Source organism: Stenella coeruleoalba (assembly GCF_951394435.1).
Source record: "Stenella coeruleoalba genome assembly, chromosome: 4".
Classification (NCBI taxonomy): Eukaryota; Metazoa; Chordata; class Mammalia; order Artiodactyla; family Delphinidae; genus Stenella; species Stenella coeruleoalba.
Window position 1 is genome coordinate 149,425,343 of NC_137149.1, and position 144,179 is coordinate 149,569,521.

The 144,179-nt window shown below is 43.8% G+C and overlaps 1 protein-coding gene across 4 annotated transcripts; it reads right to left on the reverse strand.

Moving 5' to 3' along the window:
• Positions 1 to 16,559: 16,559 nt before the first annotated feature.
• GUCY1A1 (guanylate cyclase 1 soluble subunit alpha 1) lies at positions 16,560 to 80,016 on the reverse strand. Of its 4 annotated transcripts, XM_079921039.1 has the most exons (10): positions 70,899 to 71,197; positions 70,239 to 70,564; positions 48,900 to 49,283; positions 42,210 to 42,271; positions 38,710 to 38,768; positions 36,699 to 37,408; positions 34,730 to 35,215; positions 31,076 to 31,219; positions 26,270 to 26,424; positions 16,560 to 22,420 (listed from the first exon to the last, which is right to left on the reverse strand). In XM_079921039.1, exons 3-10 carry the CDS (start codon positions 49,149 to 49,151, stop codon positions 22,219 to 22,221), a joined length of 2,070 nt encoding a protein of 689 aa, XP_079777165.1. In that variant the 5' UTR covers positions 49,152 to 49,283; positions 70,239 to 70,564; positions 70,899 to 71,197; the 3' UTR covers positions 16,560 to 22,218. The 4 variants fall into 4 exon arrangements, with proteins under 4 accessions (XP_079777165.1, XP_079777164.1, XP_079777163.1 ...); XM_079921038.1 differs by lacking the exons at positions 70,239 to 70,564; positions 70,899 to 71,197 and adding an exon at positions 79,663 to 80,016; XM_079921037.1 differs by lacking the exons at positions 70,239 to 70,564; positions 70,899 to 71,197 and adding an exon at positions 79,246 to 79,540.
• Positions 80,017 to 144,179: the final 64,163 nt, after the last annotated feature.

Sequence of the window (144,179 nt, forward strand, 5' to 3'; positions counted from 1 at the left end):
AATTGACACAGAAATGCTATATAGCAGACAAATAAGACAACAACCTATAAAAGTACTAATTTCTATCACTAATGGTGGATTTTTTAAATAAGTTAGAGGCTTTCATACCTTATATAATTATTAAAATATTAAACTGTTATTTAATATTAACTACAAATTTTTAACCATTAAAATAGCCCATTACTCTATGCAATCATAAAAAAGCTAGCTACATATTGATAAGAAAGATGCATTGTTGAATAAACACGTGGCACATGTATGTAATCACCTTCAATTTTTTAATATATAAAATCATTGTATAGAGTAAGGTGCTATTTGGATAATAAGAGCACACACATTGCTATAAACATAACCTTCTGGGAAGATGCCTAGGAAAGCTTTGAGATGACTATTGTCTGTAATTAGAACCAGTGGCTGGAGGAACCAAGATTTTTACTTTTTGTATCATGACCTTCTGTACCTTTTTATTTTTTTCTATGCAGATATAATATTTTATTTAAAAATTTTTTTGGAGTATAGTTGATTTACAGTGTTCTGTTAGTTTCAGGTGTACAGCAAAGGGAATCAGTTATACGTATACATATATCCACTCTTTTTTAGATTCTTTTCCCATACAGGCCATTACAGGGTATTGAGTAGAGTTCCCTGTGCTATACAGTAGGTTCTTGTTAGTTATCTGTTTTATATATAGTAGTGTGTATATGTCAATCCTAATCTCCCAACTTATCCTTCCCCTTCCCTTACCCCCGGTACCCATAAGTTTATTTTCTACGTCTGTAACTCTCTTTCCGTTTCGTAGATAAGTTCATTTGTACCCATTTTCTATATTCCACATATAAGCGATATCATGTGATATTTGTCTTTCTCTGTCTGACTTACTTCACTCAGTATGATAATCTCTAGGTCCATCCATGTTGCTGCAAATGGCATTATTTCGTTCTTTTTTATGGCTGGGTAATGTTCCACTGTATATATGTACCACATCTTCTTTATCCATTCCTCTGCTGATGGACATTTAGGTTGCTTCCATGTCCTGGCTATGGTCAATAATGCTGCAGTGAACATTGGGGTGCATGTGTCTTTTTGAATTATGAGAAAAGACAGTCTCTTCAATAGCGGTGCTGGGAAAACTGGACAGCTAATGTAAAAGAATGAAATTAGAACACTCCCTAACACCATACACAAAAATAAACCCAAAATGGATTAGCGACCTAAATGTAAGGCTAGATACCTTAAAACTGTTGAGGAAAACATAGGCAGAACACTCTCTGACATAAATTGCAGCAACATCTTTTTTGATCCACCTCCTAGAGTGAAGAAAATTAAAACAAAAATAAACAAATGAGACCCAATTAAACTTAAAAACCTTTTGCAGAGCAAAAGAAACCATAAACAAAACGAAAAGACAACCCTCAGAATTGGAGAAAATATTTGCAAACATAGCAACCGACAAGGGATTAATCTCCAAAATATACAAACAGCTCATGCAGCTCAATACCAGAAAAACAAACAGCCCCATCAAAAAACGGGTGGAAGATCTAAATAGACATTTCTCCAAAGAAGACATACAGATGGACAACAGGCCCATGAAAAGATGCTCAACATCACTAATTATTAGAGAAATGCAAATCAAAACTACAATGAGGTATCACCTCACACCAGTCAGAATAGCCATCATCAAAGTATGCAGATGTAATATTTTTGTAACGTGTTAAAAAGCCCTGTGTTTATATCTCAACCTGTCTTCCTCTGAACAACAGTTGTGTTGTGTCTCAGTCCAGAGCATGCTGCAGTGTCCTGCACCTTAGACTCTGCAAGTAAAAGGGAGAGCACATTGCTCTGTCGTGGTGGAAAATGAGGAAAGTTCACCCGGAGAAAGATGGGAGAGGAAGTGAGCGATGAGCATCCCTGCCAACTGTTTTCCCTCTCTGAAGTTCACACTTCCGCCCACATGGACCTTTTTGTCCAACAGCCATTTACATTTGTCAGTATATTATACTGTCTGCTTTTCTAATTATCTCATAGTCACCTGAGTGTAAAGGAAACTTTGCCGATGTTCCTTTGGCCCACGGGTACTACAGAGGATGTGACATTTAGGGAGAGAAGGGAACCTGCCAGCCATGAGAGCCCCAAAGCGGGTCTCTAGGCTTCTGCCAGCGCCCTACCCACTGTCGCCACTGCTGCCATGGGAGCGGAGCAACCGGGTCACAAGTAGATTGTGCTGTGTTCTCGGAAACAATCTGTTACCGGGCTCCCTTCTGGACGGCCAAACTGAGGAGAACCAGCTACAGAGGAAAAGGAGGTGCTTGGGGAACAGCTTAGCCTGCCCCCCCCGCCCCGGAGTTAATGCAAACTACTTGAAGATCAGTCTAATGCATGAAAAATAAATAAGTGAAAAGGCAATATGTGGCTTTCCAAAATGTCAGCTGAAATGACTCACATTTTCAGCTGATAAAAATAAACGCGTTGGGTGAGTTAAATATTAAGAGTGTTGTAAGCATCGTTCTCAAGGCTTTTCCAGCGATGGGAAGATAACGAACCTTGGGTTGGGGACAAAGAGGAAACCTTCGGGGGCTGTTTTCGGGTCTGTGCGTTGTTTTTCAATGCTTCGGTGTTTTTCCTACCAGGGAATTAGGGCTTCTATTTTTGGATCATGTCGTAGAGCATCGTGTGCTTTAATTTCAACAATTCCTTATACAATGTTTTGCTTGAAATTCACATGCTTCTTTCATCTGGATGGCTCAGAGCCCGATTATTTTTTTTTTCCTCCATAAAGCTTCTGCTGCTTAGTGCTGGGTAAGCACAGAGTAATCACCCCTCCTGTGATTTTCACTAATACAGCCACTTCAATACTTCCAGCAGAGAATTCAGAATGCTTATGAGCAAAGAGGAAAGTAAGTTCTGGACGGCATGTTATGTGATGGGGTTCTGGACCAACGGAAGAAAGGAGATTCAATAATTCAGATTCCCAAAGAGGTGGCGTTCAGATTGCCTTTTAATTTGCAAATTAACTGTAAGTTTAGTCACATGAAAAGGGTATTATTGAATATTAAAAGAAGCACTTTCTGAAGTTACTCTTCTGTACCAAATTCCTTTCGATGTTTATAGTGCCATCAGAATTTATAAACAAACAAAAAAATGCAGTCACACACATATACATATATATGTTCACGTATATGTATATATATACGTGAATATATATATACACATAAAATGCTCGAACTCTGTAAATAAATGGAAAGAGATTTAAAGAGAATTTAAAATGATGCTTCGTATTGATGTTGTAATAATTAGAAGCTTAAAGGTAAGTCAACTCATCACCTATATTTATACTGAAATATACATAATTAAATAAAATATATTTTATTTCTGAGAAAAGCTTATGAAAACCAGATTCAGCTCTCATATGCTTCTGCAGTCAAATTGATTAAAATAAAAACTCACTGAGCTTACCTTGGCCACAGTCCATACTTACAGAGTTTTTTAAATAGAAATAGATCTACCACGAACATGTCAAAGATTCATCTACTTTGAGCTCGGAAAGTTATTTTAAAGGCCATTTGGTAAAAACCTTCTTTCTCTGTATCAGGAAAGCTCTATGCACTTTGCTTTGTCAGGGAACAATGAAAATTTTAAATGTCAGCCATTTATTTAAGAAGTAATAATGAGCAAAGTAATGAATTATTGTCCTCAGAAGCCCTGGAGGATTTTAAGATTCCCACGAAGCCAGGGCTAAATATACTTTCCTCTTTTCTCATCCACTAGTGGTTGGAATCTAGCACTTAAGCTCTGTGTGTCTTTTTCAAAGCGGTCCACAGCATTAAGAAGCCTCTAGATACCGCCTTAAACTTTCTAGTCTGTGTTCAGTTACAACTGAGCATCACTGATACAAAAGGAAATAGGGGAGAATGAGAGCCACAAATTCAACTGTTTGAATACCTTACTTTTTATCTTTTCTTAATTGAAAAAGAAAAGAACAAGGTCAGCTCTGGGGACAAAATATAGCGTAGTAGTTAATTGCACAGATTCTTTAGTCAGACTGCTCGTTTCCCACCACTTAGTAGAGGACTGGCACTGAACAAGTCACTTTATTTTTCGAACCATCGTCTTCTCTCTAATCAAATGGGGAAAATAACAGATCAATACACTCCAGTGTTGAGAAGATTAAAAATATTACCAGGCTCACAGGTTTATTGTGAACAGCAAATGGCTTAATGCAAGTGTGATGCCTGAGCAGTGAAAGGCAGGTCTGAAGTGCTCAGAAACTGTGCTGACAGTGCTTTTGACATCGGCTGTTGCTAATATTGCTGTTTCTAGAATCAACCACTACTGTGGCGAAGCTCATAGTGTCCACCTTATAGAGGTGTGATGTGTCCACTGGCACCAAATGCGCAGTGAAAAGAGCTGACACCTGGCGGTTTGAGCATCTGGATCAGCACGGCTGGTTTCCTGCTTGGCGAGTTAGCCGGGGTCTGCAATCCCCCCTTTTATAACCATGACCAAAGTGCCTGGCCCACTTTCCTCGGCTAAGGTGCCAGGGGGATCAAAGGAGACCTGTGTGAAAGCGTCTCACAAACTGTAAAGAGCTGCCCACTCTGTCCCTTACTGACTGGAGTTCGTAAGTGAGTGAGCCGAGGACTCAGGTCGGAAGCAGTGGGTGACAAGGGACAATCTGACGATCTCTCGGCTGCGTCTACCTTTCATCTCCTGAATTCTGTCCTTTTCTCCTGTGTTAAAAATTAAATCCAAACCTAACTAAAAGATACAATAATATTATGAATTTTCTAACAAACAACAGTTAAAAATAGTGAAGAGGAAGCAAATTGTCCATTAATCCATTCATATACAGCACGAGCTTTTTTTCCGGAAGGGGTGCTTTATTAGCAACGTAAAAAAATTGAAAATTATCCTCTGCTGATGCGATAAAAACCTTCCTCAATTTCGCTGACATTTGAAGCAAAATAACTGTGTTGAATATACCCATTAGTATGTTTATCAAACATATGTATTTATTACCATGGCAGTTAGAATGTATTTTACAGGATCTTCCTTCACATGACAAAGAACATGAAACCTAAAAATGGGCAGAAGACCTAAATCGACATTTATCCCAAGAAGATATACAGATTGCCAACAAACATACAAAAGGATGCTCAACATCACTACTCATTAGAGAAATGCAAATCAGAACTACAATGAGGTATCACCTCACACCAGTCAGAATGGCCATCATCAAAAAATCTACAAACAATAAATGCTGGAGAGGGTGTGGAGAAAAGGGAACCCTCTTGCACTGTTGGTGGGAATGTAAATTGATACAGCCACTATGGAGAACAGTATGGAGGTTCCTTAAAAAACTAAAAATAGAACTACCATACCACCCAGCAATCCCACTCCTGGGCATATACCCTGAGAAAACGATAATTCAAAAAGAGTCATGTACCACAATGTTCATTGCAGCTCTATTTACAATAGCCAGGACATGGAAGCAACCTAAGTGTCCATTGACAGACGAATGGATAAAGAAGATGTGGCACATATATACAATGGAGTATTACTCAGTCATAAAAAGAAACGAAATTGAGTTATTCATAGTGAGGTGGATGGACCTAGAGTCTGTCATACAGAGTGAAGTAAGTCAGAAAGAGAAAAACAAATACCATATGTTAACCCGTATACATGGAATCTAAGAAAAAGGTTCTGATGAACCTAGGGGAATAAAGACACAGACATAAAGAATGGACTTGAGGACACGGAGAGGGGGAAGGGTAAGCTGGGACTAAGTGAGAGAGTGGAATGGACATCTATACACTACCAAACATAAAATAGATAGCTAGTGGGAAGCAGCCGCATAGCACAGGGAGATCAGCTCGGTGCTTTGCGACCACCTAGAGGGGTGGGATAGGGAGGGTGGGAGGGAGACACAGAGGGAGGGGATATGGGGATATATGTGTACGTATAGCTGATTCACTTTGTTATACAGCAGAAACTAACACAGCATTGTAAAGCAATTATACTCCAATACAGATGTTAAAAAAAAAAAAAAAAGAGTATTGATATGGAGAGAGTACCCAGGATTTTCTGAGCAGGTCCAGTGTCACCACAAAAGTCCGTGTAATAGAGAGTCAGGGGTGTCAAAGCCAGGGAGGATGTGCTGGTAGAAGCAGAGGTCAGAGGTGTGGATGGCAGTGGAAGGTCTCCCGCTTGTTCCACATGTCCTGTCACTATGTGCATCTGTCTCTTTTCCCCTGTTGGCTGTGCTGTGATTCAGAAGTACATCTCAGTGATGTACCTTGTATATGATGTAGGACACCCACCCTGGAATGGACAGCCACAGCCTTCTCTGAAAGAAGGATGTTTCCCCAGGATTAACTGTCATGGAATTTGGTCTCTCCATCAGTCAGAGTTCTGTATTGCAAGCAACAGAATCTTTGGCTGACTTAAATGTAAAAGAAATTTAGGAATAATGAGAATCATGAGGAAGACTATGAAAATAGTGGGGAAAACGTAAATTATGTGTAATTCTACTCGTTTCCTCCTTGAAAGGTGACCCAAAAGAGTCAGTTGTGTTGCATGTATTACATAAGTATGTGGATTGGGGGGGGGTGACTTTTTTACAAGGATATAGCGTTATTTAATAGTTTTTGGTTTGGGGAGTTCTTTGTGCTGGTAGGTGCATTACAGGGTCTAAAGTATTTTCCTGCCTGTCTTTTCACCATCAAAATCCTTGGTCTGTTTCCAAACACTGTTTTTTTTTATTATTATTATCACATTTGAACATCAGGAATATGTAAAGGGAGATGGCTCATCCCGAGAAACAGCCAGCAGTGAAGCTCGAAGGCTGGGAAAAGAGAGGGTCAGCAGCAGATGAAAGTCTTCATCTTGGGGGCAGAGAAAAAACCCACAGGAAATGAGTCACGTTTCAGGGATGAGCTTGGGAATACAAACCAAAAACTGATTTATCACGGATTGCGCTGAAGATACTGATGGTACAATTGAGAACAAATGCAGGAAGAAACCCCTGTGGGCCCATTGGTTGGCATTTCTAGATCCTGGTTCTACTGTTTCGTCTTTGGTCTGTGGCTTAGTGACCACCACGTGGCACAGGTTCTTACTGACTGTCATTTTGTCTTCCTGATGGTGTGTGGTCCAGCATGGACGGTCTATCTCTTCTGCTCTAGACTCAGGGGACTGGACCAGGCGGACATCCCTCTAACCTACTGAGCCGGGGAGAGAAGCCCAGAAAGCTTGAGGTCCCTCCACCTCCGTGACTGTGGCTATGACCCAGGAAGCAGGGAACTGCGGGTTGCAGTGCTTACATAGCAAAATCCACGTGGCTGGAGAGGTATTTGCGGTTAGCAGACCCTGCCATCGGTGGGTAAACACTGGCAGAGTTACCCAGCCCTTTGAGGAGGGCTTCAGGGGTCTCCTGGAATTGAAAACTCTGATTAAAGAGATCTCTTGAGGCATTTGGTTAAAATGCAGATTCTGGGGCCCCGACCCTGCCATTCTAATTGACGGGTCTGTGGTTGTTCGTGCAAATCCGCAACTTCACCAAGCACCCCCTTCCTCCAGTGATTCTAAAGCAGGTGGTCCACATTTAGAGGTCTTCTGTCCGGTCCCCAGGGTACGTCTCATGCTCAGTTCTCCTGGCTTCTCTCCCTTGATGCCAAGGTTGGAAAACGAACGGCAGGAACTCCCCCTGGAAAACTACAAGAGGTTCTCAAGCAGGGTGTATCGGCGACCAGAAAGTTCTGTGCAGACAACATCCAGCCCTGGCAGCAATAAGCTTCCGTTAGCATAGCAGTCGCTTGGCAGGCCCCTGCTCTTCGTGTGACACTCATCCTGGGAAGACACTTCCCTCAGCGTGCAGCGTCCACGGCCTCCTGACGCGGGAGCGGGGGGCATCCAACTCCCTCCGTGGAGGAACGGGTGGGTTTGGCCACGTTGCGATTCTCTCTCTGTCACCTCCTCTGCGGGTGTCACTGCTCCTGGCAGCACTGACGACGGGCCTGGTCCGGCCCACATCACTCATCTCCTGGTACTCTGGAAACTTCCAGTACCGTGTAGCACTTCTTCCTGGCGCCCCTTCCAGGGAGGCTGGCCACGCCCTAGGGTTCCAGCCAACGGAGGGGCATGTTCGCCTCCAGCCCTGGACATAACCCTCCACAGGGGCTTGCCCGTTTTCTTTCCCATCTGCCGACGGGGTGGGTGTCTGTGCCCGGGGGGACACTGCTTCGTCGGTCAAGCCCTGAATGGCTGGTTATGTGAGAACTAAACGGCTGCTGTGGGCGCCAGCCCTCGGGGGTCTGTTTTGAGGATCTGCCTGTCTTAATGAACACGGCACCGGCTGGCAGCCTTGCCAAGGGAGGATTGCTTACGCTAGGGATGCTGCTGTTCTCTGTACCACACACAGCCTCCCCAGGGGCAGGAAGCTGAAGAAATGGTTTCCCCCAGGCTTTGTCCGTCCAGACTCGGGTGGGCCTGTGCCTGCCCTGACGTTAGGGATCCAGGTTGCAGTCAGGACGGCTACTCTTTCCGTAAGCAGGAAGCACGGGTGTGAGCTGGGACTTTGGTCTCAGTCAGAGTCGTCAGGCAGAGGGCTTGGGATGTGTCACGGCAATCGAGCAGTGGACCCTCTGAGGACTGAACCCAGGGCTGTTAAATCCTGTACTATGGCCAGTTCCAGGATGCAAACCGACCACCACTGCGGCATCTGCAAAGGAGACACACACAGCTGTCTCCTGCCAGTACTAGGGCAGAACTGTGTTAAAGCGAACCTCACGGTACAGAACCTGTATTCTCGACAACACACACAGTTCTCAAGACCATGAATCACATTTAGTCATGCCAAGGGGAGAAGTTTAAGGCAACCCTAATATGAACTATGGGAGTCGACAGAGGAGGGCTGTTGACGTGGTGAACAGTCCTTTTTATCATAATTCTCACAGAGCAGGTTTTGCTCTACTAGGGAGGTATGCACAGACCATGGCTCTAAAGCCCACGGGGCTGCAGGGGATGGAATCTGATGGGGCAGTGTGGGCAGGTCTGTTACCCAGTCCAAGCTCCTACGGTTCACCGCTGGACAGGCCAACAAATCGAGAGCCGAACTGTTGGCACGAGGAAAAACGCTGTTACTGGGAGGGCCAGCAGACAGAGCAGATGGTGGGTTCGTCCCAAAGAACCATCTTCCCCACGTTAGCATTCAGGCTTGTTTTACACTAAAAGGGGAGGGGGTGTGGCTAGTTGTTGCAAACTTCCTGGTGTCCGAATCCTTTGTTCTTGCAGCTGTTATGCTCCGCTCTGCAATTTTTTATCTCTATTTGAATGTAAAGTGTTACACCTTTAAAGGTCAAAGCCTTGAGAAGAGGCTACCTCGTATATTTCAGGCTGTAGGCAACATTCTCAACTTGTAGCAAAAGCAAAGGAATACACAGGTTACAGTAAAAGAAGCCACTCCAAGGTGGGGTCTGTTCTTCCCTAGCACAAGTTTCAGAGGACAGGGAGTGTTGGAGACTGCAGTGGGCTGCCGAAGCCTTACCAGCCCAAACGCGGCAGCAGCGATTCAGGGACAGATACTCCTTGATAGGACAGTGATGCCAAAGGTACTGAGATTCCCGAGTGAGATCTGTGATCGAGGCTTCTGTGCAAAATGGTCTCATTTAAAAACGTTGGCACCCTATCCTAACCACATCCCACTTGCAAGCCAGCAAGTTAGCCTAAGGCTGTTTCAAGGATCCTGGCAGAAGACACGACACTCCTAGAATGGTGGTAAGCACTGTATTCCTCACAGCCACGGCGGTAGCCAGAGAGGTCAGTTTCCCAAGTCCCAGTTCCCACAGGGAGACACAAAGAAGGCCAGAGGACAGCTGTGCGTGCAGCGGGCTTTTTTCCAGGATAGCAGCCCTGGGCTTAGGGAGTTGAATCCTATATACTGGATGGTAAGCATCCCCCCCTCTGCTCTAGAGGGAGATACTGTCTGCATTTCCAAGGCACTTGGCTATACACACACCCTTGGAAAGACAGTGTGGACCAAAGGCAGTCAGAGCCTCTGGTCATAAGATGTGCACACGTATGAGGGGCCCATGGAGAGCTGTCTCGCGATGAAATCTACCCCTCGTTCTACACCATTGTGGCATCTGGGGAAGTCTACCGATACAGCACTTGGATCAATCTGACTGAAAGATCTGCACCTAGATTTGTTCAATTTGCCTCATACAGCCTTTAAGTCCAGGTACTGTCAACAGGACTCCAAGCAGCTATTAGGCCACCCTGCAGGGCTGAGCCTAGGCACGCCCCGCCCCCCGATGCTCTGGACCCGGCCGGCGGGACAAGTCCCAGCGACCGCCAGGCCTGTCTTCCAAAGCCTGCGCTCTCCAGCCGGTCCAGCTAGTGATGGCTCAGACTCCACACTGACCGCAAGGGGAAAGTCCAGGGCAGTGTTAGCCATCATTCCTGAGGACCCTGACCACTGAGCTGAGCCTGAGTGGAACGCCTCCAGGACCTGGGTGGTGTCTCTGATGTCAGCTAAGACCAGCCGTCTCATCACAGGGGTAACAACCTGCAGTAGATGCATAGAGAATGCGTCAGTCGCCCTCCCTGAGTAGCCAAGGGTGGCCTCACTCTGGAGAGATCCAGGGCCTCGTGTCCAGGCCTCTTCATCAGTTCCTGGTGGTGCACCGAGCCCTTGAAGATTTGGTGTTTCTTCCTAATTCCTGCTGCCCGGCAAGCTGGTGGGCGTGAGGGTTCCTGATTTAGCTGGAATAAATGAGCCTAGTCTTTTCCGATGGAGGCCCTGCCCGAGGGCAGCTGGCCCTGCGTGCGTGCGTGCCCTGCAGACCCACACCAGCAGCCGAAGACAGCCATTTGGCCCCGGAAAAGTCCAAGCAGCAGCTACAGGAGTGGGTGGGGAAGACAGACAGGTGTGTAGGCGCTGCAGAGCTGGAGCTACGCCCTGCCCTGCGGCACCGATAGAACGCGTCAGGTTAAGGGGAACGGGAATTAAATCACGTTCAGAGTTGCCTGGCAGGAAACGGCAGCCCCAGCAATCAATACAATTCAATGCATTTAAAGCAGTTTGGGTAGCCACCCTGGGGCCTTTTCCTTTGTGAGAAAGGCTCCAGGGTTGACGATGGATGATAAAGACCATGAATACCCTTCGCTCTGCCGCATCTGCCGTATCTCCTGGGGTCAAGGTGCTCCCCCCACAGGGGCCACAGACCACCATGGCTGCTCCTCGACCACCCACCGTGAATCTGTGGTCCTATTTCAGTAGCCGCAACTTCAGCCTTTTCCCAGTTCTCCCAGACCACTCACCTGGAATAATCAGGTACAGGAAACACAAGGGCATTTTTTATAAAACCTAGAGACATGGGTTCTGTTCCCCGCTCGTGCCCGGGCGAGCCACTGTACGGGGACTCGACAGGAGGAAGCTCAGTCAGGAGCCCTTCACCCCTGTGATCTGGGGCCGGGTCACTCCCGCAAGGGAACCCAGGCGGATGAACCAGAATTAAGTCTGAATTTTCTAGGTCTTCTTGTATCTGGGCTGCCAACCCAGAGGCTGTATAGCTGTGCTGGCCTGGTTTCTGCTGGGAGACAGAGGGAAGCATCTTGTGCGGAAAAGCTCAGAGGAAAATCCAAAATTTTCAGATGAGGTCTCTTTTTCCCATTATCCTTTTTTATTGGAGTGTAGTTGATTTACAATGCTGTGTTAGTTTCAAGTGTACAAAGTGATTCAGTTACACACACATACATATATATACACATTCTTTTTCAGACTCTTTTCCCTTATAGGTTATTACAAAATATGGAGTAGAGTTCCCTGTGTTATACAGTAGGTCCCTGTTGGTTGTCTATTTTATATATAGTAGCGTGTATATGTTAATCTCAAACTCCCAAGTTTGGTAAGTTTGTTTTCTATGTCTGTGGGTCTGTTTCTGTTTTGTAAGTAAGTTCATTTATATCTTTTTTTTAGATTCCGCATATAAGTGATAGCATATGATATTTGTCTTTGTCTGGCTTACTTCACTTAGTGTGATAACCTCTAGGTCCATCCATGTGGCTGCAAATGGCATTATTTCGTTCTTTTTCATGGCTGAGTAATATTCCATTGTATATATGTACCGCATCTTCTTTATCCATTCCTCTGCTGATGGACACTTAGGTTACTTCCATGTCTTGGCTATTGTGAATAGTGCTGCAGTGAACACTGGGGTGCATGTATCTTTTCGAATTATGGTTTTCTCCAGATATATGCCCAGGAGTGGGATTGCTGGATCATATAGTAGCTCTACAGTTAGTTATCCTTTTCATCCTTATCATTTTCACTACCCAGGAAGCAGCCGAGGGGAGATGATTCCTTTCTTGAGACAACTGCACTTAGTAATCATGCTTCCTTATCAAAGTGTGTAAACCGGGAGGAGGTGATGGGGGTGGAGCCAAAAGAAATTTTAGTCGATTTCTGAGAAGCCTGTTCCCGTGATCAGCAGTCCCAGGCGCTGGTGGGTGTAGGAAACAAGGAAGGCCAGCTGAAGAACTTACCTGTTAGCACATAGCTGAGTGGATTTTGCAACAAAAATACACCATTGTTAGATTGTAAATGTTCCCCAAACCTGAAGACGATATTCAGTTTACTTTCAAGGGCTATAATAATGTGACATCAGTGAGTCGATCTGCCTGGAACTTAAGCACTGTGACCTGAAAAGTGTCAGCACTGATGGTGCAGCCCGGTGGCTTCACGCGGGGTCGAAGTGTGACGTGGTCTGTCTGCAGGAGGCGGGGAGGGCGGGTGCTCCAAGCCATTTGGCCACTCTCACCAGGAGACAAGTGGGGCCACTTTCGGCGGGAATCACAAGCCTAGCGGCAGGGGTAATCTCTGACTCCGAACCATATTGGCGCCTGGCCTGCGATGGCAACTGTGTTACGTTTGGTACGATGACGGATCCAGGCGGTGATGGCGGGAATGTGCGTGCAGCCTCACTCTGCCCCGGGAGTCCGGGCGGCATCCTCGGAGAACAGGCCCTTGTCAGAGGCACCTACACGCGGTGCAAATAGCGTCAGAAACTGTGACTTGTTTCCATCGTCAAGACCCCAAATACGGGAGCCTTTAGTCTGCTGGTGTGTAGTTTTTGAAGGAGCTCTGGTGTGTAGTTTTTGAAGGAGCTAGAGTATTAGCAGCAACCCAAAGATAAGGGAAAATACAGCAAGACCCTGGGTTTCAGCTCAGCTGAACCATCAGTGAACCAGGCCCAGACGTGTTGGAAACCCTTGTGAACCGAGGGCTCGGTTGAACCAGTAGGTTTGCTGTTAAGTGGCCGAGGGCGTGTAAAGCTGTCCCCAAGGTGACAGTTGCCACTTTTTCCTGTGAAGCTGAGAGGCCGAGGGGCCAGGCTAGTTGTGTTCCTGAACAAGCCATTTCCACTTCCCAGGGGAGGCTGTGGGCCCTTCCCACCCTGTTACTTGTTGAGACTGAGTCAAGCTGCCCCAGTGGAAGCGGAGGCTGGAGAGCCCCACGGCCCTCCGGGTCAGGCGTTCGGCTTTAACAGAAGACCCACAGCAGCAGACCAGTAAGGTGGGCAGTAGGGGCTGCAGGTTGCTGTCGGGGGTGACAGGTCTGACCCTCAAGGAGGACTCCCGCGGCGAAGGCTGACTCTCTGTCAGGGCTCTAATCACCAGAGTTATCAGACCAGAGACCTGCAGCTGCTGAGTCGTGGTGTGCACGTCGCATCAGGCGAAGCCCCTCGGGCGCTGAGGCACAAGGAAGCAGGGGGCGGACGGGTCAACTCCAGATGGACATTCGGACAGGCGTGTAACCTCAGTACAGTGAATGAGCCTAAAAGGCCCCCACGGGGCGCATGTGTGTCCCTTTTCCACTGTGATTCTTGCCTAAACCCATTAATGTAATTCCCATGCCCGTCCCACCGGGGAACCAGCTGGGTGGGCGACTTGTAAACAACACAGTCGTAAAACCTCAATTCCCTTCACTCTCCCTTCCCCACCCCCCAGTATTCAGACCCCTGACTCCACCCACACACACACACACACACCAGGGGCAGGGAGACCTGGGCCTCAGCCCTAACCGGCTCTCTCCTGAAAGAGGCGCGAGTAGGAAGGGCCAGGGGATGCAGAGGGGGAGGGCCGCTCCAGCCCGCTGAGCAAGGAGCCTTCACTTGTAGTTTGCAGCCAGCTCGTGGCTCCACAGAGAGCCTCTGAAGCCTTGAGTCCGGCACCCTGGAGCACGAGGCCGGGTGCTCGTGACTGACACCGTCTACCTGGGCCTGGGGACCCTGCTCTCAGCAGCCCAGCAACGCTGAATCCAGCCTGGGCCGTGGGGCTCGCTCATTCCAGCTGATGAGGGGCTGACTTGCATAGCAGTGACTTCTTTTTAAGGGGATCCTTTTAATCTGGGGCACGAGTTGCCCTATTACTAAGAAAATATCCTTAGATTCTTGCCCAGCTGATGTGCAAGGTCTTCCAGGGCCGTGGGTCTGACCTCAGTCATTTGTCTTTGTCAGTCTGTCTAGTCACTTGAATCAGCAGCGTAAATCCAATTCAGGGCGTGAAGGGTCCAGACACTGCCTACCTGACTTTGCTAGGGTCGCCGGAACAGCGTATCCAGGTGCTGCAACTGCAGGAATTTGCTGTCTCCCAACCCAGGAGACTAGAAGTCCAGGATCGAGGTGTCGGCAGGGTTGGCTCCTTCCGAGGGCTATGAGAAATACCTGTCCTGGGCCTCTCCCATAACTCCTGGTTGGTTCCGGCAATAATTGATATTCTGTGACCCGTGGAAACCTCAGCTAGATGTATGCCTTCAGCGTCACGTGGGTTCTCCCTGGGTGGCCCTGTGTCCAAATGTCCCCTTTTTCTAAGGACACCAGTCATATTGGATTAGGGGTCCAGTCTATATGCTCTGGGTGACCTCATCGCAACTAATTACGCCTGCTATGACCCTATTCCCAAATAGGGAATGACACCGTCTACCTCCACATACGGATTCTGGGGGGACACGGTTCAACCCACAGCAATGCCTTATCTGTGGTTTCCACAGGAGTTTGTGTGTCTCCGGGCAATCCCCCCCAAAGAACCAAGCTCCCTTATGGCAGCCAGGACTACGGAAAAAGTCCAAGACCTCTGACTGTCATCTCTGCAAAGATCTAAGGTTGGCATGAAAGTCTGCAGAAGGAGCTCAGCCTCAGACTCCCTTGTTGCCATCCTTTCCCCACCAGCATGATGCATCCGCAGGTGAACTAGCCAACGTTTCCGTGTTTCACCTGGTTTCTGCCCACAGGGCGTGTCGATTGTCTTCCTTTTCACTGAGTGTAAATGTCCCTCTCCATTACTGTTGTCTGAAGACGGCTGGAACCTTGCTCTAGTCCAGGACTGTTCTTTGTACTGGTTATGACGATCACATACATCTAAGGCTGGCAACCTGACTGGGGAGAAAGGCTCTCATCCAGAGGGTGTCAGCAAGAACACAGCCACTGTTGAGACAGCTGAATTTGCACCTCCCGCCCGGTGCGTGACGTGAAACTCCACCCCCAGTCCTTCCACACTAGCAGACAATAAAACAGACGACCACTTACTACCCTGTGGAACGTGAAACTTGGTCACCATCTTTGTTACCGAATCCCATGGACTCTTCCTTCAAATCCTGTCGATTGGCCCACAAGAGCCTCGTCCATCCTCTTCTATGGAGCCGTGTCTCCATCAGCATCCCATCCTTGCTGCCAAACCGTCAAGAACTAGAAGAGTGAGATTTTACTCTACTTGTGAGGTAACAGGTTGAACTGCTGTAGTGTCGTGAATTCTGGCGGAAGACGCGAGATCCCTGGGTCAGAGGCAGAAGACTTCACCACTCAAAACGACGTCAAGAGACACATGGAGAACCAGCCTCATCTTGCACTGGCTTCCTGGGCCCTCACTTCCGGAGGACAATGTGATCTCTGCACACACAGTGGGCTGCATTATAGGACAGAAGCCCTGAGCTTAGGGATGCAAATCTTGCGTAACGGGCAGGAAATACGGCTGCGCTTTTGCTCTGCGGGAGGGCATTATCTCACTTGCTAAGGCTGCCTGCTGTACAGACGTTCTTGAAAAGATCGTGTAAAGCAAAGGCAGCCAGTCCTCCTGCTTCTCTACAAAATGCAAGGCAGTGATGGAAAAACGTCTCCTAGCCACCTGCGGCCAAAGCAAATGGACCCCAGAGCGCGCGCTACTCACCGTTACACTTGGATAAGCCGAGCACAGTTTTATTCTCAAATGTAGGTTTTCAAAAAATGTATGGCTTTGGTTTTATTTGTGATTTGAAAAACCTGAATATGAGTTTTGTTGGAAATAGGAGTTTTACAGACTAAAGAAATGTATTTTGGTTATACCGGGACTGTATTCAACGTTAACTTTTTCAAAAGGGATTTTGGATACACTGACCTATACACAGCAAAGGCCTGAATTAAGAGTTTGGGGTCCTTTTTCTCCCCACTGTTGTGTTGGAGGTTTCCTCTGTCTGAAACGGCAAGACCCGCAACAGAACAAATGTATTAAATAGTTTTTACTTGATTCGATGGTTCATTTTCTTTTTAAACAGAACTCATTTTTTTTTAAACAGAACTCATTTTAAATTTTAAGAAGATTTTTATTTAACACTTTTATTACAATATTTATATGGCAACAATATCTAACAAGCTTCTGAGACACAGGATACATTTTTGATAGACTTTGCGACTCTGCCAGAAGCAGATCTCAAAATAAAGTGTTATTTAAAGCAACTGTGAAAGTAATCAGAAAAGAAGTGTTGTTAGTATCAAGGTTTTCAACACGAGGTTCACCAGCTATCCTATTTCACGTAGAGGAAAAATGAAAAGAAGTACTTGAACTAGAAGAAAAAGTGGGATACCAAGAGCCGTGCACATTCACCAAAAACTTGAGAATATGTATTGAGAGATATGTTAAATATTTGCTAAAAAGAAAACTTTAGTTGCTCATATGTGAAGCCCCATGAATCAATCATTCCATAGAATCAGGAGCAAAAGAACTTCTTCCCTTTTCTCCTCAAAAATCAAGGGGTCACATCTATGCCCAAACTCACAGACTTCTAGTTCTTCGTTCTCTTCTCATTTCAAGTAGGACTTGCTGTTTTTTCCCTTCTAGATAATGTTATTAGCCTGAGGGTCTCTGCTACCTCCCTGCGGTGGCCTAGGAGTACATTCCAGGGAATCCCCTAACCTCTGGAAATACACATCAGTCTTGGGGTGTAAGGGCATATGCACATTTTTAGAAGGGTGATGGCCTATATCTTTTATCCAGTTCTCAAAGTGATTGGTGACTCAGTGAAGGTGGAGACCCACTGGCCTGTTGTAACAGTTTCTAGAGTCAAATATAAAGAAGATTCACTGGGGTAAGTGAAGAAAATACTAGAATTTCTATTCCTATTCATGCTTGCTTAAAAATAAGCTTATTACTATATTATTTCAGACTGAGAACAACATATTATATATTTATTAATCATAAATATTAATAATACTTATAGGACAAAATTTATTTTTATATACTTATAATAGATTGTCAACGTTCTAAAGATCTTACTAATGGTGTGCAGAATACAAGCGTCTGGAGAACGCTGCTCTAGGTTACTAACTATCAAGCTGTGTCCTTAAGCTCTTGCAGGGCATCTTTAATTTACGTGTGGGAGGAGGTGAAGGAACAGTACATTCTCAAAGACTAAAACGTTTTTATCCACTTCAATTTTCCGACACACAACTTGTCTGGGGAAGAAAGCAGCTCACTGTGATCGAACAGCCCTGGATGCCGCCTCGTGGGGCATCATTGTTTCCAAAGGCACCGAATTCTGGGAGCATTGTCACTGGAACTTTCCAAAAGGTTCAGCTTTACCTTTTTATTCGGGCGTGTAATACGATGGATTGTCCGACTTCTGTAACAGCATTTTGTTTTGCTGTAATTTTCCCTGAGATGACCTCATAGCTCTTCCCTCAATACAGATGGGTTTGGCAACCTTTCAGACTAAACAAACACCTTAGCTGATACTTTATAAGATTTGGGCATTATGCAAACTCGTTTTCTGCCAAGTGATCTTCTTCACGATCTGTAAGGTTTAGTTGCAATTTAATAGATTTTTTGTTATATACATGTTTGTTTTAGTTTTTAGATTCTGCATATACGTGATAGCACACAGAACTGGTCTTTCTCTGTCTGACTTACTTCACTAAGCCTGATACCCTCCAGATCCATCCACATTGTTGCAAATGGCAGAATGTCTCAACATTAAATACTTAAAAAAATTGAAAGGCAGCACAACCTTATCGAAAATCTTCTAATCTCCAAAATAGCTGAGCTTAAGTCCTAGATCTGCAAATTAAATTTTGTCCTGATTTCGATCCCTGTGTTTAAATCTTAGATATTAACATTTTCCTGGAACTAAGTTTATTACGATGAAAATGAATTTGCACTGATAGTAAAAGAAGCCTAGCGTTTAGAATATCACATTTTTCCCCGTTTGGCTTAGTTTTAAAATTTGAAAGCTATGCGTTTATGAAACCTATGCTATCTTGGTATTGCAGGCACCGAGTACAGGAAGAACAGTTTTAGAGGTAAAAGTGTGTGGATTGTGTGTGTGTGAGTTGGTCAAAACAGATGCAGGTGTGACAGGTCAAGGGCAAGGCTGCTTCAGGAGAAATATAGGTGGCAATAAAGTGTAAAATGTTGCAGGTGGCTTAAAGTACGAACACCAAGTGAGTACACGTCACCAACACCATAAAAGAAGCATTAAAGGGAGCCGCACTTCTGCAGTCTGGAAGCGAACAGGCAAAGAGCAAAAGGAAACTAAAGGCAGCCAGGACTGCAGAGGGCTAATCCCTTCCAGAAGTTCTCGCCTCTCACAGTGGGACGATTATTCTTCCCCTCCTCACAAGAGAACACAGATTTCCCAGGATTTGAGGAAGAATTCCAGCAGAGAATGTAGGTCGCAACACTGTAAACTCTGGTTTACATTTACCTCTGGGTGTTCTCTGCTGAGTAAAGCAAGCTGTCCCTGCTTTTAGCCTCTGTTTGGACAAGGGGATCGCACTTTCCTATCGTCTCTGCAGCAACCTGAGGATTGGTTTTGCAGGACGTGTTACGTCCTCCATTACAGGATTTGCAAACCCTCTGGCCCAAGCCCCTCCGGACCGCCCTCCCCGCGCCCGTGTGTCACGTGTGTCACACCGCATCCTTCACCCTGCAAACCGGCCTTCACTTCACTTGTTCCCACGCAGCCGGCTCCACGGGGAAACGCACCCAAGCCCACCAGCAGGCACGACAGTTCTTTATGTTCTGTGGTTCGGGGAAGGGCCGTGTCCTGTAGAGTCCCTTCCACTGAGGAATGACGACTATCCAGGTAAAGCCCACCATTTACAGCCACAAGCATCCAGCGGCTCATTGAGCGTGGCTTTCCAGCCTCACGCAGCCTTAGGCATCGCTGGGGCTTCGCAGGTGGCGCTCGCGGGGCGAGGGCGAGTCTGCCCCCAGCCACTCCCCACGGTCACTCCTCCTTGCTAGCCCACCGGCCCCGGCCAAGCAGCCTGCTCTGTGCCTCACCATAGCTGCCCCGGAGGGACTGGCAACGTCAGGGAGGAGGGATTTGGAGGACAGGCCAGTAGAACGCTGCAACAGCCCTTCCCACCCAAGAAGTCACGGAAACAACAGAACCTGAAGAGCAGCTCCTGGCGTTCTTAGGAGGAACCGGTGGCTTGGGACCCACATTATATACATTTTAGGACAGTTCACTTGGCAGTAAGATTCGGAACCCTTGGCTCCCAACCCTGTCAGAGACCCTCTGTGTCCATCCTTTTCTGCATCCTCAACCCCACGCCAGCCTCAGGCCCCCGTCCGGGTCCCTCACTTTCCTTGCGAACATACCCTCGGGCTCCGTCCCTGCCTACCCTCAGTGGTCTGGCCATGAATACGTCTCCCTCACCTCCACCCTCCAAAGTGGATCAGACAGAGATGGAAAAGGGATTCCTTAACGTTTTCAGCATCCAAGTTGCAGATTTTGAGTGCATTCCAGCATGGAGATGTTGTGTGTCCATCTTGCTGAAGGGCTCTGAGGTATCCCATAGTTAACGAGCCTTTGCAGGCTGGTCTGGGGAATCTATCACAGATGACTTAATGTTTTCGAGAAAATACATTTTGGTAACTTTTTATTTGGATAAAATATCAAACTTATGGAAAGGTTGCAGGAATAGTGCAAGGAATTCCCATGGAGCTTTTGCCCAGATTGTTCACATTTTCCTCCATTGGTTGTGTGTGTGTGTGTGTGTTTACACACACACACAGAGAAAATATTTTTTGAATTCTAATTAATTTACAACTTTTGGAACATAAATTATTAGCAAATTTGGGTCTGCTTAAATAGGTGATAAATAAGACACATTATTTTATGCTTTTTAATTTCCCTTAATTCCTAATATTTTCCCTGTAATAAGGGCTCATTTCCAGAAAGAAAAATGTATTTAAGTCTTTACTTTCCTTTTAAATACTTTTATTAACTTCATATAATTGTGAGACTATGTTTTCCCGAGGCCTGTGATACTCTCCAATAATAGGATTGGTATTTAATGAGCCCTGTTCAGTACCTCGAGACACTGGAGCATCACTGAGTAAATAATAATTATTGTGATATGTATAGTAATACGCCAGGGATGCTAGAGGCCAGCCAGTAATGGCCTTTATTCCCGAGGTCACCATGGACTGGCCTGGGGACTAGTGGAGAGAACTGTTAAAAATTCCAGCTGACTTACCCCTCAGATCCCCAAATAAGAGTTCAGTGTATCTACAGCCCTGCTAATACTGATTTAAACACTGTAATGTTCAGCTTTCTCTTGCTTCCAAGTTGCGTTCTTTTTAAAATCAGATCCTTATCTCCAACCAAACTCTGCACGTTACTTAGTTCACCAGAGATCTTAGACTAACATTATTAAAAGTTCACTTTCCAGAAAAATGTTTTGAAATCTCTACAATGAAATCACAGCATAATTTTCTTCATCCATATTAACATCCTCTTTAAAAATATCATTGAATTAATTTCACTAGAATAAAAAATTCACAGATGTGTACTTAAGACAAAGAGTCCTGATGGTTCCAAGGACATATATACACACCAGAGTGTTGAACACAAACACTTAAAAAGTAAGCTATCAGCAAAAAGAACAAGTCTTATTTCCCACTTCTGAACTTCAGATTTTCCTGATGGAACTTTAATACGGCTCAGCCTGGCAATGGAGGGTGTCTGCTGACATAGGTCCAAATTACTGCTGTACGTTATGATTCATTCCCTGAATCCTGCCTTTACTCCATGTTGCTTCCGGGTAAAGTAAGTTAGAATAATATTATTGCATTTTAATGTAGGCTGTAACCCTCTTTTATCCTGAAGATTATGACACAAAAATGAATTAATAGAAATGAAATTGCTCTTATGAATTAAAATAGCCTTTCCCATATATAGACTTTTTAAAATGTCAAAAAAGGAGATATTTATTGTTACGACACATTACGTTGTGGAGAATATTTTTATAAAATCATCTTTGATATTTACAGAAGAACTACTTTAGATTCATATTGCATCTAACCCATAATGGCTTATTTTCTCTAAAAAAAAGAAAAAGAAAAAAGTGCAACAGAAGAAGCCTCAATCTGTTTTGTTATGTGTGCTAACAGTTAAATGAGGAAATGTAACAAAATGCAGACTTGAAAGGTTCAAGGAGCTTAGGGTATCAGACTATGGTTTCTATTCAAAAAGCGTTTTTAAGGCAACCAACACTATGAGAAGCGCTTTGATAACCAGGGTGTTTGGCCGGGGCAGAAGGCAGGCGACTCCACCAGGCTGTACAGGTCACTACAATCGCCCAATATATGAACAAGGCGCTCAGTTCTGAGTATAGGTTATAAGCTATTCTTATATATCAGAAATACTCCCCCAAAGTCACTTTTTGAGGCTTCCTTCTTTCCTTCTTTCTTTCTCTCTCCTCTCTCTTTCTTTTTCACTGAAGAATTGAACATTGAGGTGAATACATTTTTGTCATGTTAAGTGGAAGGAAAAGCAGGTGGTGACATAGCTCCCAAATTGTTACCACCGCTCCTGAGCTCGCTGCCATCTCAGTGTGCTCTCAGAAGGTCCACACACGCTCCAAGGACTCAAACCCAGAGACTAACAATTGGGTGTGTATTTGGCTAATCTATTCCCGATGCTTTGCCTAAAAAATTGGCATTGGCTTCCTCAACATCTTTCTTCTGGAACCATGGCTTTGAAGTTGTTCCTTGTTGATAAGCTTCCAGAAAATGACAGATTCCAGGAATGTCACTAGGAAAGTTTGGTGGGAGTTCCTCCCTTGATCGAGGTGTAAACACAAAACCAGGACAGTCTTTGAGTAATCTGGGAATATTGAAACACAAATATTAATCATAAAACTTAAGACTGACGTAACTGTCTAGTCAAGAAAAGGTGACATAACTAAAGGAACATTCCTGAGAATATTAATAAACCAGCCATCTTCAGTGTCACTGACAGGAAAAATCCTAGTGATGTTTATAAGCATCTTCACAGAAGAACGGCAAGGAGTCAATGCACAGTAACAGAAAGCCCTACCGAATAATGTAGTTCACTCATATTAGAAAAGATAACTATCAAATAGTCTTGTAAAGGTATCATCTATAATCTATAGAACAGTGCAATTCACAGCAGTGAGGAAAAAAACCCAAACAATGCAAAAAGTCTAATAATAGCAAAGAATACATGAAAATAATGTTACAGAACTGGAGGAGTTGAAAGAGATAAGACATTGTCAATTCATTCATTTTCTAAATATTACTGAGAAGTAAGCTTGGGCAAGACCTTGTGAAAGAAAATTCTATATAAGATATATATCTACATATAAAATGTGAGAGTAACTTTGGGATCTCGCAATAGAATTTTTATGAATTCTAGGTTAGTAGGACTTAAGTGAGATTTAGTTGTATATATTGACACTCTACTTACTATCTGATATTTGCAATATATTTTCTTCTTAAATTCTTAAGAATTAAATTTCACCTTAAATTCAGATGTTCTACAGGCTTTTATTATTTGCTGCATTTGTCCATGATGATAAACTCATTTGAAACTCTAATCATTTTGATTAAGTTACTGTCTCCTCTTCCCACTTGCTTCCCTAGCTTTCTGTCAAATGCAAACTTAATAAGCATCTCTCTGATCTATTATTCAGGCCGTGGATGGAAACTGGCTGTAAACCAGCTTCTGCAGAAAATCTCTCCTCGTATCTCCCCTTCCACTCCCCAGTCTGCAGTGAAAAGAGTGACGATGCTGCACGAGACTTGGGGACGCTGACGCCCCTCTGTGTGCTGAGGAAACCGCTGCACAGAGGTGCAGGTCTCGAGGATCACAGACCTCAAGCAGAATACATGGGAGTGTTCAATCAACTAATTTTTATCAGTGCACCAATAAATATGTAACCTGCAAAATTATAAGACTAATGAAATGATGTTTTAGTCATGGATTTGTAAATAAAAATATTATTTTTAAGGCATAGTATTTGGTAATATATAATGAAAAATTACAGAATTCCACACAATTGAAAGTATAAGCTTCAAAGTCTGGTAGATGTAGGTTTGAATAACAGCAAAGATGTCAGATTTCTAGCCTTTCAAATGGGGATTAAAATAATACATGTCTCTTAAGACAGCTGTGAAGATTAAATAAATTGAACAAGATTAATTAAGCATCAATTAGATATCACATAACACCCGTCATATTGGCAACAATCAGTCTGACAATATCAGTCACTGGGAAACAGAAACCTTCAGACACCGTGGATTCTATTGGTACATATTACCAATATATACCAATAGATTGGTGAAACCAATCTGGACAGCTAACGGATGCTTAGTAAAGCCGAAACTGGGTATAGCCCACGATCTGGGAATACCATTCGTAGGTATATTATCTAGACACATATGTTTAAGAATATTTATCAAATCACGTTGTGTAATAATGAAAAACCGGCAATCCTCTAATTACCCATGGATAGAAGACAGACTGGCTTATTTATACTCTAGAATACATAGTATGTCACATGCACATATGGGGACATGCTAGATTTATCTCGTACCAGCTTGTGAGAAACAGCTGTTAAACACTCTGGAATTCTGCAAGCCAGTGAAACCATCGGTAGCCTGAAACCTGCCACGGTGATGGTATTTACACCTTAAAAACTGGTAAAAGCTAGAAGTCAGGGCGTATCCACTTCACTTCCCAGGCTGGTTTACCAGCACACCACTGCGTTAGGAATACTGTAAATAAATGAACCAGATTTTTATGAACTGGATTTATATTTCATCAAGAAAAAAATCTCAAAAACATAGTATTGAGTGGATTGAAGGCAAGTTGTAAAAGGGAACGGGTGGAATCTATTTTCCTCTGGTTTTATTCTTCTATCTGGAGCATTCAGAAGTGGCTTTAAAGCAAATCGCTTGAATGTATGAAGAGCCTCGCTCCAGATCGCACATCTGGTAAGCCCTGTGCTGTAGGACATGTCTTCTGCCTACAAATCCCATGCTTTTTAAAGAGACTTACAGATGTTTTGTTCATTAAATCATCTTTTTAAAAAGATCCAAATCTGTAAGAAAAACAGGTTGGAAAAATAAAACCATTTAGAAGAAAGCTTGCGTAAGATCCAAGAATAGTAGCCACAGTCCCAGGGCAGATGCTCACATGTGGAGGGAGGTTTTCTTTACCCTCCTGACCGGATGCGGTTTCCTGCAAGCAGCTGCACCAACTCTCCTAATTCGGTCATCGTCCCATAATCCCTTGTTCTCCTTGTTCCCTGGTGGACTTCAAGTCCTGCTTCTGTGCCACTGGTCAACTTTCCCGCCCGCACGGGGCACCTGCCAGTTTTGTCTTTAATGATCCTCCATCACTGCACGCAACCCTCCCTTTAATCCACTGACCCCAAACTCAAACGATATTGAACCTAGTGTCTGCGTTCTCTGCACTTCAGTAAAAACAAACAAAAATGCGGGAACTGTCCCCTAGAAGAAAACTCCTCATGACATTTAAAAGAAAGGAATGTCTAATTGCCATTACATTCTAAATTACTGATCAGAATCTGGAAGTGGAAGTTTGAAGGAAATGGATAGTTTTGGTTGTGCGTATGCAGTCTGTGTCCTAAAGTTACATGTGCTTCATAAATATATCAAGGAAGTTAACACTTCCTAATATTATTGTATTGGGAAACGCCATCCCTGAATTCAGTGTACTATCAATAAAGCTCTGCAAAGAAATAATTACCTTTCATATTTGTATAACTTCTCATAGAATCTCCACTTGTCCTGATCTTAAGAAACACAGGATGAGCTGAGATGAGCACCTGAGGGTGTGTCCAGGGCGGGTGAGGAATGTGTCTGTGAAGACGCGGCCTCTGACTTAAGGTCTGATGTGCGAAGGAGGAAAGCGGGGGATGACCCGGGAGAGAAACGCAAAGCACGCATCCTCCATTCAGGAATCGGTTTGGCGAGCGTGATGCATAAAAACGAGGCCGGGTTGCAGGAGATCCATGAAATAAGGAGGGAGTGGAAGAAACCTTGGTGGTAGGGTCTGGCAGGACTCTGGTCAGAGGGAACACGTGAGTCCGTGGTTGCACGTTTAATTTTGTTCTGGCTTGTAAGGCCGGGGGACGGATCTGGCCTGTGCTTCACGAAGAGAACATGGGTACCACGTGGAGGGGAGCCTGGGTGTGAGTAGCGCTGCGTGCAGCACACTCATCTGCAGCGGGGGCGGGGCACGCACGGGGAAGGTGAGGGCATGCCAGGGTGCTGGTCCCAGGAAGCAGGTGCACGGAGGCCCTCTACCACCCAGTCAGGAGACTGATGGAGCTTGGCCGGTGGGAAGTGGGTGTCTTCGGGGGCGGGGGGGAATCAGCTGTTCTAATAGGATCACATTGCCTGTAATGGGCCAATTAGTCACCCGAGCAGAAGTACAGGGCAGAGCTTACGAGTGGAGATTCTCAGTGGAGAATCATGGGTCGGGCTGGAGATCAAAGTTCCCGTGAGGCTAACGCGCAGTTTAAAAAAAAAAAGTTAAAGTGAGGATGATACAAGTTACGGCTTTTCTCTTCCTTTAAGATGGTTTAAGCAAGAACAAGTTATGAAGAATGAAACAAACCAATAGACAAAAATGACGACTGCGTATGAATGAAAATAGACTTCAGGCACCGAACGGGATCCGTACCTGTAGGTGGTAGGGCTGACGTTGATTTTCCGGGGGACACTGCAGGACTCGAACTTGTTAGCCAAGGTGACATTATTTCCAAAAAGGCAGTAACGGGGCATCTTAACTCCAACAACTCCGGCAAAAACCGACCCAGAATGCAGTCCAATGCGCATCTGAAAGCAAGAGCAACGCAACGTCCGGTCAGGGGTGAACACTGCTGCTAGTCAGCGCCGGCTGCGTGCCTGTCGAAACCACCGGGCTCCTGGCTCTGCCCACAAGCCCTCCTTCCTCCAAGCCTGCAGCCCATCCCCTCTCCTCGCCACCTCCTCAGCCCCGCCTCTTCACGCTGCTCACAGAGCATCCTTTATCTCAACTGTCCTCCGCATCTGAATCGAAGCCCCCCACGAACGGACCACAGTCACCATGGTGACCAAAGTGCCCGTGGACTGTTGACGTGAACCTGCTCTGTCCGTCGGTGAGAGAGATCTGACTTCCGGCGCCCAGAAGTTGTTTCCCAACACGGTCAGAGGGGGCCAAGAAGCCAGTGCTCAGGATGCAGAGGGCGGGTTTTTAGGTGTTTTGCTTTAAAAGGGCCTTTGTACCAAACACTACCTCACTACTCAAATGATCGGGTGCAGAAAGAGAATTGTAATATTTAGGCAGAAAATGACGGAGGAAGCGGAAAGCTGGCATTGCTGACGCCTGCGTCACAGTGACTACACACACGTCAGTCAAAAACATCTGGACTCGAGGAAAACCAGAGGGTCCTGCCGCATCAGGATAGGCTGAGGTAAACGCTGAGGCACCCTGAAAGCTGTCAATGATCTGGAGAGCAGTTAAGACAATGTTTTAAAGTGGGATCTTCCGGAAGCTCCAATACTGGCCGATCTCAGAGGAGGTACAGATTTTAAATTACTGCTGCAACGAAGCAAGTTAAAGGGGGGATGTTTCAAATGACAGTCAGATACCCTGCACGTTACTTTCAGTTCTATGTTTAGCTGACCATTTGAAACAAGTTTTATTAGATGTGCGTATTGTACACAGAGGCCAAGTACTCAGTGACTTAGATGTCCTTTAGAATCCAGAAGACTCCAGATCTCCCTAGTTTTACAGCTAATTTCAGATCTCTTCTAGAAACTTCTGAGAATCATTGGCTTATAACATGTCAAATCATGAATTCTGCAAAATTTTCAAACAGAAGCCCTACATCATGAATCAGGATATTTGTATTAGAAACCAAAATTGTGCTGATAGCTGGTGCTCTGACCTACAATATTATATTAGTTTCAGGCGCACAACACAGTTATTCCATATTTTATAGATTATACTCCCCGCAGAGTTGTCATAAAATAACTGTACTCGCTGTGCGGTCCATGACATCCTCGTAACTTACTTATTTCACACCCAGTTGTCTGTACATCTAACCCTCACTCCCACGTTCCCCTCCCTCCACCCGCTTCCCTCTGGGACCACTGGTTTCTTCTCTGCATCTGGTAGTCTGACTCTCTAAATCTCCAAATCTCCCTTGTACTCTTTCCTCACCTAAAAAATGCAGGGTTGGATTCTTTTTAAAGTTCCTTCTTCATCCAAGTTTTACTTTAAGCAGAAAAACATAAATGTCTATTACATTCTGGCTTTTTCTTCCTTAGGAGACTACGGTTCTATATGTAAACACTATGACAGTGAACAATGTAGACACAGAAAATAAGGTGACAAAAGGCTCTCTTCTGCTTATAAATATCAGGCAGAATTTTAGAAGTTTTTACTGAGTTTGGGCACTCTTCTGGTTAAATCAGTTTCTCTTTGTACCTAGTCACTCTAGCTTTTTTTTTTTTTAACATCTTTATTGGGGTATAATTGCTTTTCAATGGTGTGTTAGTTTCTGCTTTACAACAAAGTGAATCAGCCATACATACACACATGTTCCCACATCTCCTTCCTCTTGCTTCTCCCTCCCTCCCACCCTCCCCATCCCACCCCTCCAGGCAGTCACAAAGCACCGAGCTGATCTCCCTGTGCTATGCACCTGCTTCCCACTAGCTATCTACCTTACGTTTGGTAGTGTATATACGTCCATGCCTCTCTGTCGCTCTGTCACAGCTTTTAATACGACAAGTTTACCATGGCGTTTTACTGTTTCTTTTGCATAATTAATATGGAAATGCGTAAACATTTCCTCTTCGTAAACATCCAAACAACGCAGACAAAGCCAGTGTCTCTGCTTCCTCCCCTGCCCCCCAACTCCCCTCCCCCAGCCCTGAATCTCACTCTCAACCCCAAAGCTTCCTTATACGGGAACTTTTCAAATTTACAAGCACAATAATGGTCCAAAGTTTAACAGGCCCGTCACGCCCCCAGTGGAAACCTGCTGGGGAGTCTCCCCTTTGGGGCCACTTTTGATGTAGCCCCTCTGCACTCAGGTTCTGGGGCTGGGAGGGAGGCTCCCAGAGCCTGTGTCGGAGTTCACTCTGCACCTTCTGACTCAGCCTGGCCCTGGTCTCCATCATGAGATAGCGTCCACCCACCCACCGTCTTCCAAGCCTCAGTGGGTGGACGTTAGTGAGGAAGTCGGTAGGAATAAGTGCATAGATGGTTTGTACCTACGACACGCTGGAGAAAACATAGAGTTTGTAAAGAAAAAAAGGAAATATTTCCTATTCTTTCACTGTGATTCCATGCCGTGGGGCAGGAGGGTAAGAAACACATGACTCCAAATCTGGATCCGTGAGAGGCTCGACTACTCTTGTCTAGCAGGGAATTGTGGATGCCTTCTCATAATGTTGTTATACAGATTTTAAATAAGATGATGCTTAAGTCACAATCTGCTCCCTGTGATACACGTTAGTGCTTCTCTCTCTACTGAAACTACTCTGCACTTCTGCGTCTGTGATATTTCATGAGTAGCCCCTAAGGCTGTCAGGTATTTCCTAGGACTGCAGGTCAATACAAAGAAAAAGGTGGTTTCACATCTGACTTTACAGCTCAGTAAAGCTAAACTATTATCACCCAGGTGATTATCTTTGAAACTAGCTATAAATAATTCTTGCAATTGCGAAACTCTAAAAGTGTATTTCTACAAATATCAAAAAAACCCCCATGCCACTAACCCCCCTGCCCCAAACATACACATCTTATTACAAAATCCATTTATGTGGAGATCACTGGTTTTATTATTAATCGGGATATTTTAAGCATTTACTTTGATGCTATGAGTTTCCTCACCAAAAAAAGACAAAACAACAACAAAACACAAAAAAACACATAATTCTCTTCTAAAAAAGTATAGAAGTTAAGCATCTGGAAAAGTCAGATACCGTGAAACCTTTAAAGCACAGTGGAAAATTATGTCGCGCTCTTCCTATTGAAACCTGGGGTCTCAGTCTTCCCCCCTGCGGGCAGGCTTAGGGTTGCTGTGACCATTAGGACAAAATGGACGTGTCACAGTGTATCTCCTCAGGCCAGGGCATAAAGGCCATGCAGTGGAGGCAGACCTGTTCACCGGGACGCGGCCCCTACGTAAGAAGTGGGACGGCCCTGAGGCTGCCCCAGCAGAGCGTGACAGGTGAGCACCTGGGCTGACAGTCCCAGCTGGGCCCCGCCCTCTGCCAGCCCCACCCAGGGAACCAGGCCTGCGAGGGAAGCTCTGGTTCAAGTGGTGTAATCCCAGCTACCTGACGCGCCCTCGACCGCTGAGGTGCCGGATGCTGTGAGAAAGGACGAGGTATTCCGGCTTTGCCTCATCCAAATTCCGACGCACAGAACCAGTGCAAAATCAAAGCTCTGTGGTTTTATGCCACTAATTTTAGGGAAGTGTGTCACACATCGGTATATAACTGGGATGAGGGTTGACTTAGAAGATAGTTGTGAAGGCTTACGCATACGGCTTCTAGTAACGGTGGAGAGAGCCCTGGCTAAACTTCCAAGTTTTTTCCTCCTTCTCTCTCTATTTTATATCATGCCACGTAGGATTCCATATTACTTCAAAGACCCATTTCTGAAGGTCATCAACTGAGACTGTTCTATGGCAGACTCACTTCAAGTGGGACAAAGAAGGATATTCCACTCACGTTTTATCTATTAAATCAATGGTTAGCATGTTAATTTTATTTTCTCATCTGCTATAAGACATTATTGTTCCGGGATATGGCTCGTCTAGAAATTTTGGAATTTTATGTGTCCTGGAAAATACTGGTGGGTTAGCAGCCCACTTCATTCTCGTGTAATTCCTCCCCTGCAGGGCTCAAAAAACTAAGCATTCCATTTTCCAAAGTCCCTTGAAGGTTCTAGATGTACTTAGGTGTGGTGAATCGGAAGCCCTTGCCTGAGCTCTGGAAACCTGCATTTCTGCCTGCACTCCCGGTGTGAGCACGGCTGGGGAAGCCTTTGTGTTCTCTCTCCCCTGCTTCGCAGGGAGCCCAGTGGCCAGTCATTCATTTTGGAAGAGTCGTGATGCGGTATTTCCACGTTGCTGATGCAATTACAGTAGCTGCAACTTTCCTCTGCAGCCAGCAGTGGACGCAGCTGCTTTCCGAGCACAGTGGTTCCCTGCCTGGCTGTGGCTGTGTGGTTCTGGAACCAGCTTCCAGGTCACGGAGGAAGCTGTGGTTCTGAAGTGCGGGTTTGGGAACCATGTTTTCAAAGCTCAAGCCATGGGTGGCGTCTCTGGTCTCTAAGTGATCTGTAAGCCATTTAACACCGCGTGGTAAAGCAAGAGGAGATTTGCCCTCTGCCACTAAACCCTGAGGGACGCACCATTCTGTTGGGATCTAACTAATCAGCATTTACTGTCCTGACATCTCCTGGCCAGGACGTGATACGCCTCACCTTGATGGGCTCTCCGTGGGGAGACACCACTTCATCAGACAGCTCCATCATCTTCAGGGCCATCAGTGCGATCCGAACAGCGTGGGTGTCGCTCTCTTTGTGCAAGCCCCCAGCCACACAGTATGCATCGCCGATGGTCTCCACCTACGCACAACAGATTCTCCACGTTACAAGCAGAAGCTGAGGAAGCACCACAGGGCATATCATAGAGCAGAGATTAAGAGTCATGCAGCAGACACCTCAGCGCTCAGGGCCCATGGAACATCAGAGCAAATCGCAGACTCTTGGAAAAGGCTCTCCTTCCCAGGAAACGCAAAAGGTGAGCGGCGGTGCCGCGCTGTGAACACAGTTTCGGGAGGGCTTCTACTCCCAGGATCGCCACTGACTCACCTCCTTCTTTCCCCACCACGTGAAAGGGCTTTGTAGAAGCAAATGACGTACTTTGGGTTTATACTAAACTGTTTAAGATACTGGGTGATTTTATACCCTCTCAGCATAAAATACAGCGTTCTGAACAAAGTCACTACTGAATCAAGGCCCTATGAATTTATTAAGGATGTGCCTGGTTAAAACTGTCATTTTAGCTTTTCAAAAGGACATTTGGGGTTGTCATAGCAACGCTAATCACAAAGTGTAGAAACCAAGATGTCAAGCCCAGAGGCAGACAGTGGTGACTGGAAGCTATTGGAAATCAGGCTCTTCTGTAAATTTCATGTACATTACTATCATTGTCATGATTGCTGTTGCTACGAGTGATTTTTATCTGTCGGTGACCCTGAGTACAGAAAGCTAACGGTTACTTTAAATCCACAAATAAGCCACCAATTTGTAATAGGTACATTTTTCTCCTCTAAATATTAATTGTAACTTATCAGATCATATCACTGTTCTGATCCAGAGCTTCCAATCTAGGGGGACGGAGACGAGAGAGGAGAAGAGAACGGCGACAAATTTCAGTGACTCCCTTTTTCATGCAGAATAAATGCCGGGGCCCTTAACATGCCCCCCAAGTTCTTGCCCTGCCTTTCTGCTGCCCCCAATTCATGTCCTAACTCTCCCTCTTGCGCACTGTGTTCCAAGCCAGCGGCCACCTGTTTCCCCTCAAACATACCAAACACTTGCTACTCCTCGGTCTGGAACAGTCTTCCTGCAGGTGGCCACCTGGCGTGTCCCTGGTCTCCTCGGGCCCTGCTGACACCCACCTGGCGAGGAAGCCCAATCCTGCCCACGGCCCGTACCTGCTCCATTTCCTACCAGGAGAGCACACCAACAGGGATGCTGTTGGAGTTATGCCCGTTTGTTGGCTTTTCTCCCAGTAGGACACAAGCTCTCGGAGTCTGTCTCATCAGCTCCCCCATCACTGGGGCCCAGGCTGTTCACCAAGGACACAGCCCGGCGGCCGGGCATCCCGAGAGCATCTCCTCAGCACTACAGGCAGAGAAGCGCTCAGGCTAACGGCTCACCTGTCACAGGGCTCAGGAAGTGTTACTAAGTAGGAGAAGGGCACCCTCGCCCCTACTGGGTGTTGGGTGCTGTCCTCTGTGCTGCTGCAGCCCCTGCAGAGGTGAGAGTGGTATCACGTCCCCAGTGTCACAGGGAATCTGCCCTGTGCGTCTCTGTGTGTCCCTCCTCTGCCCGCCCCCTGCCGTGGACTCTTTTCACAGGGACTGTACCCCCTCCCACGCTGGCCAACGCTGGAGGACCAGTAAGGATGTGCTGAAACAACAGACAGATACACACTCAAATAAGCAGAAAATGACCGAGAGATTGAAAGACAGAAAGGAAATGTAACTGAATGAAGTCCTGGTCCAGCCGGGTCCTGGAATAAACAAGCCTGACTGTTCCTTGGAAGCCACCACGGGCACAGGTCAGCCCCTGATGAACACTTTCTATATCTTAAGGTTATTCCGAGGTGAGGACCCTCCCCCGTTTGTTCACAGCATCTCCAGGTGTTTCCACGCGGAGTCGGCATGAAGAGCCGGTGAAACGAGGATGCAGGCTCTCTGGCTGGGGCTGCGGCTGGGCCCCCAGGGGTCTCTGCGCCCGCACCCTCATCGTGAGGTACAAGATTGGGGAGACCACTGAGGAGAATGACCCATATTTTAAAGTTTCAACAGGGCGAACCATGCAGCAGCGGGCAGCTTCTGCAAGCAGCCACAGCAGTTTGCAGAAGACAGGGAGACCTCCCAGTTCTGAGAGGAGATATTCTCAAGGCATAAACTGTCTACAAATAAATACAGTGAATTCCACAAGAGGCCATGAGGCTTAACCTAAGTGAAGCCAATTATTTTATCTGTAATTATGCATGGACCTCTTTTTTCCTAAGGGAATCATAGCTCTGCCTGGAATTTCCTGTTACAAATTTTTTAAAAGGCAAGTTTGACTTCGAGCATCTAGATTGGAACAAAGGAGGGGCTTATAGAGTCCCATAAATCATTTTTGTTTCCTCTTTAATCATTTATTTATTTTCATGTTGCATTAAGCTCTGAAATGCCAGAATTTTACGTGGCAAATTAAAAGATGATTCAAGCCACATAAATGAGAAGCATGCTTTATTCCTTATGCCAGTATTTAGGACAACGTAAAATACTTTAAATCAGCAAGAAAATATGTTTTACTTCTAAAGAAATAAGCTGAACACAAAGTGTCTTCATTGGTTCTCTTATTAACAAAAGTTACATTTAAAAAATAGTTTATTATGTTTCAGGGACAATCTCCGTGCAGCCTCGGAGCCTAGAATGATGGCTGCTACCCTGTAGGTACTCAGTGCCTGCTGGCTGATGAATGACAGATTTTTTTTTTTTACCGTAATCTTTGTAACAGTCGTGTTCACGAAGATTACCGGACATAATGCATGTTATTCATGCATATAAACTCTGTGGGTGGGTATTATATCCTCTGTTTCAGAAATGAGGAAGGTTATTTAACTTTCTCTGCTTACAAAGCCAATAAGGCAGTAAAGGAGATTGGAAGACAGCCCTCCTTCTGCCCTTGGCCTGGGTACAGTAACCCCCTAAGCCGCTGACTTGGGTTTCTCTTCCCTGGCTGTGAAAAGGATCCCGTTACCCTGTACTGAATGAATCCGTTCGAAGACAATTTGTGCAGTCCTCGTGCTTCTTTCCTTCTGCAGACAGAAAGGATACGTCCTCCCTGTGCAAGGCTGACCTTGAAACATCTCACATTAGCAGTTCATCTCGGGTCTCACAGTCGAGGCTCAGGCTCACTGTCTTTTTTTTTTTTTGCGGTACGCGGGCCTCTCGCTGTTGTGGCCTCTCCCGTTGCGGAGCACAGGCTCCGGACACGCACGCCCAGCATCCATGGCTCACGGGCCCAGCCGCTCTGCGGCATGTGGGATCCTCCCGGACCGGGGCACGAACCCGTGTCCCCTGCATCGGCAGGCGGACTCCCAACCACTGCGCCACCAGGGAAGCCCAGGCTCACCGTCCTTTAAACTTCCCCTCTCTGAGGGTCCGAGGCCCGCCCCTCGCTCTGTCGCCCCTGCACTCTGTGCTTGTTCTTTGGCACAAGCTCGTCCTTTCTGGAATGCGCGGCTTCGCAGCCCTTTCGGGCCGGAGGCCACGCGCACGGCCGAGGCACGCCGCCTGCTCCCGGGCTGGGGCCCCCGGCCTCGCCCTGCCCCCCGCAGGCCCCTACCTTGTAGACGTCCAGCTCCCCGCACTGCCGGTCGAAGCGGGTGTAGAGCGCGTTGAGCATGGTGATGACCTGCAGCGGGGAGCACTGAGAGCAGATGGCCGTGAAGCCCACGATGTCCGAGAAGAGCATGGTGACGTCGCCAAACCGCTTGGCCTGCACGGCTCGGCCCTGCCACAGCTGCTGCGCCACCTCGCAGGGGAAGATGGAGCACAGGAGGTCCACCGTCTTCCGCTTCTCCTCCTCCAGGGCCTGGTGGGCCTGCTCCAGCGTGGCCTTGAGCTTGCCCAGCCTCTTCTTCAGGCCGTCCTGCGCCCTGGCCTGCTCTCCGATCAGGACCACGTCCCGCAGTGCGTTGTGGATGGGGATGTCCGAGAGGTAGAGCCCCCGGCCCGTGAAGTCCTCCAGTCTGTCCACGCAGGGCGAGCCCAGGAACAGGATGGCGCTGGACTCCACCATGTAGATCATCTGGCCTTTGAGGTCCATCACCTGCGTAGGAAGAGGCACCAACCGTTGTGGCCTATTCAAGTTCCCAACACCTTTTTGAGACAAAAGGTGAGGCGGGTACAGGGATAATCCCCTTGGTTTTTGTAGCTGTACCGTGAGGCTTGCGGACCTCAGTGCCCCGACCAGGGATCGAACCTGTGCCCCCTGCGGTGGAAGCGTGGAGTCCTAACCCCTGGACCGCCAGGGAAGTCCCTCCTTTCATTTTTAGACTTGATTTTTTTCTACTGGTCAACAAAAACAATATGCTTTTTTATCGTTGCAATTTACTATGAATTCTAAAATGCATGCAGACATTTGGGGAATACACTGCAGTATAGGCTACACAGAAATCATGATTTTCAATCAACAGAGCCCCAAATTCTTGCTTCAGGGCTTTCTCACTATGTGGCATGCTGATGCTTCTGCTACTGCATTCTGTGGACAGCAGCAGAAAGGATGGCACAAGGAGCCCTGAGCGAGGGGGCTTCGTGTGTTTGTCCTGGATGACAGGGTTACTTGTGTGAATGAGACAAACGTGTACATGTGTGTTCACGGCAGCAAAGTGGAAGGCAGCCCAGGTGTCCTTCAATAGTGAACGGTTAAACGGGAAACCACACGATGGGATACGACACAGCCTTTGAAAACGTGGAACAGACAGGTATCTAATGACATGGCAGGAGGCCCATAGGTATCGTTTAGTGATTAAAAAAAAAAAAGTTGTAAATAGTATATTTTGTTTTAAACAAAAATGTGTAAAATTAATGTTTTTGAGTTTGCAATGAACATCTTTAGGTATTACCTATTTTTTAAACACTTAGCTATACTACTTTTATGATAAAAAGTAATAAAGCTGTTTTCATTTGGGGGGGACAGACAGCATGTCTGCTGGTTTACATGTGTCCAGAAGTTAGATGCGTCATAAGCCTTTCTTTGAGCTCGCTTGTACTATCGGCTGTGATTTCCCAAACATTTTTCTAAATCATTACCATGGTTATCTATTATGAGAGCAGAACATTTTTCCCCACATTCTCTAACAGTTAATCAAACAAGTTATTGATTTTTTTCCATGTCTATTAAATACTGAAAAAATCCATTTAGTTGCCTCCTGTAAGAAACAAGTTGTTTCTTTGTTGTAGAATCCCTCTTATCATTCCAAATTAAGTCAGCTACTTCATGATGACTGAAACCATACTTTTACATCAATATTTTTCTAATTCAGTTATAAAATACTCCATAAAGATTGTAAAAGGTAGACTGCATTCAACAAATATCTGTGCAGTGATGGCTTAAGTGAGCAAGCAAATGAATGCAGAAAGAATCTTGTCTTAAATTTATTTCACCCTTCGAAGTGTTTTAGAATTGTCTTAAACAGAAATGCTGTATTAAAACATCTCAAGTAATGCGTCTATTTTCACCTTTTTTATTTCTAGTCTTTAAATATGAAACAACGGATTCCATATTCACAACAGTGTAACGTTCTTCTTACCCTGGAAGATTTCTTCACGGCGTTGTCCCACCTCCTCACGCGGACCACAAACTGCATGTTCAACATGGTCATGATTCCGCTGAAGTTCTGGCTGATCTTTGGAGTGAGAATCTCGAAGTACTCGTCAAAATGAGGCTTCCCTTGCACGTCTCTCCTGCTCATCAGCCTTCTGATGCCGTTGCCCAACTGCAGGATGGTCATGTCTCTGTCCAGCATGAAATGGAAGGGGAAGGTCTTGCAGAAGAGCGAGGTGGGGATCACCAGCGAGGACGGGGGCTTCCCCGGGGGTGGGGACGGCCGGGGGGTCTTGACGTGGACGGAGTAGAGCAGGCAGGGCTGGTCCATGAACTCGCTGCAGTGCTGGTGGAAGCAGGGGGGCGTCGAGGACACCTCCACTTCGGTCTTGTACAAGATGCGAGCAGCTGCCTTAACGATGCCGGGGAGAATCAGGGAAGTGATCCTCTTGGGGAAGAAATAGTAAACATTTAAGAAATCGGGATCTTTATCCAGGCACAGGATGGACGCTTCCTCAAACCTGCCCTTCTTCTCTGCTTCCTGGCAGTGACTGCTTTGTCTCAGAAGGGTGCTGAAGCTGTTTAAGAAGTCTTTCAGGGTTCCTCCGACCACCCCTAGGATGTATTCATCTTCTTCGTAGCATATTTTAAAAAGCTCCTCACCGAGAGATTCTCTGATGATCTCCACTGGGACTCCTGAAAGCACATAATACATTTTCTGCCGTATCAAATGCGCCATCTTAGCAGAGACGTGCTGTTACTGGTTTTAATATTGTTCTCTCTGACGAGTTAGTTTGCTTTATATCGGCTAATAAGATTTCCAACCAAAATTAACTACCCGTGTTTAAATTATCTACATAAATTAGTTTCTAAAATTTGGACAACTCCTAATATGAATCCCAAGTCAGTTAATTATGAAAGAATGATCAACTGAGTATAATATATGACTTTTTATCTCCCTGAAGCTTAACTATAAAAGAGCAATTGGAATCACAGGACAAAGTCCATTTCAGAAAAAGCTCTCCCACCTTGTTAACAACAGAAACAGTGGTACATGTTGCTGAAGGGGTCTTGGCCCCCTTGGAGTATAAGCATCAGACACAGGAATTAATCTAAATCACTGGTGGTGAAACTCAATTTTGTCATTTTTCCTTAGAGACGATATGAAGTAATTGTTTTCCAGTAAAACAGCATTCTTGTTTGATGTTACCTGACTGAATAGGTGTTTGGAATATATTATCTACTCTCCACAGCTTCTCCCTCTAATGTCCTTTGTTCTTTACACTCTGTGTACCACATTCTTCTCATCTGTGACTTAGGGAAACCCGAGTGCCCTGTCCACAGCGCTGCCATGGCAGGGTTGGCGGGCACGTTAGGATCGCGCCTGACCCGGAGGAAGGGCTCAGTACAAGTCAGCCATCGCCACTGTCATCATCATCATCATCAAGTTCTTCATATCTTGTACTTTGAGAAACATCTAACCTGTTGGTTCATGTACTCAGACTTTGGAAAGGACAGTATGACAGAGTCACTCATCTGCTTGTTTCCTCCAAACTAGGATTAATATGAGAGCGCTGCTCACCTTTTTTCCCGTGATTGCTTCCAACCTTTAAAAAAATTACTTCTTTTACTTTGCTGAGTAGAATTTTTCATGCATAAATGAGGAACACTTAAAGTTCAAGACCAAAGCCTGTGAACGCCTATGAGTCAGCCTCCCACGCAGCTTTATCTACTTCTCAGCAAATAAACATTGTGAGAAGAGGAAATGTTTGAGGTCAAAGACATATAGTACGAAAAAGTTATTCTTTGTGTTAACACAAAACGTGATATTGAACATTTCACACTGGAAGCTACCAACAAATAAATAGGAATATTTTAAAGAAAATATTTGTTCTCCAGCTAAATATTTTCTAGGAATAGAAAATCTTTGTTTACAGGTAAAACATTAGTTCTACAAGTATAATTATTTCCTAATTGCATATACTTAATTCTATTACCTGCTGCAATCGCTTGGTCTGCCATTATTTTTTCAAAGTCTTCTCTTTCCAAAGATTTCCTGAAATTATTTCAATATCTTAAATTATAAACTGACATGTGAATGCTAAAATTTCAGATTATAACATACAGGAATGATGACAGAAAATAATTTAAACTACCTTTTCTGTAGAGGCAAATCTTGACTGTCAAGTTTACAGGAAAGGAGCAGTGACATGCACAAACCCAAAACAATGTTGGAAAAACCCCGAATATACCTGATTTAGAGTGTTTCATCATTTCTTATAAAGTACATTTACCTTTGAAGCTAACTTCATATTGGCTAATAGTATAGAGGCTGTACTGGCAGAAAACCAGTGGTATGAAATGGCCAGGAAAAGATGATAATAAGTCAGCATGGGGTTTTCTGATAACCCAGCCAAGAAGAAAAATCTCTGTACTGAGGGATTTCACTTTTAAGTAAGTTCTTAATTATTTTCTAAAGCAAATACATAGTACATCCTGCTTTTGAGTTTTTGGTTCTATATATTTAACTCTCAGACATCATTGCATTAAACTTTTATCCTTGATCTTACATAAAAATTAGTAACTAAAGAAACCTATTCCTTATTCAATTTCTGCGCTGCTTTATGTAGCGCAAAAGTTGATAATATGACAGCATACATTTTGACTGATAGAAGGTTTTTGTAATTTCAACTGTTTGCCTAATTGTTTTTTGATGATTTCTGACAGTGAAGACTGATTATGACCAAATTTGCCAAACTACTGAAGTGATTAAAAGACACCCAAGTTCTACTTGTGGTTCAGCTTGCCATTAGACAAGGCAAGAGGAAACAGGCATGAATTTAAAATGTTAAAAAGATTTCAGTAAAGCTCGATACATGTAGAGAAGTTTCAAAAGGAAATATTTTTGAGAAGGAAATTGCTCTGTTGGCTACTTGATTGCATAAAGGTATACTGCTTATAATTATTTAAAATACTAGGTTACTAGAAATATATATTTCTGTATGTTCTTATCTAAATAGTTTGAATTACATCTAGTTTGAATCTAGAGACCCCCCCAACCCTTTGTTATATATTATGTTATGTTTTCAGTCTTTACATTTGCTCCTTCTTCTCCCTTAAGCAACTTCTGGGTTTTTTTCTAAAGAAGGAGAGCAAAGCTGCTCAGAGACCTCTTCTGCTAACTCCCAGCAAAGCTTAGCTAATCCAAACAACACACAGTGCGATTCAAAATAAGCTCCCTGGGACTTCCCTGGTGGCGCAGTGGTTAAGAATCCGCCTGCCAATGCAGGGGACACGGGTTCGAGCCCTGGTCCGGGAAGATCCCACATGCCGCGGAGCAACTAAGCCTGTACGCCACAACTACTGAGCCTGTGCTCTAGAGCCCGCCAACCACAACTACTGAAGCCCGCGCGCCACAACGACTGAAGCCCACGAGCCACAACTACTGAGCCTGTGCGCCACAACTACTGAAGCCTGTGCGCCTAGAGCCCGTGCTCTGCAACAAGAGAAGCCACCGCAATGAGAAGCCCGCGCACTGCAATGAAGAGTAGCCCCCGCTCGCTGCAACTAGAGAAAGTCCAAGCGCAGCAATGAAGACCAAGTGCAGCCAAAATAAATAAATTTATTTAAAAAAACCCAAAAAACAAAATAAGCTCCCTCTCTTTACCCTCAAAAAAAAAGAAAAAACGAGAAGCTGTAAGCCTGCATGGACACCAGCAAATGTGCATATATTGTACACAGAGACACACACACCAGCCACAAGTTCACACGTGATGCTGTGATGTGATCAAAAGGTCCTAGAAAAAGAAACACACCCAAAGCTCTCTGTGCAACCAACCTAAAGAGGTATCATAACGGGTTGTACTAAAACTCATTCACTTAACAGAGGTGGCGGACGGGGCATTTAAGGTACCCTCAGCGGGCAGCAAACTGACTGCAGTAGAAACAGCAGCTGACCTGCCAGAAAGATGGGGAGAAAGGCCCAATGTCCCGAAGAACTAAAGAAAGACAGCAGAGAGAAGCCATTTAGCATATCAGCAGGCAGTCTCATAAGAAAAAAGGTCCTTCATCTTATTTCAACAGTGGAATAGTGATGAGGACAATTTAAAAGCGTGAGCAGCTCTAAGAAGTCAGGGAAGTGGTCATAGATTTTTTTAAATTTCCAAATAAAATAATTTTTTTAAGTTTTGAGAATTTCTTTTTAAAGACATAGGTCTCTAGGAACACATCCTAACGGAATATCTGCATCTAGCTGAGGCACGTTTCAGGACACAAGGCCCTGAGAATAAATTCTGAGTAAACTGTCTGGCAAAGCCCTAGGCAGACAGACATAGTAGCACAGCTACAGGACTTGCTGGCTATCTTATCAGCCTGCCTGAGAATTAAGGTCAGAGGCGTTCTGGAATGCTTTCCGTATCACTCTGTAAACACAGCTTCTGTCAGACACATAGGTTCACACTCTCTCTTTTTGGACCTGTCTCTGACCCCTTCTTGCCTTTGCCTGCTGCCTACAGTGTGGGACCAGTTAGTCAGCAAGGGAAATTCAGCCCTGATGATCCGCAGAGCCGATTACCCACTCCTGAGCAGCAGACAGATGAATGAACTCGTAAAGTATTCCCGACAATGATACTGGCTTGCAAAACTTTCAAGTTCGAGTCTGAAAATTTGAACTCAAGTGTTTATTGTATTACTTGCCCATGAAATAATTCTTTGATTTCAGGAAAACCAAAACAAGGCCAAATCAAGTTGTCCACCGGCAGGAAATGAGCCGAGATGTATTTTTAAAATGAACTCTAAAAGTCAGGTTGTTTTTTTTAAAAAAAATTACCTTATATATGAAACGGCTACAGAAAGGTTTCTTAAAGAAAATTTCAAAGACAGAGTAGAAGAACAAATACAAACGGAACTGGTATTCGCACACCAGTATAACCGAACCAGTTAGAAAAATACCGAAACACGTCCCTGAGTACTGCCCCAAACCCCTGAGTGGTCCTCCTCTTGCCCCTGTATCCTTTCCCGTCCTCCTGATGCAGGAGCTGAAAGTTTAACCTGTGGTCGAGGCTACGGGGGAGGGACAGGCAGGTCCCAGCCTCTCGGTAGTGTTCTTCAAGCAAGGACTCTGCTCTGACCCACGCCTTACCTTTGTAACATTTCAGAATATCCCTTGCTAGGAAAGAACAGGCCTTCTGGGAGCTTCTTAAAAGCAACAGCACAGGGCAACATGGTTAAAATCATGGGCTCTGAAAAACCCAGGCTTGAAACTCAGTTCTGCCTTTGCCTGAACAGCTCTAAGAGCCCAGATATTTTACAGGAACCTGAGCTCAGTGATATATAAAATGTGAAAAATGAATACACTTGCTTTCATATGAGTGTTAGCCCAGTTCCCGGCATACCAAAACGATTCAAAACACACGCATACATCACTCAGTGGTGGTTATTAGCAGCTGTGTCAGCGCTTGCAACCAGAGATTCATGCAACTAAAGTGATTCAACTTACCTGCTTTCCTTTATTTTGTGTTTTGCCAGTGTTCTCTGAAGGGCAAGGTTCAGCCGCTCAAACTGAAAATTGAAAGGAAAAGTTTTAAACCTTCCCTTAAATAATCATATTCTTGAAGATACATACTTTACAGAAAATTGGTGCTGAAGCTCCTTATGAAGAAGCAGAAGCAGTTACTTTAATAAGTGCAGTGAATTGACACTGTGAAAAAGGGGATAGATTTTCTATGGGCTTTTCACACTTGGGCAGAAGCAAAGCTCTCAGACTCACTTGAGTCTGGATGTGGGCTTTGCCCTCGGTGGGCGCTCACTGACAGCCACAGAGCTGGAATCAAACAGGAGACCTGGTTTGGTGAAGTCAAGCCTTCGTGGAGGAATCGCGGGCACCCCTTCCTCGGGGGCCGGAAACCCCTTGGGTGTGTGGCCAGGACTTCAGTCTCAGGGGCGCTCAAGCCAAGAGACTCACACTCCTTCCACAGACCCACGCCAGCTACCCCAGTGACCGCCACCCTTCCCACAAACCCACATTTCTGTCTCATGTACGGTTTACGTGTCCTGCTCTAGAAAACTCCCGAGTTTGTCTCTCCCCTTTCTTTTATCCCTTAAATCCAATCTGTCACCAAGGTCGGTTGATCACTGATTGAAACAAATCTCAGATTTCCCCGAACTTGCACTCATTTCCTTTCTTTGAATGAATAATCTTCACCAAATACTTGCAGTGTTCTTCTCTTCTATTGATTTCTGAGTATCTCATGAATCTTCCTAGATTGCAAAATAGTTGTACATAAGCCTGCATAGTTTTAAACACTGGCTTCAATACTATTAATCTCTCTTAACAGCTTGTTGATAAGTGGGAAGTAAAGCACTGGTAATTTCTTTGCATTCCGTAAAAAATCATATGTATCTATGTGTGTATATAGCCACCAGTGCTTTGTGTAGTTTACGCAGAGGACAGTGGCGAATTCTCTGGCTATATCCCAAGTTGTGAAATTCCTTTTTCCTTGAGAACTATTTATATTTCTCTTGGAATTTCCACTGGTCAAGTGAGACAGTAAAGTTAAGCAAAATAGACCAAGCTTCTGTTTTAATAAAATGAGTCATGAAAATAAATTTTGGTGTTTTTTAAAAATTTATTTATTTATTTTTGGCTGCGTTGGGTCTTCGTTGCTGCGCGCGGGCTTTCTCTAGTTGCGGCGAGCGGGATCTACTCTTCGTTGCGGTGTGCGGGCTTTTCATTGCGGTGGCTTCTCTTGTTGCGGAGCACGGGCTCTAGGCGCGCAGGCTCAGTAGTTGTGACACGCGAGCTCAGTAGTTGTGGCTTGCAGGCTCTAGAGCTCAGGCTCAGTAGTTGTGGCGCACGGGCTTAGTTGCTCCGCGGCATGTGGGATCTTCCCGGACCAGGGCTCGAACCCATGTCCCCTGCATTAGCAGATGGATTCTTAACCACTGCGCAACCAGGGAAGCCCCAAAGCTTTTGGTTTTTAAAGAGCATATAGAGCTTAGAAAAGAAATGTGAAATTTCTTGAAAGAAAATGCAAGGGCTGAAAAGAAACGAGAACTTAGATTTACCACGTAGAACCATTTATCTGACGGTTCCGGTAAGGAGAGAGAGGACACATCTGCCTCAGGAGGAAAGAAGGGCTGGAACTGTGGGCAGATTCCGACCAAGGGCCGGATGCCTGGCAGGTGGGGAATGGCTTTGGGAAGAGAAATGGGGGCCTGTTCCTCAGAGCCCTTGAATCGGGGAAGGAGGAAGGGAACATTAAACCCGAGACCGTAAACAAGGCAGCTCGGCCGGGGGTGCTCAAGGATCTTCAGTTTCTCAAGGGCCTTTTCTCTTCTCTCATATATTGCTTTTTATGTCCATAAGCTATATTTTTTTCAGTGAAACCCTTAAAGTCTGTGGATTTTTAATTTTCAGTAGCTCTTTCCAAATTAATTTCATAGAAGTTTGTAGCAATTGGCACTCTTATCAGTTATATATGCGACTGCCAGTTTCAGCTCCGCCCCATCCATCTTTCCGTAAAACCTATTCATACGGGAAGAGGGGTCAGCCGCGTAATGAGGGTCACTGCCTCTGCACGAGCCTGTCTTTCAGGCGTTTGCTGCCTGACATTTGTTTCTTATTTTCTGTCTTCTCCACTAGAATAGAGACTCCAAAATGGCAGGGAATACCTGTTTTGCTCACTACTGCATGCCCAGCACCTAGATAGTACCTGACCACGGGAGATGCTCACTACAGTGATGGGATGAATGAATGAATGAATGAATGACCATCACCCCCGTGCCCCCATCAGCTATTCAGTCTTGAAGGCTTGGTCTATAACATTTCTATCAGTGAGGAGATATAAGCCAGCACAGAGGTGTTGCTCTTTCAGCTTGTTCAAAAATGGATTTAGATTGTTTCCAATTTAAAATCGTTTGATTACATTTGTTTATATATGAATTGCTGCTCTGACCAGGAACTTCACATGAGCAATGAGAAAAGAGAATCCATCCAATTCTGCCACCAAAGACTTTTTCCTTCCTCACCCCGAGCGCCAGTTGAGACACCACCCTTCTCTCTCCTCCTCTTGACCTTTCGGTTAAAACACCAAGTACATGGTTTTATCCTTGCCAGTCTGTATTCTTCCTGGTCTATCATTTCCTTCCCACTGCCACCAGGAACTTCTTTTTCTAGTCCTTTCCTCCTAGCATATATGCTGCCATTGTAAGCAAGGAGAAATGGTCCCTCTCTCATTGCTGGGGTTTGTGGAACAGGTGTCTTCCAGACTTTCCATGTTGAATCAGAACTTAGGACCTGCTGTACAGCACAGGGAATTCTACTCAATACTCTGTAATGACCTATACGGGAAAAGAACCTGAAAAAGAACGGATCTATGCATATGGGTGACTGAATCACTATGCTGTACACCTGAAACTAACACAACGTTGTAAATCAACTCTACTCCAATAAAATTAAAAAAAAAAAAGAATTTGCTTTTCTAAAGAAGAAAGTCCCAAAGTCCTAGCCAAGCTGCAGTAGCATATGTTGGTGATACTGTGGCTTACCAGGCTTTCCTGTCTACTTCCATCACCCACCACTGCACCTCTGGAAAACTGTTATAACAAAACAAGACAAAACAAAAGCAACAAGTTTTGCAGACAAAACACGCATTGGTAAAGGCTGCTGGTGCATAGTTTCCTACCTTGGTGCGAGGGCTTCTACGATACAACCTGAGCCTAGACCCTGAGATGATGCAGTTCACAAGAAATCCACGAACAGGACTCAACGTTCCTGAGACCTCAGGCCTCCTGACACAGAATCAATCACTGCAACACAGCCCCCGAGGATACTCATGTATTAATACCTCAGGTACAACTGCTGTTTGATGCCATATTGTCGGGAACACTCTGAATGGAATTTCATCGGTCTGGTTTACGGATATGTTGCTATTTCAGTTGATTTTTAACTTTTCTACAGTTTTTTTTTTTTTTTGGCCTGGAGGCTATATTAAGAAAGTTTATTTTTATGTTAGAGCAATGAAAAGTCATTGAAAGGTTTTAAGTATGGCAGGAGCTGGGATGGGGTGTTTTCTACAGTTTTTAATGATTTTCTAGACCAAGGATATTTCCCTCATAAGGATGTTGTAAAACTACTTCTCTTCTTTTCTTCTTGCAACCCAATATTTTGCAGCATATTTAGAGACTTCAGCAGTGCCCTCAGACCCTCTTAGTCTCACAAGGTCTTGGATTTGGGATGATATCCTTTATATAAGCATATCTGACTCAATCGATTCAATTCAGGAAGTGGGTTCTGATTTGCTACAACTGTGGCTAATACCATATCATAATTTCTTTAAAGACATTCTGCCTGAGGAGCTTACAGGATTACTGGGGAGAATATTCAAGAAAAATCAGCTAACAATGTAACAGAAAGAGCAACAGATTACGAATGAGGTGCAGAGAACATTCCAGTCTCCTCCTCAGTTATCTTTTACTTAAAGCAAGTGGCCTTTTATGTGTCAATTTCTTCAAACTATGGAAAAGTTTGCATTAGATGAGCAAAAGGACTTCTGTAACCTACGATTCCACAACTCTGGAAAGCCATCTCCCACCCTAAATCTGCTAAGGATATACTTGTCCCCCCATAAAACATAATTGGGGAGTTAAATCTGATTATCGAAAGCAGGAACTAGGGTACCATCAAATACTATTTGGAGTCTCTTCCTTTAGGTTACTGATAGAACTGAAACTGAACAGTAGGCTAAGCATTAAATCTGTCCCCTTGAAAAGAATCGGCTTAAAAAAAAAGTCCTACTTAATCAAAGACACGTAGATGTTCGGACAGGGGATGAAGTAATCTACACGGCCCTGGGACGTTCCCTGTTTTAATGAAAATGGCCTCAGTTGTGGGAAAAGAGTCCTGGTCCTTGATGCCAAGAGTCACCTCCTGCCTCTTGGAAGGCCTACGTCCTCGCCTTCCCTGCTACGTGACAGCGCAGTCAAACCTTGATGATTATTCCTGTGAGCTCACGAACAAACAACGCAGATCCTTCTAAGTAAAGAAAAGGAAAACAGGAACATATATGTTTGGTGTTCAGAATGTTTTGAAAAGAGGTTCCAACATGTGTATGACTTCTATTGTAGGAACTCAAAACTTATCAAACAGAATAATGACGCCAACATGGTAATGACAAGACCCAGGGAAAGCATGGAAGGTCTCCAGCCGTCCATCCTCACCATCTGTTCATCCCTGTGCATCACGCTCCGTCCTTGGAAATGAGAGTACCAACCGCTTCCCAGACTGTGATGCCAGCCACCTGTCTGAGAAGGGCTACATCCCTCACCCCAGCCAACGCTGGCTGGCTAGTGACTGGAGCAGAGAGAGAATAATTAAATATTTCCATCTCAAAGGCCACGAACCAAAGTACTACTGTGTTTTTTAATATTTGACATAAGTTCCCTCAACGTCCTGCTAACTCTAATTTATCCATCCTTCAAGCTTCCATTCAAGTCTCTTCTTTGTCACTCGAGTCCATATTGTTGACAGCAGTAATGGCTCTATCCTTTCAAAGCTGTGTGACTTTGGTCAAGTCACTTAGCCTCTCTAGTCCTTCTTGGGAGTGAAACAAGTTTCTCTCTGACGTCCCTTCCACTCCTAAAAGTCACCGGTCTGTGGTTCTTCAGTGCTCCACACAGGCACAGGGGTGGTGTGGAGTCAACTGAAACTCATCCGTGGACGATGAGAGCTGCAGCCTGATCACATCAATCCCCAGCCTCCCAGTTGATGCGAATTTATATAAAACCGTGAACACTGACAGAGGGAGGAAGACGCACCATGAAGCCTTTCAGCAGCTCTTCTCTTTGACCCCAAGGGGCAATGAACCCTCCACATGCCCCATCCATTGCAAAGATATTTTACCTGGTCTATGCTCTGTCCCCAGGTTCTTTTTCCCCCCGTTTCATTGGGAACTAACTGACATACATCACTGTCTAAGCTTACAGGGCACAGCACGACGGCTTGATTTACATAGAGTGTGAATAATTACCACGATAGGTTCAGCTAACATCCACCTTCTCCTATAGATACAGTAAAAAGAACAGAAAGAAAAACAAAGTCTCCTTGTGATGAGAACTCACAGGATTTGCCTAATGACGTTCCTACACATCACACAGCAGGGCCAGGTAGTCATTTATCTTATAACTGCCAGTCTGTACTTTCTACGAGTTGTTGCTGTTGTTCTTAAGATTCCACATATAAGTGAGACCTTACAGCATCGGTCTTTCCAGAATTCCCTTAAGGGCTGTGCTCCACATCTCAAAACGGCATCAGGCTGTGCAGCCCAGCCCACAGAGCTACATCAAGATGTGTCTGGGGGCTTCCCTGGTGGCGCAGTGGTTGAGAGTCCGCCTGCCGATGCAGGGGACGCGGGTTCGTGCCCCGGTCCGGGAAGATCCCACATGCCGCGGAGCAGCTGGGCCTGTGAGCCATGGCCGCTGAGCCTGCGCGTCCGGAGCCTGTGCTCCGCAACGGGAGAGGCCACAACAGTGAGAGGCCTGCGTACCATAAAAAAAAAAAGATGTGTCTGAGCTGAGGGCAGGTGGGTGTCACGGGCAGGCCCGTGACCCTGACTCAAGGAAGCAGGCCAGGCCTGGCGTGAGTGGAGACTTCAGACTCTGAACCAGCAGGATGTGGCGGTCTTCCCAGCTCAGCAAGTTGCCAGGGAACAGATGATGCTCTTAGGAAAACCCAGCAGGGAATAAGTTATTCTTCAAGGAATTCGGTTCTAAAAATATAGCTAACGGATCCATAAAAACTAGCTTGGCATCCATGAGTAGAAAACGGGTCCTTGTGGGCGGTGAGAGCTGTGGATCGTTTCACCGAATGCCCGTGCAGACTCCAGGTGTGAGCATTTCCATTTTCAGGTGCGGATGCTGAGGCCAAAGGGTGAAGCAGCGGCTCGAAGCCATAAAGCCTGTCAGAGTGCAGGATGCTTTGGAAAAGCACGCAAGATTTTAAACATTTTCAGATAAAACACAATTTAAGAAAATGACTGCTTTAAAAAAATGTTTTAAAATGTTTCCAGAAAACAGTCTACATCGACTGTAGCCTTGAAAGTGAGAGAGCAAGCGTTCACATTTTCCTTAGGAAAACGTCCTTTTGCCATTTTCAGAATATCAGTAAAATCTCGAAAGGCCAGGGACTCACCTCCGGGAAAATCAGTTTGCAGATACTCTCGGCCAGCGTGTGCAGGTAGACGCGGCTGCGGCTACTCTTCCTCTGAGGAAGCCCTCCGGGCGGCTTCTTCGCGGGGTCGCCGGGACAGAGGCCCTGCCCTCCGGCCGGGGGCCCGCCCCCTGCCGCCTCGCCCGCGGGCTCTTTGGGGACAGGGCCCGGGGCCAGCAGCGAGAAGGGGCAGTCCCCCGTGATCTGCAGGTCTTTCAGCTTCGCGCAAAACATGGTGACCACCTCCTGGCGGCTGTTCTTACGGGGACCGACCCACAGAAGCCACTACGGGACCAGGGACACTGGTGACGGGAGCGTCCAGGGGCAGCAGAAGGTCAGAACAGAAAGAGGGGCGACTCTGGATTCCTACGGAAACAGAGAAAGGCAGGTGTGAGAAAGCAAAGACCATCCAGTGCTATGTCACTTTCAAGTAAGAAAAATTCTGGTGCAAATGTCAATGAATGGACGGAACATCTGGTAAAGTTCTTGATTTAATACGGATGCATCATAGTATACTAGTACTTCCTTTTAGTATTTTAATATTGTTCAAACGGAACGCAATTTTCTCCAAAGTGTCTTTAGCACAAACTGCTGATTCTCATTTTTATAGCCCATTTGGTCCTGTGTGATTCCACAAGAGTGAAACACTAGGGTTTTATGGCAGACGCTGAGTCTCCATCTATGTCATGTCACTGCTGGTACTGCTACGTTCTCACTGTGCTGTCTCTTCTGAAAAATCAGAATCGCATGTCTAATGTCTCCTAAACATACCTAAAGAAAAAAATATATATAATGAGGCCCAAGTATATGTGATTAGATCTGAAACACTGACTTTTACATGAAAAGAATTACATGAAAAAAATTAATTGAAATGATTACTGGCAGAGAAGACACTTGTCTCTATAAATAGTAAAATAACTTAAAAATATCACCAAAATGAAAAACACGTAATAGTTTTTCAAAGAACTCCTGATTCCTAAGACCATGCCATTGGATTTGCCAGGGTCTCTGGATCCGAATCCAGACAACACCGGGGTAAACCAAGAAAGCCTCTCTTCCTAGGGGTCCCTGAGGTCACCCGCACGGCCCTTCTGGCCGACTTTCCCTCTTACTTTTGTTTTTGTTGATGTCCTGACTGAGTCTCCACACAATTCGCAACCCACGTCTCGTTAGTTACTTTTCAGTGGAACCGTGTGGTTGTAAATTCAGCTTATCCACAGTACAATGATCTTGGGCTTCCCTGGTGGCACAGTGGTTAAGAATCCGCCTGCCGATGCAGGGGACACGGGTTCAAGCCCTGGTCCAGGAAGATCCCACAAGCCGTGGAGCCACTAAGCCCGTGCGCCACAACTACTGAGCCTGCACTCTACAGCCCGCAAGCCACATTTACTGAGCCCGCGAGCCTCAACTAAGGAGCTCGCGTGCCACAACTACTGAGCCCGCACGCCTAGAGCCCATGCTCTGCAACAAGAGAAGCCACCGCAATGAGAAGCCCATGCACCGCAACGAAGAGCAGCCCCCACTCGCCGCAACTAGAGAAAGCCCGTGAGCAGCAACGAAGACCCAATGCAGCCAAAAATAAAAAATAAAGAAAATAAATTTATTAAAAACAAAAACAGGGCTTCCCTGGTGGTGCAGTGGTTGAGAGTCCTCCTACCGCTGCAGGGGACACGGGTTCGTGCCCCGGTCCGGGAAGATCCCACATGCCGTGGAGCGGCTGGGCCCGTGAGCCATGGCCGCTGAGCCTGCGTGTCCGGAGCCTGTGCTCTGCAACGGGAGAGGCCACAGCAGTGAGAGGCCTGCGTACCGCAAAAACCAAACCAAATCAAACCAAACCAAACAAAACAAAACAATACAATGATCTTGATTAGCTTGGGTCCACCAACTATTTCCATACTTGGAAAATCAAAAAGCACAAAAAAAGTGAAAAAGAACCCATGGTTACTTAACCCCACTAAGTGCCTGTTACAGGGCTGGGAACTCTGTATTTACGTTTAAGCCGCACAGCAACCATTGGGAATAGGTACTATTATCTCCAATGGGCCAGAGGCTCAAAGTTTAGGTCATTCCATTTGAGATGCTAGGAAGTGCCAGAACTAGGGTTCAAATGTGCGTCCTTCTGCCTCCACGGCCAGTCCCTTTCGATGAACCCAAACTCACTTTACCAAGTGAGACTGGCTTCTAAGTAATCAGGCTTAGTTTATACAGTAGGATTAGTTTATCTTAAAGATACGGGTTTTGTTTACATTAGAAAGCAAACAAGAGCATAATTCTCCTGCTCACTGGCTCGTGGTACTTGAATCATCCGGGGTAAAATCTTACGTCATGGGTATGTATAGCTGCTTCACTCTGTGTAGAGCAGAAGCTAGCGCACCATCGTGAAGCGATCATACGCCAATAAAGATGTTAAAAAATAAATCTTATGTTTCCGTCTTTGGAACTGGAGTTCAATTATTTTCTCGTCTTTTCTATGCCCCTCCGTGCTCTCAGTATGTTCCTAATATGTATAAGCATCAGCTTGTAACTTGTCACAGATAAGTTACTAACAAGCTTATAACAATGGACAATTCACTTCCTAAACTGGGACAAATAAGGAAGCTAAATTCACATCCGACAGCCCCTGGGGTGTTGCTGGGTTATCGGGTTTGAGGAGGATGATGGATGCTGACTGGCCAGAAGAAGCTGCCAGGACTCTCTGTTTCTTTTTCTTTTTAAAAATTTTTATGTTATATTGGACTACAGTTGATTTACAATGTTGTGTTAGTTTCAGCAAAGTGACTCAGTTAGACACATATATACCTATTTTTTCAGATTATTTCCCCTTATAAGTTGTTACAAAATATTGAGTAGAGTTCTCTGTGCTCTACAGTGGATCCTTGTTGGTCATCTATATAGTAGTGTGTGTATGTTAATCCCAAACTCCTAACTTATCCCTGTCCCCCGCCTTTCCCCTTTGGTAACCATAAGTTTGTTTTCTATGTCTGTGAGTCTGTTTCTGTTTTGTAAATAAGTTCATTTGTATCATTTTTTAAGATTCCACATATAAGTGACTCTCTGTTTCTTAAAGTCAAACCCCAAACCTGTGATCACACGTCATTCTTTTTTTGTGTTTTTTTTTTGCGGTACGCGGGCCTCTCACTGTTGCGGCCTCTCCCGCTGCGGAGCACAGGCTCCGGACACGCAGGCTCAGCGGCCATGGCTCACGGGCCCAGCCGCTCCGCGGCATGTGGGATCTTCCCGGACCGGGGCACGAACCCGTGTCCCCTGCATCGGCAGGCGGACTCCCAACCACTGCGCCACCAGGGAAGCCCGATCACACGTCACTCTTATTCTGCGGGCAGAGAAGAGGGCACTTCTCCGTCAGTGGGCTGCTGAGTGGCCCAAAGGTAATCTGGTGATGCAGGAACGGCTACGTGGATTCTGAAAAACCTACAGATCTAGGGCTCTCAACCAGGCTTCGTTTAAGATTCAATTCTACAAGTGTCTGCTTCTCAGTCTTTAATGTATCTCAACATAACTGTTACTGTTTACTAATTCCTGTCCTCACACACACTGTAGATCAGGGTCAAACCTTCCCGTAAAGGGCCACAGGTCACTTCAGCTTTGCAGTCAGTGGCTCCACTCCCCATTGCTGGCAGGAAAGCGGCCACAGCAGATACACAGAGGGCCGGGCATGGACGTGTTCCCATAAAAACAGGCTGCACTGGGCCCACAGGCCACAGTGTGCTGACTGCTGTTTGCGAAAAGCTGAGCAAATTAACTGAAGCATTTAAATCCAAATATAATTTTGACTATAGGGTCAGAGTTACTTCCTCACCTCTTCTCCCCATCCCACTCCTAAAATACAGAACCTCTATGGAGCCAGTTCTGTGCAACTTGGAGATAATAAAGGAGAGTATAGTAGATAATATTAAGTAAATATTCATTCATAAAAATTATAATACCATTATTTCATATGAATTTTTAGGAAGAAGGACCGTATTAATTGAATGCCATGGTTTCAGTTATGTAAACGTATAATACGATAACTAGAAAAGAGGGCACTCAAAAAAAAAAGGAGGCCACAAAAAACACAAGATTATATGTTGGAGTCGATGCAGGTCTGGAATTTCTTCCTCAAACAAGTTATCCTGGTACCTATTAGAATTTTAGTATTGGACCTAGGAGTTTGACATAATGTAGTTTATGAAAATTCTTCCATTACGCTTAATCTTCTCATTTAAATTGGATTTCAACCCCTGTCTCCAAACCCAATATTTTACCCTCATCTTCTCTTCAATCTCACTAGAGCAGGATACAACTGACCAGTCAACGTTCCTGGAAATTCTTTCTTCTCCGAGATGGCGCAATGCTCTAATTTCCAGCCAATGTGCCTAATGTGGTTTTTTTTTTTATTAAACTAAAAACAGCGACAGGAAACAAGTTGTGCATACTGCAAGGTCACTTAAGTGTTTAGTCTCATTAAATCACATATGTATCAACAAACTAATTAGCATCCTTTGTCTGCTCAGCTGATGAGATTACACTATGAACAGATGCTGATACCTTGGAAACCCGTGTTTGTCTTGCGTTTGCCGGGAAGACAGACTACGTTCTTCAACAGAACGAACGATGATTTTCACGTGTAACATTAGCAGCAACTTCAGAAACGGTTGGGTCAGTTCCTGAATCCAGTACAGAGCTGGGTGTAGAGATGGTAGTGACAGGGGAAGGAAAAAACAAGTGAATCAAAGTGATAAATTTGGTGACAAGGCCTTGGCAAGCAGTGGGAGAGAGATTCTCAGAAACTCGGAGGGGTATTTGCCATCCCCAGGGTTGATGATTAAACGGCCTCCAAGTCCATTGACTGCTCTCTCCCTTTACTGGTAAGTGATTAACTCCACTAGGGTGAGAATAAAGACCCAAGTACTGGCCTCAAATTAATAACCGGGAGGCAGAAAGTGGATCTATGTGTGTGTATAACTGATCCACTGTGCTGTGCACCTAAAGCTAACACAGCATGGTAAAGCAACTGGACTCCAATAACAATTTAGAAAAGTGATGAGGATGCCTTGCTGTGCAGGTAACGGGATTCTCCATCATGAACCTCTAGCAGAGAATGAAGCCCCAAACCCTTGTTTCCACATGTAAAAAGAAAACCTGAAGAAAGCACCCTATGCATACTCCATCACACAGAAAGCCTGTTTTCCAACAGCAGGTCATATGCCAGACTTAGCGCCCAGCCATGCCGAAACCTGTGATTCAAGAAATGAAAGTGTTTTAAGATTAAATTCCAAAGTCCAGCTTTTGAAGAGTAGCTGAAAGAAGAGAGAACTTCAAAACAAACTGCCTCGGGAAGGATAAAGTGTACCAACCCCAGCCCAAGCTGTAGCAACCATTTTCATAAATAAACGTCAAGAAGACAGCTTCATGTTCAGAAAATCGAACGTTTTCATTCCTTAAAAGCTGAAAAATTATTAAATAAAAATCCAAAAATCAGGCCTTTAAAATATGTTTCTTTTCACCTGGCAGTAAGCAATGTGTATAGAACTTTCCCCTGCGATAGATCAGGACAGCAGGACAAAGTAGTAGAAAAGCTGGTGAGAACTTCCAAGTCTGGGCAGTGCTGGGCAGAGGGAGGGCCAGCGAAGGCCCCACTCCCAGCTCCCCAGTCCCCTCTGCTTCCCCTTCTGGTCACGGCCCCTGGGCTGCGCTCACCCCCTCAGATGAGATTTATTCCTGTGCCTACGAGGCCCTGGCTTTGCTTCTACCATGTCACTCAAACCTCCGTTGGCTAAATTCAACCGTGCGCTCCTGAAACTTAAAGCTCTGCACACACCTGACTCCCCGTGCTGCTGGCATTTTGCTTTTCATAACCTCCGCTCCCACGGATTCTCTGATGCTCTGGATTGCTTCCTGCTTCATTACGTCATTCCTCCACTTGTTCACTTTCATTCTGTTCAACAAGCGTTTATGGACGGCCTAACTGTGTGGGACCTTCTTCCAGACGCAAGGGCAGAGCCACACACAAAAGACGTCACAGCCACATGGAGCTTACAATCCAGTAGAAAAACTATTTCTTTTTTTTTTTTGTAACTCCTAATTTATCCCTCCCCCACCCCTTTTCTCCTTTGGTAACCCAAGTCTGTTCTCTGTCTGTGAGTCTGTATCTGCTTTGTAAATAAGTTCATTTGTACCGCATTTTCGATTCCACATATTAGCAATATCACGTGGCGTTTGTCTTTGTCTGTCTGACTTACTTCACTCGGTATGATAATCTCTAGGTCCATCCATGTTGCTGCAAATGGCATCATTCCGTTCTTTTTTATGGCTGAGTGATATCCCATTACATATTCGTACCACATCTTCTTTATCCATTCCTCTGTCGATGGATAATTAGGCTGCTTCCATGACCCGGTTACCGTAAATACTGCTGCTGCAAACACTGGGGTGCGTGTGTCTTTTTGATTTATGGTTTTCTCCGGATAGATGCCCAGCAGTGGGATTGCTGGGTCATAACAGCAACTCTATTTTTAGTTTTAAAGGCACCTCCTTACCGTTCTCCACAGTAGCTGCACCGACTTACACTCCCACCAGCAATGTAGGAGGGCTTCCTTTAGGAAAACTCCTCCTGACACGACAGTTCCCAGTGTGATGTGTGCTATTAAAGGACAGGCACACTGCGATCTAGGAGGGACACGAGGGATCCAAACCCAGTCCCAGCAGGAAGAGACCGCGAGCTGAACGGGGGCCACGAGCCAGGTGAAGAGAGCCCCAGAGAGAACAGCGCGCTTGGAGGCCAGGACGGACCCAGTCACGTTCCAGGAACTGAACCAATCCCGGCCCGGCTGGAGCAAGCGGTCAGGGAGCTCCCGGGGAGGCCAGGACGGTGCAGACGCGAGCGTGTAATCCACGCCGCGTAAGCCACCGCTCTCTTCTGAGGGCAATCAGCCGAGTGACTAAGAGGTGAGATCGGGATCGTATTTTTAAAAGATTATCTGAAATGCAGGATGAGGGCTGCATCAGAGTTGGGTGGGATTACGGAGACACCCTGAGGATAAAAAGTGGATCAACCCCTGCAGTGTTTCACAGACAGAACCCACAGGCTGTGTCTCCCGGGGGGACGTGGTAATGAAGGGAAGGGAGCCCAGAGTCCCCGGACTCACCTTCTCAATACCCCAGCCCCGCGGAGGGGAGACCAGGGTCCAGGGACGGCCACCAAAACGGTCTGCAGTTCACTTCGCAGGATTTGGTCATTAGGCCATCACTAAGCCCAGATGTGCAGTTTTCAATATTGCGTAACCCCTCGTGGGGGCTGGATGCTTCAACTCTCCTACTGAAACCCCCTTTAGGGAAGCAATTCTTCCTTCTTCAAAAGCCCAGACGTGGGCAAGCTGACTGCCGTTCAGATTCCAGGCCAGGGACTCACCCTCCCGGGGCAAGGCGTCTCTAGCTCTCTGCAAGAGTAGAGGTTGCTTTTCTTAAATATTTTTGTTCCTAAGAGCCAGTACTGGTCACCCTCCCCCAAACTAAGAGGTCAACTCTGAAGTCCACGGCGACCTCAGCTCTGGGGACCCAAAATTCCAGCATCCCCCACTGGAAACAACTGCCTCACTAAAGCTACACTACGGGACATAACTTATGTTTAACACACTACATTAATCCTTTCTTGAAAAAAGGTGGCTGTGATCCATACCTTTCTTATTGCATTCAGCAGGCAATTCAGTGACAAGTTTGAAGTAAGAGCGAAGTTTAGTGCACTCTAGAGTAGGGAGGTTTTTAACTCTAAGAATGATCATTTTTTGATTCTCAATTGTTACAGCAAAATGTCTACAGGATGCTTTGTAACTAATTAAGGAGTAAAACCTTTGGGACTATAAATCCTGAGTATCTGTGCTTTTAACGATCACCACTGAAATCTGAATGCGTACAGTTACTATCTCTTCAAATTAAATATCATTCCCACTTATGGCAGGTCACGAGGAAATCAGATAAACATTTCGGTATTTTGTTCCTCTAACACATGAAATAATCTCCAGCTACTCCTCTAACCCCTATCATAGTTATACTGCTCAAACAGCTCCTTACAAAGACATAGTCATTTAAAATACATTTACAGGGGCTTCCCTGGTGGCGCAGTGGTTAAGAATCCGCCTGCCAACGCAGGGGACACGGGTTCAAGCCCTGGTCCGGGAAGATCCCACATGCCGCGGAACAACTCAGTCCATGCGCCACAACTACTGAGCCTGCGCTCTAGAGCAACAAGAGAAGCCACCGCAATGAAAAGCCCACGCACGGCAATGAAGAGTAGTCCCCTCTCTCCGCAACTAGAGAAAGCCCGTGCACAGCAACTAAGACCCAATGCAGTCAAAAATAAATAAATAAATAAAATAAAATTTAAAAAAAAAAAATTTACAGAAAATATAGTGATTATTATGAGAAGGGTTAAGGGAGACGAGTAAGGCCTTTTTACTCTATGAAAAGCCATCTTGTTTTCATCTATTTGCAGATAAACACTGTGTATTTCTGTATTGTGGTTTGGCTCATACTAATAAATAGGGGAATAATGTCAGCGTAAAGTAGCGGTCACATTTGAAGACGCCCACCCACCCCTGCAGGTCCCCTCATCTCAGTCTGAACACACGCCCTGTCTTGGAAAAACCTGTTACAGAGTTTCCTTTATTGGTTCCTTGTCTCAGCAGGCTCTGTGCTTTCCTATAATATAGGCCCTTCCAATCAAGCTACCTTTCTTCCCTTAGATCAGTCCTATAATTACTGTAGCACGGTATTCATCAGAATTCAGCTTGTCTTTTAAACTAATCTTGTATATTTGTTAGGACTGTTATAGCTTTTGTTAGTGTCCATAAGTGCTGACTGGTTTCACCCCAACATATTTTCTTCCCATAAATCCTTTCATTTTTAGTGTGTAGTTTTGCAACATACAGCTTTTTAGGAAGTTATGTTGTATAAGAAGTGCCTATATTCTCAGCAATGTTGTTTGTTTTTTTTTGTTTTTTTGCGGTTCGCAGGCCTCTCACTGTTGTGGCCTCTCCTGTTGCGGAGCACAGGTTCCGGACGCGCAGGCTCAGCGGCCATGGTTCACGGGCCCAGCTGCTCCGCGGCACGTGGGATCTTCCCGGACCGGGGCACGAACCCGCGTCCCCTGCATCGGCAGGCGGACTCTCAACCACTGAGCCGCCAGGGAAGCCCCTCTCAGCAATGTTTGATTTAAATTTACAAGTAAGGCGGGAATTCCCTGGTGGTCCAGTGGGTAGAACTTGGCACTTTTACTGCCCAGGGCCCAGGTTCAATCCCTGGTTGGGCAACTAAGATCCCCCAAGCTGTGCAGCCAAAAAAATAAAGTAAAATAACAGGTAAGTTGAAAAGCCTACTTAACTACACGGGAGAAAACCCAATAAAGTCACATTCTCTAAGACTCTACAGATCTCGTTATGACTTAGGTCGTAAACCCTGATGAAACTTTCCAAATGGACCCCACGTGAGGAGCTGAGTGAGGCTCCGGGACCAGAGGCTCCACCTTTGCCTCTTCCTCTACCCTTTACCAGCTCTGTGACGTGAGTCAAGTTCTTAGTCTAACTTCACCTCCACTTTCTCCATGTGGAAATAGGGATCCTAATAACAACGATTTCATCCACGTGCTGTGAAGGTAAACATATAAAGTACTTAGGAAAGCACCTAGCACAGTACGTGCTGAATAAATGTCAACCAGCACATTTCCTTCTCAGCAGTCGTGTGATACCGAACCATTTTCTTAACTTCACTGAGCTTCTGTTACCTCACCGGTAAAATGGTATGAGACAGGGATATACGAGAGATCAGAGAAAATATATGTAAAGGCCTTCCACAGAACAATCACACTCACAGAAGGTCACTAAATACATGATTGACAAATGTATTCTATCTTCTCAGAAAGACAGGTAATGTTTTCAAGCTACGACATTTTTTCTCTTCACTTTTCAAAACCAAGGGAACTCTGATTTATATCAGGTGCTTGGTGTCCCACAAATATAAAAAACATTCTCCACTTGAAGAACACGGCTGCACACCAAGAAAGTTGTTATCTATGTCAATAGTTAGGGCTCCTTTCATTGAATTACCAAATAGTAGAGTTTACAGCACAGCCCAGGGCACTAAGATGCCATTTTGGTTTCATTTTATGTAATTCTATCAGCGAATAAGTTGCATGCCAAAGTTCTTTAATAAAATATTAGAATAAACATTGAAGAACTATGCTAGATTTTAAATCTCTTTTTCCACTCATTAAACCAAACTCGTTATATCAATCGAGCAAATATTATGTCATTGGAGTTCATACCATTTTCAATAAATACACATTATTCCCAATGTGGAAATTTTTTAAACAAAATAAACTCATAACAACCAAGGTAAAATAGAAATTCCATGGCATCTGATTTTCTTTTCCTAGAAGTACATTCTGGGATTGACTGTCATATCTGCGGAGCATCTGATTTAACATTTTGAACAACGAGGAGGCATTAAGGTGGCTTCTCCTTGATGGGAAGGAAGCGTGACCCTACGAGCACAGAATTCACTCTATGGTGGAAGAAAGTCAAATCATCTGGGCTCTAACCTGTCATATTTGGAAGGAAGATTATGGAAGAAGACACAACAATGACTCTGGATCCTTCTAATCCAGCCCTTGGAACTTTTCCCAAGATCCTTGAGAAGAAAGACCACAAACTAACAGAGTCCTAAAAACGTAAGATCTGTGAGCATTGCTGGAGACAGAACCTTCCCAGCCTCACCACGAACAAATCAATCAAGACGCGTACGCCTGGCCACACAGGCACCAACAAAGAGAAAACCAAGGAGACCCGAAGAAATGCATGGCAATGGAGGCGCGGGTGGCGAGCCAACGGGAGGGTCAGACGAAGCTAAGCCAGCCCTGAGCAGGCCGCTGGGCACTCGTGGGGTCGGCCTGTGGGTCAGGTCCAGCCTACTGCCCGGTTTCGTCCAGGCTTTGCGCTAAGAATGGTCTTCACATTATGTAATGGAGGCAAGCCAAAAGAACGTCTCATGATGACCGAGCACGAAATGAAATTCAAATTGCGGTGTCCACAAATACAGCTTCACTGGAACACAGCCCTGCTCTGCCAGAAGAAGAAACATAGTTGGTCTCTGCCCACTCTCGCCCTTTTCTGTTTCCTGGCTCGCAGCTCCGCAAACACTTGGAATCTCCAGGGGGATGGTGTTGTTTACGCAAACCAGGTAGCTGGTGGCTGGAGGCCCCTGGGCAGCCTAGGACGGGGCCTCCTTGCCACGGAAGCCAACCTGAGATTAGAAGGTTGGAACTTTGCATCCCTCCCAGATCTCTCGGGGGCGGGCAGGGGGGGTTGGAGGTTGAGTTAATCACTAATGGGCAATGAGTTAATCAATCATGCCTACATAACGAAGCCTCCGCAGAAAACCCCAAGCGCAGGGGCGAGCTCTGGGCTGGGGAGCACGTGGAGGTGTAGAAGGACGATGCGCCCAGAGCTCACGGAAGCTCCGGGTCCTTCCCCACGCCTGCCCTGTGCGCCTCTTCCATCTGGCCGCTCTTGAATTGCATCCGTTTATAATCAACGGGTAATATAGTAAGGAAGCTGCTTCCTGAATTCTGTGAGCTCCTCTAGCATAATGTGGACCTCAAGGGGTGGGCCGTGGGAAGCTTCCACTTAGAGTTGGTTGTGGCATGAATTTGAGATTAGGCTCTGAAGTTGGGGCGGCCTTGTGGGGCTGAGCCCTTAATTAATCTATGGGATACGGTCTCAGAACTGAATGAAACTGTAGGACACCCAGATGGCGTCGGGAATTTCCTGGGGAGGAAACACACACAGTTGCTGTCGGAAGTGAAGTACTGATGAAAGAAGGAAGACGGGGCTTTTCAATGTTTACAAGTTCATCCACTTACCTGTGGCCTAAGGCTGCTGCTTTGGAACACAGTGGCGGAGCTGAGTAATTGCGACAGAGACCCAAGGCCAGCAAAGCCTAAAATATTTACTGTCTGGTCCTTTATAGATTCCGTTTGCTGACCTTATAAGACATCATATACATTATCTCATCGAATCTTCACAACCATCTGACGGGGAGCGAGTGTGTATATGTTACACAAGAAGAACCTCAAATGTAGATTAAGGAACTTGTGCTTGGTCATTGCTAGTGAGTGGCAGAAACAGGAGGTGAACCCAGGTCCATCTGGTTATAAAGCCAATGCTCTGGGGTGACTTTGAAAAATGGGGGACTTTTATATACCATAGTGATTATTACTCAAATTGTTCTGGCAGTACATACAGTCGGGGAAAACAAAGGTTAAATTTATCTGCTAAAATGGAAGGTCAGACTTTTGGGCCTGGGACCGAGGGAATGAAGACATCCCAGAAACGCAGGTGGGAGGGGCCCTCTTGGGACCCCTGTGAACTCTAAGGAGACCCCGTTGTGCAAAATTTCACTTTGAGCCTCTTTGGTTTTAGGAATCAAAGTAGAATCAGAAGACAACTAGAGGGGCTTCCCTGGTGGCGCAGTGGTTAAGAATCCACCTGCCAATGCAGGGGACACGGGTTCAAGCCCTGGTCTAGGAAGATCCCACGTGCCGCGGAGCAACTAAGCCTGTGCGCCACAACTTCTGAGCCTGTGCTCTAGAGCCCGTGAGCCACATACTACTGAGCCTGCATGCCACAACTACTGAAGCCCGCGAGCCACAACTACTGAGCCCGCGAGCCACAACTACTGAAGCCCGTGCACCTACAGCCCATGCTCCGCAACGAGAAGCCACCACAATGAGAAGCCCGCGCACTGCAATGAAGACCCAACGCAGCCAAAAATAAATTTATAAAAAAAAAAGACAACTAGAAAAACTGTGGTTGTCTCTGACACACTTAAAGCATCTTTATTGTAAAGGAGAGGAATAAATTATGGGAAAGTATATTTTTCTAGAAATTTTCTTTTAAAATCCTAGGGAAAAGGCTAATAACGGTGAAAAAAAACCAGAGCTGGATTAGAGTAATGTTGACACAGAAGAGAGTTAGATTTTTTGAGTTAGATCTTCCCTCTTCTGTGATTCACCCAAAGCTCCCGTCCTGGAGACCTCGGGCGGGGGGAGAGAGGTTTCTCTGGCAGCTCCGGGGGAGTGGGGTACACAGGCCACTGACTGGTTAGAGGCTGCCGGGCAGTCACGGGCCTTCTAGAGTTTTCCGTTCAGCTCTTTCTCATTCTTGAGACAGAAAATGGTCTTCTGTCACTGACACTGAGACACGGTCCTTGAAGCTTATGCTGGAACCAGGCCAGCCGAAGAAATGCAGCAAATTCCAACAGAAATTCACTTCTTTCTGAGTTTCTACATTAGGATCAGTTCAGAAGAAATCATTACCAGAAATGACACCTGGCTTCTGAACACGGATTTGCAGGTGTGTGTCTGGACACCCCAAGGGGCATGTTGAGAGAGCAGGTTCTTTCCCATTAAACCCCAAACCACGACTACATTGTTTTAAGGCCTTCTCATCTCGGACCAACTGAAAACAGGGAGGGTCCGAAGAAACTTTCCTGTTCACAGCGAACACAAACAATGTGTCTCCTGCATTTCAGTATCTTTTACACAAAAGTCAACATAAGGACACAGGCACTTACATGATACAAGTTCAGAACTTGAGACCTTAGAGGCTGTTAACTGCAGTCCTTCCCACTCACAGATGGCGGAACAGAAATCCAGATTCTCGTGACTTGGCCCAAACCCCAAAGCTCCTGAGGGACAGAGGTCGCTCAGCAGCTGAGGCCACGTGATCACTCCACACACTCTGGTCACCTCCTCAGCTGAAAGGCAGAGACGCCCCCGCCATCGTGGAGGCCCCGCAATGGCTGCGATGCTTCGAGAACACGTCCACGCTCCGTCCTCTGAGTTCGAGTCCCACCCCTGTTGATCTGAGAGTTACCACACGTGCTCCACGTTAGTCCAGTCGGAGGGTCACCCGTGCTCTCACCTCGCACCAGCATCAACACTCGCTGCTAAACGGGCTTGGCTGTCTACAGTTTCTGAAACATTTCCCCAGGCTCTTTTCCACGATTTTCTCATCACCTCTTGCACTTTCTCAAGAAGCTATCTTTAGTCCTTTTTTAATTCTCTAAACATATTTTCTAAATAGCCTGACTTACTCATTACCCTGTCTTTGCCACTTAATTGGAAGTTAGGTATGTTTCCAGCCTTAATCTAACTAGCCAACGTAGATCACAATTTATCTGACTTTAGGCTCCTAGTAAGTTAATTTTATGCTGAAATTAAAAGACAGGACTACCGGCTTGGAGTCATCTGGTATAAACGTGGATGGGATACAGATATATCAAGTCCTTATTATATGGTTCACTCAGTCTTTTCCCTTTATTTTCCCTGGATCCTTCTGTACGTGCAGCAAATACACGTACAGATACGTGTATTTGCTTACAAATACACATATGTAAGCAACACACAACTGGAGAAGAAATCATTTTCAGAAAGTTTTCCTACGTATTTTCCTTTTCTATCTTAGTTTGTATGAGCTGTCCTATTCGTTTTTACTATTTTTGTCCAATTATTTTCCTTTTCTTTTTTATCACTTCCATTATTTTATTATTTAATGTTTACCTTTTTTGGAAAGGAAGAATCTCACTACTCATAGAAATGCATGAAATTCACTGAGCTCATTTGAAAATGACAAGAGATTGGACCTGAAGCCATGAGCGAAAGGGCACGCCATGGAGGAAGTACAGCGAGGTGAACGGGGCGGGGGGAATGCAGGAAGTTGTGGGAAAGGCAGGAAAGGGTGGTGCTAGAGATACTACAAAATTAAAGTTGGCATCAGTGGCAAATGACTAGGTCTGAGAAGCAGGATGACTCAGGTTCTGTCTGGAAGGATGTTGGGCCATTGATAGAGGCCCCAGAAGCCGGTTTGACAAAGTGATGGTCAGCTGTGCTTTGTACACGTGGACCTTGAATTCTTAGCGGGACATCTGGGTAGAGATGCACCTGAAAACTGAAGTCTTTAAGGAGTGTAAAGCAGATTAGAGATATGAATCTGTGTCCTCTAGATAGAGGAAGCCGTTTAAATCGGGACTTTAACTCAAACCGTTCAATGTCAAAGGGCCGCAGAAGAGAGATAAAACGGCCACGTGGATGACTGGGGAATATTTGTACTTAAGAATTGAAGAAGGATGTTAGGACTCAGATGGAGAAGCAGAGATCAGAAAAGTATGCTGAGAATGAAAAAGAAGAGGACACACGTTCAAACAGAGGGGTTTGTTGGGAGACCGAAGAGGGTCGGGGGGTGTGGTGGTCAGCCAGGCCTGCTGTAACTCAGCACCACAAACTGGGTAACTGGGTGCCCGCGACAACCTTAACACGTCTTCTCAGGTTCTTCAGGCTGGAAGTCAATGGCAGGGTGTTAGCATGGACGAGTTTTGGTGAAAGCTGGCTTTGTGGCTTGCAGATGTCTACCTTGTCACATGGAGGGGGGCAAGAGAGAAGAAAGAGAGAGACAGAGACAGAGAGAGAGAGAGAGACAGAGGGAGAGGGAGGGAGAGAGAGAGCGACAGAGGGAGAGGGAGAGGGAGAGAGACGCGATAGTTCTCAGGTATCTCTTCTTAAAAGGGCACTTAACCCCATCATGAAGTCCTGTAACAGGGAAGAACAAGTCTGACTCCGCGTTGGAGCTGCTTCTTTTTCTTTAACCTTTGTGTTCTGTTGCTTTTTGCTACAAGGTAATCGCTATAATCAAGTTGCCTATAAGCTTAAATTATCCATAATGGCCCATCTCTGGGAACCCGGCCTCCCAGGTCATGAGCATTAAGCTAAAATAACTTTGTTCAGCTCACAGGCCCACCTGTGAACGTCTGCAGCAAGGAAGAAATTCGTACATCCCCTCCGGAGTCTGAAGCGGAAATATCTGCAACAACCTATTACCTTTTTCATTGTACTTTACCTCCTCACCTCCCTCTCCTTGTTCTATAAAAGAAACTAGCATCCAAACCTGGTTAAGATGCTTCTTCAGGACCCTAGTCCACCATCCTCTCAGTCTGCAGGCTTTCCGAATAAAGTCCCTATCGCCTGCGTCCACACCGCGTCTTTCGACGTATTGTCCCGTTGTGTGGCGAACGGAGCGAGCTTGGACTCGGCAACACTCCCACCCCCACCTAAACCTAATACTAGCCAATAAACATCTCTTTGTGTTCAATAATATTAGTCATGAGACAAAAACCCATTAGAATGTCTAAAATTTAGAAGTCTGACAATGCCAAGACTTGATGCTGATGCGGAATAACGGGAATTTTTCGTAAACTGCTGGCGGGAAAGTAAAAAGGAGCAAACCACTTTGGAAAGCAGTTTGGTGGTTTCTTAAAAGGCTGAACACACCCTATCATACCACCCAGCTATTCCATTTCTAGGTATTTACTCATGAGAAAGGTAAATACATATACAAACAAAGACTTGAACACAGACATTCATGAAGCAGGTTTACTTGTAACAATCAAAAACTGGAAACAACTGAAATGTCTTCGATCACGTGAATGAATAAGATGGTGTATAGCCATATGTGCAAACGACTGTTATCCAGCAGAAACATGCAACAAAGAAGATAAATCTCAAAATCATTATCTGAGTGATGGGACTGCACACACGAGAGTCCACACCGTAACAGTACTTTGTATAAAATCAAGACACTGCAAGCAAACCCGGACTTACAGACAGCAGATCAACGATCGCCTGGAGATAGAGGAGGGGTGCTGATTGGAAAAGGACACAAGAAATTGTTTAGGGGTGACGGAAACGACTTCTATCTTGATTGGGGTGACGGGTTAACGGGTGTATACACCTGTCAAATCTTATCCAACTGTATATTTTTTGTATTTGAGGTTTATTTTAAGTGTCATACCTTAGCCAGGTCATTAAAAAAAAAAAAAAAAACCAACTCAGTGGAGGACTAAAAGAACCTAAATGAACTAAATTCCAAAATAAATAAATAAGAAGCCATGGAAGAGATGAGACCTGGGCTATTTTCATCCCAGATCAAGTGGTGGAAGCTGGCAGAATCTCCCACAGGCCGGGGTCAAGAGTGGCTGGTTAAATGTCTATCAGACTTTTAGCTGCTGGAGGAGAGATTAGATCACCAAGGACCCCGAAGCTAAGATGGGCTGGTCCTCCACCTCGCAGCCTAATATGTGTATGTGGTACATGACACACACACCTGACAGATGACATGAGAAGAGGAAGAAAAACGTGACCCACGGTCAAGAGAAAACAGTCAACAGAAAGAGACCAAGAAGTGGCCAAGATGTTGTCACCAGACAGGAACTTTACAACACCCGTGATAAACATACTAAAGAATCCAGTGGCCTAGTTGAATAGCAGGCATAAATAGGGAGCTTCCATTAAGAAACTGAACATAGAGAAAAAGAAGCAATCCGAAATGCTGAAAATGAAACATCACAGCAAGGGAAATAAAGAATTCCATTTACCATCAGAGGAAAGGATCAGTGAACATGAAGTCAGGTTAACAGAAATAACCCCAACAAAAACACAAAGAGAATAAAGAGTGATAATGGAAAAGCATCTGAAATCTGTAGAACAATATCTAAAGGTCTAATATACATGTATCTAGAGTCCAGGGAAAAAAAGAGAGGAGATGGAAGCAGAAAAATATTTGAACAAATAATGTCTGGGAATATTCCATATTTGATGATAGCATCAAACACAGATCCAAGAAGTTCATTAAACCCCACACATGATAAATACAAAGAAAACTACACCTAGGCATAATGTTATCAAACCTCTGAAATTCAAAGATAAAAAGAAAACTTTCAAAAAGCATCCAGAGGTGAAAAAAAGAAATATAATAAAGAGGGAGTAAATGATTTTTACTTACTTTTCTCCAGAATAGAGAAGAGCAGGTAATGCAAAAAAACGTATGGGCTGAAAGAAGAAAACTACCCTCTTTACCTTAAATTATAAATCCAACAAAATATTCTTCGAGTTAACATGAAAAAAAAGAAGTTTCCTAAACACTACAGTCATAACTTTGGTGGAGAATTTAGGTACTTTAATTTAACTGAATTTCTATCATTTGTATTAAATGTATTAATTTTTTTCTGGTTTTATGTGTTTTATTTGGAAGTTCATAGATCAGCAAAACCTAACTCTAAAGCTCATAATGCTATAGAGTCTAATCTGTTTTAAAAACAAATGCTACTGATTATATGTAAAATCATATACAAACCAACAGAAAAACTGATATGTCAGCCATTAAGGTGGTAAAGCATAGTTTTTTTAAAATTAAATTTAAAATTAAATTTAAATTAAATTAATTAATTTATTTTTATTTATTTATTTTTGCTGCATTAGGTCTTTATTTCTGCATGCCGGCTTTCTCTAGTTGCGGCAAGCGAGGGCTTCTCTTCATTGTGGTGCGTGGGCTTCTCATTGTGGTGGCTTCTTTTGTTGTGGAGCACGGGCTCTAGGCTCATGGGCTTCAGTAGTTGTGGCACGTGGGCTCAGTAGTTGTGGCTTGTGGGCTCTAGAGCGCAGGCTCAGTAGTTGTGGCTTGCGGGCTCTAGAGTTCAGGCTCAGCATCTGTGGCGCATGGGCTTAGTTGCTCCGCGGCATGTGGGAACTTCCTGGACCAGGGCTTGAACCCGTGTCCCCTGCATTGGCAGGCGGATTCTTAACCACTGAGCCACCAGGGAAGTCCTAAAGCATAGTTTTTAGAGGATGGACCCTGCCTGGCTAAAAAGACTGGTTCCACCACTAATTCAATGTATGACATTTAAGCAAATTATTTTTCTACTCTTGACTTTGTTTCCTGACCTTAAATTAAATGATAAGGGTAGAACATTCTCAAGGGTTTCAAGAAAGGTAATTGCGTTTTAACAATGCTTGGAATATAGTATGTACTTAATGAATGTTGACTATTATGACCTGAAATTAGGTTTACATTAGCCCCTTGATGCTACTTTGTTCAAGGCTTGGTTAACAAAGCAGTAGTTGTCAAAGGGCTCCAAGTTCTGCGCACCCTGGGGTGCCCCAAGAGCCCCTCCTGGAAGGTGCAAGGTCAGAACTGCTTTCATAACAGCACTGGGATACCATGTGTCCTTTCCATCCTCATTCTCTCTCAAGTACGCAGCAGCTTTCTGGAAGTTAACACGACATCTACAAGGTCATCATTATGCAGCTAATGAAATGCATGCCCCCTACTTCTACGTAGTAGGTTTAGGGTATGAATGTGTATATTCAGGTATTAACCCCGTTTGTTCTCCGAACTTCTACTGTGGTCTTTCTCCCTTTCATTCGTTATACTTGCTCTGATCTCTGTAACCTCATTATTGCCCCAAAATCATTATTTTGAAATTCCCAAGTTCTTCTTGTATCTACATGTAAACACAAGAAGTAACTACCCCTTGGGATTTTGTTTTGCAGTGATATTATATTATATTAGCTTTTCTAAAGTTAAAAATTTTATTTTAACAGTTATTATTTTAGAATTTAATAATACTTATTCTAATGTAAAGAAAAAATTATTTATACTTTTCCTTTACTTAAAGACAGATTTTTTTGCTTAAAAGAGGGAACTGGAAAATTTCCTCAACCCACAGCTGCACCACGTACATCTGCCATGGTAGCCTGACAGCTTCCCAGTACTGATGAGATCAGTGGTGATGTTAATTAACGTGATTATTTTGATACTGTATAATATAAAGTGTAAAGTTTGTCAACATTTGGAAGACCTGCAAAACAAGGGGAACCAGTATTTTCCAGTGACCACGATGTTCCAAATTCATGCAGGAATAAAGGTTCCATTCACAGAACAATGGATTTTAATGGTTTCAGATCCCACGTGGCAAGTAACCTTTATGAAATGATCACTTCTCAAATTTTGAATTTTTTATGCCAAAAGAATATCTACAGTTGCCTTAAAACATATTAAACCCCTCCTCTCTTTTCAACTATGCATCACTGTAAGGCTGGTTTTTTTCATACTTCCACTAGAGCAACCTGAATGTGTTAAATATAGAAAACATATTCCTTTTCACTTCAAACGATTGTATATTGACTGTGGGTTCTTCTACCAAATGCATAGTTACTGCTCACAGATATTAAACTTTAAGTTTCAATCTCACTAACCGTGTGGACACACCACCGCTTTACCTTCACATCACACTGCTCTCCATCCGGCAGCGCACACTTCTCTCCAATGCTGGACAAGACCATAGCTTTCTCCTTTAAAGCTGATATTCTGCTCTGGACTCCATCACAGATGCTTCCTTTAAGCCCTTTCTTTCTAATTATTCTACCTATGTAAAATCTTTAATCTTTCTGTCTACCTGAATTCCTGAATTTACCCATCCATCCAACCATTCGTTTATTCATTTGTTCATACATCCTGCAAATTATTTATTAAGCACCTATTACTACATTCTAAGGGATGAGGTTTCAGGAATTAAAAACAAAAACAAACAAATACAAAGAAGCCAATATTAAACCCTAAAGGAGGGTCTCATGTAGGGGTTGGTGGGTGAACAGGATAAAAACACACAAATTCAGTGAAGGTGAACTACCACGACCTGTTGTGATGGGGACACAGAAAATCTGCATCAAATGCTGACACGGTACATTGGTAAGTGCTTCCTCAAATGAATGACTCTTAAGCTGAGCCTTGTTGAATGAGTAAGAAATAACAAGGCATAACAAACAAGAAAAGCTATTCCAAGGAGCAGAAAAGTAGGCGCCAAAGAGAAAGACAAAACAAGAAAGAGTTTGGTGACAAACTGCAGCTGTGACAACATGGCTGTGACACAGTATTCTAGTAGGAGGGTGACTGAGACATGGGAGCAGAGTTAGGGGTGAAGTGCGGCCGTCAGATCACCCAGTGGGAGCTGTGAGCGCTGCGCCGTTTCTACACCGCTTTACACGCGTGTGACACGCAGCGCGCAGCAGCGCTTCTCGGTACTCAAGCAGTGACCAACGCTCATTTGTCAAAGACAGCTAAGGCAGACAACCACAGCCGAATGCCATTTTACTGTGTGTAAAACAGACTGACGGCACACAGCTCCCAACACCCACTGTGCACTGAAACAGAGCCAGGATTAAGACAGGAATAACTAACAGATTTTACTCCAGTTGGATTTAGACAGATGATCAAGGCTGGTGAGCAAAAAATGTTCTAACCATCCCCAGCTAAGACGTTTCTTCACCAGCGACGAAGGTGACTAACAGGGAAGAAAACGTGTGAAAAAACAGCCCTTCCCAGGGCTTCCCCGGGCCTCCTTGCTATTTAAGCGCCCTGCTGCCCAAGGCACCCGACTCACCTGCCTTTCTTAAGCCCCACATGCGACGTCTACCACTTTCCTTTTTCTCTTGACTTTGAAAGTCTATATTCAGGAAACCATGGTCTTGATTGAAGGCAGAAGGCAACATAATCAAAGTGACGTCTGCTCTTGGACAAACAAGCTTGTGCTGCTTTTCTGGGTAAAATGGTTCCCCGTGGCCTCCAGAGATACACTCCACGGGACCGCATCAATCCAACTGAACTGGCCACGGGGCAGGACCGATGGGAGAGAAACCTTTGTGCGGTGTGGCCTCACGATACCTGCGGTACACAACCTTCTTGCTCCTGGCCAAGCCGGCAGGTGAGCTGCAGGTGACAATGCAGTCTAAGTCAGGATCAAGCCTTCGAGCGTCAGAGGGCACGGGGAAAGAGAAGCATCGGAAGAGAGCAGCTTCACTTAGGACGGCCTGCTGTGCAACAGGTTCTGCCAACATGGCGGCCGTCTCACACACCACCGGGAACCTTTTTCAGCACAAGATAGCACAACAAGAGCTTAAGAATATTACTCTAAACCGTCCCCACAGAAAAGATCCACAACAGAGGCTGTGGCACATTGTTACTTGGACTAGAGACGAACAAAGAAGAGTGTTAGTCATTAGTGACTGCAAATATTTTAAGACACTGAAAAGTGAAATTTTACCCAGAGTTTGCACTGGGAGGATTGCCTGTCGCTAAGCACATTTGGAAACGTACAGCGTTGATCCAGCGTAAGAATCTCTTGCCTCAAAGCTTGACCTATCAGGTCTCGACTATGTGACTGTGTTTATCCAAGTATCTTCCACGTTACATTTGCAATCCTCGAAATTCTGAGTTAACCCATATTGATTCAGTTTTATATTCACCAATAGACAACTTAAAAGTTCATATTATACTAGTGAAACGTTGAAATTCTTTGTCCTATGTTGAATTAAGTTAATCATATGAGCCATGTATCATTTAACTACTTGTAACAGAGGATATCTGAAGCTGCAGAATGAATGAGAAGAAGCAGCTAGCAATTTCAGTGCGTTCATATAAAATTAGACTAGTAACATAACCAAACTCCTCTAATAAAAATATGCATTATTAAAGTCCTAGGGTTTGTCAGCCTCATGGATGGAAACTCCTGATGCAGTGTGAGGACTCAAACAATTTCCCTAAGTCTAGAGATGCATCTAAAACCCTGAAGGGTTGGAACTGACTATGAAGGTCTAATGAAAAGTAACGCAGATGCCACACATCCTTTCCCCACAACTCTAAACAACTAAATGGTTCCGAGTCACCTAACAAAGAAAGGTTCAGTGGACATCCTGGTCTAGGTGTCACCTAACCCCTTTTAACCTTAACTCTGTTTATCGGTATTTCCCAGCACTCACTGCTCTGAGATGCCCACTTCACATCACACATTCCGACCGAACGCTCGTGATCCCTGGAGCACTTTTATTACGTGTCTGTGAACAGAATGGGAGCTAAACTGAAATGGCATCTCCTCCCATTGGGGAGAACAGTCAATTCAGCAAGTGATTACAGCGGAGGATAAGACGGTGAAAGACAAGTCCCATATGACATCGCTTACAGTGGAATCTAGAAAAGTGATGGAAATGAGCTTGTCTACAAAACAGAAACAGACGCACAGACACAGAGAGCAAACTTATGGTTGCCAAAGGGGAAAGGGGTGAGGGATAAACTAAGAGTTTGGGATTCACAGATACACACTACTGGATATAAAACAGACAACCAACAAGGACCACTGTATAGCACGGGGAACTCTACTCAGTATCTTTTAATAACCTGTAATGGAAAAGAATCTCAAAAAGAGCATACATATATATACATGCATATATATATACGACTGAATCACTCTGCTGGACACCTGAAACTAACATGACACTGTAAATCAACTATACTTCAATAAAACAATTATAGCCGAGGATAAATAACAGCATAGGGGATGAACAGGGAGGTGCAGGGAAACATAACAATGCCCTCGATTCAGACCCGGAAGAGCGGGAAAAGTTTCTAGGAAGTAGAGCCTAGCTTGAGATATAACGTCTGAGTAGGTACCGGCCCCTCGAAGACCCAGCAAGGGGCCAGGGAATCGGGAAGAGGAGGGGAGCTGGCCGTGTTTCCCACAAAGGGATGCTGCAGAGTGTGCGGTGAGAAGTGGCACTGCCGGTTCTCCATCCATAGGTTCGTCCCCTCCCCACACACACACTCACACTCTCACACAGCCCCTCACACATGCACTGACAACTTCACACCCCCTCACACTCATACACTCACACAACTCTCACACTCACCTTCACACACACCCTCATACACACTCACACAGACACACTCACACACCCCTCACACACACACACGCACTGACAACCTCACACCCCCTCACACCCCCTCACACTCATACACTCACACAACTCTCACACACTCACCTTCACACCCCCCCTCATACAAACACCCTCACACGGACACACACTCACACCCTCACACACAGTCACTCTCACACACCCCCTCACACTCAGACACAGGCACTGACAACCTCACACCCCCTCACACTCACACACACACACTGTCACACACACTCACACCCCGCTCTTCCCACTCTTTAAATCCCACAGGTCCTGCAAGGTCCGGCATCCTCATCCTGTTGTCGAATCTCTGCTCAGCGCCAGACCTTCCCTAGAAAGCCTTCTTCAGCATTTCCCTCCTGTGGGACGCTGGCTTTTCAAGTCCTTGAGAAGTTTCTAAAACTGCGGCACAGATATTAAGCTCCTGGTAACGTGCTGACATGTGTAATTCCAAGGCTGTTTCTGGGTGGTTATCTCCACGCACAGACTTTAAGCCCCTTCAGGCAGGAATGTCATAAACTTTGCATCTTCCTCAGTAACACGCAAAATCCATAATACACGTCATCCTGAGAGGTACAGAAAAGTGACTAACCTCTGAAAAGTGTGTCACAGAACATAACGTAAGCTGAAGCTTTCAAAGACTACAAATTGAAAACAAATTCTTTTAATTCTTGTTACTACTGCCAGGCACAGCGGTGCTGACGGCGTTTATTAGCTATAGGAGAGCACACTGACTGCGGGGGGCGAAGAAATTCAGATGAAGGTGACTGACTGGACCAGCTGGTTTGGCTTCATCTCAGTTCCTCGAGAACGTATCATTATAACGGCAAAAGCAAGATACAAGTCAAGTAACAAATTTAAGGCCCAAGCCATAGTATGATGTTCAATATCCTAAATGAGTTTAAATCCATTAAGTGGGAAAAATTTCATCACAAAGTACTGAAAGCACGTGTGGATGTGATAAGGGAACAGTTACAATCATCTTTTAAAATGTTCCGTGAAGGGAGGGCTGACAGGGAGCAAAGAAGCCAGCCATGGTCTCAATTTTCAAAACAAAGAAGGTGGATTCCAACTTTAGCCTTGAGAGCTAGACACTGATTCCAGGCACGCCTCCCACGAGATTCTTAACATTATCAACTGTAAGCGCCCAAAATGTGAAGTGTTGTTACCTACCAGCTAGGGAGAGGCCAAAGGAACCCATCATTACAAAGCAACCCAGGGCTATTTCTTTTTGTTTTCACAGGGTTACTTCATAGCTCTTCTGCAGAAAGTGGAAATGCAGTGCAGCAAGGAACCTGGCTGAGTCTGTCACAGAATGCATGCGCCCCGCCCACAGGAAGGAATGTAAACGCTGAGGAAGGAGAGTCGCTTGACTATAACGCTGCCGGAATGGCCTTATAAAGACCACTCATTCGTGGGCTCCTGCAAAGCAAGGGAAGGCGTCTAGGACCAAACGTCCTGCCCGTTCTCCACTCGGCATAGTTATTGGATGAAGATATTAACTGCATCCTGATCACATCTGCTCATGCCTCTAAATGGGGAGGAATAGCTAATCTGTATCATGGAACCAACATCCAAAAATATCCTGACCTCCTGGAACAACAGGCTAATGAAAGGTGAAGGTGACATTTAATTGCAATAAGTATTTTTTAAAGTCCCAAATCTAGTAGCCAAATGTACAAATCGAGGAAAAGAAGTATACTTGCAGAGAAGTATGCAAAAAGATGCCTCATTAAACAGTGCAGTATGGATGCCAAAAATATAGAAGGGGAGAGGACAGATTTGACTTTAGAATGATTTACCATGTGGTACCCAGAGGAGACAGCCAGACAAGTCCAATGATGTTAGTCCGTTCCTGTTTGCTCAGCTCTCAGGACCACACTTTCAGAAAAACAGGAATTCATCCAAAGGAGAAATTCCTTGATGATAATGGGATTCTCGACCTATGCCAATTAAGGACAAGTTGAAGGACATGAATATTACCATAGAGATCACAGACATATTATATCTCTGTTATGTAGAAAAGCTTTCTGTATAAGTATTCTAAGAGGTAAAAATTGGGATAGGAATATTATAGAGGCAAATAGTACAGTTCACTATAAGGAAAGAGTTCTTAGGCTCAGAGCAGGTCAAATAAAGGAATGCCTCCCGCGTTCAAGATGAATCTTGATCAACAGCTCGCCTAAATTGATCTTAACATTCTCCTTGAATTTGGAAATAAGATCATCTGCTAAAAGTGAAAAAATAAAGATAATTTGGACTGTAAAACCTGGAGAACTCCGGAACATGTCTTATGGGGAATTTGATAGAAATTATCCAGGAAAGAATAGAATAACTTCCGAGCAATGTTAACCATCCCTGAAGCTGAAGGTGGAGTGAATCAGGTGCTGGTGGGCCTAGTGGCAAGAGATTAAGGGATGGAGCAGAGCTGACATGGCTGTCCAACGTCAGTGCGCTGAGCAAAGAGGAAAACCGGGGAAAATCGGGACTGGCCAAGGTGCAAAGTCACAGGACAGGAGGGTGTGTGCGGTGCTGAGTGAGGGGCTTACTGGAAGGACAGGAGGTGGGGTCAGAAAGAGAATACGGAAGGCTCAGCTTTTTCAGCTGGGCAGCCCTGAGTGATGGGAAGGCCCGGAGGGCGGGGGGCGAACACCAGTGGATTCCCAAAGTGAAGCAGCGCAGGCGGAGGTCCTGGGGACCCAGCGCGCAGATGCTGAATGAAGTTCTCAGCAATGACAGCTGACCAAAGTGTGGGAAGCAAATCCTCTGTTAGCGTAGGTTCCCAAGGGAAGTGGAACATTCAGGAAGTCAACAAGCACTGGTCACAGGGAGAGGGTAACACCCGTGAAGCGTGTAAACTTAGAAAGACCCGGGGTAGCTGGGCGATGCTGAAAGGATTAACAGTTAGGAGCAGCTCTGAACAGCCTGCAGGCCCCATGGGAGAAAAGCACAGGCATGTGTGTAGGACCAAGACCACAACAGTCCACGTAGGCTCCTTGCAAAACAGATACTAATCCTGACATGGTATCGTCGAACAGAATACCTACAGCACCAAGGCATCAAAAAACTAAAATCAATAACTAGGAAGACACCCACTATGTGCCAGGTACTGCGAATCCAAGGATGAATACCCTGAGGGAGATCTGGGTTTGGTAGCAATACAGACACATCTGAACAGGTGTTTGTTTTTCCACTGCAGTATGTTGATTTACAATGTTGTGTTAGCTTCAGGTGTACAGCAAAGCGATTCAGATGCACACACACACACACACACACACACACACACAATCTTTTCAGATTCTTTTCCCTTATAGGTTATTACAAGATATTCCCTGTGCTATCTAGTAGGTCCTTGATGATGATTTGCTTTATATACAGCAGTGTGTATCTGTTAATCCCAAACTCCTAATTTATCCCTCCCCGCCCCTTTCCCCTTTGGTAACCAGAAGTTTGTTTTCTATGTCTGTGAGTCTGTTTCTGGTTTGTAAATAAGTTCATTTGTATCTTTTTTTCCCCAATTCCACATGCAAGTGATACTGTATGACATTTATCTTTCTCTGGCTTCCCTGTCTGAACAGGTATTTTTATTTTTAATTAATTAATTTTTTTGGCCGCACTGCGCGGCATTAGTATCTTGGTTCCCTCACCAGGGATCAAACCCATGCCCCTTGCGTTGGGAGCGTGGAGTCTTAACCACTGGACCACCAGGGAAGTCCCTAAAAAGGTATTTTTAATGTAAGGTAGCAGAGTGAAAGGGGACACATAGCTATGTCAGACCTGGAAAAAATTCAGGATTAAGAAGCTTTCCTGGGGGTGCCCAGACCCCTTTCCTGGGGTGTTCACTCCCAAAGCCACTGTCTTCTGTTGGCTTCTTGCTAATTCCTACTGTGGTGAGAAGGAAGAAGTGGTACCCGAGTGAATTAACTTAAGTTGCCTTTGATTTTCTGAAAGGGAGAGTTTATTTTAATAAAAAGATTATTAACAGCCAGAAAGGATTCCAGGCAAGCATCTACACGCAGTTGATAATCACATTTCTGTGGCTGGGCCTGGGGGAGGGGGGATCATGGCCCAAAGCCCCTCAGGGTTCATAAGGGCGTCACTCTCCTACTGCTGCTGGGCGGGGACTGGCCTAAAGCTCAGTCCTGGCAAATAATTCTGTTCATACCCTGTAAGCCTGAAGGCTGCAGAAGAACAAGCCTGTGGGCCTAGCACTCAGGGGAGAGAGAAATAGATGAACTAGGTCAGACGCTTCCAAACTGTTTGAGAGAAACAAAAGAAGCCAATGAGAGTCAGGATAGCCAAAAAATCACTCCAATGCCAAACAAGTCAACTAATCTATGCGCGGCTGAATTGGTTCATCTAAAGACCTAAAACTTGCCAGAAGATTTTCTTGTATCAAGATGGAGAGCCCCAACCAAAACTGCCGCACAGGCACCTAACGAATGTTTACTGAAAACATCTAGATGGCCTAGGGACTAAAAACGAGTGAAATTATTGATATTTTAGAAAGAAAAGCAACTGTTTCTACAAATATGCAGAAAAGTAATAAACTGTAATGTGTAAGAAGAGTTGCTTGGGTAAATATTTATAATTAAGTGGTATAAAAATCAATGATACAGAAGTTATATATCCTAGCAAATAAAAGGAAAGTTAAGCAACTTCCTGGAAAATCTAACATTCCTAATGGAAATAACAATTTGAGTTATCACTTACTTCTTTAGTCTTTAGTCCAATATTAATTTAAAAAGTTTTTTAAAATAATGCTTTAACACAAGATCATTTTATAAAGCATAGTTATATGAGATTTGAGGACCACACCTTCTGAAGCTACGTCTCCTTCTGCATTCTCAAGAACGACAAAAAAAAGTATCTTGGACATGTTATTGTATACCCGGGTACCTAGTAGCGGGGACTTAAAGGGGCTTTTTATATTCATACACTATGAAACACCACACCAAGCATAAGTACTTTCTATTTGTGTTGGGTCTCAAAGAGAGAAAAATAAAATTCTTATTTTCTCTGTCATACATTAGAAAAAAGATCCTACAGCACAAGGAAAAACAGAATACCCATCTATTCATTACAAATTTCTATTAAATAAACTCCAGCTACTTAAGTTTCCTCGCTGATACATTTAAAAATATACAAGTGGGTCTGTTTTATATGAGATGTTTAATTACTGTACCAATAATTATTCTAGAATGTTCCCTACTACTTTATGTCTACAGGCTCTATGTAAAGAGCCTACTGTTTTGACGTGAAAAGTATAGCTTATTTATTTTAACTCCGTGCTTCTTATTTTTCTGTTGGGTCATAGATCCCTTTAGATACCTGAGGACTCTGGATTATCACCCTAAAAATGCAGAGACTCAAACGTTTAAATACAATTTCAGGATCCCCGGGAGCAATCCACAGACCGAGCTGTGTAATAACTGAACAGAGAGCACAGACTGCACGGGCAAACTCCACCAAAAGCATAACACTGTTAACATGGCTTTTTGACAAATTAAGATTTGCTTCTAAATTTTAGACATCATATTTCTGTTAGTTGCTGTTATTATTGATTTTTGTCACTCTTCATAATATAGTACCTGAAATGACAACTCCCAAAGAAAACAAAAAAACATAGCCGTCTTAGGAAAAGCAACAGATTAGCTCCACACTAGGAACCAAGGTATAAAAATCTACATCCATCACTGAAGGCTCTAACGCTTATCCACGTGTCATCAGAGGGTCAGCGATGTTCCTCCCAAGAGCAGTTCTAGTTAGGAGGTAAGCATTTGATGAAATCACTATCACAGGGCTGACCCTGATATGTTATAAGTCAAGCTCTAATTTAAAACTGTATATATGACCCGTTCTACTTAAAATTCCAGGGGGTTTCAGTGTGTTGGAAACCAAGACGCCCCGGTCACAATTAAGCGACACGTTCAACCTTCTGGCTTACTTCAGAAGATACACACTGTTCACCAAGTGCAAAATGAAGGCGCAACCCCGGGAAACGAGGGAGTAAAGGAAAGACGCACGGAATGCATAACCTGAAATCACATGACCACTCGCAGCGGAGCGCCCACACAAGTGCCGCCGCGAGGCTGCTCGGCCCACCCAGGACAGGCTGAGGGCACCGGCCCGACGCCAACCGCTCCCCAGGGCGCCGCGGTCACAGTGGGCATCGGATCCCCAAGCAGTAATTAACACGCGCGCACACACACACACAGACACGCGCGCGCGCACACGAACACACGCGCGCGCGCACACACACACACGCACACGCGCGCACAGGCACACACACACGCACACGCACGCAGACACACGCACACTCCCCGGCGGAGCCCGGCAGCCCCCCTGGAAGTTCGCGGCGGCCCCGCTGAGCGATCCCGGGGTCGCAGCCGCCCGGCCCCCAGGAGCGCGAAACGCTCACGCGCAGCGTGGCCGGACGAGGCTGCGGTGACGCCGGCGCGGCCTCACTCCCCGCGGGCCCTCCGCCCTCGGCCGCCGCGGGGCCCCGGGGCGCGGTGCTGCCCCCGGCGTGGGAACCGGGCCCGGTCCCGGGAGCGCAGGAGGGCTTCCTGGGGGGCACGCGAGGGCCTGGACTGGGGGCCGCGGAGAGGGCCGCCCCCCGGGAGCCCGGGCCGGCGAGGGCGCGCGGCGACCACTTACTCGGGGGCGTCTCGACCTCGGGCTGCGTTTCCGGCTCGCCGGCAGCTCCGGGCGCGCCTCGCAGATCCGCGCCGCCCGCCCAGGAGGAGAGTGGGCGGCGGGCGGCAGAGGGGGGCCCGGCGGCGGCACCTGCCGGTCCCTGCACCGGTGTCCCCACAGCCGGCGGCCGCCGCGCCTCTTCCCGGCTGCCGCTCAACAGGCAGGGCGGGCGCGGCGCGCAGCAAACCCGGTTCCCGCGCGGCGCCCACGCTCAGGCAGCCCCGGCCCCGGGCTCCCGCTCTCTCTCTCCCTCCCTGTCTCCTCCCCCCGCTCTCAGCCCTAAGGATCCCTCGCAGCGCCTCTCCCTGCGGTCTTTTCGGAACCCCTCCCCTTCCCTGCACCAAAAGACTGAGAAAGAAAGCAGCGGTTGAAACGCACCATGGTGAGGTTACGCCGGGCTCCTGTCCGCTCGCGGCGCGCCCTCCCCGCAAGTGTCGGTCGCCTGGGGGGCGGGTGTGCTCCCGCGGCGGCTCCCTGCCTTCTGCGTGGACTCTAGCAGCCAAAGTGTAGAGAAACTACACCGAAATCTGCTCCTGGAAAGCCAGCTCGGGGCTGAGTGTCACCCACTGCGACCATACTAGGGCAGGGGGACTGAGTCCTCCAGCCGCCCAGTCGCCTTCCCAGCAGTTCCTGTGTGGAGACGGAGACCAGGGAACAGGGACAAAGGAAGAGAAAGGAGAAAGAGGGAGGGAACGCAAGGAAAATTTGGCCGACTTAAAAAACAATGTTTTCCACTATGCACTGGGCCGGAAAAACCTCAGTTCTCCGTAGTTAGAAACTCCAGCATTTCTGCTGGGAAATTGATGTCTCTGCATGGATGGTTTTCGTGCCCTGGTTCTCAGGTTAAAGCCAATCTGCTCCTTTGCAAATGCAGTTCTATGGCTGCCGAGCATTTACATCTTTCCAGTAAGGTCCTCATTCTGCTTGGTTCGGTACATTTAGTTCTGTTTGTTGGATGTGCGGTGTGTGTGTGTGTGTGTGTGTGTGTGTGTGTGTGTGTATTCCAGAACAGAAAAATAAGTTCTTATATAAGCGTTTTGAGTCACCTTTCCGACCTCAAAAAAGCTCATTATGCTGTTTCATTTTGAATTCATAATTAGTCATGATTATTATGCGATCTTTCTTCAAACCCAGGAACTCTGAGATACATTGTTCGTGGTTATCTCCAATTCGTATATTTCTCCCCAAACTTACCCACATAAATCTCTCCATTTTAGACTCATCTCGCAGCCTTGACAACTATGCTGTCCTCCAGACAAACATCAGTCAGAATAAACATACATTTAAATAAGAAAAAATACATTTAAATAAGAAAAAAGGGCGTTTAACTAAAATTTGCCTTAGTATCGGGCAACTGGTCCAGAGCTATAAGTGCATTTTTTGGCTCTGCCATCTCTGAAACCATCTGTTTCTCTACATCTGATGCATGATAATCTCTTAGGTCAAAAGGGCTTTTGTCTTCAGAGAATTTAAGTGCTAGGAGGAAACAAATAAGTAAGAAGTACCCAGTATCGCATAGTTGAAAGAGGATTTCATAGTATTTTAAGAAAGATAAAGCTAATGATTTGAAGCTCAGAGGAAGCACAGATACCGTCTGACTGGAGACTATTTCATATCAGGATGGCAGTAGAGTCAGGCCTTAAAGCACGGATCATATCTGGGAAAACATAAAATAGAGGAAGTTTTTGTCTTTTGTGTTTTTCAGGCAGCGGTGAACTTGTGAGCAAAGGCTTGGAGGTGGGAGGGTAGGACCCTGCTGTTCAAAAAGGGAGTGGTGATCACAAGGGTCGGAAAGGCCACTGTTTCTGCAAATAACAGACGCTGGAGAGGGTGCGGAGAGAAGGGGACACTCCTCCACTGTTGGTGGGAATATAAACTGGTGCAGCCACTGTGGAGAACAGTATGGAGGTTCCTTAAACTAAAAATATTGATAGAACTACCATACGATCCAGCAATTCCACTCCTGAGCATGTATCCGGAGTGAGCTGTAATTCGAAAAGATACATGCTCCCCTATGTTCGTAGCAGCACTATTTATAATAGCCAAGACATGGAAGCAACTTAAATGTCCATCAGCGGATGAATGGATAATGAAGATGTGGTGCATGTACACAATGGAATACTACTCAGCCATCAAAAGGAATTAAATAATGGCATTTGCAGCAACAGTGGATGGACCTAGAGATTATCATACTAAGTAAGTCAGAAAGAAAAAGACAGATACCATGTGATATCACTTATATGTGGAATCTAAAATATGACACAAATGAACTTATCTATGAAAGAGAAACAGACTCACAGACATAGACTTGTGGCTGCCAAGGGGGAAGAGAGTGGGGGAGGGATGAATTGGGAGTTTGGGATTAGCAGATGCAAACTATTATATATAGGATGGATAAGCAACAAGGTCCTACTGTACAGCACAGGGAATTATATTCAATATCCTGTGATAAACCATCATGGAAAAGAATATAAAAAAGAATGTATATGTATATATATAACTGAATCACTTTTCTATATAGCAGAAATTAACACAACATTGTAAACCAACTATACTTCAATAAAATAAATTTAAAAGGGAGTCATTTGCAAAGTACACCAAAAAAAGTGTAAGCAGATGAGGTAGAAAGGTAAGTTGAGTCCAGACGGCCTCATCTGCCCGCCTTCTAGTTGTCCTGCATTGCAGCCTCATATAAAACCTGCTGTTTCCTTTTTTGTTTTCCTCTACTGTCATTTCTCTTCTCAACATACCCTTCGTCCTGGATCATGACTTGCTTGACCCATTCATTCTTGCCTTTACTGGCCTCAAATTCTAAGGCACACAGACTCCTTGGTAAGGACTACATTGAACCTCAGTGCTTTCTACCAGGACCTACCCAGGTTCACCAAGGGGAGCTCTCAGGTAGAGAGTCCTATGCAGACACTTCCTCAGAGACATAGTGAGTTCAGTTCCAGGCCACCAAAATAAAGCACATATCACAATAAAGCGAGTCACACAAATTTTTTGTTCCTAGTGCATATAAAAGTTACATTTACACTGTAGTCTATGAAGTATGCAGTAGCATTATGTCTAAAAAACAATGTATCTGCCTTGACTAAAAAAATACTTCGTTGGGCTTCCCTGGTGGCGCAGTGGTTGAGAGTCCGCCTGCCGATGCAGGGGACACGGGTTCGTGCCCCGGTCCGGGAGGATCCCACATGCCGCAGAGCGGCTGGGCCCGTGAGCCACGGCCGCTGAGCCTGTGCGTCCGGAGCCTGTGCTCCGCAACGGGAGAGGCCACAGCAGTGAGAGGCCCCCGTACCGCAAAAAAAAAACCAAAAAACTTTGTTGCTAAAAAATCCTAACCATCAATGAGCCTTCAGCGAGTCTTAGTAGTAAGTCAAAGATCACTGATCACAGGTCACCATAACAAAATACAATAATGAAAACGTTTGAAATATTGTGAGAATTACCAAAATGTGACACAGAGGCATGAAGTGAGCAAAGGCTGTGGGAAAACGGCACAGATAGACTTGCCCGATGCAGGGTTGTCACAAACCTCCAATTTCTAACAAAAATGCAATAAAGGGAAGTACTAAAAAGGTCTGCCTGTGGCCCTCCCCCGTTCTCTATAGGGTGTGTGGGGAAAGCAACCAGCCTGGGGTACAGGAACCACCAAAGCGTGATTGTGAGAGACATTCTCTAATCTGGATGACCGATACGCCCTGAAAAATTACTAAGAGTTCCTTGATGTTGGGAAGTAACCTTTCCAGCCTAAGTGCTTAGCGATGAGCATGGATCACAGGAGGGATTCGGTAAGATCATTGACTGGATAAATGAACACCTGAATATTTCATCACCTTTGAGATCTGTTCTGTCTTACAGATGACGTGTAGGTTAAAACCTACCTGCCTCCACTTTACTGAGAATAGGAAAGTTGTCATGGCAACTTCATCAAAATGTTAACAAGGACAAGTATTCAGTTTATAGCGACTTGACTTTCCATAACTTTGTCTCTCAGGCAGAAAAGCTCAAGTTTTTCTTCTCAAGAGGCTTCGTTTTTCCTGTATGCACAATTGGCAACAGCACACAGGCATTCAACTGTGTATTCTGTTCGCATTTGCAGATGACAATGGCAATCAGAGGTGCGGTCTGACTCCTTGCTACTCAGAGTGTGGCCTGTGTGTCTGCAGCAGCAGCGTGACCTGTGATCTTGTCAGAAGTACAGGCCTCAGGCCTCACCCCACACCTACCGAATCAGAACCTTATTTAACAAAGTCCTGGTTAACTCGTATGCGTGTTACAGTTTGGGAACCACTGGTCTGCAGTCGGCTCATTAAGTGTGCTCCACCTGGAAGTGGGTTTTATGAATCTGTTTAAACCTGGGGATTTTTAGGGCAAGCCTCGCTCTTTTTTTCTGGGATGTTATTACCGTATCAGTTCAAATCAACTAATGGGACTAATGGATTCATCCTTTTGGCTTCTTGGTCTAGTTCATAAACAAAAGCCACAAACCAAGGGAATTTAGAAAAGGGAGAGGGTGGGAGGGAAGGAATGTGAGGAAATTGTACGCTAGCGTACAGGTACTTTTTAAAAATATGTCAGAGGTGGAACTTCTCTTTACTTTTTAGCAAACAGACCATTACCCGTACTGTTTATCCCATCAAGGTAACTTGTCAAACTTCATGATCTTTGTTTTTCTCTTTATTATTCTCTTTTCCTCCTTAAGGTCATTTACTTTCAATTTGTTTGCAACGCACCTAGTTAGATGTCTTTTGCCCTGGTAACCTGTGATCAACCATTGGGACCACATTAGCATCCCACGTCTCTTTTGGAATGTGAGGTTTTAATTAAGAAAAGCAGAACGCAGGAGGTCGGAGTCCCTAAATTTCTGGTCCTGACATACATGTTCAGGAAGCAATGTGGACTTTAAGAGATTCCAGTGGGGATGGAAATAGAGTTCATTATATTTTCTCAAAACAGGTGGTGTTTGTCAGCGTTCAGTAGGGTGGTTGGCAGAATAATGCCCTCACGCCCTGCACCCCGGCCCCAAGATGCTGTGTCCCGATCCCTGAAACCTGTGAATAGCTTACGTTTCGTGGCACATGGCGAGGGGCAGTTAAGCTTGCACACAGAATTAGGATTGTAACCGGTGGACCTTGAGGTGGGAAGATGACCCCAGATTACCCGTGTGGGCCCAATCACAGGGTCCTTATAAATGAAAGATGGAGGCAAGAAAGTCCGGGTCCGAGGCAGAGAGAGTCACAGGGATGCAGTGTAAGGAAGACTTGCCCAGCGATTGCTGGCTTGAAGGTGGAGAGGGCGAGTAGCCAGGGATGTGCGCAGCCTCTGGACGAGGGTGAGGCTAGAAAGCCCTTCTTCCTGAGCCTCCAGAGGAGAGGCAGCCACGTGAGCGCTCTGCTTCTGGTCCAGCGAGACCCATTTCAGACCTCTGACTCCCAGAATTGTGAAGCAATACACGTGCGTTGTGTTAAGTAACTAGATTTGGGCAATTTGTTACAGCAGCGATAGGAAATTAATACCGATTTTGGGCCTGGGAAGTGGGGTGTTGCTCTAAAAAACCACCTTAAAATGTGAAAGTAGCTTTGGAGGGGGCAGGCTGGAAGAATCTCGTGGAGAATAATGTTTTAGAAAGCCTAGGTTGCTTTGAGTGTACTGTTAGTAAACATACGGCTGTTCACTCTTCTCTCAACGAGTCAGAAGCACGGCAGAGAAAACCTCCATCATCTCAGAGCATCCCTAACAGGTCACAGATGGTCAGCTGGAAGAAGCAGGGGTGATGAAAGCACTGCCAGTGAAGGCACAGCTATTGGAAAACAGGGGAAAGGAGATCCTTATACAGTGGCAGAAACTCAGCAGAATTGTAGTCCGCAGGTATGCGGGAACAGGGAATATTTAGGTATTTACCAGAGGCCAGTTCTGAGCAATGTGTTGAAGACACAGGCTGGTTTCCTCTTGCTGCTTCTGGTAAAAGGTGAGAGGAGAGAGATAGCTTGAAGGAAGAGAAGGAAGCAAAAAGGAACCAGGACTTGGTGAGTTGGGAAATCGTCAGCTTATCTGGATGCTAAAGCATGGCATGCCACCCTTTTCTGGGTAAACATAACGTACTTGTGCTTTGGCGATCCTGAGAGGTTTTAATTCTCATATTTGAAAAATCTGTTAAATATATTGACTCAGCAGATCCCCATATTTTAATTTGATGTCCTAGAGTAATAATTATAGTGACTTTTTTGGCCCTGATATCACTACATAACCCTGGTATTCATAAATTGTTTGTGCTTCAAAAGGAGGCCAAGGGGCTTCCCTGGTGATGCAGTGGTTAAGAATCCGCCTGCCAATGCAGGGGACACGGGTTCGAGCCCTGGTCCGGGAAGATCCCACATGCCACGGAGCAACTAAGCCTGTGCGCCACAACTACTGAGCCTGTGCTCTCGAGCCCGCAAGCCACAACTACTGAGCCCGTGTCCACAACTACTGAGCCCGTGAGCCACAACTACTGAAGCCCATGTGCCACAACTACTGAAGCCCGTGAGCCACAACTACTGAGCCCGTGCGCCTAAAGCCCTTGCTCCACAACAAAAGAAGCCACCGCAATGAGAAGCCCGCACACCACGACGAAGACCTAATGCAGCCAAAAAGAAATAAACAAAAATTTAAAAAAAGGAGGCCAAAATGGTATCCTATAGATCTCAATATATTTAATGCTGCTTTTAAAGTGCTCCCCCCATAGGAATAACTTACAACTGTATTGACTAGAGGAAATTGAAAGGAAAGCATAAGGTAGAAACAGTGACATGAAAAGTTCCGAAGATGAATGGGTTAATGGATACTGCAAAATAAAGATCTGACAAACTAGTTCAAAGGTATTTATTGAGTGTAACTATGTTTACTCTCTCCAGTAAAAGATATTTCACACGAGCAAAACTGACAAGTTTAAAAAAAACAGGTATGTTTTCTGTAAAGAGAGAAGAAAAGAAAGAAGTCCACAGCTAAAGTTAAGCACTCATTCTAACTTAGTTAAAAAATACACGTAGTTTTCAATGTTGCTTTTTCTTCCCCTGCATCTTGCTCTTGCAAGACTTCTAGGCTTTCCAGAATTGATCATATGAAGACAGATTCTGTTTTCTGAGTCCTTGGCTGTACTCTTTCTTAAATAGAAAAACTACACTAGTTGCCAACAAAGAAGTCATCTGAGTTACTTATAATAACTCCAAACTGGAAGCAGCTCAAATGCCCAGCCACAAATGAGTGGCTGAGCAAATTACGGTACATGCATACGATGAAGTAGAACTCAGCAGAGGAAAAGAAGAAACTACTAACCCACATGGCAACACAGATGAATCTCAGAAACATTGTGCTGAGGGAAAAAAAACCAGGCACAAAAGAGTACATATGGCATGTTTCCATTTACATGACATTCTAGAAAGGGTGAGACCAATCTGGTAGTGACAGAGGGCAGACCCCTGGTTGCCTGGACCCAGGGTGGGGAATTGCTGGTAAAGGGACGGAAGGGACTTTCTTGGTGCTGGGAATGTTCCACATCATGATTGTGGTAGGGGCGATGAGGGTGTATGCGTTTATTGAAACTCATCGAATATTACACTTAAAATGGGTGTGTTTTATCGTATGTACGTGTATCTCAATAAAGTTGGCTTTAAAATGAGAGCTGAAAACATCAACAACAAGCAAAGTTATTAAGAGAAGGATGAATGAATTTTTTTCTGGGGTTCTAAAATGTTGTCAGGAAAGAACCATAGTAGTTGGCACTGCAAGATGTAATTATGTATCAGACACTATTCCAAGCACTGTATGTGTTTGGTCACTCCTTTCCTCTAATAATCCTTTGAGGTGAGCTTTACATTCAAGGAAATTGAGGTATAGGGAAATTAAGCAATCTCCCCCAAATCACGCAGCTAGCAAGTAGCAAAAGCAGGGCTCAAACTCAGGTGGCCTGGTTGGGAACCCTGGGTGGGAATGCCTCTGGTCATTCTGCAAAGAGCTTGCTAATTACGCAGAACAAAAAACCCCAGCTCAGGCTGATTAGATCAGATTCTTTGGGTACTGGCAGGTCCCAGGAACTTACATTTTAACAAGCATGTGTAGATCATTCTGATATTTGAGGATCACGTTGAGAAACCCCAAATATATCTTGGTAGTAAAGCTGTCTTAGTGAAAAATTGCCTGGGCGGGGACACATTCCCGACACCGTTATGCAGTGGGATTCTCAACATTGGCACTCCAAACTGTTTATATACTCCTTTAGTTTCCTTGTCTGACTTTAAGCTACATGTGAGCAGTGGAGAACATGAGTTTCAACAGCTTTATTTCCTAATGGCAAGGTTAACTAAATTGTAGTAACGGATTTCCATTTATTTATGCATTTATAGAATGAAAGAGAGGGAGAGACTGAGGCAGAGAGACAGGGAAGGAAGGAAGGGAGGAAGGAAGGGGGGAAGGAAGATTCCTGAAGCAGGTAGGCAAGGCATTGGAAGTATATTCGTAAAGCTGCTTATAAAGGAAAATATTAAGGAAATCACACTCAGGTAACCTTATCCCAATTCTTCAAATGTCATAAAGCTTGACAGGTCCCTGCTTCCCTTCATGGCAAAGCATATTAGAAAATAAGCATCAATTACGTGTATGCCTTTTACGAAGAGCTGAAAATCCCTTAGCACCTGCCATGTCTGGTCAGTGGACTTGGAAGTAACCCCAGAGCTCCTGCAGGTGAAGCTCCCAAGCATCTTCCTCGCCAGGATGCGAGTCTCCTATTTCAGGTGGTCCTGCATTAGCTGAATTGAAACAGAGTTAAAAACATCACAGCCTTGAAAGCATATCACTTTTAGAAGAATGCATTTAATCCAAATGAGGAGAGTTTTTATATGCGAATCCAAATATGGGAAAATCTACGAGCCCTTAAGTTTTAAGAGAAACATTCCAAAGCCACACGACCTACTGACCTACGGGAAAGGGCCAGCTGTGTAGAAAGACACGTTTGCAACTTTTCAGATACCGGTGAAAGGAACAAAAAGTATAGTCTAGTCAATAAAGTGCCCTCTCTCCTTTCAAATATTGTAACAGATAAACATGTTTCTGCTTCCAGTATAATACTGCATAATTTAAAGTTGCAAAATGGTATGAGGAAAGTAAGATGCGTCTCACTGAGCAGTCCCCGGGAGGGAGGCCTGCTAATCTCCATTGTTCACTCGCCCTGATGATGCGCTCTGCTAGCGAGCCAGTGCGTCTGTGCCAGAAACATCTAACCCACGGGTGCCGCTGTCGCTTTTGTTTTTCTCTTTACTTCCAAAGACAGGATGTTTCCTTTGATCCTGCTCATAAGTGTTCCAGGTTTGCTTCTCCTTCTGGCAAACACGAAGCACATAGACCTCAAAACTGCCAAGGAGACTAAGATGGTCTTAAGGGATCACCTTGCCAGACGGGGCCCAAAGGCATATCCTGAGCCCTGGTTCAAAACAAGAAACTGACTCAAGTTTCCACGTAGAGAGAACTCTGTTTTGACATAAAGGAAACACAACTTATGCACAGGCAGACTTGTTGAAATCTCACTTTCTGAAAATGACAGGTATAGGTGCTTCTCTTATATTTATAAAATACTGTGTTTGAACGGTCGACAATATGACCTAGGGGAAGTAGTGTCTTACCAAACTCTCCTTCCTTTCCAGAGGATCTACTTTGGTCTGATTATAAAAGTGATACAAGTGATAAAAGGGGCTTCCCTTTCCAACACCTCAGGAGATGTACAGAGAAACCCTCCCCAGTACAGAACACCTGGCAGGGCTGGATAACATTTAAGCACGATGTTAGGGCTGAAGCAGGCCGGATGTCCAGGAAAGGGAACAAGCTGCAGCCAGGAATAGAGAGAAAAAAAGGCTTCACTGGTAGGAAGCAGAGTAGCTGGAATTCCTCGGCTGTCATCACCTGCAGCTGGTGGACAGAGGACTGGGCCAGTGGAAGCAGGTACAAGGGGACAAGACAGAAGCAGTAGGGACAGGAAATGATACCACAATAGAAATCCTGCTGGCGTGTTTTCTCTCTTCAGTGTTGACTCAGAATGGGGAGGACACAGTCTCTCCCAAGTATTCCTGCACATGCACGGTTTTGGCTCAGAAACGCATAGACATTCAGTGGCTTGAAACTCGCAGGAAGAACCCTGAGTTTAAAGTGGTCCTGTGTTGGGAGCACTGCAGGAGCCTGGCAGAAGCAAACACAAATTCTCACCAGAAAAAAATAACATTCCCTCAGAGTCACTCATTCATTCAAATATTTTTATTGAACACCAACCCCACAGCAGGCACTGTTCTAGAAACTGGGGACTTAACAGTGTGTAAAACAAAGATTTTTGTTGTCATGGTGCTTCCACTATGGCGGACAACTAAAAATATGAACAAACAAAAATATAGGACATCGGATGGTGGTATGGGGTGTGAGAAAAATACAGCAGAGAAGCATGATGGGCCGGGGGTGGGAAGGTGGGAGGGGAGGGAGTTAACCGGCTCTAACCAATAAGTCGTGGATGTTGTTTTAATATTTCAGTCTTATTATGACCCCTACATCAGATTGTGTTTCTGCAGGAAAACAGACATCACTTGACCCTTGATGCATTTGAAACAGAGCTGTTGGAAGGCCTTGGCGAGGAGTGTAGGGACCGGAGGAAGATATCAGTGATGCCAGATGCCTGCTTCTTCTCTCTGCCGTCTAAGCCTCAGTGAAATCACAGAACGGTCTCAGCCCTGTTGGTGAAGGATTCTGGGAACCGTAGTTTCCATGCTCCCTGTAATTTGGAACGCTGTAATATGGAACGCTGCAGACTAGTACCCTCCTCAGATACTCATTAATTTCCAATAAATCGTTTGTGCTTTACTTTGAGCTGCTCAGTTACTTTTCCAAAACTTTTACATTTTCCTTGTGAGCCCTTCTCTGCACCTATTTTATGGTTAGCGGCTCGACATACAGCAGTCACACCAATTTGTCAGAGACCCACTGTTAGCATATTATACGCTTTCTAACACCCCGTGTCTTAGCTTCCCCTTCACATGGGGCGAGGGTGGGCCTGCGTCATCTCTGCAGCTCTTCCTGTTACAATCTGTAACCATATAAGCATCGTGGGAAGGTTAGGGTGTGGGATAAAATTCAGAAAACAATCTTCTCTTTCCTTTCTACCATATGTACTAGAAATATGCTTGCATAAACCAAAAGAAGGAGTCATCTATTAAGTAGAAATTAAAATTCTAAGCTCAAATACCTGTAACTTAACCTTGATTAAAGTTAGGTTAAGAAAAGAGGGTAAAACTTCAAAAACGACACCTTTAACAGAAGAATAACACAGTTATTGATGTTAGTTCTTTGAGAACAGGTAAAGAAAGCACTGGATAAACATTGCCTTTTGTTTAGGCTAGAAAATATTTCTATATCTGTGTGCATATAACAAGTTTAATTTATATTTATTCTGTATTTTATGTCAAAAAGCTATTTTATTTTAATTGTATTTTCTAAAACAGGCAAAGAGCATTCCTATTTTTTCTAATATTTTCAAGGGCTTCGAGCTGTACCACTTGACCTTGTCCCACAGGTCCTTTAAGCTATCCTCACTCTTTCGTGCTTTTTTCTTTTTGCCGCTCTAACTGGATGAGTTCCACTGTCCCACCTTCCAGCTCACTGGCCCTTCCTTCTGTTTTATCTAGTGTGCAGCGGCCATGGCTCACGGGCCCAGCTGCTCCGTGGCATGTGGGATCCTCCCGGAAGGGGGCACGACCCCGTGTCCCCTGCATTGGCAGGCGGACTCTTAACCACTGCGCCACCAGGGAAGCCCCGGGGTGTCAGTTTTTTGAAATTTATTCTGCTTGGTGCTCTCCTAACTTCCTGTATCAGTGATTTGGTGTCTGTCATTAATTCTGGAATGTTCTTCACCATTATGACTTCATATATTTCTTCTGCTCTGTTCTCTCTTTCTTCTCCTTCTGGCATTCAATTATACACACATTACACATTTTGGAACCTCCCCACAGTTCTTAAAAGTTCTATTCTTTTTGTTCATTCTTCCTTTGCCTTCACATTGTAAAGATCCCATTGACCTAATCTTCACATTCCCTGATTCTTTCCTGGGCTAAGTCATATTCTACTAATAAATCAGTCAAAAGCATTCTTCATTTCTGGTACACTCTTTTGGATTTCTATAATTTCCTTTTATTAAAATTTTTATTGGAGCATAGTTGATTTACAATGTTGTGTTAGATTCAGGTGTACAGCAAAATGAATCAGTTATACTTACATATATATCCACTCTTTTTTAGATTCTTTACCCATATAGGTTATCGCAGAGTATTGAGCTCTACAGTAGGCCCTTATTATTATCTATTTTATATGTAGTCGTGTGCATATGTCCATCCCAATCTCCCAGTTTATCCCTCCCCACCATCTTTCCCCCTTGGTAACCATAAGTTTGTTTGCTTCATCTGTGACTCTCTTTCTGTTTTATAGATAAGTTCATTTGTACCCTGTTTGATTCTGTCTTAGAGTTCCCACTTCTCTGATTACCTTACCCGCCTGTTCTTACATGTTGTCCCCTCTTCATTAGACACCTAAACGTACTAATTTTAGTTATTTTAAATTCCTGCTCTGATGACTCCAACATCTGTGTCATATCTGAGTCTGCTTCCGATACTTCATTTGTTTCTCCCGACTTTTTTCTTGACTTTGGCATGCCTTGTAATTGTTTGGAGAAAGCAGGACATGTTGTACTGAGTAATAGAAACAGAAGAAAACAGGCATTTAGTGTGAGGATTTATGTTATGAGAAACACTGGGGTTTTCTTGATGTTTGCTTTAGCTGTAGGTGCCAGAGGCTTCAGATTCCTTGAGCGTTCTTGTTTTTATCTCCTCTTGATTCTGGGCTGCATGTTGCAGCAAATTTCCACTGTCATCCACTCTTGCTGTACAAGAGCCCTGTTGGTGTGGTGGTGAAGTGGGGGGAGAGGAGAAGTGTTCTACAATCTCAGGGTGAAATCTCAACCCCGTAGCGGGATGGGACTTGCACAAGTGTGTCTCCAGCAGCACAGCTTTTGTTTGCTCCCTTGGGTTATGCCGGAAGGTGGAAGTCAGAGGAATGCCCTTCCTCCAGAGGCGATAAGGAGCAGGTGAACCCTTTTCCCTCGAGACACCGGATGTGTTTCACAACCACGGCTGGGAGGCATTTTCCTTGGAACTTCACAGGATTTCTAGATGTGAAATCCACAAGAACGTGGGGACCCTTTGAAGACCGTGGACTCACCCTGGTCCAGTTCAGCATTTTCTTCTTGAAAAGACGGGAGTGATAACTTTTAAGTTCTTTAGAGCTGTCAGAGCTGAGACTGAAAGTTCTGCTTATGTTACAGTCAAGATAGTCAATATACAAAAGAAAAAAATACCGTTCTTCTTTGGTTTGTCCAGATATGTTACTTTTAATTTAAGAAGAAAATGTTTTGAAAATAGACATCGTTTGAAAAAATACATATCTCCATAATACACAAAAGTTGTCTTATTAGAAAAAAATGAACATTTCAAAAGTTATATAATTTCAGTTATTTTTAGTATCCTCTTGCACTCTCAAAAGTGCTTGGTTTGGACTATAAGTTATATGAGAAGACTCAAGCACCTGCAGTTACAAAGCCCCGGAAAAGTGTTTGACTTTAATGCCTTCATTTCATCTGCAGAGGCTCACTATCTATTATCATTACAAGATCCAAATATTTGATAAATATAAAATCATGTCCTTGGGTTGTCAGAAAATAACATAGTCTTGTCAATAAGTAAATTATGCTTGTCTATCTTGTGTGCAAAGTGCAAATATCCCCATCAAACTGTTGAGACTGTGGTTTAACATCTGCTTCTCTAGATGGAGCTAACCAATTTCTGTGATGAAGAATTTTCTTGGATTTGTATTAAATCACTTTTATTCCTAGGTGAGAATAGATGTTAACAATAATAATTTTCTTAGAAGTTATGGAAAAGGAAACATCTGACTTCCTCTGTTTATGACAGAGATTTCCTACGTCCCACATTAGAAAGGCCTGCGCTTCAGAGCGCTTGTCTTTGTCAGAAGAAAATTTTTATCACTGTCAAGTTAGATACATCAAAAGAATGGCAAAGATGAAAAAGTGGACACTAAGGATTTTTCTCTTAAGTCTTGCTCTTGAAAAAGCCAAGATCGCTTCCCTTTGGGTATTTGAGATTATAGAACAGAGGGTGCAGTGGAAAAGGCCTAAAACATCTGCTTTGAGCGTTCCATGCTGAGATTCAGAAACGGGGAATATCACAGGAGACACAGGGGAGGACTGTGTCAAAGATAACTTTTTCAGATTGAGTCAGTGATAATTTTTATTTATTAAATAAAGTCGAGACCAGGTACACATTAACAAAATACAGTGGTGAGCAAAACAGTTCAATATTTTGCCGATTGCTCCATAGTTAGTGAGATGGGAAGCAACAGCCATACAATTAAAAACAGCCCAAGTGCTATGAAAAAAAGTGCAGAGAAGTATGAGAAAAGGAGAACCTGATCTTTGCAGGTGCAGGTGGAAGGTGGAGTAGTGGTCAGAGGGGGTGAAGCTGGAGCTGAGATATGGAGGGTGTGTGGGAACAGAACAGAGTGTCGGGGAAGGAAGAGTGTTTCTGACAGAGGGAACGGTATACGTGAGCGCCCTGAGGACAGGAAGTGCAGCATGTCAGAGAACTGAAAGCAGATGAATGTAGCTGGTGTGGAGGCTGAAAGGAATAAAGAACCGAGACTAGAACGGAGTAAAGAATAGAGACAAAAGACCGAATGGAGAAATGGTGGCCTAGGCAATGCACGAGAACAGCATCCTCTGACTTTGATCTGTGGCCCAGGGAGAAGTCAGAGACCACACTCTGTTGTCCCCACACCCGTTTTGGACCCTGCTTGTACTCCGTTCTCTTGTACATCTGTACTGCTCCCCAGAAGGCATCTCCACCTCCTAGATGTGTTGCAAGCAGCCCCAGTTGCAGCGCCTTGCGGACCCTTCCATGGAGGCTTCTTCCCACCCTCCAGAGATCAGACAGGCCAAGAGTGGTGCTGACACCGTCCTGGATCCCAGCTCCCTCGCCCGCTCTCACTTCCTTTCATGTGTGAGGTCTTCCCTTTTGCAGCCCAAAGCCTGAACACAAGTTGAGCCTGCGTCTTGTCTGTTTTGCTCATATGAGCTTTTAGGACTTAGTTGCTTTATTGCAGCATTTGTACACCCCTGTCTGCACTGCTTGACCACAAGTTCTTTGAGGTCTGAGCTCCCTTGACTGGTCTGAATTTGAGCGTGGAATTTATTCTTCGGAGTAGAGATGCTTTTCCTTGTCTGCCCCACACGGAGAATGACGCGCCCCGAGCCACACACTCGTGGTCTAGGAGGGATGAGGTTGAGACCAGCGAGGACACGGTTCACAGAGCCTTACGCCACTCATGGTGCTGTCATTCCTCATCTCCCGCTCAAGGAAACACTGCCACATGAATTAAGGGACACCGCTGTAGGGAGAATCTTGACTCTTGGGTCCACTGTCACTTATTTTTCAAGAAAATCTTGCACATACTTGAGTGCTTTACTAAAAAGTAAAATTTTGAACACACTTCAAGACTGATCTTCACGTGCATACTATTACCTATAGGATGGATAAACAGCAAGGTCCTACTGTAGAGCACAAGGGAACTATTCAATATCCTGTGATAAACCACCATGGAAAAGAACATGACAAGGAAGGTGTATATATATGTATAAATGAATCACTTTGCTGTACAGAAGAAATGAACACAACATTGTCAATCAACTATACTTCAATAAAATAAATGTCTTTAAATTTTTTAAAAAAATAAAAAGCTGATCTTGACAAACCGTGACTTAGAAGTTCTCTGAATGAGACTGAGTAAATCTTCTCTTAACAAACCGAGGGACAATCTTGACATAAAATTCAGAGTCATATCATAGTCATACTATCCCATTTTCAATCTTCAAAACTACTGATCCAAAGATTGATATTAAGCCCTTTACAGGCTCTCAGGGCTCCAAGCGTCATGAGAGTTGCACCCTGCACAGCTCCAGAACCCCAGTCACACGTAGCCTTCAATTGTACGGTTTAACTCAGGGTTGCAGAGTCTCTGTGGCTTCTTCCTAGGGGAGGATGTGATGTGTCAATACCAGGTTACTGATCACTGCTTTACCAACAGTGCATTCCAGATGTTTCTAAGTCCATTCATTAGATTAGTTTTCTGTGGTCTTTTGATGACAATATTAATTGAGAGGAAATCAAATTGTCAGCTGTGGTCTACCCATATATATCTGTGAATGTATTAAAACTTCTAAATTTTAAATAGCTCTTTGTTTAAATGATTGCTGTGGAGTGACATTTTAATAGTTCTATTGTTATCTAGTAAAATCTTAACAGCATGTCATATAATTAATTTAGAAAACCTCAAATCATTGATTTCTGGTTCCAGGGGCAGAACTCTCATTCTCCCCGACCAGTACGCTTCAGTCACAGAGGTTACGCCTCTTAAGCTCTCTGGTGGTCAGCGAGGCCACACAATTATAGCATAAGTCATTTTAATTCTCATTTGAAATATGTGGTTATTCAGGAGAGATTGACAGTGCTATGATCTAGCCCGTGAACTGGGAACCTTTCTGGGCCAGCAGAATATTTTCTATGGTAGAAACTACAAGTTTATTCAAGGTGTGTAATCAGTGATTTGTGTAGTCTAAATATATTTTAATGACTATACAGTCACAATTATACCACATGTACAATACAAAATCAACAAATAGCAATTTTTTTAACATAAAGAAGCTTTTATAATTAGCCATCAAAGACTTATCAACTTGATTCAAAGTGAGTTTTAAGTGTGGACTCTGCAAAGAGACATATTATGTGCCGGTACCAAACACGCTTCTGAAGCCAATATTTTCAGATGTGTTTTATTTTAAATAAATAAATTTATTTGTTTGCTTATTTATTTATTTTACTTGGCTGCTTTGGGTCTTCGTTGCTGCAAGCAGGCTTTCTCTAGTTGTGGCGAGCGGGGGCTACTCTTCTTTCTGGTGCATGGGCTTCTCATCGCGGTGGCTTCTCTTGTTGTGGAGCATGGGCTCTAGGCGCGCAGGCTTCAGTAGTTGTGGCACGTGGGCTCAGCAGTTGTGGCTTGCGGGCTCTAGAGCGCAGGCTCAGTAGTCGTGGCGCACAGGCTCAGTTGCTCTGCGGCATGTGGGATCTTCCCAGACCGGGGCTCGAACCCGCGTCCCCTGCATTGGCAGGCGGTTTCTTAACCACTGCACCACCAGGGAAGTCCTTCAGATGTGTTTTTACCGGAGCTGTAGTTTTAAGATCTCACATTGTAGTGCTATAGACAATGAGACATTACTGAATTTTTCCATGGCAGTTGGAAATCGATTCCATGCTGTTTGCTAAGAACTGTGCACCACAGTGAAGCTGCCAAAGGCTCCCAGCCAGGGGATACAGTGTAATACTCACCAAGCAGCTTATGACAAGTATCAGAACTGGAGCCGACCAGACACTGACTATTACATGATAACTAAGATGAATCTGTTGAAAATTTGACTGGAAAAGGGGGCAGATATAAAATGTGGTCCAACAGACGGAATGTATAAAACAGAAACAGCTGCTTACTGTCAACTTGTTGACTTGAACAAATCTCCTTTCCTAGTCATTAAAACACTTTTCTCAAGGCCATGTACAAAGTTTGAAATAGCTATTTTGTCAACACACATCTGCATGGTCTCAAAAGCTACATGGTGCGATTTTACGATACAGTTAGTGAAGTTTCATCTGGAAGAGTCCAAAGGAATGTGAAAAAGAGGAAAATCCCTTTCAGTAAGAGGCAAAAGGATGTGTTCTAGAAGAATAATGATAACTTTCCACATTAGTGCACAATAAACGTCCATTTTATTACTGCTTTACAAACAGTGATGAAAAGATTAGCTGAGATATGAGAAAATAAGTTGTAGTCATGGAAGTGATAAAACAACGTTTGCATAAGATTTAAAATCACCTTACTCCTTCCTTCCTAAATCAACAGTTTATTTGAAATGAGTGTAGGAATAATTGCTAAATAAGCATTTAGTGATTCACAATTAGCAAACACTTCATTATTCTTGGATGGTAGTGAAGGGTGACAGAGAGAGTACTGCTGGGACAATAATAATTTATCGTTCCGTAAGCAGTGTTAATACCTGTAAAAAAATAGGTTGTTGCCTATAGCTTTAGTGCTTATAGCATAAATTAAGTTCTGAGGAAGATTTTTTACGTTCAAAGATAAAATTTATGGCCAAGATACATCTACTTTAGATAAAGTAGGATGAAATACATTTGATTATTGGTATTTGTCACCTATGTAGACTGCTGGTCTCAGGGTGGCAAACAGGTAAGTGATTTGAAGGGGCTTCCTGGGGCGTTGTGTTGAGAAAGATTCTGAGGACTGACTGAGAAAGTATATAATGATAGTGATGTTTGGGGTGAGTGTGGTGATTGATGGCCCATATACCTAATACTTATTACCCCTAGAGGTTGTATAGCTTAGAAATTAATTTAAAGACAAAACTAATTCTATTACTTATATATTCCTGAACATATATTCAACATTTAAACTTAAAGAAATTTAATTAAATGTGCAGTGAAGGTTTAAGTTCTTTTAATCTCTAAATCATAGTTGGTACTTTCTGTGGTATATGATAAATTTTATAACATTTTCGTGTTTGGGGTGCCTTTTGGTTGGGAAGATAAAATGAAACAAACGTAGTAAAGCTGAAAGCACAAGCCCCACTCTTGACAAAGTATTTACAATAACACTTGACATACAACCAATAATCCAAAATTTCCCATAAGCTGCTGGGATAGAGGGCACTAGAGTGATTTTAAATTGGAGTTTACAAGAGCAAGACACATAAGCAATGACGATGAAGGTTGGCTCTAATCTTAAATAAGTAAAAACTGTTTGAAAGGGGATCATAATTACTGTCTGAAATTGTAAGGTATAGAAAACAGAGTCACTGGACCGTTGGCAGTGTCAACGCTCTGATTCCTGGCTTCTCATCTCTAGACAAATCTTCTAGAATTAATGTTCTTGTAAGTATGTGGAGGTTCAGAACTTTTGGTTAATACCGAGAGCTCCATAAAAAAGATCACTGAAATCCAATTGGAAAATTTAACTATTTTTCCACAATTTAAATGTATCTGCCCGAAGGGAAAAATACATATATTAGGGTTAGAGTTAAGGCCACAGGCTAACTCATATGTTAATAATGAAAGACACCTTGAAAATGATCAATGTGAAAAACAACAGTCTCACTCCAACAAGTTCTATTTTCCTTAAGTTTCTTTTTGAAAGGAGCTGACCCTTATCTGATAGCTGGTTTTCAAAGGGAGAATGAGTCATGTCAAAAATGTTGTCAATTTTGCTTTTATGAGATTTGGCAAAGGGCTTTCTATTTTCTTCATATTTTATGAGATCTCAAAATAGATTTTGGAATTTCCCCTCCTAGGGTGAACACTGTAATACCAACTTGTGTTTAAAAGATACTTTCAGTTTTCAAAGAGCTTTCACCCATAGCATGCAGCTTTCCCAGCCCTGACAATCTCCTAAGGGAGGAAGTCGAGGTGTTAGCACCCCTGTTTCAGGGTGAGAAAGTTAAGACACGGCTGATTGAGGGGTTTTCCACAGACACATGGTTGCTAGGAGTGAAGGTGGAAGTTGAAACCCAAGCTGCCTGACTCATGATTTAATTGTTCTTCTGACCATGTTATGTTGAGGGCGGTGGGAAAACCTGGGATTCTTCCTCGGGAACGATCGCCCTTCCTCTAGGACAGAGTAATAAAAATAGGGGGAGGTATGCGCTTAATAAAGGCCGAAGAAAATCTCGGCAGGAAAAATGGTTCTGTTGTGCTGCCTTATCTTTTCAGCTTTTCCCCTCTTCTTTCACACATCGCCCAGATGACATCAATCGTTCAGCTCAGTTTGATCCCACATCCTGATAAGTCCCGGACGTACAACTTGAGCTCAGATTTCCCTTCCTTCATAACTTTAGACCCAAGTATATACTCATCTACCGGATGCCTCTGCTGGAATGGCTTCCAGGAGAGCCAGACTCAAAATTCCCCAGATGGAATTCACCATCTTCTTCCCCAACCTGACCCCGCTCTGTATTTCTATGTTGGGATTGACACCTTACTTCTCGGAACTAAACAAAACTTGGGAGACTTCCCTGGTGGTCCAGTGGTAAAGAATCTGCCTTCCAATGAAGGGAACGCGGGTTCAATCCCTGGTCGGGGAATTAAAATCGCTCATGCCTCGGGGAAACTAAGCCCGCGCGCCACAACTACTGAGCTCGTGCGCCTCAACTGGAGAGCCCACGTGCTGCAAAATACTGAGTCTACACGCTGTGGAGCCCAAGCCACAATTAGAGAAGAGAAAACCCACATGCCACAACTAGAGAGAAGTCCGTACCGCATTGAAAAATCCCACATGCAGCAACAAAGACCCAGTGCAGCCAAATAAATAAATATTAAAAAAAAAACAAACCCAAAACTTGGCTGCATCTTTACATCTTTCCCTGTTAATCCCTCATATACAAGAATTCCCCAACCACTGCTGATTCAATTTTCCAGACACCTCTTAAATTCTGTTGTCTTTTTCCTCCTGCCTTTATTCAGGTCTCATAAATTTTCACCTGGATTAAGGTCCACACGTCCTTCAATCTGGCTTCTCCCCAATCCAGTTTCCACACTGCAATCACCCAGCAAATCTTACCCGGCGCATCTGTGATGAAATTCTCCCTCCTTAAGGTGGCCTGTAGAGCCTACGTGACCCGGCTTCATCCTTGTCACTTTCTGTTTCACCATCTGAGATCACTCAACACTGCAATCAGTGTAAGTCTGAGGCTGTTCCAACTTCTATCCTCGTTCTATTGCTTTGTTTACAACATTGATGGGTGGTCTCACTCTCCTGCTACCAAGTCCAGTTCACAATGTGGTGTCCCTCCCTGCCCTTTGGAAATTACACACCCTTGCCTGGTGGACTTGGCCATATGGTTTACTTTGCCTGGTGAGATGTAAGCAGAAGTGGCACGTGCCACTTTGGGATGACAGCTCTGTGCTTCAACGCGATGTTTGCCTTCTGCCACAAGACAGGCGATGTCCTGGATGAAGAATGACCTGTCAACTTGTGTCCTGGAGAAGAGAAGGCAGGGAGCACAGCAGAGCTGATACCGAACGGGGTACTTGGCCTCCTTAATCAATAGAAATGGACTAGATGTGCACTGCCTTGTGTAAAACAGATAGCTAGTGGGCACCTGCTGTATAGTGCGGGGAGCTCAGCTCTGTGCTCTGTGGTGACCTAGATGGATGGGATGGGGGTGGGATGTGGGGAGGGAGGGAGGCACAAGAGGGAGGGGATATAGGTATATGTATAGCTGATTCACTTCACCGAACAGCAGAAACTAACACAACATTGTAAAATAATTATACTCCAATTAAGCAAAAAAAAGAAAGAAGGAAATTGACTAGAGGCCAGACAAGAAATTCAGGCAAGGCTTAACTGGGGCCCCTGCTGCAGGAGCAGGGAGCCAGAACAAGCAACAGGGATCCTTGCTCACCGCTCACCCCGCCCCGCCCCGCCCCGCCCCGCCCCGCCCCGCCCCACCCCGCCCCACCCCGCCCGAGGCGGGGCGAGCTGCCTCCTTACATGGGGTGAGGGAAGGGGCGTGTCCAGGGGTTGGGCAGGAGGCGGGGCTTAGGTGGTCCGCCCACCCCTTAGGTGGTGCTGAGTGCAGGGGGCGTGTGCAGTGCCCTGTTTTTGCTCCTGGCTCTTCAGAAGTAGCGGCTGCGTTTTTGATCTTTTTGTATCTTGTTGTCCATAATTTGCCCCAAGTGCACATGCACGCAGTTATTTTTAGTCCCTTATGGTTTCTTTGAGTTTTGTTGCTCCAGGAGAGGTGTGTCCGGGTGCCAGCAGTGCAGCAAAGGGTCCCAAGTCCCAGGTCCCAGCCTGTCTCAGAGCTACAGCCAACCCATGATAGACACATAAAGCCCAGAGACCTGGAGGTCTTTTCTGTTATTTCGGCATGATTTAGCCTCCTTGACTGACGCACGTGTCTGCAAGAGTCTTCTCCTTTTGGCTCAGCTGACTCCCCCCATTCACTGTCTCACGTGAAATGTCATTCTCTTCAAATCTACTTCTAAGTCCTCGATTGGGTACAGCTTTTGTGTTTCCATAGCACTCTGTACTCCGCATAACAATAACACTCACTGCATCGCAGTTATTCGGTCATTGTTTGTATCCCCTCTTAGATGGTGGACTCCTTTCTTTTTCACATCTTTATTGGAGTGTAATTGCTTTACAATGGTGTGTTGGTTTCTGCTGTATAACAAAGTGAATCAGCTATACATATACTTATAACCCCATCTCTCCTCCCTTTTGCGTCTCCCTCCCACTCTCCCTATCCCACCCCTCTAGGTGGTCACAAAGCACCGAGCTGACCTCCCTGTGCTATGCGGCTGCTTCCCACTGGCCTCTTTGTGGGAACAGCTCCTTTCTTGCTCTTAACCACTTTATTTCCACCTCTTAGTACCTAGTGCATAAGTGTTCCACAATAGCTATGTTGTATGAATGAATGAGAAATAAATAAATGGAGGAAAAGTAGTCAAGAGTAAACCAGTTGTGTGGGTCTATTTCTGTTTTGTATATAAGTTCATGTGTATCATTATGGTTACCAAAGGGAAAGTGGGGAGGGGTAAATTAGGAGTTTGGGTTTAACACATACACGCTACTACATATAAAATAGATAACCAACAAGGACCTAGCCAAGGGAACTCTGCTGAATATTTTGTAATAACCTGTAAAAGAAAAGAATCTGAAAAATATAGATATATATGTATGTATAACTGAATCACTTTGCTGTACACCTGAAACTAACACAATATTGTAAATCGACTGTACTTCAAAAAAAAAAACAAACCCAAAACAACAAAAAAAGAGTAAACTGGTTCTCACATGCCAATCTTGTGGAAGGTTTTCAGCTTCAGAGCTGCCTGAGCAGCAGTGATACTCGGGTATTTTTGCTGCAGTGACAGACGGAACGCTAAAAGAAAACCTGTCATCACTGACCTCTCACCTGCACTAGCCTCACTCTCTGTTCTCACACATTTGCAGAGTACAGAGCTGGGAGGAAAGTTTTATTCGTAGACTATAGCCTCAGCTACGCTTTTGTCCCATGAATCCCCTGAACGTGCTCGATGTCATTGTTGCAGTCACGCCCCGTGATGACCCCACGGCCTCGGTGGGCAGTTTATCCTCCAGCACAAATGCCAAGGCAGACCTACCGGAGGCAGGCAAGGAGGCTCGACAAATCGGTCTTCCTTACCTCGGCTGATGGACACACCTCCTTCTTCATCATGTGTGTTTTTATCCAAGATGGTAGACAGTATAATTTTAGTCTAGAACTGTGACAATTTTAGTTTTACATTCAAACCACTGCATAGCTTGAGGTGCATATTTGCGTTATATGTTGCTGACTCTTTAGTGACATACAGGCGGTAGGTTCGCAGCACATATTTATTTTCAGTCTATACTCTCCTCTGACTATTGTTTAGACTTTTCCTTCACTATCAAACATCTTGAAAGCATTAGCAGAATAATTTACATTGTTCACATTCATTCTCTAATATCTCATTCACATTTTAGCCCATCGCTTTTTTTATCTTTTACCTTTCAGACTCCATTCAAACTGACATTCACACACAGACACACAGAGACAGATACACACACACACACACATACACACACACAGCCAGGTCACAGTTTTTTTTTTTTTTTTAATGTATTTATTTATTTATTTTTGGCTGAGTTGGGTTTTCGTTGCTGCGTGCGGGCCTTCCCTCGCTGCGGCGAATGGGGGCCACTCTTCGCTGCGGTGCGCAGGCTTCTCATTGCCGTGGCTTCTCTTGTTGCGGAGCACGGGCTCTAGGGGCGCGGGCTCCAGGGGCGCGGGCTCTAGGGGCGCGGGCTTCAGTAGCTGTGGGGCACGGGCTTCAGTAGTTGTGGCTCGCGGGCCCAGCCGCTCCGCGGCATGTGGGATCCTCCCGGACCGGGGCACGAACCCGTGTCCACCGCATCGGCAGGCGGACTCTTAACCACTGCGCCACCAGGGAAGCCCCAGGTCACAGTTTTAACGTGAGGTCATGATCATCCCATGACAAAATTCTATTAAGAGAAATTTCCTAGAATCTCTCTCTGCCTCATTGATATTTTTCTCTTGTCTGCATAAGCCCTTTATTTTTTTAAATTGAAGTATAGTTGATTTACAATGTAGTGTTAACTTCTGCTGTGCAGCAAAGTGATTCAGCCATATATATATATATATATTCTTTTTAATATTTTTTCTATCATGGTTTATCACAGGATATTGAATATGGTTCCCCGTGCCATACAGTAAGGCCTTGTTGTTTATCTGTCCTATATATAATAGTTTGCATCTGCTAACACCAAACTTCCAGTCCAACCCTTCCCCACCCGCTTTGGTAACCATAAGTTTGTTTTCTATGTCTGAGAGTCTGTTTTGTAAATAAGTTCATTTGTATCATTTTTTTAGATTCCACATATAAGTGACATCATGCAATATTTGGCTTTCTCTGTCGGACTAACTTCACTTAGTATGACAATCTCTAGGTCCATCCATGTTGCTGCAAATGACATTATGTCATTCTTCTTTATGGCTGAGTAGTATTCCATTGTATATATGTGCCACATCTTCTCTGTCCGCTCACAGACACTTAGGCTGTTTCCATGTCTTGGTGCCTAAGCCCTTTAGATTGCTGATTTGTTGGGTGGTCCAGTCAGCTTTGATTCAGTCTTCCTAAGATGATGTCTTGGGTTACCCTTCTGCACCACACCTTGTAGTCCACAAGTGAGAGATGTCCTGTACTGTAGTTGACCCAGGCTCCCAGATACTGCACCTGGACCTGGCTCAACATTTCAGGTCCTGATTTCTTAGGAGGGGAAATTGGAGAATCACATGCTCATGGCTCCCCTCCAGGAGCCTTGAGCACCTCTGGAGTCCTGCTGGGATCTCTACTTGACTCCAGGGCTCTCTGATAGTTTAGCTTGAATGTGACAACCTGGAAAACAGGCATTTCTGAAGAAAAGTCATAAAGTGTCAGGAGTAGGAAAGATCTCATGCCACACAGACAAATACCTCATCTCATAGGTGAAGACTCTGAAAACCAAGGCATGTTTAATGGTTTACTGGTTTACTGGAGCTAATTAGTGGAAAGTGTACAAGTAGAACCCAGGTCTCCTAAGTTTTTATTGAGTGCTCTATTATTTACGCCATCTCATCTTTTCTTTTCTTCCTTTCCTTCCTTCCTTCCTTCCTGCCCTCCTCCTTCCTTTCTTTCTATTAACAGTGACTATTTCTCAAATAGTTTCTGAGCCTCATTGGACTTACTGCTGTTGACATTTTAAGTGAAGCCTAGCACGGGACCTGTTGCAAAGCCCGGGCTTTCTGTACACGGGGTCGCTAGTGGAGAATAAATTAAATAAACTGATATCTCAGATGGACAAGTTGGATGGGAACATAGGAACCAGAGTAGGAGTTTACTAAGAATTAAAAATAACTCAAGGTTTTCAGCCTGGTAAAAAGCTGACAGTACAGATGTGCCTGGGATAATGTGGCATTAAGGATTTTTAGGAAAGAGGAGAGGGAAGAGTATGCATTTCGGTTTAAAGATATTGAATTTGGGATGACAGTAATTCATCCAAGTGGAAATATCTGTCAAGCAGTGGAGATTAAAAAAAAAAAGATGAGAAGAAGAAGAAATGTCCAGGTTGATAAAAGAGGTAGACTGGGAGAGGTTCGCTCTTATTTGAAGAAGGAAGACTTTGCTGTCTTCCTGCAGAAGATTGGAGGTGGAACTGTGCACAGTGTCTGCAGTATGAGAGCAGCTCTAGCCACAAGGACTTGTGCTCGTCAGCTTCCCATTGCCTATGGGGCCCCTGTCTGCTAAAAATTGACTGTTTTTCCTTAGGATAAGACTGATAATAATCTGAGTTTTGTATTGAATAGTTCTCTACTTCTGTGGGACTTAATATTCTGGTGTGTCTCCGTAACTTGTAAGGCAGATTACAAGTAATGTATATGAATGATTTATCTGTTTATTTTATCTGATCTTATCATTATTACTTTTTTTAAACCTTTTGAACCCCTTCACCTATTTCTCCCATCCCCATCCCAGCCTCTGGCAGCCCCCAGTCTGTCCTCTGTATCTAGGACCCTGGGTTTGTTGTTGTTGTTGTTTGGTTTAAATTCCACATGTAAGAGATATCTTAACGATATTGGTGTTTGTCTCTCTCTGTCTGGTTTATTTTACTTAGCATAATGCTCTCCATGTTCATCCACGTTGTCACAAATGGCAAGCTTTCATTCTTTTTTATGTCTGAATAATGTTCGATTATATCTATATACACCTCATCTTCTTTATCCACTTATCCATCGAATGGCACTTAGGTTGTTTCCATATCTTGGCTATTATAAATAGTGTTATAGTGAACATTGGGTGCATAGATCTTTTCAAATTAGTATTTTCATTTTTTTCAGATAAATACCCAGAAGTGGATTTGCTGAATCACACAGCAGTTCTGTTTGTAATTGTTTGAGGAGCCTCCGTACTGTTTTCCACAGTTGCTGCACCAATTTACATTCCCACCAGCAGTGCATGAGGGTCCGCTTTTCTCCACATCCTGACCAACAGTTGTTTTTTTTTGTCTTTTTGACAAGAGCCATTCTAACGGGTGTGAGGTTATATCTCATTGTGGTTTGGATTTGCATTTCTCTGATGATGGATGACGTTGAGCATCTTTTCATGCACCTGTTGGCCATCTGCATGTTGGTCTTTGGAAAAAGGTCTGTTCATATCTCCTGCCCATTTTAAATCAAATTGTTTATTTTTTTTGCTATTGAGTTGGATGGGTTCTTCATATATCTTCTCTATTCAGTAGGCTGCCTTTTCATTTTGTTGATGGTTTCCTTTGCTGTGCAGAAGCTTTTTAGTTTGATGTAGTCCCACTTGTTTATTTTTGCTCTTATTGCTTTTGCTATCAGATTAAAAGAATTATTTCGAGACCTATGTCAAGCAGCTTATCACCTATGTTTTCTTCTAGGAGATTTATGGTTTCAGGGCTTATATTCAAGTCTTTAATCTATTTTGAGTTAATTTTTGTATATAGCATAAGATAGTGGTCGAGTTTCATACTTTTGCACGTGGCTGTCCAGTTTTTCCCAATAACATTTATTGAAGAGACTGTCCTTTCTCCATTGTATATTCTTGGTTCCTTTGTCGTAAATTAATTGACTGCATATGAGTGGGTTTATTTCTGGTATTTCTTTCTGTTCCATTGATCTATGTGTCTTTTTTTATGCCAGTAACATACTATGTTAGTTCCTAGATATTTGGGGTTTTTTTTTTTTTTGGTTTCATACAAATTTTATAATTATTTCTTATTTTTCCATTAAAAATGCAACGTTGGAATTTTGATAAGGATTGTATTGAATCTGTAGATTGCTTTGGGTAGTATGGACATTTTAACAATGTTAATTCTTCCAACCCATGAGCATGAAATATCTTTCCATTTATTTGTGTCTTCTTCAATTTCTTTTATTAACGTCTTTTAGTTTTCAATATAAATGTCTTTCACCTCCTTGGTTAAAATTATTTGTAGGTATTTTGCTTTGTTTTTTGGATGTAGATGTAAAGAGGATTGTTATCTCTTTTTCTGTGATACTTCGTTTTCAATGATGTTAATGGTGGACTTTTCACTTATGACAGCTGGGTTGCACCCCGCAGGCCTGGAAGCACAGCTTTGAGACCAATGAAAGAGTCCAGAGTCAGCGACAGAAACATCAATGGTTTATTGGACAGGGGATCTTACACATATGAAGCAAGGTCCTGGAGCGACACCCCGCAGTGTGCTGTGGACGGGCTGGCAGGACAGGACATGGCAGCAGTCTTTGCTACTGGGGGGAGAGGGAGGTTACCAGTTATAAGGGAAGTTGACATCAGGTTGGCTCATGGGTTTCCAGGGAAACCAGCAGAGGGAAATGTCCCTCGTAGCCCTCACAGTAAGGACCAACATAGGCAGATATTTTCCCTTTGATAGACTATCACAGTGGATCAATAACTAGCTGGGAGGAAGGGTGGAGCGAGCACACAGGCAGCTACTGATTGGGCTCTGAGATTAAGAGAGAGGGTCGGGCATGTGAGTGGGTGTGGATCAGACAGGGACTGGTTGGGCAGGGGATGCACAGAGAACAAGAGCAGCCCTCGTGCGTGGCCTGGCCATGCCATGGCCTCTATGATGTGGAGGTACCTGCCCTCTACACCTGCTTTATTAAGAGTTTTTATCATCAGTGTATGCTCAATTTTGTTAAATGTTTTTTCTGCATCTCTTGTGATGATCGTATGATCTTTACACTCTGTTTCGTTAATGTGGGGCATCACATGGACTACTTTGCAGATGTCAACCCACCCCAGCATCTCTGGGATGAATCCCACTTGATCACGGTGCACAACCTCTCTGTTCTATTGAAGATGGCCAGCACCAGTTTCTGTTGCAACAAAGCACCTTGTCTGACACGCAGGGTGGCTTCCTGTTATTTCCGGGAGCCTAGAGAGGTACGGTTTCTGCCAGTAGCACTGGGGGTGGCAAGGATGGAGGAGGGGATATATTTAAAGATGAAGAGGTCTTTGAAGATCTTAAGGGGGTCAGACTCAATGGTCTGTGGAAGGTTAGATGTTACACTGTAGGGGTCAGGCAATGAGTAGCTGGTGATTTAAAGGAGGCCATAATACAGACGAGTTTGAAAAGTCTGAAATTATTATTGCCTTCAAGTTTGGTTATGGAGAGGGTGTGCATGTATGAGTGGTGGGGTTCAAACATCACTGTGAGAAAATCAAGCACGGCGGAGTTGGGGTAAATCAACCAAACACATAACAAAGTGTGTTGGTGGGAGTGGGGTGACCGAAAGTGGAGAGAGAAGCATTATAGCCACTGAAACAAATAGAATAAGTTACACACATTAAATTTTAATGTGATGGGTTTTACTATCATCTTCCTCATTTGTACTAATACCACAACTGAGATAAATTACATTACACCAGGAAAAAAGTCAACTAATTGCTCCCATTAACCTATTTTTGATATAACCCAAACATCAATGAAAGCAGGATAATTATTGTTTAAGAGGGTAATTTTTACCAGTTCTTCCAGATACCTAAAGTGTGAAACACTTTTGACATCTGGAAACCCCCTGTGTGGGATTAGGGAAATATGCCCAACTAGTGTATGAAAATCATTATTTAATGCAATGATTAGGTTTCTTGACATTTTAGCAGACCTCATTTATTTTTCCATCAGAAATCATATTTTAGTCACATATAGCATTCGAGGCAATATGATTACATATAGAATAGCTTTCGTCTTCTTCCTTTGCTGTTACCACAGCTAAATCAGCCATATTGTGTGTGGGATCTCGGGCAAACTTCAGCTTTCAACAAATCTGTGAAACGTTGCTGTTAATTCCATGAAGAGCCTTGCTCGCTTTTATGTTTCAAATATAGTTTGAATTCATTTGAAGTAAGGACACTCTAAAGTCCAAGGAATATAAAAAATTAAGTTATCAAATGTAGAGTCTACAAGAAAGCAAATCCTAAAAGGGGACATTAATTCTTTCAGCTAATTTCTGGACAAGAAAGGTTAACATATGTGGACATAGACACAGAGTGGATTCCATGGCTTCGTGGAGCCCTAGTCTTTCTGAAAGGCTCACCATTCTGTCCTCAGCACACGTGAAATTCTCAATAAATATTGGTGAGTAAGTGAATAAATGAATGGGTAGATGGTAGCTTTAGAAAATAGCTTCATTACATGACTTATATGTAATTAGTTTCTATAATTTCTTTTTTTAATGTATTTTTTTATTTTTTTAAATTTATTTATTTTGGGCTGTGTTGAGTCTTCGTTGCTGCGTGCAGGCTTTCCCTAGTTGCGGTGTGTGGGCTTCTCATTGCAGTGGCTTCTCTTGTTTCAGAGCACAGGCTCTAGGCACGCGGGCTTCAGTAGTTTTGGCACATGGGCTCAGTAGTTGTAGCTCGCGGGCTCTAGAGGGCAGGCTCAGTAGTTGTGCACAGGCTTAGCTGCTCCGAGGCATGTGGGATGTTCTTGGACAAGGGCTTGAACCCGTGTCCTCTGCATTGGCAGGCAGATTCTTAACCACTGCACCACCAGGGAAGCCCCCTTTTCTATAATTTCAACTCATTATACAAAAATTCCAGGGATGGAATGAGTATGATCTCTTTATCTCTACAAAACTGTGAAATTTGTTTACCAAACAGACTAACATTAAGAATCTCTGCATCTAGCATGCATTGCTAATCTTTTAGCAGGATGCTTTGGGCATTAGTATATATATATATATATATATATATATATATATATATATATAGTATCACACACACATAATTGTAAATATATTTGAAGCTAAAAAAACTTGCTTAAGGTTCTTGTAGGCTCTTAATAAAATTAGCCATCCTTTGTTTTTTTAAAAACAAGAAAGGCTTATCTTAGAATAAGCCTAATTTTTATAATAGCAACTTGTTTTTGTACGTGACAATTACCATTTAATGACCCAGGACCCTATACCTAAAGAAATGTGTGACTTTGAAGATATTGAGACTGAACACATTTCTTTACATCCTTTAAAAGCTTTTATTCTCTGAGAACTGAATATTTTAAAAATTGTGCTATCATTTGACCAAACTAAGTCAAGAGATATGTGGAGAAAAATGGAGAGAAAGGAAAAAGTGCCGTTTTGTGTGGTTCTAAACTTGTGGAAGAGCCATGATTTAATACTATCTTAAGAGATACAGAAACTTGCATTTTTCAAAATATGTTTCATCATGATGAAATTTCCACAGACCACATGTCCTAAGATGGGAGATATTATCTCTAGTCCAGAAAGAAAATGTCAGAATGTCAGAAGGATTAATTGACCTGATATCAGTTGCAGAATTAATAGAGAAACAAATCAGGGGCTAATACTCAGAGTCCTACTAAATAAATGTTCGTTACATGCACCTTCTTTTCTTCTTTTATGCTGTGTAGCCTCCTGGCACCTTCCAGCAATGGAATACAATCGTAACAGTATCATTAAGGGACTGCTGTATTCAGGTCATCATATTAAGTGGAGAAAGACATTAAGTATGTTTCCCCTGGTTTCCCCCAACACCAATAGAGAGTGGATACTTTTGTTACTAGTAAAAGGGTCGTCTATTTCCTAGACACATTGCAGATCTTCAGAGTATAGGGATCACATAAAAAATAAAATGACCCCAAACAATAGCTTATGGGTGTGCTATTTCATAACTGTTGGAAGCTACAGGATTGAGCAATAAAATATTTTACTTCCAAGTCAGAGGAGTCCTTCAAAAGATTTCATGGGTTACACTTTTCCTTACATCATAATATCTTCAATATCTTTCCAATTCTTCCTTCTTCAGACATTTATTCCTCCTACAGTGTGTAGGAAGAGGCAAGGTTTATCCAATAAATCTTTCTAGGGCCGGGTTTTCATTTTTATGTCCTCTATTAAACAAAAAATGCCACTTACGTCAATTGCATTCAAGAACATTCATGACTGAAATAAGGGTTAGGTTTTGCTCTTATGATCCTATCTACATGAGAAAAATTAATTTTCTATGGGAAAGGAGAGGAACTACAGTTCTAGAAAGTATCTAATGCCTGAGGAGATCTTAAAGTCAACTAGCTGTAAAAACAAAGGAAGGAAGAAAAGTCTTTAAAGACTGGTCCCCATGTCTACTCAACCTTGAGTAAGACTGTTAGATGCCTGTTTTAGATACACAGAACGAAGAAAAAGATTCCATTTTCCTGCTGGTCGGCACAGACTACTCTAAATGATTGAATGTGAAGCTCCTACGTGATTCATTTTTCAGTCCTTTGAGCTTAGCCTTCATCAAGTGTTAGACCACTGAATACAGTCTTCCCTCGGTGTACACAGGGAATTGACTGCAGGAACCCCATCAAATACCCAAATTCATGGATGCTCACGTCCCCCCTATAAAACAGTGTAGTATTTGCATGTGACCTACACCCGACCTCCGTACACTTTAAATCATCTCTAATTACCTGTAATACCAAATACAATGTAAATGCTATGTAAATAGTTGCCAGGTGTAAGGTAAATTCAAGTATTGCTTTTTGGAACTTTCTGGAATTTTTTTTCCCCAAATATTTCTGATCCACGGTTGGTTGAATCTGAGGACAAGGAATCCATGGGTAAGGAGGGCTGAATATATGTCCCGGGAGTTCCAAAGTCCTTGGTATTTTCAAACATCTTCACCAATATGCCCAACCCTCTGTTCAGACAACTGGTAACAGTGAAGACCATCGTTGACTAAAACGCATTTTTTTAGGACACCTATGTCCTCTGGTTTGTGAAAGATGATGTGTGTGTGCGTGTGTGTGCATGTGTATGTGTGTGTCTGTTGCGAGGGACAGAAGGGAAAGTTCTTTACTGAAATCAAGGTGGGCAGCACTGGATTAGATGAAGTTAAAGCATTTATTTAACACTGAATGTTCAAGCCATGAATGCATCAGTTGCATTTCTAAATCATATGTAATCACTAACGCTGCTACCCCGACCTTCCGTTCCTACCACTGTGGCCATCCTGTAAATGCTTGGCGGGGCTGTAGTGCCCCAGTGACCCCTGGCCTAGAAAACGTGGACGCAGAGTAGCCAGCTGCTGGCCCAGTGTCGTGTGCAGCAGCTCTGCAGCCCCTGGAATGCCCTTGGCCCCGGGAAGGGAGACTTTCTTCATATGTCCTGGTTCCTGCTTTTCTGTCAGATGAACAAAGCTGAAATAACCTGTCCCTATGGTCACGTCCACCCCCTCACATAGGGTGAAACTGGCTTATTCTTCAGCCCCCAGCTATTTAATTTCTATCAAAAGCATCGCAGATTTTTTTTTTACTTTGTTCTTTCCTGATTTAGAAAACAATTATTTCTCAAATCTGTATATTTTCTCTCTAAAGCCTACAAAAGCGGCAACACGACATCTGACCCACTCAAATTTTCCCTGGAAAAATGACCATTTCAAAGGTTTGTCTGTGGCCCATTTTCTAGCATTCTATTACTTATTAGTTACTCGGGAAGGGAAAGGTATATTTTTCTAGATCATTTGATATTATCTCCCTCATGATTTTTTTGTTAAGATCTCTCCATGACTGGAAATTTTTGCTCAAAAGCAATGAAAGAAAAAAAAGGAAATTCAGTAATAAGAATACAAGTCAATCGTAGGTTGAAATTCCCAATTACTTTCTCACCTAAAAAGGAAATGATGTAATGTTGGCCTTTCATCAGGTTAACTGGCAAAATGACAGAAATAACCACGGTAAGGGTATTGTTAACATTACAATTTGTTTGGAATTAGGCTGTGGGAAAGAGGAGTTTCTACAGAAAGTTAAGCCAAGTTAAACAGAGAAGGGAAAAAAATACTGTTATTCCCTTTACTCCAAGTCTGGGTTAAAGGGTTGATTATGTGGGAAGATGCCAAAGGGTCAGATATTCAAAACCAATGGAATCTGGCTTCTTGACGAACAACTAAATATAACTTATGGCTTCAAGTTCTTTTTTTCCTATTTTGTTCTATTAATTTGGAAATTCTGATATAGATAATTATAAAACACAAAGAAGTTTTTTCTTTCTTACAAATGGTTTAGATATTTACAAAGTAAAAAAAGTTAATGTTAGAAGATATTTTTGCATACATTTGTATGGTTTTTATAGACATCATATTTTTCAGATAAAACGTAAGATATCCATTACACGAAGAGCCCCTAATGCATTTTTTTTAAGATTCTTTTTTTTGACGTGGGCCATTTTTAAACTCTTTACTGAATTTGTTACAATATTGCTTCTGTTTTATGTTTTGGTTTTTTTGGCGTGGAGGCATGTAGGATCTTAGCTCCCTGACCGGGGGTCGAACCCTCACCCCCTGCATTGAAAGGTGAAGTCCTAACCACTGGACCACCAGGGAAGGTCCCCTAATGCATTTTTATACATGCACAATATCATGGTTTCATTGAATCTTTAGAGACGATTCAAAAATAAAATAAAATATGTAATATGTTCTCTACTTGAAATTACATTAATTTGATAGTCTTGTGTAGTAGGAAATTGACTTAAAATGGAACCACTTAATATGAAATTATTGAAACCAGACTGTGGGAACGATTGCTCCATTTACGTCGAGTGTCAGTTTGAGGATATGCATGTATGTTGTTATTAATGGAAGCTTACACTGTAAAATAACTCCTCTGTGGTCAGACATGTGCTGTGTTCCCTTATTTTAGCACAACTTTGGTCCAGTATATACACTGTTCCATATTGCAACATCAATATAGATATTATTGGATTGTTGGTATAGTAGATCGCTCAGATGTACTGATTATTTTATGAAAAAAGTCTTGATTCTTTGCCAAGAGTTGTAATGCTGTTATTTTTGGTTAAGCTCTGTATTCTTTGGGTTGTGATTTTTAGACTTGAGAGAAATCTCCTAAACTCTCTTGAAACATAAAAACAACAATTTTTTCTTTTCCTTTTCCTCTTTCCAGCCCAATGCCTTACAGCTGCCCTGATTTAAATCTGTTTTGGATTAATTGTTCCTTTGACCAACAGCAAATAAATTTTCCCCATGGACCATTCAGCCTACTTTAGGAAGTTCAGGATGTTTCTGGAAAGGATTGGATATGTTTTCTTTCTTTGCTAAGCGCGGGTGCCTGTCATTTGTTCTCCATGAGTTAGGAAACAGAAATACCAGTGAGTGTGGAGCTGCGACTAGACCCTAGGTCAACAATTTAATGCGAAGGAACATGCCAGGCACTTTCGTACTAAAAATCTTCCTTCAGTATGTTTAATTTTGGCTTCACGTGTCACTGCTCTGGAAAAGGTGCAAAAAGATCTGACTTTTTACAATTAGCCTCAAATACATATAGCACAATTTCAGGTCGGACTCATTGACTCTGGTATAAAGATGTTTTTAGATGTAATTAATAACTTCAGTTAAGAGAAATGGAAGAAACAAAATTTTAGTTAGGTGGAGAGAAGAAAAGTAATGTGGTGAATTCTATAGTTAACTGTCTGGAATCTGTTTTTCTCTTATCAAGTAGAAAAGTACAGAAGGTGGGACTGTTTTCATTCTAAAAGGAGAATGCTGCTTCTTCTAGCAGGTGTGAAACTCATAAGAGAATCTGACTGACAATTTCCTTTCTGTGTGTTGATTTTGTACAATTCATTTATATACACTTCATACATAGGGTTTAAAAGATAATTGACTTCTAATTTTGTCATTTTTGTAAAGACAGAAAGAAATAATAATCCTCAGTCAGTATAGGAATTTAAGCCTCAAAAGGCAAAATGTACTTTGAATGATAGTCAAAGAAAATTAAATCAGTCTATATGGTTTGCATTCTTACTTCGTTCTTGTGAAAAATATAATTTCTTTAGAAGGAAGTATAAACAACTCTTTGCCACCTGAGTAATATCTATTCCTCATTAAAATCTCTGCCAAGACAGAGTTAAAAAACATTAACTTTGGGCTTCCCTGGTGGCGCAGTTGTTGAGAGTCCACCTGCCGATGCAGGGGACACAGGTTCGTGCCCCGGTCCGGGAAGATCCCACATGCCACAGAGCGACTAGGCCCGTGAGCCATGGCCGCTGAGCCTGCGCGTCCGGAGCCTGTGCTCCGCAACGGGAGAGGCCACAACAGTGAGAGGCCCGCGTACCGCAAAAACAAACAAACAAACAAACAAACAAAATATTAACTTTAACCAAAAAACTTTATAACAACACAGAGTACGTGTTATATTGAGGCAGGTGACAGTGCTAAAACAGGATATTCCTTAAATGGAAAATTTGAGACAAACATGAAGTTGTTATCTTGTTCTTGAATACACAGAAGCAGGTAAAGGAAACTATTCACTTAGAAGCTTTGAACTTGCAGTCTCTGAATCTCATTTCTGACCATACACACCGATCCTCTTCCAATGTCAGTGCCAGATGGAACTACCATACAGCTGCCCCTTGAACACACCGGGGGTTAGGGGCTCTGACCCCTCACAGGTGCAAATGTGCAAACTTCCGTGTCTGTCTCAAAAGCAAAGGAACTGATAAAGGACTCGCCCCAGGGCAAGAAGCTGAAACGGTTTGGTTAGAATCAGGACTCAAACCCTAGTTCTTTTGATTCCACATACTGCGATCTCTCATCAGACGCAGACTACCCCCCGCCACTTTGTTAATCTAAAGATCTGTTTTACTTTCAAAAGTCCACATATAAGTGGGCTCCTGCAGTTAAGCCCATGTTGCTCAAGGGTGAACTGTAGTTTAATTCTTCAGTGCATTGTTGTTGGAAATACCTTGACTTGTTAAGCAAAGGTATCAATGACAATGTGCAATTTAAAGTTAACAGATCGCGTCAATTCTTCTTCTGACGGATGGGTCTCTATGACTTGCCTATTGGTGGAAAACCTCGAGACCCTCAGAAACAGTCATGGCCCATGTCCTTCAGATTTGCTTCTAAGGTGAAGGTCCCATAGCATCGGGTGGAGAAAACTTTAGTAACCTAATGGAGTAAGAAGGACAAAGCACAGGGAGATCAGCTCGGTGCTCTGTGACCACCTAGAGGGGTGGGATAGGGAGGGTGGGAGGGAGACGCAAGAGGGAGGGGATATGGGGATATATGTATATCTATAGCTGATTCACTTTGTTATACAGCAGAAACTAACACACCATTGTAAAGCAATTACACTCCAATAAAGATGTTAAAAATTAAAAAGGACTAAGCAAATTCCTAGCAGAACATAGCAGTTAGAACCCTACCCTTTACGTCCTTTGACTCCTACCGTTAATTTTCAGTAACCACACTGAAACATCAGGACACCCTAAGCATGTCTTTTGGGCATGTTGTGCCTGCTGGGAGGAGCCACAGGTCTCTGGAAAGACATAAGCTTCTCCACAGTGGGTGAAGTGAGAAGAGAAGGAAAGGAAAGGGAAAATTGGCTGTGAGGGAGAAAACTAAGCTGGAGCAGGAGTAGAAAGAGAGAAGAAGCGCTCAGGAGGTGTGCCAGAGGAAAGGGACGAGTGCTCAGGAGAAAGGGAAGGGAACCGGAAGAAGAAAATGCATAGAAGAAGAAAGGAGAGGAGAAAAGGAAAGGAAAGAAAGAAGCATGAAGAGGCCGCGCGCGGTTAGACGCCAGTGGCTAGCTGTCTGTGGGCTGAAGTTGTGCTCTCTCCCCTGGGGGCTGGTCCCTTCCTGTGATGACATGGCTGCTCCCAGGCTCTCTGGGTGTCTCTGCCTGCGCTGCCTCCCCAGGGGCCTTCTGTCCTGGGCCCCGAGGTCTGGGCGCCTACCTCACAGGCATGTTTCAAGCTGAACAGGTATGCTGCAGCACTGCTGAAAGACTGTGCTCCGTCGCCAGGAACCTTGCTGGATTGAGAAGGAAACCTCTCGTATGGCCAAGGAGAGCGCGAGCTGAGACCTGAGCCCTCCCGTCTGCCCTCACGTGTCAGGTGTCCCTTTCCGGAGAAAAGCAGAGGAGAAGGCAATTGCAAACGAGCGGCAAAGGTATCTCATTTTTACTGTGGTTTGTGTAATATTCATAATCATCTTAAAAGGATTTAACAGTAAAGAACTAAAAACACACTTACGGATATCCATAATCTATACTTCTGTGCTGTAGGCATTGCAGTGTCCATAAAAGGTCTTTCCAAATTCAGGAAAACACATTAGATACAAAACTCATCATCGGCAAGTTGCCTTTATTCTTGTATGAAGAACTTGGCCTTGATCAGTCTGAGAAAACAAAATAAACAGAAGATTTTCAAACTCTGGCATAAGAACATAACAGTTGTCATGTATCTACGATCCGGAATTTTGGCACTGGCGAGCAAAAAAATGACATTCTCTTCTAGTCTGATTTACTGATAAGCATTAACAAAAGTTTCTCACAGTAATTAGTTCTTGCGAGGAAAAAATTTTTTTAATGACATTAAATTATAGTCATTACGTGGGACCTTTTTTAAATTAATAAATCTTAAGCAAATAATATGTGGAAAAGTAAACATGTACATTTTTAAAGAATCTGAACTAAAAAAATATATATGTATATATATATATATATATATATATATAAAACTGAATCACTTTGCTGTACACCTAAAACTAACGCAACATTGCAAATCAACTATACGTCAATAAAAAAATTAAATTAAATAACATTTTAAAAAAGGAGAAAGGTAACAGCTCATATGCATGGCAGTGTTGAATTCAGTCTGTGCCCGTGTTCAAACTTCAGCGAGACATTGCGACCACCCACGCAAGCATAGCCGTCTGGATTTCATGGACGACTCATATTAGGATGAATTTTGTGTGTGTCTCCTAAACTATACGGTGTTTACCAGGACTTACAAATCTTCCCCAAATCACTTCCCTTCAAAGCCTTTTACTGACAGGTGCTGATCTGCCTTCTTGTCCTCTCTGCATACGCTGTACTGCGAACAACAGCCCTCTTTCCTGCATGGACCTACGGGCACAGAAAAGTGAGGCCAAGTGTCCTTTGCTTTCCAGCGAGTAACGTGAGCACCTTCAGTCTTTCCCATTAATTCTGAGAACAGACCACATAAACGGATACCTCACGTTTCCTTCACGATAGTCATCTAAGCCCAGATACAAAATGCAGCTTCTGATAAGCTTTTCATAAGATCAGGCGGATCACAGAGTCATGGTTACATGGGAAATGTGGATTCTCTTTCTTTATCTTAAAAGTGAGGAAACTGAGAACTAAAGATGTTAAATAACATAAACGTCTACGAACCACAATTGCTCCATGATTTTGGATTAGGTCCTCAAATTGTGCATGGAGTTACTAAAAATTCAGATGGATGGCTCACCAAAAATACATCCCTGTACATTCTTTTGATTATTAATGATTCCACATCTGAAATTTGTATTCAAATCAAAAGCTTAGGATGCTATTTAAATATTGTGAATTGCTTATTTTTTTATTAATACCAAGGACACAGAAGCTATGTTCAAAATCGTCTCTGGCCAGAAGTGTCACCTCTGAGAACAGATCCATTGGATTAAGTTCATTATTTCAAAATAACCAGTGATGGACACAGAAGTAGACGGTAAGAGTCGGGTGGGGGAGCAGGGCATGACTTAAGGATTCTAACGTCAGTGGTGAGACGCTGGATTTCTGTTCTCTCCTGTGAGAAGCACTACTCAGAAAAGAATGCTGTCATCTCGTAAACGGTGTTCCGGGTCCATGTGAATCGGCAGTTATGAATGACAGGGACTGCATCAGAAAGAGACGCTGGGTCCTGTTAGGACAAAAGGAGACTCACTTTTCCCGACAGCTGGGGCTAAGGCATGATGGAAGTGTATTTCCACAGATGAGGGGAGGCCTGCATTTCTCATCTCCGTCGACGTGGAGATTTTGGAGAAGGGGAAATCGTACCCATCACGGGGTCCCATTTGGGCTTCAGGGTTAGACTGAGGTGCCCTCCCAAAGGGCCACCAGAGTGCGGGGCTCCTCTGATGAATGCGTCACAGAATGAGGGTGGCTTACGGGGAGGTGAGCATGTTTAAGCCCTCTCTGTTTACTCAGCTCTTCCATAATCCTCTATTCTGCCTGCTTTACACAAAGTTACGGCGCCTCCCGCCATGCCTCAAGACCTCAGGCGTATTTAGGGGTACGCCCAGCTTCTGTGGCGTGAGTCAGAGATGTGACTCCCTGGGGCTGCTGGGTGGGCCGCAGTGGCTTCCCTGGAGTGGTGGCCATACGGGTCTGCTTAGTCAAAGGACCCGGGAAGCACCCACTGCCCCGGGCCAGGCACCTGGAAAGCACGAAATTCTAAGCTGCTTCTGCTTTTCCCCTTCGAAAGGTTCCAGTTACCAAATAGTACCAGTTGCTGGTTTGCTTTTTTTTTTCTTTTTAAAGTATTCCAACTAATAATTGTGAAAGGAACGAGATACTTAGAAAATCACGAATTTGGGACTTGTCATGAAATAAATGTTGCAAGGAACAACACATACCTGCAAGCTAAGGCCCAGAGAAGTCCTGATCGTGGGAAAGCGGCTATGGCCTGACGGGCCTGCGTGTGGCCCTGCCTTGGGTTGTGCTGCCCGAATGCTTCTGCCAGGCTCTCCCTAACTCTCCTCGCCGCGAGTCCTCGTCCATCCCTCCTGCCTTCCTTTCTTCCTTCCTCTTCTAGTGGCTGCTGACTGAGACCATGTTGGCGTCGGCACTGAGGACATGAAAATCCAACCTCCTTTCTTGGTTCCGTTCCTGAGAGACAGTGTTGAATAGAGAAGCACAAGACCAGATTGGAACACCCACTGGATTGGAACACCAGCTCCATCACTTTCAGCCTGGGGGATTTCAAACAGGTGACTGAAGCCCTCTGAGCTTGAGTTTTCCATTTCTCTGCGTTGCTGTGAGGATAAGTGAGAGAGAACTGTATAGCACCTAGAATAACCACGGCAGGTAGCAAGCGCTGGAGAACGGTGAGCTCAGCACTTTCCCACCCCTCTGCACCTCCGCCCACGAGGGAGTTCAAACCCAGCTTCTGTGCTCACGCCCTCCAGTCTGGCCCTTCTGCGCCTCCTGGACCTGGGACCTGGACCTCCCGTTTTACCTCGGCCTGAGCCGCTCCTTTTTCGTCACCCACTGCCCCTCGAATCACCTGTCTGTTCACCCGTCACTGAGAAAATCATGAGAGTGGACTCTGGTCCAGTGATTCCAACTTAGCCTAATTAGGCAGAAAAGTCTTGAATGACAGGAATCAGCGCGTGCACCACTTTTGAGTTTTATTTTTATTTTCATGAAAGGTTGAAGCTGTAGATGTGATTGTGATACTCGATATACCTTGCAAACACAATATACATTTGAAAATATACTTTCTTCCATGACCTGATAACTCTACTGATTAAAAATAGTTTTTGGTTGGTTACTGGCAAGGAAGGAAACTTCTCGCCTCTCTCTTGGTCCCGACCCTCTCCTTCTTCCAGTCTGACGCTGACAGATCTGTGTAACTCCTGAGGTCTGTGAGCACTCAGATCTGGGGCAGCTGGCTGTTTTCCAGTCTTCATACTTTCTTTAATATCATCTGCATGATCTGCAGTTTTTAACAGTCCTGAGGGTTTTAATCCCTCCCTTTCCCCTAGTTGTACAGGTTAGAGGATTCCTAATAGGATAAGTAGGGTCTGATGGGTTTTGGGTGGGTGATCTAAGTGCCAAACCACTGAAGAAGAAGCAGAGTTTACATCAAAGGCTGTTTCTCCTTTTCTCCCTTTAGAGGCTGTTTCTCCTTTTCTCCCTTTAGAGCAGCTTCAGTTTCTTCAGCGCTTTCTATACGAAGGCGAGGCAGCAGGCTGGTTGCTGGTCTGACACTGACACTGACCAACAGAGTGAGGTTCGATTACCTACTTACTTCTGCATCTAGGACTTTAAGATTCGTGACCTGACACTGAGGTCTTTGATGTAGATAATGTCTTCCAGCTCTTACATTTTGTGACACTGTTATGAGCTTTTGCTACTCCTGGGAAATATTGTGAAAATTTGCTGTAAAGAATTGTTAAGAAGTCAGGTGTGGTGAAGGAAAAAAACTGGGCAAGGTAATACAAATAATGGTGGGATTCTCTGGGTTGCGGTCAGGGATGGCTTTGCTGAGTAGGTGATGTCAAGGTGCAAATGGCAAGACGGAGCCTGCCTTACCAAGATCCTTAGAGGCAGAGAAAACAGCCTGTGAAAAGTCTCTGAGGAAGAAGGAGGTGGGAGAGGGAAAAGGGCAACCCCGGCTGAAGCCTGGTAACGTGGAGACAGCAGTAGGAGAGGGGGTAGAGAGGGTCCGCGGTCATGGTGGGCTAGGGCAGATGTATTTGAGATGGCCCCTCCAGGAGCTGTGAGTTGAGCCAGGGTAGAAATCGATTCTTTAAATCTGGAGGAAAGTTCACCAGGAATATCTTCAAGAACAGTCCTAGAATTCCAATACTGTGATACGCTGCTAGGTTGACTTTTCAGAAGACTTACATCCAAAATTCACCCTAGTGCCTTTTATCTAAGGATGACTCATGTGAAGAAAATCAGAGTTATATTCAAGGCAGTCTTTTTTTTTAACCTGGATGCTTTTGGTAAAAGGCTATTGCCTAAAAATTCCTAATAGAAATAAATTACAAACTTCAATTCGTAATATAATGTAATTCTACCATGCCACTGAATATGAATGTCCGCTAGGTAACCGTACTGGTTTTACATAGAGAAGTGAATATCATATTATTATTAATTTATTTTTTATTTAAAACATGGCAGGCCGTATCAACTTTTGCTGCTGGAGATGTCAACTCCAACTCCCATTTGTGGTTTTGTAATTCATGATATGATAGGATGAGTCACTTTCCTAATTAAGGAAATTAATGAGCCTACATTTTGAGAGTTAAATGGTACTGGCCGTATTTCATAATGTAGACCGAGGGGCAGTATTGGATATTAATAACCGTGGCTTGATAAGAAAACAGTGTTTCTTAACGTCCTAAGTGTGATCTGGTAAAATGGGTAAGTGCAAGGCAGAGAGTTTTGTGATCCAATCCCTCTCACAGAAGAGTTCCCCGCACCGCCACATCTGATTTCGCTTACCCTTGGTAACTTTATCAGTAAAGTGGGAATGATCTCCACCTCTCAGAATGAGTTTTCTTTCGCAGGTGAGGCGGTGTTTGGAAGGGTCTGCTGGTGAATTCGTAACTAGTGGTCCTTCCACAGTTCACCCTGTAGGAACCCAGCCTTCCCTGCTGTCACTTCTCTCACCCCCACCCTGGCCACCAGTCACGTTTATGGAAGGCTTTGGGGACCAGTATGGGTCAATAATGTGGTTAGTTTCATCTGAGTTTGGCGAGTTACTTTTTGTCAAAATTTACGATGCATAATACTGCAAAATAGCTTTGTAGAAATAACGGATTCAATGCCTGTGTAGTCCTTTCCTGACAGAAAAGGTGCCGTCACAATGATATACGAGGGTTTGTCTTATACCTGACAAAATAAGAATTCCTTGAAAACTTTAGCACAATCTGATACTAAAATGGCTCTGCACCCCAATTCCAACAGGTGGGCGAGGGGGAACTTCCAACAAGCAATGGTCTGGACATCAGCTAGGTGTCCTACAATTCAGCTCAATTCAGGTACTATCTACCCAGAGAGAACATCGAATTCCACAGGTTAAGGGTTCAGTCCTACAAGGCCTCCCACCCCCAAAACACACACAGTTCAGCCACCAACTGCAAGCCCAGATCATCACCTGTTTTCTGACCAACTGGCTACGGACTGGAGGTTCCCACAACGCCATCCAACTCAGGTTGCCAGCTGCAAGCCCAGGTTGTTACCTGTACTTCTGACCGACTGCCTGTAACCTAGAGCTTCCCAGGGGCTTAATTAATTTGCTAAAGCAGCTCACAGAGCTCAGAGAAACATTTCATTTACTAGATTACCGGTTTGTTATAAACGGATACAGCCTAGGGCAACCAATGCGAGACACGCACAGGACGCTCGGGGAAAGGGCATGGGGCTTCCACACCCCTCCAGGCACGCGCTCTCCTGGAATCTCCACGTGTTCACTGGCCTGGAAGCTCTCTGAACTCCGTCCTTCTGAGTGTTTAGGAGGCTTTGTCAGATAGATATGATTGATTAGATCATTGGCTGTTGGTGCCCTCCAACTCCGGGCCCTCTGTCCTCCCTGGAGGCCAGGGTGTGGGGCTGAAAGTTCCAGTCCTTGAAGCCCAAGGTGGCTTTCTTGGCCACCAGTCCTCACACTTAGGTTACCTAAGGCCAGTCCAAAACCCACCTCATCAACAAATAAAAGACAACTTTGTTGCTCTTATCACTTAGGAAATCCCGAAGGTTTTGTGACAAAATACTAAATATATATTTCCTCTTATAAGTCACCATATCACAAATATATACCCCGAAACAATGGGAGAGAATGGACCATGTACCAGTGTATATACTAAGTATCAATATAACAATGTAACAAGTACTGATGTACATTATATGTAAAACAGCTGCTGAGGTCATTGATGCTATTACACTGAAAGAATTGATGAAAGAAAGTAAACAGGTAATGAAAATAACCATGGATATTTAAGGATGAGGATAAAGTTTCATGGAGAGGAAGCTTTGACTGTTTCAGGCTCCCAAAACCAAGAGCAGGACACATGCTCTATAATTCATGAAAACAGAAATCTTATCGTCTGTCTGCCAGACTGAAAGAAATGACATTTAATGAATTTGTCTTCCTTGTTCTTTTGCAGTGTTTCGAAGCCTTATCTCAAGGACCATACATGCGCTTGCTTTTTAGTCAATTTACTGATTAAAGGAAGGAAAGCTCAAAGCGTGTGTCCCCAAATTTGGCAACTCATTTCACATTACACAGATTAGACCCTGCCCTGCTCTGCCCCAATGCTGTTATCCACACAGCTACTTCCTTGCTGGAAGAAAAATCGGCTACGCTCTTCTCTCTTTGTATTATGAAGTAAAATGCACTTTAAAAAATAAACGGGAGCAAATTTTAACAAAAACATTACCAATCACTTGTTACTAATTACTTATTAATTACTATATTGTATATCGACATATAATTATTAAAAGGGCTGGAATGGAAAACAATCTTATGTAAGGACGAAAATGTAGGAATAGGTAAGGTTATCAAAGGGTCAAAAAAACCCCAAAAATCCTCAAACAGGAAAAGTAGTGAATTGCAGTCGGGAATTACTGGGCTTGCCTGAATTGTTAGTAACCAGGCAACCTAGCAACAAGCTGGTCCATATTTCTGGGCTGCCGGTGCGCGATATTCCAAGGCCACCATCTGGGAGCCTTAGAAGAAGACAAATTTCTCCCGGGAGAGAACATTTTTCCTGTATTCTTATTGTACATATTCACTATTGTGAGGTGTTTATCTCACAACAGGTATTTCTGTACCTTTCCCTTACCCTGATGGGCAAATCCTTTTTTTTTTGCGGTACGCGGGCCTCTCACTGCCGTGGCCTCACCCGTTGCGGAGCACAGCCTCCGGACGCGCAGGCTCAGCGGCCATGGCTCACGGGCCCAGCCGCTCCGTGGTACGTGGGATCTTCCCGGACCGGGACACGAACCCGCGTCCCCTGCATCGGCAGGCAGACTCTCAACCACTGCGCCACCAAGGAAGCCCCGGCAAATCCTTTTTACTTGCCCTCCCACTGTCTCCATCCCTTGGTAAATCTGATTACGGTGTTCTCTTCAGGGGTTCCTTATTTGATAGAGAAACTGGCTTTTCCCTCAAGGAGTTTTGACTCCAGTCAGCAAGAAAGTAATGAGTTATTTCATAAGAAATGGCAGGAATAATTGATAGTAAAACAAAATGCATGATTCGCATCACTGCTGCAAATAAATGTACACAAGCTAACTTAGAGCTTGATAACAACCGTGTTTGCTCACCATCAAGTCAAGTGTGACAGCTACAGGACACCCCGAAGTCACCTGAACAGCATTTTTACGTGGAATTTCTATTAAAAATATCTGGTGAACAGGACACTCTATTTCTTATAACCTACAAAATTCCATCATAATGTATGTTCTTTTTTTTATTGTGGCCAAAAGACACGTAACATAAAACACATTCTTGCAAGAGTTTTGTAACGTGTATTCTTAACGCTGCTCTTAGGAATCCAGCAGGATTGTGAAATGCCTTTTCTGGCTCAGCAGAGATGAATGCATTCAGTACAGCTCTAGGACGACATTATTTGCTGAAGTTTAATACTTTGAGAAAAGCAGATTCATATAGAGTGCTGCTTTCCCCCCCAAAACTGGCCACATCTTTAGAGTTGCCTGGGGAAGAATCTGTTAAAGGTAGAATCTTCCCTGGAGACCTGGATTCAGTGGTTCTGGAACAGAGAGGGATCTGGATTTGTAACAAGGGCCCCAGCTGACTACTTAGGTCAGGCTGATTGGGAAACACAGAAGCAAAGAATGTGTATTTCTCTTTATGAGAATACCTCATTCTCCATCTGTGCTGGAAAGCATGTCGTGAATACTGTCTTCTTTCACGCATTACCGAGTAACAGGAGTTTTCTTCACTCCTGTAAAGTCGGGACACTTATGGGCTCTGACAGGCTTTGCTGCCACCTGGATCCTGCCTCAGTCCTTGTGACACTTGGCACTCACAGCGAGAGCTGTCATTATGAGTGACATGTCCTAGGGCCCTGGCAGGCCTAACACATTTACCAGCCCCTTGTGAAAAACCCAAAAGGGCAAGTTCCTGAAACAAAGCTTTAGAAAAATTGTCCACCACAAAGAGGTTCCAGAAATAACTACCCAAAGGTAAATATTCATCCTGAATGTTTTATTTGGAATGCAGATGAAAATTTTGGATACTGTGTCTGTTTCTTTCTTTGTAAATAAAAATGACTTTTCTATTTATAAACTTTTGACTCGCTCCTTTCAGTTGTTAGGCTTAGTAATATTAGCCAGTGATAAACATCTAGCTTTTAAACAGGAAAGATGTTTATGCAAGCATAACTTCGCTATTAAATTATAAAAAGGGAGAATTGAAGCTATTAGAAGCCTGTTAACTGAGTTAAAACAGAAAAAGAAAAAGCAAGTTTACAAAATATGTACAATTTAATTACATTATTTTATAATAAAAGTACACATACAAAGACCTATACGATAGAGAAAAATAGACTGGAAGGAAATATACCAAAATGTTAGTGATAGTTTTCTGATTCTGAAATTATGGGTAATTTTAGTCTTTTCTCCTTTTTATTTTGTATTTTCTAATCTTTTTAACAAGATGCATTGTATTTATAATAATATTTTTTTATTTTGTTGAAAAAAATCACTTGCTTTTCCTGAAACATTACTGAGGATAATATTTTGGCAAACTTACTTTTCAATTCCTCCTTTAAAATTGACCTTGGAAATTTTTTCTGATTTTTGTACATCAACCATAGCAGTAGATTTATACACCAAAAATCCAAAAAATAGCTGCAGAAAGTTCAGAGTGAACAGTGTGTTTGATAAGATGACATTAATAACATACTGTCAATTCTATATTCATATATCTTCCAACTCATTTGGAAATTTTTAGCTCCAGATGAGTATGATTCAATCTTTGATGTGAAAAGAAAATGGGAACAGTGTTTAGAAGAAATAATTTAACAAAAGCATTAAGGAAAAGGTTATGCATATAATCACCTCATATATAAATGATTTTTTAAAAAAATACAAAGCTATTTACTTTCAAAGTACACGTGCTATTTTTTGACATGGTTGTCTAGAGAAAACATGTGGTTGGATGCAGGGAGCTGGGTTCTAGAGCAGGAATTTCCACCAAAGGAGTGGGGTGATCATAGATAGTATGGATTTCCTCAAAGGTTCAATGTGAATATAATTATGCTCCCTTTAAACACCTTATAGAGGTCGGATAAAGTGAAATAGGGAGAGATTACTTCGAAGTGTTAAAAACACACTCTGAAAACCATACATGGTCCAGCCAAATTGAAATAAGATGGTCCAGATTTACTCTCCCACCAGAAATGACCAATACACAGAAGAGAGTATATGAAATACTGGCAATCAGAGTCTAAGATCAGACAGCACACGGAGTGATTTCTGGAAGAAGGAGAGGGTCCTGTGGTCTCCCCAGGCTGGGCAGACAGGCGGGTATCTGGGGATGCCTTGGAAGGAATGAGAATTACAGAGGCTGGAGGCGTCTCCTCATTTTTGGCTGAATACTCATCAGGTCATGCACGTGAGAGCTTTACTGGATACGGGGAAATAACCACTCCTGACCCTCAGAGCTCCCAAATTGCTGAGAAGAGCTTGTGTTCTCAGCTGCCAGAGAAGGGAGGCTTTTTCATCCACAAGGTATGTTACTTAGGAGAGGATTGCCTCAATACTAAGATAAATTAGCCTTAGACTATAGGCTACACTGGGCCCACCTAAGAAAACTGAAAGTTTAAAATTGTTTTGGAGGCCCTTATCTGCACTGCAGAACACATCTCCAGAATATTGATAGAAATACAAAAATATCTAGCACAGAAAATAGTATCAAAAAAGTGAGAGACATACAAAGTAACAGAAAAATATAGATCCATAGCCAAGACAAAAATCTATCAATAAAAATAAACTGGGGCTTCCCTGGTGGCGCAGTGGTTGAGAGTCCGCCTGCAGATGCAGGGGACACGGGTTCGTGCCCCGGTCCGGGAAGATCCCACATGCCGCGGAGCGGCTGCGCCCGTGGGCCATGGCCGCTGCGCCTGCGCATCTGGAGCCTGTGCTCCGCAACGGGATAGGCCACAGCAGTGAGAGGCCCGCGTACCGCAAAAACAACAACAACAACAAAACTGACAAATGCCCAGATGATGGAATTAGTAGATGTAAACTTATAATTCTGTTTCATATATTCAGGAAGGTAGAGGAAACATGTTGAAGAGAAACCAAAAACATATTTAAAACTCACCAAAAAACACCCATATAAAACTTCTAGAGAGGAAAAAACAATATGAGAGATGAAAATACACTTTGTCTAAAATATACTTAATTGGAGTCCCCGGAGGAGAAGAGATAGGTGGGGAGCAGAAATAAGGACAGATCATTTTCCAAATTTAATGAAAACTATAAAAATGCAGATCTAAGAAGTTCAAAGTACTAAGTACAAGAAACATGAAAAAAACTATCTCAAGGAACATCATAATTAAATGGCTTAAAACAGTGATTAAAAGAAGAACTGAAAAGCCTTCAGTGAAAAAAAATCAGGTACAGAGGAGCAAAGAATGACAGAACTTTCCATTGGAAACCATGTAAGTCAGAAAAAGTAGCACAGAGTCATTAAAGTTCTTAAAGGGGAAAAATAAAGAAACCCAAAAACAAAACCCAAACTGTCAAACTAGAATTCTATATCCAGCAAAAATATCTTTAGGAAATGAATGCCCCCAAACTGACTTTTCCGGATATATAAAAGTTGAACAAATTTGTCACCAGTAGACGTGAACTATAATAAATTAAAATGTTAAAAAAGTCCTTCAGGCAAAAGGAAAATGATATCAGATGGAATCTTGATCTACACAATGGAATAAAGAGCAGAGGAAATGGTAAATATGTGGATGAAAATAAAATATTTTTTCTATTTCTAAATCTCTTTAAAATATAATTGACTGTTTAAAGCAAAAATAATAGTTACACATCATTGGGAGCTTTATAACACATGTAGAAATAAAATGTATGACAATATTAGCCCAAGTTGGGAGGAGAAACGGAAGTATTTTGTTACAAGATTGTACTTTAAATGAAGTGTTAGGTCATTACTTAATGGTGGACCGTGATAAGGATGTATAATATAGACTAGAGTTTGACAGACTTTTTCTGTAAAGGACTACACAGCCAATCTCTCAGGCTTTCTGACCAGCATCTGCTGCAACTGCTCATCTCTGCCATTGCAGCAAAGATGATACTGAGTAAGTTGTGACTGTGCTCCACCAAAACTTTACTCACAAGACAGAGAATTAGGCCTATGTGCTATAGTTTGCTGACCCCTGATACAGGCATTAAAGTATCTACTTAAAAAAAATGAGTTAAGAAGTTTGTTGGTTACAAGTCAATATGTAATAGTCAATTGCATTACTACATAGTAGCAATGATAATCATTCATTAAAATTAAATTTAAAAAACAGCAATACTATTTACAGTAGCCTCCAAAATATAAATTATTTAGGGGTAACTTTAAGAAAAAGTGTAGAAGAATGAAACACGAAAACTAAAAAAATATTGCTGAAGAAAATTAAAGGTCTAAACTAATGGAGATATATACTGTGTACATGAGCCAGAAGAATCAATATTGTTAAGATGTCCATTTTCCCCCAATTTATCTGTAGGTTCATCATGAATCCCAAGTGAAATTATAGCAGGGTTTTTAATAGCAATTTATAATCTGATTCTAAAATTTATACAAATATGTAATGTACCTAGAATGTATGAAACAACTTTTAAATAAAGAGCAAATTATTGGATATAAACTGTGTGATTTCAAGGCTTATAAGCATACAGGGATCAAAATAGTGTCATGTTGGTGCAAGAATAGATAAGCAGGTCAGTGGAACAGAAGAGAGGTCAAGAAATAGATCTAAATAAGTTTGTTTGTATCATTTTTTTAAGAGTCCACATATAAGCGATATCACATGGTACTTGTCTTCCTCTGTCTGACTTACTTCACTTAGTATGATAATCTCTAGGCCCATCCATGTTGCTATAAATGGCATTATTTCATTCTTTTTCATGGCTGAGTAATATTCCACTGTGCATAAGTACCACATCTTCTTCATCCATTCATCTGTCAGTGGACACTTAGGTTGCTTCCATGTCTTGGCTATTGTAAATAGAGTTGCAATGAACATAGGGGTTTATGTATATTTTCAAACTATGAACTTATGGTTACCAAAGGGGAAGAGGAGGAGGGATAAATTAGGAGTTTGGGATTAAAATATACACACTACTATATATAAAATAGATAACCAACAAGGACTTACTGTATATCACAGGGAAATAGACTCAACATCTTATAATAACCTATAATGGAATAGAATGTTAACAAGAATATATATATATATATTTATATATAACTGAATCACTTTGCTGTACACCTGAAACTAACACAGCATTGTAAATCAACTATATTTCAATAAAAATTTTAAAAAGAGAAATAGACCTAAATGTAAGAGTTTAAAACTATAACATTTCTAGAATACTACATGAGGAAAAATATATGGACCTTGGGTTTAACAATAATCTCTTTAAAAACACACAAAAGTCACAAAATATACAAGATAAAAATAAGATTCTCAAAGTTGTTAGTAAATGCAACTTAAAATCACATTGATTAGACCACTGAATGTAGAATACAATGTCTAGAATTAGGAAGACTTACCATACCAAGTATTGGTGAGGGTGTGGAATAATTAGAACTGTCATAAATTGCTGGTGGTAACACAGAATGGTATGATTACTTTTGCACATAATTTAGACATTTCGTAAAAAGTAAAGTATCACTGAACTCCTAGAAATGAAGCCCACGTTCTCACAAAGACTTTTATGCCTTTGTTTGGAATAGCTCCCAAATAGAACCACTCAAACATCCATCAAGTAGTGAACAGAAGAACAAATTGTAGCTTAGCCACAGAATGCAATACTACTGTGCAATATTCCCATACAAAGATATGAGCTACCATTACATATTTTGTGATCTACATAACCAAAAAGCCAAGTATCAGTATATAAACTGCTTCATACTTACAAGGGCTAGGTGAAATACTTACATTTTATAAGTGAAGGACTGAAAATAAATTTTGAAAAATGACTTGCTTTAAATAATAAAGCTATTATAAAGCAAATCTGAGGTTTGAAGCCAACACCAACAAGGCTGAATCCGCATTGTCCTATTCACTATGCTGTCTCCTAACTGTGTCCGCATTTCCTTTGCTCCCGTTAGAGTTTCTGCCAGGCAACCAGAGAGACTAAGTCCCTTTATTATGTGAGTTTCTTAATGACTATTAGAGGTCATTAGCGTGACTGACTACTTTTTCAATTTTGGTAAGCTCGAACAAGTTGTAAACTTTGAGAATCATTTTCAATATACGTGTGTAGACTGAGAGATAGAGTTGCAGACAGATACGCAAGGACCTAAAGTAACTGAAACAAGCTTGAAAAACAGTTGTTGAAAAAAAATTAATGAGGGATACACGTCGTTTGACATTTGTCCAGATGCATAGATTGTACAACAGCAAAAGTGACCCTGATGTCAACTAGGCAGTTTGGGTGATGCTGATGTGTCCATGTAGATGCATCCGTTATAAAAAATGTACCATCTGGTGGGGATGTTGTTGGTGGGGGGAAGCTGGACATGGGTGGGGGAGGGCTAGATGGGAAATCTCTGTACTCAGTTTTGCTGGGAATCTAAAAGGGCTATAAAAATTAGTCTTAAAAAATGCACACGTACACACCAACACATACATATCTTTTAGAAATAATTATTTGTTTTTGGCTGTGTTGGGTCTTCGTTTCTGTTGCGAGGGCTTTCTCTAGTTGCGGCGAGCGCAGGCCTCTCACTATCGCGGCCTCTCCCGTTGCAGAGCACAGGCTCCAGACGCGCGGGCTCAGTTGTTGTGGCTTACGGGGTTAGTTGCTCTGCGGCATGTGGGATCTTCCTGGACCAGGGCTTGAACCCGTGTCCTCTACATTGGCAGGCGGATTCTTAACCACTGCGGCACCAGGGAAGCCCCAACACGTGCATATCTTTACCTGCATAGTTTTCCGGTCTTAGCAGATAAGAGGTATTTCCATAGTTATGTTTATAGCTCTTAAAATAACCAATTTGGAATCCTTAGAGAAATTATAGAATTAAATTTTATGAAATAAACTCCTATCGTAATCATTATTGTAATTAATAAAACCCATGTTTTTTTTTTTTTTATAAGGGATGTGGGATATATACATAGTGAGACTACGATACCAGAGATAATGACAACTCAGAAAAATATGATGTTGAAATCTCTTCTAAAACAGCGACAGGCATTCCTCTGGGGCCTTTTTTTTTTTTTTTTAATGTTCTCTTTTTTTATTGAGAGTTAACTTACATACACTAAGATGAATTATTAGTCTTAAGTGTATAGTTCCATGAGTTTGACAAATGTATACACCCCTATAATCACCACTCAGATCTTGATGTCCCACCCCCAGTCAATCCCCACCCCAGAGGCAACCATTGTTCTGATTTCTATCATCATAGATTAGTTTTGCTTAAACTTGAATGCCATACGAGTGGAGTCATAACCATGTACTTTATTGTATCTGGCGTATTTTGCTTACCCTTCTGCCTGTGAGGATTGTCAGGTCACTTTTTTTGTTTCTTGAAAATTAATGTTAAATTTTTATTTTCAGTCAACTATTGTGTATTTTCCAGCTCCTTATTTATGTTTTTTTTAAAAATCTGTTTCTTTTCTTTTGCCTGAGTTGGGTCTTGGTTCCTGTTTTCTCTAGTTGTGGTGAGAAGGGGCTGCTTTTCCTTGTGGTGCACGGGCTTCTCATTGCAGTGGCTTCTCTTGCTTTGGAGCATGGGCCCTAGAGCGTGCAGGCTTCAGTAGTTGTGACTCGTGGGCTCGGTAGTTGTGGTGCACGGGCTTAGTTGCTCTGCGGCATGTGGGATCTTCCCAGACCAGGGCTCGAACCCGTGTCCCCTGCGCGGGCAGGTAGATTCTCAACCACTGCGCCACCATCCTCTGGGGCCTTTTGTGCACAGCCCAGAGTCAGGGGCTGGGAGGCAGACCCCAAGATGGTGGGCCCATCAGGCCAGCTCTCTGAGGCAGGTCTCAGAGGAGCCCTGCTACGAGGGGCATAGTTTTGAAATGAATCCCATGTCAAGGACTGAAAGAAAAGTTGTACAATGAGGAACAAAGTAGAAGAGGATGATCTTGAAATATCGTTCCTTCAAGATGCCAAAAAGAGCAGGAACCAATAATAAGAAGAAGGGGGTGAATCCAGAACAAAGAGAAAAGTTGGTCTAAACATGATTCTGCACCAGGAGCCGCTTTGGGATGAATCTTACAGACGCCAAGTTCTTGCAGCGGCAAACCTCTGCAGAAGGGATTATTATCTCTCTCCCTTCAGATGAGGTGAAGGTTCTCAAAATGGTAATCAAGACCACCCTGGACATAACGTATCATTTAACACCGTCCTAAATCCAGGGGAAATGGAAACACAAAGTATTACTTAATGGTTGTTGCTTACCTCCTTTTCAAGCTGTAAAAACAGATTTGCCAGATTTACCAGGTGGAATCTTATGTAAAAGACATGAATAATAGACCATGCTTTTTAAAAAGGAAATGAAAACCTGTATATCTGTGGTCCACGGTTCTTTTTCATACTTTTTTAACCCTGCACATTCATCCAGACTAAAATATTGGAGCAGGTTGGTGTTCAAAAACTGTAAAATATTAAGGTTCAGAAATCAGTGACTCTTTAAGGCTCATGTACAAATAACGCATCTATTCCTGGTGTCAGTGACATAACCCGTGTCCACTGGTAAAAGCTATCTAACCTGTAATCAGGTGAAATAAATGACCCGAAAACATTGTGAAGAAGAAATAAATCTTAGTCCTGGATGCAGGTGTTCAAGAGATTCAATTTTACTGATATTTCTATAAGTTAATTGAATTTCTCCTTTGAGTTTTTCATTCTACTGTGACAAAAGAAACTGAATTTCAGAAAATTAAGACTTTCCCTGGTTTACTTTCTCTGGGACTCTGGCACCATAGGAATTGTCAGGCGTTGGTCTAAATGTGTGATAACATATTCCACCCCTGCTTGGGCAAATCCAGCCGCCAGATCATCATTAGAGTCCACATAAACCTAAATATTTCTTCTAAGATTTAAACAGCAGCAACATCGGTGCTTTGTGACCACCTAGAGGGGTGGGGTAGGGAGGGTGGGAGGGAGACGCAAGAGGGAGGAGATATGGGGATATATGTATATGTATAGCTGATTCACTTTGTTATAAAGCAGAAACTGACACACCATTGTAAAGAGATTATACTCCAATAAAGATGTTAAAAATAAATAAAAGAGCAGCAAAAATGATACTGCAACCCGGATGCTTCCAAATTCCTGGTGTCTTTTAGATAGCGTCTGCAAAAAAAAAGGAAGGGGGTTGGAGCCTCCCTTCCACATATAAGTGGGAAGTCCTGCATTTTTCCCTTTGAGAGTATCTTCAAGAATTCATTAATCACTTATTATTGTTTTGCCTGGGTATCGTATTTCTGCAGCTCACCTACATCTCCAATCTCCTCCCTGCCTCAGTTTTCACTTACTATTGACAAAATGCTCGCCACACAGTACAAACTAAATGCTTCTTTGTTAAATAACAAATTAGCTTTTAGCTATTTGACTCTCAGGAGATCACAGTGGAACATAAAGCGTAAGTATCTCTGTGATTCCTTTTATGCATCGTTGGAAAGGCATCAGACGTCTGTCCTTCAGTGGTTGCCTGTGACTCTGCGTGTGTGCATTTCCTGATAATCGTTTGCCATATTTTCTACTGCAGATGACACTTGGACTAGGTATTCTGGGTTTGCATTTTCTGAACTACATAAATTCACAAACAATTCATTTAGATAAAACAAATCTTGACAATGGGACTCAGGAAAGTACGAACCTTAAACCTGAACTTCGTTTTTATACTCGAGACTACTATTGGAAATACTGCTGTAAGGGGAAAATGATACTCTTCTTTTACATGGACCTTTGTTATGAGGGAAAACTGATTAAGTTCCCTGGTTTGCAAACAATTATTTGCTTCTATAATGTGAGGCGGAAAAAATCCATAAATAAGGTACAAGAATCTCTATGGGGCAGCTGTCAGGAAACCGCTCCCTTCATTTCAACCATTCGATATAAGGCTAGTTTTATTTTCTGTTTTGTTGGTTTGTTTGTTTCTTTTACTGGAGTATCATTGATTTCCAATGTTGTGTTAGTTTCAGGTGTGCACCCCAGCGTTCACTGCAGCCCTGTTTACAATAGTCAAGACAGGGAAGCAACCTAAATGTAAGGCTAGTTTTAAAAGTTCCATATCTTCCCCCATGGAATTCTTCCACTCAATACACGTGACTAGCTCTTTCACAAGGCCCGGCTGCCTGTTACCTGGGTTGCAAGGCCAAACAACAGATCCTTAATAGCAGTCCAAGCTTGAAGTTTTAGAAAGAAATATCGGCTTTTTTTTGCAAATTAAAAAGTTCTTCAGTGGAGAAACTCATTCTGTCTTGCGTTGGTTCTACCTTAATGGTGCACAGGAGGTTCCAGCAGAAGCCCCCCCGCCCCGCCATCCACTCCTCACTGCAGAGACGCAGACCCATCTCCTTGTGTCTAAAAGTGGCCTCCCCTCCCCTCTGGGAGAATAACAGAGAGGATGATGCCCAGTGGAAAGATGCTCCCACCCGCAAACTGACTTAATTCTGGGGGAAAGAAAAAAATCTTTGCTTAGGACTTACTGGAAAGAGATATTTCATCACAGCAGCAAATGTTCAATCAATTTTCCTTTTCTCAGTTTGCTAGAAGACTACAATGGAAAAGAATCTTTATTCACTTTATTCAAGTAAGGGCAGTCTGTAGTTCCTCAGAAAGGAACTACAGTTACATGGAAACAGAAATCCTAGACATCTTTTCCCTGGAAGATACAGAAGTACAGCCAGCAGTGGAGAAGAGATTCATAGCAGAGATCTAAGGAATTGAAAAAGGCCAGCAAACATTAACAAACACATATTCTGAGAATGCAATCAGAATAGCATACACAGCCTTGGCATGAAAAAGCCGAGAAAATTCTGACAATTTAACCTTGTTAGGAGGGAAACCAATTCAAAATAAGAATGAATATTTCCTTTGAAGCATCAGGAGACTTGGTTAGATGAGATGTCCCAAACCCACCCCAGGCAATTCAGTTAAGAAGTGAGTATCCGGTGGGTATGCAATTTCATAGAACTCATACGATGATCATTAAATATATAGTCCACTAAGCTATATCACATAATAAAATGAAAAAAAAAAAAACCTTAGGACTTCCCTGGTGGTGCAGTGGTTAAGAATCCTCCTGCCAATACAGGGGACACAGGTTTGAGCCCTGGTCCGGGAAGATCTCACATGTCGCAGAGCAACTAAGCCCATGCGCCACAAATACTGAGCCTGCGCTCTAGAGCCCGCGAGCCACAACTATTGAGCCCGCGCTCCACTACTACTGAAGTCCGCATGCCTAGAGCCCATGGTCCGCAGCAAGAGAAGCCACCACAATGAGAAGCCCGCACACCGCAATGAAGATAAGTCCCCACTTGTTTCAACTAGAGAAAGCCCGCGGGCATCAACGAAGACCCAATGCAGCCAAAAATAAATAAATTAAATAATAAATAAATTTATTTTAAAAAAACCCTAACGTTAATACAGCAAAACTAATCAATAAATTGAACTATACTAGTTCTTATGGCTGAGACAGTTTTTAGGAATGGATCCCAGATCAGATTGCTCTAGATCCAACATTAAAACTTTGAGCAGAAGAGGGGTTAATGCTGTTTGGCCAAGGATGCTTTCCTTTTCAGCTTTATTTGTACAAAGGCCAGAGCTCTGTCTCTGAGCATAGACTAGGGGTCATAAACTCAGATTCCAGGAAATGTTAGTTAGCTCAGAGACTACTAACATGAGAGGATATAACACATCTGAAGACACTCTAATTAAAAACAGACAAACAAAAACAAGCCAAAAATACTGTGGAATCCAACCAAACACGTGCCCACCCTACAAACAGTGGGCACCTCTGTGCCTACAGCTGTATCTGGCTTAGAATGGCACGAGGTGAGTGTTTGGTGTGGACGGTCAGCTCCCCACTGGTGAACCACACAACATGTTGGAGCTTCCTGAAACAGCTTAATTTCTAGAGAGCAGGAAGTGCACTTTGGTCCACAGAGAATTAATAATATACCTCAAAGTGAGCTTAACATTTAATGACATTCTGAAGTCTATTCTCTTATGGAAGAAGATGAAGTCTGCATAGAGCCAGCACTCATCCTCGAAATCTTCCTTGTTTTTGTTGATTCCCTTTGGGCTCATGTTTTGAACCCCTGCCAATGCCTAAGCAGTTCTACTAAATTACAGATAGGTGCCAATTAGCCACTTAAAATTAAAAAAATACTGACCACAGCATGCTAATCACAGATGTATTGGAAGGGCTGCCTATAGAAGTTGATTACATATGCCATGAATATTACATAAGCCTCTCAAGAGGCCCTTCTGAAGGAACATGAGTAAATTCAGCTATTATGGGGATTAAGAACGCTTAGTAGTCACCCTCAGTGGTCCATCCAGCTTACCTGAATGCTTGGTCCCCTGTCCAGGTGGACAGTGAACTTGATTTGGAAGCTGTGCTGGAAATGCCCCATTGGCCTCTTGAGATCCACTCTCTACCATTTCCACATTGCTCTGTGTACTGGTAGCCTAGCCTGTGAGAAATACACCAAAGGTCTCCCTTGCTTTCTGGTGTCTGGTTGGATCATCCGATGAAGGATACTGAAAAAAGATCAGAGGGTGGAGAAGCATGAAGCCCTTGTATTGTTTCCTTGGTTCCTCTTGTAATGGTGGACATGAGTGGGTCACATCCTTCAAGGTTACATCCCTCACATCCCTCAACATCCCTCAGAGATACAACTCCCCTCATGGGACCTTCCTTCAACCAAAGACACAACTCCCCTCAGGGGACCTTCCTTCAACCAAAGACAGAACTCCCCTCGGGGACCTTCCTTCAACCACAGACACAACTCCTTTCAGGGGACCTTCCTTCAACCAAAGACACAACTCCCCTCAGGGGACCTTCCTTCAACCAAAGACAGAACTCCCCTCGGGGACCTTCCTTCAACCACAGACACAACTCCTTTCAGGGGACCTTCCTTCAACCAAAGACACAACTCCCCTTGGGGACCTTCTTTCAACCAAAGACACAACTCCCCTCGGGGACCTTCCTTCAACCACAGACACAACTCCCCGTGGGGACCTTCCTTCTCCACACAACTCTCTCGCTCTCTGGATCCCGGGAATGGCCCCCTCTCCTTGCCCCTTGGAGAATAAGAATAGTTATGGCTCCATGGTTACCATCCTGGAGCATCCCTGTTGCTTCTCCTAAGGGCTGCCCACGTCTTTTAAAATAGTCCTTATTTACTGCTTGTTCCTCAGTTAACCAGCTTGCGGCTGCCATCTATTTCCTGCTGGGAATCTAATTCACGTGCAGAGTGAGGGTGAGAAGCATTTGGTACATGAGCAGGGAGAGGGTTGGCCTGATGCTGTGGACAAGGCTTTTCGTGCATTGATCTAAGTAATCTGCCATGTAGCACAAGAGTGTGTGCAGTTGAGGGTACACATTACCAAAAAGAAAAACTGCCTTAAAAGGAGTCCTAATTACTCTCTGAAACTTTCAGTTAAATTTAGTTAAAATCACATGGTGATGTACAGCTTAATTTGATTACTAAGATAGTCTTAGTGAAGCTTAAAGATATTCTTTAAAGTGCTTCTTCATGTATATTATCCAATACAATAATGGACGAAGAATTAGCAGAAAAAGATAGTGAGAAAGTAGATAAATATGGAAAAGAAGAGGAGCCGGGAATAAAAGGCTAACGTTGAATTAGTCATGAAGTTATTAATTGTTATAGCTTTATTTTTTTTTAATTTATTTATTTTTGGCTGTGTTGGCTTTTCGTTGCTGTGCATGGGCTTTGTCTAGCTGCGGCGAGTGGGAGCTGCTCTTCATTGCGGTGTGCGGGCTTCTCATTGCGGTGGCTTCTCTTGCTGTGGAGCACAGGCTCTAGGCACATGGGCTTCAGTAGTTGTGGCACGTGGGCTCAGTAGTTGTGGCTCACGGGCTCAGTAGTTTGGCTCGCGGGCTCTAGAGCGCAGGCTCAGTAGTTGTGGCTCACAGGCTTAGCTGTTCCGTGGCATGTGGGATCTCCCTGGACCAGGGCTTGAACCCGTGTTGCCTGCATTGGCAGGCAGATTCCTAACCACTGCGCCACCAGGGAAGACAGATATAAATTGTTATAGCTTCTTACTGAACATGATTTTGCTAAAACTTCCAACAAAAACAAAGCCTTAACAAAATGCCTTTTTTGAAGATTTTATATAGGAACCAATTTAGCTCTGTCCCAGTGTACTTTTACTGAGGGGATAAACAGAAATAGTAAAAGTGTAGATTGTCCATAAACCGTGAAGACCATGTGTTCTAGGGGGATTACAGAGTGAAGGTTCTTATACGGCAGCACCAAATGACCTTATGCCCACAAGCAGGAGCTTGGGTGGGGTGAAAGGTAACAGTGGCCATGTAGCCGGGCCGGCTTGGAGCCAGCTCACTGTATCTTAGGGTGTCTGACTTCTGGAGTAGTATTTCTCTGGTTGAGTTCTTCTCGTCTGTTAGTTTTGCAATCTTCTTCCTGTTGGGCAACTTCATCTGATCAGAGATTATACTAATAGCTAAGCAGAGCCTCTGGTCACTTTTCCAATGAGTAGAGTATTTTCTTGACAACAGCTTCTCAGGTAGCAGAGGAGAGAGACGTTTGCGTGTCATTGACTTCACGTTGCATTCAGCTTGAACTTGGAAATCAAAGCCTCACGTGCATATCAATACTTCGAACGCTGAAGTGAGCACAAGAAGATGAGAAGGTCTTACCAGGGTGATCAGCTGGACTTTTTCACTGCTCAAAATGTGGTTTTCATTATAAATGAATTGGCCTTTGGGGGAGAATATTCACAAGAATAGGAACTCGGGTTACTTAATATTATGAGTAAGCACCATCTAAACAAAGTGATCTGCGTAATGAAGGCGTGAAGGCTGGGATCTGCTGGTGAACACATGTCACAGAGACAGCTTTGTGTAAGACTCACGAAGGTCGGCCCCGCATTACTCAGTGGGGATGTGGGCAGGTCACACTTAGGTCCACCGTGAAGAGATAAGGAGGAAACATTTTACTTCCCTGCAGCAAAAGTGTATCCCACGAATTGGTGGCGAGTTCTCTCCCAGAGCTTTCTGAGAGATGGACAGTTCTGTCTCTGGGAAAAAGCTAGTGTGGGCTTCCAAACTCCAAGGAGCAGAATATGGGTGTATTTTGATGCCTGGACTCACTAGAGCCCCACTCTCAACCTTTAGCCTCCACCGCATTTTACTACCAGTTTAGGGACTAAAGTCATAAAGTCCCTCCAGTGATATAAACACCTTATGTCACTCTTCTGCTGAAAGTCTCGTTGAGGTCCCGTGTTTCTTTCAAAGCAAAAGTAAAGCACTTCCAGTGGGTCTCAAGGCCCTAGCCCCGACGTTTGCCTCTGATTTAGCTCCATTTCACGGCCTCCGTCTGTCCTCGCTCAGGGCTCACTCTGCTCTCACCACATGGCCCCTGTCTGTTCACAGCCTTTGCTCTGGCCTCTCCTCCGCAGGGCTGCTCTGCCCAGGCATCTGCGCGGCCTCTTCCAGTCGGCTGGAATTCATTTGCAGGAACTCTGTCCTGCCCACGCTACTTGATGAAGCAAACTGCAACCATCTCCCACTTCACCCTCTTCATCCCCTTTACTCTGTCCCACTTTTATTCTGCTTCCAAAGCATGTGTCACCTTCGAAAATACTATGATTTATTTATATGTTTATTTTTGTCATCCTCCTGTCTCCCACTGGGATGTAGGTAGCATGACGCAAAGGTCTTTGATCCTTTTACTCACTAGGGTGTCATTAGCACTTAGAGCAGTGGCTGGCTTGTACTCAGGGGCAGATAAATATTTGCCTAATTTTGATAACTGCATGTGTAAACAAGAACAACTTATTCAAAATGCATTTAAAAAAATCTGAAACCTAAAAATATCTCAAACACATGAGTTCTACTAGGAAGTAGACGTACCACTTAAAGAATTCGTAAGTCTTTAAAGTATACAACTTGCTATTCAGAGTAGTGATCAGCAAACTATGGCCTGGGCCGAATGTGGCTAGTTAGTTTGTTTGTTTTGTTTTGAATCAGAGTGTTATTGGAACCCAGCCCCTCCCATTCGCTTATATTGTCCAAGGCAGCTTCTCATCCGCAAGAGCAGAGTTGAGCAAACCTTAGTTTGCTGACACTGACTTGGATCAAAGTTACAGGCATACATTCCAGCAGTTATCTAAATAAATGTTTTCACCTATATGTTAGGAGAGTAGAAGGAACCTAAGGGCGGGAGACTGTCTGAAGCGTCTTTGCTTCTGCACTGCAGCTGCCTGTCCGTCCCACTCACTCCAAAGTACCTTAAGTGTTTGAATTCTCCAGTGGTCTCTGACCTTCAGTTGAAATTGAAATCTGCCAGAATTCTAAAGTAAACAACTCCTTGAAGTCCCATCAGAGTTGGTTTATTACTCAGAATTGTCTATTTTCCGTACTATAATTGGGCATCTTTAACGTATTACAATAACCTGGATTATTCAGTGCCTGTGTCCTCAGTGATCTCTTTCCCTTTAGAAAGCAGTTCCCTTGATGTTCTCTGAAAGGTATTCAGACACTATTATACTACATTTATACTTCAATAATTTTCTTGAAGGAAGATATAATTTTCCTTAACATTTAATCCTAATATAAAATTAGTGTACCCTATATAGCAGTAGCATTGTTACCCTAATAGCTGCATTATAACTAATGATAGAGAAAGGCAGATTAAGATGACAGATTTATCACCATGCTTCACAAAACATAGGATGCTAGTACTTTTAAGGGGATTCATTTAGGTGCTATTTTAAATAACACTTAATTGAATACATTCAAAGAGCTTCTCTTAGCAGAAATTGCAGTCAACCTGAGGCAAGTCTCTGGATAATTCAAGAGAAAAATGATCTTTCCTTAATTCTCTAGATACTTTTAGATGATACTTTACATGTGTCGTGTGAATGTGTGTGTTAAGATAGATGATAGATAGATAGATGACTAGATGGATGGATAGATAGATGGATAGATGGGTGGATGGATGGATAGATGGATGGATGGATAGGTAGGTAGGTAGGTAGATAGAAAGAGAGATAGATGATAGGTAGATGGAAGGATGGATGGATAGATGGATAGATAGATAGGTAGATAGATATATGGAAGGATGGATGGATGGATGGATGGATGGATAGACAGATGATGGATGGATGGATAGATAGATAGATAGACAGATAAATAGGTAGGAAGAATAGAGTGTTTGCCTGGAGGTTGGCCTATAGACAGGCATTCAATAAATATTATTGTTCTTTTCCTGTACATTCTTTTATTTCTCACCAATAAATATCAGAAGTTGAGAAGACTTTAGAAAATTCTTATTAATAGAATGCATGGAAATAGCCAAGTTGGGTAAGAGTGACATTACAGTTTTGGTGTTAGACCTGAATTATCCAGCTAAACTTTTTATTGGAAACATCCAATCAGACGACTGACTGATTCATTTGGAACTCTGTAAACATAGGCTAAAGAAAACATATTTGCAGGGCAATTAACCTAGCAGATTGTTGTCCTACCACCTTAAATACCATTCTTCACGTCATTACAATATTAAAGGGTATGCATGCACATTTGGTTCACAACCAATATTTATTTAGCACCTGCCAAGGTCAGAAGATAGCGGCTGAGAAACGTGAGCACTGCTGCCTTATCTGCTCCAGCGCCGTCTGTCATTATTGATGGGTGTTGCAGAGTGGCGGGACTAGGGACACACTACCACACTGTCAGCCACGGAGTCCAACACGGTAGGATTTTGAGGTGTGTAGAAGGAAGATCAGACCAAAAAGGGGAGGCTCGGATGAGACATTTCTCCCCTAACTTCAACTGGGAAGAAGATGCGGATGCAGGTGGCATCCAGCGTAGGTGCACCTTCCAGGAGCTCTTCAGTACATGCCTGTATTGAACCTGCAGGCACCCTTCCATCCGTGCTCCACTCTCATCAGTTGCGAGAACCAGCTTGCTCTTTCTTTTCTCGGTGTTTGCTTAGCAAGTCCTTTCCTCGTCTCCTGCTTGCCCAGCTAGTTCCCACACCCTCTTCAGGTCTCAGTTTTAAACTTTCTTCTTGGGACTTCCCTGGTGGTGCAGTGGTTAAGAATCCACCTGCCAATGCAGGGGACACGGGTTCGAGCCCGGGTCCAGGAAGATCCCACATGCCACGGAGCAATTAAGCCTCGAGCCTGGGTCCAGGAAGATCCCACATGCCACGGTGCAAGTAAGCCCGTGTGCCACAACTACTGAGCCTGCGCTCTAGAGCCCGTGAGCCACAACTACTGAAGCCCGCGTGCCTCGAGCTCGTGCTCCGCTACAAGAGAAGCCACTGTAGTGAGAAGCCCTTGCACCGCAGCGAAGAGTAGCCCCTTCTTGTCGCAACTATAGAAAACCCGCATGCAGCAACGAAGACCCAACGCAGCCAAAATTAAATAAATAAAATTTAAAAAAACCCTCTTCTTCAGAGTGACCATCCTCAACTCTTAGAATTCACCTGATGCTCTAAATTGTGCTCCCATAGAAGCCTTTTTTCATTGCACTCGTAATTATTTGTTTAATGTATATTTTCTTCAACAAAGTAAAATCTCTATCTAATGTGTGTGCTCACTGTTCGTGTAACATCTGTACCTCCAGAGATGAAGACAGTGCCCGGTGCTCGTGTGTACACATAATAAATGCTTCCTGAGCGAACAGCAGAGGAGTCTGGTGCGAGGACTCTGTAAGTTTCAATGGCATATCATTTAGGTTTGGTGAGAGGCAGAGACCAAGATGGGATCAGTCACACAAGAGATCTACCTGTGGAGGGAGTGAGAGAAGGTAGGGCGAGCCTTGTCGTGATGCGGTTCCAAAGACCATTTGAACCGGCCGGTGGGGAGTCCCTGACCACAGATTCCCACTGGAAGAGTCACAGAGCTCCCTGGAGTGGGTCTGCTGAGCATCCCCAGCGTGCCATTCACGAGCTGGGAGCAGCCAGGGCGGCAGCTCCCGGGACGGCAGCTGGGTGACCACTCAGCGATGCTCCCTTTAGGAGGGCATCACGTTCTGATGACTGCCGTGCAGTAACGCCCAGGGAGATTCCCTACCAGGTGGCCTTTGGGGATGATCGCTTACAAAAAAACCTCTAAAAATACATGAGCGTAGTCAA

Coding starts and splice junctions, on each gene's coding strand:
- GUCY1A1 (XM_079921038.1), bottom strand. CDS start 49,151: ATGTTTTGCGCGAAGCTGAAAGACCTGCAGATCACGGGGGACTGCCCC. Junction 38,769..42,209: donor CACAAAATAAAGGAAAGCAG/GTAAGTTGAATC, acceptor AAATAATTTCAG/GAAATCTTTGGAAAGAGAAG. Junction 31,220..34,729: donor GGGAGCTGGACGTCTACAAG/GTAGGGGCCTGC, acceptor TGTTGTGCGTAG/GTGGAGACCATCGGCGATGC.